The sequence below is a fragment of the Zootoca vivipara genome, chromosome 6 (genome assembly GCF_963506605.1).
Source record: "Zootoca vivipara chromosome 6, rZooViv1.1, whole genome shotgun sequence".
NCBI classification, from domain to species: domain Eukaryota; kingdom Metazoa; phylum Chordata; class Lepidosauria; order Squamata; family Lacertidae; genus Zootoca; species Zootoca vivipara.
The window spans coordinates 4,350,095-4,492,592 of NC_083281.1; the positions used below are offsets into that span (position 1 = coordinate 4,350,095).

The 142,498-nt window shown below is 49.9% G+C and overlaps 1 protein-coding gene across 2 annotated transcripts; it reads left to right on the forward strand.

Moving 5' to 3' along the window:
* The first annotated feature begins 41,639 nt into the window (after positions 1–41,639).
* Positions 41,640–84,616, forward strand: MIDN (midnolin). Of its 2 annotated transcripts, none has more exons than XM_035118677.2 (8): positions 41,640–42,091; positions 52,735–52,957; positions 55,309–55,396; positions 56,262–56,324; positions 67,847–68,233; positions 69,851–69,983; positions 71,241–71,537; positions 79,774–84,616. In XM_035118677.2, exons 2-8 carry the CDS (start codon positions 52,743–52,745, stop codon positions 80,034–80,036), a joined length of 1,446 nt encoding a protein of 481 aa, XP_034974568.2. In that variant the 5' UTR covers positions 41,640–42,091; positions 52,735–52,742; the 3' UTR covers positions 80,037–84,616. The 2 variants fall into 2 exon arrangements, with proteins under 2 accessions (XP_034974568.2, XP_034974569.2); XM_035118678.2 differs by lacking the exon at positions 41,640–42,091 and adding an exon at positions 52,150–52,279.
* Positions 84,617–142,498: the final 57,882 nt, after the last annotated feature.

Sequence of the window (142,498 nt, forward strand, 5' to 3'; positions counted from 1 at the left end):
AGAGCATGAGACTCTTAATCACAGGGTTGTGGGTTCAAGCCCCACCTTGGGCAAAAGAAAATTCTGCATCACAGGGGGTTCCGACTAGATGACCCGCGTGGTCCCTTTCCAACTTCAAAATTACCGGTACAGTATATGGTTCTATGGTTCTGTACCTTCCAGAGTCTTACAGGGCGAAGCCAGCCCTCCGTAGCTTCACTTTCCAGATGTTGCGAATTCCCCCGCAAAATTGGCCCGTTTTCATAGAATTGTGGAGTTGGATGGGATCCCCCAAAGGCCATCTAGCCCAACCCTCTGAAATGAAGGAATCTCAGCTCAAGCATCCATGACAGATGGCCACCCAACCTCTGCTTAAAAACCTCCCAAGGAAGGAGAGGCCACCACTGTCAAAATGCCAAACTTTAAGTTGCTCCTAATTTTCAGCCGAAATCTCGCTTTTTGGTCATTTGAATCTATTGGATTGGGCCCTGCCCTCTGGGGCAGCAAGAAACAATCTTGCTCTTCAGATATTTGAAGATGGGCATCATATCACCTCTCGATCTTCTCGTCTTCAGGCGAAACACACACCCCAAAAAGAAAGGAAAGCAAATAAGATTTCTGCCCGTCTGGAGTACGACATTTTGGGGCTTCCCTTCTGCCTGTTGAAACATCGCAGGGTTGTTGCTCTGCCCCCACCCACCAAATATCCCAGTCCTATGTCCTTAATCTTTTGGGTCATTTTTCAAAAATAAAAAAGAGGAAACAGGCAGGAATCCAACCGGTGCAGCTTTCCTGGACACACCTCAATGTTTTTCGGGGAGTCGCCGTTTGAATCCCTGCCTGTTGCACAGACGGGAAGGACATAGGAGCCTTGGGAAGGGGGGAAAACAAGGACATTAAAATGCTCTCTGCATAAGCCCAGAGGAACTTTCTATTGTACAGTGTGCTTCATACTGACCCAGGCTTGTATTCCGGTCCTAAAATAGAGGCTTTATAGGCCCCGTGCGGGACAGAGCATGAACCTATTAATCTCAGGGTTGTGGGTTCAGGCCCCACATTGAGCATTGCAGGGAGTTGCACTAGATGACCCTCGGGCCCCTTCCAATTCTGTGATTCCAACCAGCGTTCCCCGAAGGGCCAGGCCGGATCGTGGGACCCGCCGGGCCGGGCGAGGGCAGTCTCTGAAGTTGCCGCCCGCCTGGGTGTGTCGAGCGTGGCGCCCTGCTGGCGTGGCGTTGGTAGCGGCTGGCAGGGCCGTGCCCAGCCGGTACCAGGCGCGAGGGAGTGGGAATCGGAGCACACCCGGCGCGGATCCCTCATTAAGAGAAGGAGCAGGGGGGGGGGTCAGATCGGGCCCCAGATATGGCAGGCGGAGACGCGCAGCCGACGCCACTTGCGCAGGGCCCTCCGGGGGCCTACCTCGAGGGGAGGGCGTGTGGAGGCGCATGGCGGAGGCGCAAATGGCAGGCTTTGGAGGAGAGAAATAGGAGAGAGGCGGAGGGGAGCATCTCTGCTGTGGCCTCTCCTTTCTTGACAGCCTGCGCATGGAGTATTTGGCCACGGGCCAGGTTCCCACAGAGGCATCCTGCGCTGGCGGCGGTTGCCTCGGCAACTGGCCGGCTGCCACATTCGGGAGTGCGCAGGAGGGAGGCAAGGAGGGAGGCTGGCCCCAGGTGTGCACAGTGGAAACTGAGGGGGGAGGCGCAGCCATGCACTTGTGGGGGAGAAACGGCGCCCCCGGGCGCAGGGAGGAATGCGCATTCGAGGACAGGGCTCTGGCCAGGGAGGGTGGTTGCGCATCTCGAAGAGAGAGGTGCCGGGGAGGGAAAGGTGCGCATAGCAGGAACGCATTGATTCGTTGCTATTTATTCCGCGGAATTGTAGCATCGTCAGAGTGCGAAGGGACCACAGGGGTCCTTTAGCGCAACCCCCTTTGCGGGGTTCACGGCAGCACATACACGGGCTTCCCCCTTCTCGTGCGATGCCCACAACAGCCCCGCGGGGCGGGTCGTGGGCTGAGGGGCCAGCGAGAGAAAAGGGCAGGTGACAGAAAGCCCTCCTTCATAGTTGAACCGCGGAACTCCCTGCCGCAGGAGGCAGCGACGGCTTGATGGGCCATTGGCATTCTCGTGCGCAGAGGCCCTTTTACATATTTAGGTCTGCTTCCTTGCGCATGCCGAATTAACGTGCGAACATAGCAAAGCTATAGGAAAGGCGCCACAGTGTTAGAGCGAGACCTGCATTGTAGTCGGAAGCCTGCTGTGCAGGCACGCCCCAAAATAAGACTTGACCGCAGCAGAGCATGGGTTCGATTTCCGGCAGGTGGCACAGGGGAAACCCTGCCTAGTTGCTGCTGCCAGTCAGTGCAGGTGTGGGTCTGTCTCGGCAGAAGGCAGCTCCCTGTTTAAATCAGCCCTTTGTTATCAACCATGAGGACTAGACTCTTGATTTGAGGGATGGGTCGTAGAGGCGTCGCACTCACTTTGCAAAACGTCCCAGCCCAAAACCCCGGAGAGCTGCTGCCAGTCAGGGCGGCCGATATTAGATGGACTGTCTGCATATGTCAGCTTCCTTCATGAGGACTAGAACCTTTTGTTTTCATGGGAAGGACAGCGACGGGGTGCCAGCTTTGCACAGGGAGGGTCCAGGCCTGGGGGCAGCACCTCCAAGGAAGGCTGGCAACGCCTCCACCAGCCACCCTGTACAGCTGCTGCCCATCAGCGTTGGCATCACTGAACTAGGCACACCCCAAGAGGTATAGGTCAGCTTCTCAGGGCAAGCAGAGCCTCGGCAACCGCTCTCGAGTGTGCACATGCTCACACCCCAACGCCTCTCTGGAGCTTCCAGCCCAAACTGGCAGCCGGCCGCCGGGCCAGCAACGGGTTTAGGCGGATCCTGTTCCCTGCAGGCAGGATGCCAAGGCTGTTCATTTTACAGCCAGTTCATTTTCTCTTTTCCTCTCCTTCCACCTCCCCCACGCAGCCTCTTCTGGCAGTCCAAGAGGGCCGACCGAAAGGGTTTGGGGGCAGGCGGGGTTGTGGGGCAGCCAGTAGAAGTGCCATATAACCGCCTTGGCGCAGGATATCTTTCTGCTACAAAGGCCACAAAACCTTCCTCCTCTCTGGCCATCAGCAGATATAAATAGACAGCCGTAAAGGGCAGCCTGCAGTCCCTGACCTCAACTCTCCCCCCCACCCCCACCCCAAGATTCCCCTCTGGGGGAGGGCTTGAAAGGGGCCTTTGTATTCTCCGAGCCAAAATATCCTCACTCCCTCTCCTCCAAACAGGGTTTCCTCTTTTTTCCCCAGCCAGGGTTTCTGCAAAGGCCGTTGTCGCTCTGTTGCCTTGGTGGCAAAGAGGGTGCTACGGGTCACGTGCAGAGTTCCTTTCCCGTTCACAGGTTCGAAACTCAGGCAAAGTCGTCGCTTCAATTCAGAAAGGTGCCCAGCATCCAAATGTTGACGAAGACACATTCTTCTTTGGCGATCCCTCATAGCCGAGTGAGATTGTCTTCCATAAACACGGTTTTAACAGTGAGTCCATAAGTGACTGTGGAGGCCAATTCTGGATCCACACGTCCTTCCACAGTGAGGGCATAGGTTTCCGGGCAGGAGCTGATCCCGGTGAGGGTTTGCCAAGCGTGCCTTCCTCTTAGCACGTTTCTCCCTTGTGTCCTGAGTTCGAGTGTCTTCAAAGCCCACGACACCTTTGGTAAAGGCTGTTCTCCAATTGGGGCGCTCGCAGGCCATTGTTTCCCAACCCTCGCTAGACATCCCAAAAAGTATTCAGACCCACCGAGAATCGACGGGCACACAGGCAAATTGCTTCCCAAGACGCAGATTAAATTCATGTCCTACCTTCCCTGCAAAGACCTCAAAGGGGCGGTGCGTGGTTTCTTCCTGCACCCCAGTTTCTTGCCCTCGCGACCACCCTGTGAAGTGATTCAGGCCAAGAGGTTGCCCGGTGAGGGATGGCCTTTTGTGTGCTCGCTCCCAGCTGGCATGGTGTTTCCTGCTTGGCAGGGGGTTGGACTGGATGGCCCTTGTGGTCTCTTCCAACTCTATGATTCTATGATTCTATGCTCACAAACCCACTCGGGCTCATTTCCACACCCAAGGAAAAGGCCAGTTTAAACAGGGCGCTCACTGCCTTATGCTGAGCCATCTAGCTCCGTATTGCCTGCACTGACTGGTAGCAGCGAATCTCCAGGGTTTCTGCCTCAGGAGTCTCTATCCCTACCCGGAGACGCCAGCAGGAATTGGACCTGGGACTTGAGGCATGCAAAGCAGTTAGTTGCCCTACCGCCAAGCTGTAACTCTTCCCTGAGCCAAAAGCAAGGTTCTGGTCCTCATGGTGCGCACAATTTAAACAGGAGTCCAGGAGGCTTAGCATGACTGGCACCAGCCCCTCCGGAAAGGGAATCTCTCCCGGTCCCACCTGGAAACACCGGGGGGCCTTCTGCACTCAACGCAAGTGCAGAGGAAGGTTCTAGCGCTCATTGTTGCAGAGGAAACAGGAGCTCGCTATGGCTTGCACGGACTGGCAGCAGCTCTCCCATTTCCAGACAAAGGGAGCTTTCTCCAAGATGCCAGCGAGGGTTGGAGGTGGGGCATTCTGCACGCCAAGCAGATGCTCCCTCTCCCCTTTCTCCCCCCCCTTTTGCTCTGCCCTCTCCCTTCCGAGGCCCTTCTGCCTAACAACAGGGTGTGGGTGCTGCCGGCTGAGCCCTGAACAGCTGCCGCCCAGTAGGAACTGGCTGGGAGAGACTTGGTGCTCCCCACCCATTTAACCCGTGCCCTGCCTCTCTCTCTCTCCCCCTCCCCCACCCTCCAACGCCTCCTGCTCCAACTCGCCCCTCCGTGGGTGCTGCTCGGGGAGACGGGGTGTGCCTCTTGCAAGGCGCCCGCCCCCTGACAATTCACATTCCCACCCACCCCCACACAAAAAAGAGAGAGAAAACCAGCTGGCTGAGTCACTTGACTCCCATTCCTAGAATTTCTCCTCCAGGAACAAAAGGAGAGCGTTGAGAAGGTAGGGACAACCCAGTCAGATGGACAGGGTACCTACGGCTACTACTACTACTACTACTAATAATAATAATAAAGCTCTTTTCTGGGGGTACGCAGGGGTACGCATCCCTTAAAGTCATAGAATCCTAGAATCGTAGAGTTGGAAGAGACCACAAGGGCCATCCAGTCCAACCCCCTGCCGAGCAGGAAACACCATCAAAGCATTCTTGACATATGCCTGTCAAGCCTCTGCTTAAAGACCTCCAAAGAAGGAGACTCCACCACACTCCTTGGTAGCAAATTCCACTGTCAAACAGCAAAGTTTTTCCTAATGTTGAGGTGGAATCTTCTTTCTTGAAGTTTGAATCCATTGCTCCGTGTCCGCTTCTCTGGAGCAGCAGAAAACAACCTTTCTCCCTCCTCTATATGACATCCTTTTATATATTTGAACATGGCTATCATATCACCCCTTAACCTTCTCTTCTCCAGCTAAACATACCCAGCTCCCTAAGCCGTTCCTCATAAGGCATTGTTTCGAGGCCTTTGACCATTTTGGTTGCCCTCTTCTGGACACGTTCCAGCTTGTCAGTATCCTTCTTGAACTGTGGTGCCCAGAACTGGACACAGTACTCCAGGTGAGGTCTGACCAGAGCAGAATACAGTGGTACTATTACTTCCCTAGATCTAGATGCTATACTCCTATTGATGCAGCACAAAATTGCATTGGCTTTTTAGCTGCTGCATCACACTGTTGACTCATGTCAAGTTTGTGGTCTACCAAGACTCCTAGATCCTTTTCACATGTACTGCTCTCAAGCCAGGTGTCACCCATCCTGTATTTGTGCCATTCTTTTTTTTTTTTGCCCAAGTGTAGTCCATTTACTGTACAGTATTCATTTCCCCCGATTTGAACTGTAAAATGGCGATTTTCAGCCCAATGGCCCACCCAGTCCAGGCCTCGCAATGGCTAAGCAGGCGGCAGGACTCGAACCCACGGCTTCCAAGTTGCAAGAAAGGAGATTCCGGTATCAGGAAGGACCGGAACGGTCTCCCCCCTCGGTTCCTTGTAAATCAGAGACCTGCGTGTATTAAGTCACGCTGAGGCCCACCCCACCCCGTGTTTACTCTAGAGAAGCCCCCCCCCCCCACTCCAGCTCGCTCTTCCTGCCAGGAACCCACAGCAGGCCTGAAGGACCATTTCCCCAGATCAGCACATCCTGCTTTGCCTTCTGCCGGATGTCTAGCCATTGTTTGGCTCGGCGGATGGGCTGCCGGGGGGGGGGGGGAGAGAGAAGCATCCGAGGGGGACAGGCAGCCTAGGGGTGGAGATCCGTCACCGGGAGGTCAAGGCGCTCCTGCCGGGATGGAGAGAGGTGGCATGGCTTTGGGTTCGAGAAGCGCGGGGACCACCCTCACCTTCCTGAGTCTCGGGCAGCGTGAGAAACTCAGATATAGAAGCCCATCGCCAAATAGCACCTTAGACCTGGGTTACGGTTGGCACCATGGAATAGCTAGATGCCTTTTTTCTTTAACAATGAAATTTATTATTGTTGTTACTGTTATTACTGTTATTATTATTATTAATATTACTATTGTTGAAGGGACCCAGGTGGCGCTGTGGGTTAAACCACAGAGTCTAGGGCTTGCTGATCAGAAGGTCGGCGGTTCGAATCCCTACAACGGGGTGAGCTCCCGTTGCTCGGTCCCAGCTCCTGCCCACCTAGCAGTTCGAAAGCACATCAAAGTGCAAGTAGATAAATAGGTACCCCTCTGGCGGGAAGGTAAACGGCGTTTCCGTCCGCTGCTCTGGTTCGCCAGAAGCAGCTTTATCATGCTGGCCACATGACCCGGAAGCTGTCTGCGGACAAACGCCGGCTCCCTCGGCCTATAGAGCGAGATGACCGCAACCCCAGAGTCGGACACGACTGGACCTGATGGTTAGGGGCCCCTTTACCTTTATTTCTATTGTTATTATTATTCATTTCATGTCATTTCTATATTTTAAAGGGGAAAAATCCGAAAGCAGTTGCCAACACGTTAGAACATGGGTAGGTAAACTAAGACCCCCCGGGGGCCGGATCCGGCCCAATTGCCTTCTCAATCCGGCCCAGGGAACACGGTCCAGGAATCAATGTGTTTTTACATGAGTAGAATGTGTCCCTTTATTTAAAATGCATCTCTGGGTTATTTGTGGGGCAGAGGAATTTGTTCATTTTTTATTTTTTATTTTCAAAATATAGTCCGCCGTCCGCCCCCCAAGGTCTGAGGCACAGTGCACCGGCCCCCTGCTGAAAAAGTTTCCTGACCCCCTGCACAGTTAGTACGTCACATAAAACCATCCGGAATGAAAGAAAGAAAAATATTTCAGATCCTCCTCTAAGGGTTATTTTGCTTTCTCCCTATTTATTTGCCTATAGAGATGCCCCATAGCAGGAGGACTCTAGGAAGGCAGGGTAGCGTAGTGGTTAGAGTGGCGGACTAGGACCTGGGAGATCAGGGTTCGAATCCCCACTGCCATGAAGCTCACAGGGGTGACCTGCGCGAGTTAGTCGCAGCCTCTCGTGCAGGGTTGTTGTAGGGATTAAGTGAGGGGGTGTGTGAAAAAGGTGGGAGATCAATGCAACAAATAAGCTCTTCTGCTGGCCTGCTTAAGGAAGCTGGAGGGCCCAGCCAGATGGAGAGGTCAGTCGCTATCCTGGCACCCAGAGATCTCCACGTTGGACCCGTGCCAGTCGCAAAACGCGCCTTGTGCATGGGGTATTTCCAGCAGTGGTCTCGAGATTTCTTGATTTGCCATTGGGGGAGCATCTGAGCCTCTGGCCTGCCGCCCACCCTTTCCCTTCCCCCCTCGCCCTCTCTGCCAGACCTCCCTCGCAGGGCTGTTGTGTAGATGACGCTTGGATTGGGGCGTTGCTCCTGCGAGGGGATGCTAGAAGCAGCACCATCATTTGGGAATAGGAGCATAAGGAGAGCCCGAATGCTGGATCACGCCAGGGGCCCATCGACTGCAACGTCCTGTTCTCACGGCGGCCAACCAGACGCAGGCTAGATTCGAACGCAGGAGCCATCTCCTCCCCCTCTGAATTTGCCCCGTCCAGGTGGGTGGCACTCTGCACGCTGCCACGCGAGAATGCGCAGTTATTTCGCGGGCATCCAGAACGGGGCTTGGGAGTCCCCAGAATGGACGAAACAGCCCCCTCCGGCTTCGAATCCATGGAGAGGGTCCCTGCGTCATAATTTCTCCGAATTTACAAATATCATACGCATTTCTTTTGGTGACGGCTATGCGGGCAGTTCTCCCCATGGAGGCCTTTCCCACAAATGGACACCCTCCTCCATTTCTTCCTTGACTTTCCTGTGTCCACTTTGTATTTTTCCTGGGGTTTGAGGTGTCCGCCCTGCAAGGTCTCGGCCTTCATTTCTTCCTCTCTCTCTCTCTCTCTCTCTCTCTCGGTTACATGTTCTAGCAAGCTTTTCCCCCCCATTGTTTGAAGAGGAGGAAGGAGGCGAGAGACCCACCTACCCCGCTAAACTCTGGGGTGAGGCAATCGGGCGGTGGGGAGAGCGAGCGCCATGGAAGTTGCCAAACATTGAGTTTATCCAAGACGTACACACCCCTCTTCTTTCCCTCGCCCCTGTCTCTGCCCACACGCTTCCATCATGCCTCCTCTCCTGGCTTCTGCCCTCTCAGCTAAAAAGCCCCAAACGCCGCAACTTTTCGAGGCGTAGACTCCTAATCTCCAGGTCACGGGTTTCGGACCCACCCTGGGCGAAAGATTCCTGCCTTGCAGGGGTGGGGTTGGGCTAGATGGACCGCAGGGTCCCTTCCGACTCCTACAATGCTATGATTCTAGGATCTCCCCCCGTAGAGGTTGCTCTTTGCCAAACTCTACAATATCCTCTCTCTTTTTTTGAGAGTATTTGCGTCGCAAGAGGAACAGGGAGCTGGTCACTCCAGCTGACAGCAAAAGCCATCAGGGCTGAATTGCTTTGTGTGCAGGTTCAATACCCTATAAAGGTAAAGGATGAAGGGACCCCTGACCATTAGGTCCAGTCGCGGACGACTCTGGGCTTGCAGCGCTCATCTCGCTTTACTGGCCGAGGGAGCCAGCGTACAGCTTCCAGGTCATGTGGCCAGCATGATTAAGCCACTTCTGGCAAACCAGAGCAGCGCACGGAAACGCCGTTTACCTTCCCGCCAGAGCAGGACCTACTTATCTACTTGCACTTTGACGTGCTTTCAAACTGCAAGGTTGGCAGGAGCAGCGACCGAACAACAGGAGCTCATCCTGACGCGGGGATTCGAACCACCAACCTTCTGATCGGCAAGCCCTAGGCTCTGTGGTTTAGACCACAGCACCACCCAGATCATGAGGTCTAGAATACCGTTTAGTTTCTTAGCAAAAGGAGCATCGCTCACTAGGGTTGCCACACGGGATTTCAACGGCGAAATTAGCGTCGGGGGGGATTATGAATTACGAAAAATCGGCAAAATGTTCAGGTTGTTGCCAACTGAACAAGGAAATGTGTGTCGGTGTACCAGACTCTGCCTTTTTGGGGGGAGGGGGGGCGCGACTTCTCAATAAAAGCTCAACAACTTTGAGGTAGATCTTTGATCTGTTTTATCTTTGTTTTGTGGTTCTCTTCCGTAGGCTATCTTGAAAATCTAGATGAATAAAATGTAATTTTTATTTTTGTTAAAAGAGGTTGATTCCCCCCCCCAAAAAAAAGAGCGGCTCAACAACTTTTGCGTTCAGATTTTTACTTCTTGAAATATGGCAACCCTATCAGTGACAGGACACCTGCTTGGCATGCAGAAGGTCCCAGGTCTGATCCCCAACGGAGTCAGTCTCCAGGTTGAGTTAGATGACCCTCGCGGTCCTTTCCAACTCTGTAATTCTGTGACTCTCCTGAGCGCTATGGCCTGACTCAGCGGACTCGAACCGCCAACCTTCTGGTTAGCAGCCAAATGCCACTCTGTGTTTTCACCGCGCACCAAGGAAATATCAGCGGAAGCCCGCCATTCTTCCCATCTCCCACAGGGTTCAACATAAATTAAATAAAAAAATATTTCCTCAGCTGCATGCGGTTCACGTCGTAGAGGAAAAAGCGAGGCCTGAGACGATGAGTGTGTACCTTTGTGAAAACTCGACGTGCCCCTTAGAACTGTGTCCAGAATTCAAAGAAGCAAGTTCAAGAACTGTTTCCTTTCGCCTCTCTTTCCCCTCCTGCTCGCCAGCGGCCATTCCTCAGATAGACAGTGCTTGTACATGGGCGCTCTCCCGAGAGGTGGTTTCTCTGAGCTCCTGCAGGTGTAAATAGACCTCAATCACCCTCAGAAACGCATCTCAATGATCTTTGAGTGGGCAGGCGCATTCCGAGACAAGGCAGGGCCAGGAGGGTTTTTAATCTTCCGGCGCGTTTGCACCCCACAGCTGTGGGGGCGGAAGGAGGAGCCGCGGTTGCAGATTTGGTCCCAGGGCAGGCAAATATTCTGCCTCCCTGAATCTTGAGAATCGCTTCCCGGCTGGCTGGCTGGCTAGGTCAAACAGACTGCCTGGAGCCCTCCAGGACAGCTAAAAAGGGAAGCCCTCCTTAACGCGGATAAACTGCGGAACTCACCGCCACATGAGGCAGGGATGGGCCGCGCACCTGGATGGCTTTTCATAGAGGACTGGGCTAATTTATGGAAGAAGGGAGGGGGCTATTGGTGGCTACCAGCCGAAATATCTATGTTCTGCCATCCACATTGTCAGTTGCCGGAAATCATAGAATCATAGAGTTGGAAGAGACCACAAGGGTCATCCAGTCCAACCCCCCGCCAAGCAGGAAACACCATCAAAGCATTCTTGACATATGGCTGTCAAGCCTCTGCTTAAAGACTCCACCACACTCCTTGGTAGCAAATTCCACTGTCGAACAGCTCTTACTGTCAGGAAGTTCTTCCTAATGTTTAGGTGGAATCTTCTTTCTTGTAGTTTGAATCCATTGCTCCGTGTCCGCTTCTCTGGAGCAGCAGAAAACAACCTTTCTCCCTCCTCTATATGACATCCTTTGATATATTTGAACATGGCTATCATATCACCCCTTAACCTTCTCTTCTCCAGGCTAAACATACCCAGCTCCCTAAGCCGTTCCTCATAAGGCATCGTTTCCAGGCCTTTGACCATTTTGGTTGCCCTCCTCTGGACACGTTCCAGCTTGTCAGTATCCTTCTTGAACTGTGGCAGAAGAGAGTGCGCCACTGTGAGAACAGGATGCTGGGCTTAGATGGTCTCCTTAGGCCTGATCCAAGCAGGCTTTTTTCCTCACACTCTTATGGAACCAGCAGGTCCAGAGGCAGTCTATCTTGATTCCTAGGGTTTTTTTGGGGGGGGGGTAATTTGGCTAGCAGGCTCTTCTTAAGCCCAGGGGTCAGCAAACTTTTTCAGTAGGGGGCCGGTCCACTGTCCCTCAGACCTTGTGGGGAGCTGGACTATATTTTGAAGGGGGGGGATGAACGAATTCCTATGCCCCACAAATAACCCAGAGATGCATTTTAAATAAAAAGCACACATTCTACTCATGTAAAAACACGCTGATTCCCTGACCGTCTGTGGGCCGGATTTTGAAGGCGATTGGGCCGGATCTGGCCCCCGGGCCTTAGTTTGCCTACCCATGTCTTAAGCTTTCGTGTGCGGATGGCAGCTCCCACCTGGGCAGCGAGACAGGTTGGCAAAGGCCGCATGAGGTTTGTTGGTGGGGAGAGGGGGGCACCCATGTGGTCAGTAGCCTGTCCTGGGTGGGGCCGCGCTCCCTCTGCAGGCCTGCGGTCTTGGGTTGCCATTTGAACCACCTCTGTCACTCAACGCCGCATTGGGAGCCAGGACAGCACCATTTATCAGCCTCTGATGTAGCCCCGGAGGTGCAGCAGATAAATAAAATTCCTGCGTCCATCTGTAGAGGAACAGCATTTCTCCTCCTCCACGAATTTGTCCTCCTGCAGCAGTGAGTTCCACAGTTTAACTAGAAGGGTTAACTTTCATTTGTCCTTAATCTTCCAGCATTCTGCTTCGTTGGCTATCCAGGAGTTCTAGTGCTAGCAGGGAAGGTGGGAAACTTTCCTCTTTCCACTTCCCCGATCCATTTCTTTTTCTCGCCCTTTTCCCGGGTCGGCGAGGGCCGTCCCAGTCCACCTTCCCAAAACACACCGCGAAAAGAATCTCTTAGAACACCGGTTCTGAGAGATCTGCATTGGCTCCCGGTACGTTTCTGAGCACAATTCAGAGTGTTGGTGCTGACCTTTCAAGCCCTCAACACCCTTGGTCCAGTAGACCTGAAGGAGCGTCTCCACCCCCACCGCTCAGCCCGGACACTGAGGTCCAGCGCCAAGGGCCTTCTGGCGGTTCCCTCCCTGCGAGAAGTGAAGCTACAGGCAACCAGGCAGAGGGCCTTCTCGGTGGTGGCACCCGCCCTGTAGAACGCCCTCCCATCAGATGTCAAGGAAATAAACCTTTAGAACCTTTAGAAGCTTAGAGATATCTGACCTTTAGAAGACATCTGAAGGCAGCTCTGTTTAGGGAAATTTTTAATGCTTGATATTTTACTGTGTTTTTAGTGTTCTGTTGGGAGCTGCCCAGAGTGTCTGGGGAAACCCAGCCAGATGGGCGGGGTAGAAATAATTTATTATTATTATTATTATTATTATTATTATTATTATTATTATTATTATATCAGTCCCACACTTTCTGCATATGCACAAGCCTCTCTCGGAGCCACATACTGAAGCCTGCTTTCCCACTCTGCACATGCTCAAAAGCATCCCAGCCTGTCGCCTTCCTGCCCTCTCGAGAGCAGCTCTGACATCAAAAGGCAGCTCCCTGGATCTCAGCCAAACACCTTCAAGGTGCAATCGATGAAACATCTTCCTCTCCCACCCACCCACCCACCCGGGCGAGATGACTAGATTCGCACGTGAACGGTGGCATATCAATGCTGGGAATAATTGGCATCTTACAAGACGCCAGCCTTATCCGTCATCTACTCCTTTGGGACAGGAGAAGGCGTGAAATCTCGCTTTGGCAAATACCCTGAGGAAGTATGTTCCACTGATTAATTGCTCTGGGTTCTTCAGTTTGTTTTTTTTCCTTCCTCCGCCCCGCTGGTCCAGAACCGCCTTGTTAAATGACTCAACCTCTACACATGTTCCTCCACTTTGCTAAATGCTCTGAATGACAGAAGCACAACCGACTTCCTGGTGTCTTGTACGGCCCTCCCCTGTCCGGCTAATGGAGTATGTTGGGCAGGAAAAACAAACTTGTTGACTCCGAGATTGCCCTGAAGCTTTCCAGCAGGGAGGAGAAGGAGGCCGGTGGTGTTTTGCAATGTTTACGCCTTTTGTCCTGAGCTGACAGCTCATGTTTTGCAAAGCTTATGCCTTGCCTTGAGCTAGCAAAGTTTATTTGTTTAGTGTATGGGTCTCAAACCCTCCAGAATGTCTCCAGTGGAAGAGGCTGGTGATGTTTTGCAATGTTTATGCCTTTTGTCCTGAGCTAGCAGCTCATGTTTTGCAAAGCTTATGCTAACAAAGGTTTTTTTTAAAATGTAGGGGTCTCTTTTTTGTTGACAATTCTTAATTAAATTTTCTGTTTTACAATGTAAAGTATTCATTTTTACATCCTTAAGATATCCATGATTTCTCTTCTTCTCTTTCCATGGTTCATTTTACATGTCATAAATCCCTGCATATTTTGCAAAAACCACACCATTTGGTATTCCATTATTGCATCCATCAAAACTTATTTACACTGTTGCATTTATTTTAATGCTTGCCAGCATTTTCAGCCCATATATTCAATAAACTTTTTCCAATCTTCTCTAAACGTATGTTCTTCTTGTTCTCGTATTCCAGGCATCCCCAAACTGCGGCCCTCCAGATGTTTTGGCCTACAACTCCCATGATCCCTAGTTAAGAGGACCAGTGGTCAGGGATGATGGGAATTGTAGTCCAAAACATCTGGAGGGCCAAAGTTTGGGGATGCCTGTCATATTCTATATGTTAGGTCTGCGCATATTCCATCAGTTTAAGTTGCCATTCTTCTTTGGTTGGGACCTCACTCGTTTTCCATTTTTGGGCTAACAAAACACGGGCCGCAGTAGTAGCATACATAAATAACCTTTTTTGACACCTGGGAATTTCGGTCTGAATTATCCCCAACAGAAAGGACTCTGGGTTTTTTTTGGGAGAAGTACTTTTATACAGTTTTTTTTTCTCCAATTCATTATGGATCATTTCCCAATAATCTTTTACCCTTTTACAAGTCCACCAGTTTTTTTTAATGTGTGGGTCTCAAACCCTCCCTAAGTCAGGGACTTCCCCTGCACGGCTCAGCGGATTGAGCGGACGGTCAAGGAGGCGGTTTCTGTAAAGTGAGGGGCAGGTGGGGCTTGTCCACCTGGGAAGGGAGCCTGTCTAGGAGAAGGAAAGCTCTGGTCCTAAATCTCTGCTGCCTTGCCGGACATCTTCGGGAGAAGAAAGGCTCAGGATTAAACTCTCCACAAATCTGGAGTGGAGTCCCTAAGGCGGTTGGATTGCTCCTTGTCCGCCTCCTTCCAGCAACTCCTGCAGCCCAGCTGGTGCCGAACGTCTTGCTCTGCTTTCCTTTAGACCCCATCACAGAGGTTGAAAGGGGGGTCTTGTCATCCGGGCAGCCCAGGACTTCCAGACACACTGGAGAGGTCCGAGGCTTGCGCCCAGGGCCGGTGCTAGGGCTTTTTGCGCCCTAGGCAAAATCACCTTCTGGCGCCCCCTGGCGTCATGCCCCACGCGTCATGCCCCACGCACAACGCCTCTGACGCCTCTGCGTCCCCTCCATAGGCGGGAGGAGCGCGAGCGCGCGCCGTGGGAGGGTGGCGGTGGCGCGGGGGTTTTGCGGGGCAGGCTGGCCAGCGCCCCCTCCATTTTCGCGCCCTAGGCAACTGCCTAATTCACCTAAATGGACGCACCGGCCCTGCTTGCGCCCCGGAGAGGTCACTTTGGTGCTGCAAACACAGCAATTTTGACTTCACCCCCGGAGGCGCACTCTGTTGTTTCTCACAACGGACAGATGGCAAGAAAATTTGTGAACCGCCCTTCATCTGGAGATCTCGGGGCCGGTCACAGCATAAAAAGAGGAGATAGAAACGCAAAATGCATAATAAAAACGAGAACTAGACAAGCTCATAGCCTCGATCCCACAAACCCTTTTGAAGAGGAACATGCCTAAATTTGTCTAATGAAGGCACCCTGGGGAGAGCATTCCACAAACGGAGCCACCGCAGAAAAGGCCCTGTTTTGTGTTGCTGCCCTCTGGATCTCTTGTGAAGGAGGCACATGAAGGAGGGCACCGGATGACGATTTCAGGGTCCGGGTCAGTTCATATGGGGAGAGGTGGTCATAGAGGTATTGCAGTTCTCAGCCACTCTGTCAATTCTTCCTTCCTTTTTTCTCTGTCGAATTTTACACCTCATTGGTTATTTCCGTTAGAATAATAACCAACATGTATTATGGTAAATACACTGAAACAACACATGATTAAAAGAGAGGACCTCATTACGTTCCAGCTGGTGGAGCACGAGACTCTTAATCCCCGGGTTGCAGGTTCGAGCCCCATTTTGGGTCACTGATTCCTGCATTTCAGGGGGTTGGACTAGATGACCCTCAGGGTCCCATCTGCCTCTACAGTTCTGTGATTCTATAACAAAAACAGCAGGTTACCGATTAAATAATTAAGCTAGTGCTTTTTTAAAAGAGAAAAAGGTTCCCCCGGCCATTAAAAGAGAACTTGGCAAATAGGGGGGTGGGGTGGGAGGGGTGGAGTTCAGCCATCATTCGTTTATTAGTTCATTCGTTTGTTTTTTAATTGGATTTATACTCTACATCTTCCTCAAAGGAGGCCAGGTTGGCACCACGGCCATGTTCTACAAAGTTTTATGCCTTTCTCTTGGGCGATCAGCTCACATTTTGTCCAGTTCTTGGTATTGAGCTACCAGCTGATGTCTTGCAGAGGTTACCCACTTCCAGCCAACAGCTGACGTCTTGCAAAGTAATTAATATTTTTATTTATATTTATTTATTTATTTATTTATTCTACCCCACCCCCATCTGGCTGGGTTTCCCCAGCCACTCTTGGCAGCTTCCAACAAAATATTAAAAATACATTAAAATATCAGTCATTAAAAACTTCCCTAAACAGGGCTGCCTTCAGACGTCCTCTAAATGTCAGGTGCTGTAGTTGTTTATTTCTTTGACATCTGAAGGGAGGGCGTTCCACAGGGCGGGTGCCACCACCAAGAAGGCCCTCTGCCTGGTTCCCTGGAACCTCACTTCTCGCAGTGAGGGAACCATCAGAAGGCCCTCGGAGACGGACCGCGGTGTCCGGGTTGAACATTGGGGCTGGAGACGCTCCTTCTTTCCTTTGCATTCCCCTGGAGCTAAGGAGTCTTGGCAACAAAACCCGTTTTCCCAAGGAGCAAGCAGCTGCGGGCACTCGGTGGGCCCCTAGAGGCTCATGCCCGATGTGTGCGCCCAGCTAACGGACAAAGGGAAGCCTCCTTGGAACAAAGTGTTCTCCGCGTGACTCAGGGAAGCAGAGCTGCCCGGACAGGAAGAAAGAGCGAGAGCTTTGTCTCTCACAGACCTTGACTTCCAGCGTGTGAGACCCGCTCTGGTGACTCAGACTCCAGCAGGGCGAGCGAGCGGTCGAGGAGGCCAAGAGGCCTGCCAAGCAAGGCACGGCGTGTGACAGCCTCCCGAAAATATGATGTTAATTGCAAGGACTCCTCCAGGAGAAGAACTGCCAAATGGTTCTGTTTTTCCATTTCGTTTTCCCTTGGTGGCGTGCGATCTCGGAAGGGATCTGCTCACCTGGACAAGCCCATCTGGACTGCTCTGGAAGTCTCTTCTTCCTGCTTCTCTGTCTCCTGCCTCCTCCTCACCTTCGTTCTTATCTATCTATCATCTATCTATCTATCTATCTATCTATCTATCTATCTATCTATCTATCTATACATACCCAGCCCCTCTGCCTGGGTTTCCCCAGCCACTCTGAGTGGCTTCCAACAAAAGATTAAAAATACATTAAAAACAGCAGTTATTAAAAACTTCCCTAAACAGGGCTGCCTTCAGATGCCTTCTAAAAGTCAGGTAGTTGTTTATTTCCTGGACATCTGAAGGGAGGGCGTTCCACAGGGCGGGCACCACCACCGAGAAGGCCCTCTGCCTGGTTCCCTGTAACCTCACTTCCCGCAGGGAGGGAACCACCGGAAGACCCTCAGAGCTGGACCTCAGTGTCCAGGCTGGACGATGGGGGTGGAGATGCTCCTTCAGGTATACCAGGCCAAGGCCGTTGAGGGCTTTCAAGGTCAGCACCAACACTTTGAATTGTGCTCGGAAATGTACTGGGAGCCAATGTAGGTCTTTCAAGATCAGCGTTCTGTGGTCTCGGCGGCCGCTCCCAGTTGCCGCACCAAATCCAACATCATACCCTTTTCACGAGTAATATATCTCAGGGGGTAGGCTACTCCCAGAAGCCTCAGCGGCCGGCTTGACCGATGACCAAAGGGTGATGGGAGCCGGGAGCTCTGCTTTGAAACCTCCAAGGAAGGAGAGACCACCATCCTCTGATGACACCAGCAGGTTTTGGGGGGCTACCGCATCTCCTCCCCTTCTCCTCTCCCTTGTGTTTAATTGTAGATTGTAGGCTCCTCGGGGCAGGGACCTCTCGCATGCCGAATTTTGCCAGGTAGCAAGCAACGCTCAGAAATACACTGGAGTAAAAATAAATAAATTTGCATTGGGGGGAGGAGGAGGCTGGAGGGAAAGACCCATGCTTAAGTTTAGTTTATTGCTGGGGTGGGGGACCCCAGGCCCCTAACTCAAACCTTCTAGGTCTCGCTGTCCCCAGGCCACGCCCCCTGCCTGCAGACCATGCCCCTTGCTGCTTTGAACCCTGAGCAGCTAGGTCCCTGATCCACTTCATCATCAGTTTTAGAGACAGGATATCTCAGAATTCCAGTGGGATTTGTGGGGGTGGGGGTAAACAGTGGAAAGTGCTCCCTACTGGTTTCTGGGGTGGGGGTGTCGATGTAGACCCCCCACCCTGCCTAGCCTCAGGCAAGATGTATAAAAGAAAAAAGGAGGGTCTTTGTTTCTTGAATGGATGTTAAATCCTGGTTTTTTTGTTCTCCTTTTAAAGGTGCTTAATTGATGTTTTGCATCGATTTGCATCTTTTGTTTTGCAAGGACGGGGCATCCCCCTCCAAGGCAGAAAGGTGATTTAGGCATTTGTAAAATAATAAAACAGAGTAGGGCTTGCATTCTTCTGGGTTTGCTCAACAGGTCCTCCCTTGGGGGTGGGCGACTGCTGGACCTCTCTGCTCCCTGCACACACACACACACACACACACACACACACACACACACCTCACCAGAAGCCCACCAAGGCCCTGCCCCGAATTAAATTAAATTAAAGGAAAGAATGTCAAAAGAGCCTCGGGGCAGGATCAGGCCAAAGGGGGGCACATCTAGTCAACAGCATCCTGTTCTCAGCAGGCCAGCACTTGAATCTGGGGGTGTTTGCAGCTCGGTGAGGTACAAACACTTGCTTTGAATGCAGAGTGCTCAAGGTCCCATAGAACCATAGAGCTGGTGGACGGGACCTCCAGTGGTCATCTAGTCCAACCCCCGACAATGCAGGAATCTCAGCTAAAGCATCCCTAACGGATGGCCACCCAACCTCTGCTTAAAAACCTCCAAGGAAGGAGAGAGAGAGGTACCATTCTACAGTCAAGCAGAAAGTTCTTCCTGAGTCGGAATCTCCCTTTCTCGTAACTCGAGGCCCTTGATTCAAGTCCTACCCTCCGGAGTGGGAGAAAAAGCAAGCTTGCTCCATCTTCCATGGGACAGCCCTTCTGGTATTGGAAGCTGGCACCTTGCTGTTATAAAGGCAGCTTGCTGTTTTATTTCTATTGGCCTCATATTGTTTATAATATTGTTTATATTGGCCTCATAGTTCTATGAGGACTAGAGACTTGATTTATTCCCAAGGCGAGGTCCCTTGATGGACTGGTGGTCTTGTCTCAGAATAATAATATGGCAGCTTCCTATGTCCCTATGTCCCTCTGCCCCAAAGTACGGTACCTGCAAACCCTCCAAGTCTCCCTACGAGTCGAACGATTTGGCTCCCGAATGCCGCAAACCCGGAAGTGAGCTTCCTGTAGCTACACCTTGGTTTCCGAACATTTTGGAAGTTGAAGGGACTTCCGGAACGGATTCCGTTCGACTTCCGGGGTACGGCTGTGTTTTCCAGGGACAGTCCCGGATTTACAGAAGCCATCCCAGTTTCTGATTTGATCCCGGAATGTCCCGCTTTCCCTTAGGACGTCCCTATTTTCATCGAGGAAATGTTGGAGGGGGTGGAGTTATCGAACCCCCAGGCTGTCCGAAGGCAGCCCTGTGTAGGGAACTGGTTTTATTTTTTAAACGTCTAATGATTTATTATGTCTTTATATACCCAGGTGTCTTTATACTCAGGTGGCGCTGTGGTTAAACCACTGAGCCTAGGGCTTGCTGATCAGAAGGTCGGCGGTTCGAATCCCTGTGACGGGGTGAGCTCCCGTTGCTTGGTCCCAGCTCCTGCCAACCTAGCAGTTCAAAAGCACGTCAAAATGCAAGTAGATAAATAGGAACCGCTACAGCAGGAAGGTAAACGGCGTTTCCATGTGCTGCTCTGGTTTGCCAGAAGCGGCTTTGTCATGCTGGCCACATGACCTGGAAGCTATACGCCGGCTCCCTCGGCCAATAATGCGAGATGAGCGCGCAACCCCAGAGTCGGTCACGACTGGACCTAATGGTCAGGGGTCCCTTTACCTTTACCTATATGTTGGAAGTTGCCCAGAGTGGCTGGGGCAACCCAGGTCAGATGGGTGGGGTATAAATAGCAAAAATTTTATTATGGAATCATCGGACGTCCCTCTTTTCATCGGAGAAACGTTGGAGGGGCAGGGTTACAAACCGGGTAACAAACTCATTGTGGAACCCTTTCGAAACCGATTTCTGGTATTGGGCGGGAGTTCGTTCAAAGAAACCAAATCGAGACACACACACCCGACCGTCTGAGGCCGAGATTTGGGTTTCAGCAGCATATTCCTGGATAGGCTTATTCGGAAGTAAACCAGCGGGCTCTCATTTGGACTCAGGAAGCTGCTCCCTGATTTATGGTGGATGTTGGGTGCCCCCCCCCCAACCCACCCTTAGGCCTTGCCTCCCCCCACAACATTTCTGGGGGTGAGTCAGCCAGCCTGTCTCCTCTCCCGCCCCCCTCCCCAGCCTGCTGTTCTGCCCCCTCTGCTTCCCCCCCCCAATGACTGGAGATACTGCAATTCTTCCCCCTGGTTTTTCCACCCTCTCCTCCGAAATAATGGCCCTCATTATCTCAATTTCACAGGATCGGAAAGGCAAGGCCTCAAAGCAGGAAGAGATTCCTGGAGGCACCCGTCAAGGGCCGAAAATAGAAACAAGGCGGCCGGGATTCCTTTAACCACTGCACCACACTTCCTGGGTGCCCGGCGAACGGGGCGGGTGGCTCATCAGGGCTCCGATCGCTGCAAACAGGGAGCTGGGTCAGGAATGGGGTTGGAGGCTGGGAAGTGACTCAAAGTTTGTGCCTCTTGCACAACATAGATTCCTGGGGCATGTCTACTCAGAAGGGCGCAAGCTTCCTAGTCCTCAAGCTTCAAAATATGTGTTTGGGGTGCAGGCAGGGACCCAGAAACAACCGGGTGGGAGGCAGAGAAAGGCAGATTTCCTTCCTCTTTCCTAAGCTCTCTGAAGACCCATCTAGCCAGCTTCTGAAGACCACTTGCTGGAGACCTCAGGAGGGGAGATTGTTGTTATATTGATCCTATTTGCAGACCCTCCGAAGTGTCTCTATTTTCCCAGGGACAGCCCCCAGTTTACAGAAGCCGCCCCGGTTTGTGATTTGATCCTGCTTTTTCCTTAGAACGTCCCTATTTTCATCAGGGAAATGTTAGAGGGTCTGGAGTCATGCGACACAACCATCAGATGTCAAGGAAATAAACAACCATCAGACTTTTAGAAGACATCTGAAGGCAACCCTGTTTAGGGAAGTTTTTAGAATCATAGAATCGTAGAGTTGGAAGAGACCACAAGGGCCATCCAGTCCAACCGCCTGCTGAGCAGGAAACACCTTCAAAGCATTCTTGACATATGGCTGTCAAGCCTCTGCTTAAAGACCTCCAAAGAAGGAGACTCCACCACACTCCTTGGCAGCAAATTCCACTGCCGAACAGCTCTTACTGTCAGGAAGTTCTTCCTAATGTTGAGAGGTGGAATCTTCTTTCTTGTAGTTTGAATCCATTGCTCCGTGTCCGCTTCTCTGGAGCAGCAGAAAACAACCTTTCTCCCTCCTCTATATGACATCCTTTTATATGTTTGAACATGGCTATATCACCCCTTAACCTTCTCTTCTCCAGGCTAAACATACCCAGCTCCCTAAGCCGTTCCTCATAATCTTTAATCTTTGATATTTTATTGTGCTTTTATTTCTGTTGGGAGCCACCCAGGGTGGCTGGGGAAACCCAGCCAGATGGGCAGGGTATAAATAAATATATTATTATTATTATTATTATTATTATTATTATTATTATTATTATTATTGCCAAGAGCCTAAGACGAGCCTTCTGGATCAGGCCAAATGGGGCCCACCATTTCGGGATTTACAAAAGAGGCATTTAGTCGGCCACTGCGATAGCAAGATGCCGACCAGATGCCTCTCCCGTAAATCCCACAACCAGGATCCGAGCACAAGAGCAACTCCCCCCCCCCACCGCCCGGTGGTTTTCCAGCAACTGGCATTGAGAAACATTTCTGCCTTCAACCATTGGTGGCCATCCCTGCCTCCTGTGGGAGGGAGTTCCGCAGTTCAACAACAACAACCCACTGAGCGATTCCCTGGCCGACGTCCCGAGAATATTAAGAAAACATGTGTGCGCCAAACACACACACACACTCACACAAAGGCATGTTTTGTGTGTGTGTGCACGAGAGAGAGAGAGAGAGATTTCTCAGCTCCTCAGGGCTGGGCGGGCCATGTTGCATTCCTGGCCACGCTCCAAGTGGGAGATCGCCTGGCCTTGCAACTACTCCCTGGCGTGGGAATGCGGAGGCTGTGATCCTGCCCCCATGTTCCTGCATGACAGTCATGGCACGTCACGGCCTCTGGGGGCCACACCTTTCGGGGGCGGAGCGTTCACCCACCAGGACATCTGACTCAAGGTCATGCCATCCCATCGGGCTTAATCACCGCCTGCTCATCCTGCAACCTTTCCTTCGGGTTCCGCACAGTCAGCCAGCGTGTGTGTGTTTTTCTGCAACCTAAGCACCCTCCTGCCCCTTCCCCAAAGCCAGGCCATCAGAGGAGGGTTTTAAGGACTTAGGACTCTGCGCCCTTTCCCGTCACCCTCCGAGCTCTACCCAAAAGGCAAACAAGTTAGGTCACGTGGTTCAATATTTGCCGTTTGGACTCCCAAGGTGCATTGGTTAAAAGGGGCATTTGTGGGAGGCTGTTGCAAGGGCTGAGTTGCTGGATTAGTCCAGAGAGAGAGGGAGGGAGGGAGAGAATCATAGAATCGTAGAGTTGGAAGAGACCACAAGGGCCATCCAGTCCAACCCCCTGCCGAGCAGGAAACACCATCAAAGCATTCTTGACATATGCCTGTCAAGCCTCTGCTTAAAGACCTCCAAAGAAGGAGACTCCACCACACTCCTTGGTAGCAAATTCCACTGCCCCACAGCTCTTACTGTCAGGAAGTTCTTCCTAATGTTTAGGTGGAATCTTCTTTCTTGTAGAGAGAGAGCAGGTTCATAGCTTGAGGGTCCTCCTGAATCCTTTGCTGTCGCTCGAGGTTCAGGTGGCCTCAGTGGCCCGAGTGACTTCCATCATCTTCGGGTGGTGGCCCAGCTACGCCCCTATCTGGACAGGGATGGCCTAACTCTGGTAACCTCAAGGTTAGATTACTGCAATGCGTTCTACGTAGGGCTGCCTCTGAAGACGGTTCGGAAACTTCAGCCGGTGCAGAATTCAGCGGCCAGGTTGCTTACTGGGTGGCAAGACGGTTTGAGCATATTGCACCGATCCTGGCCCAACTGCACTGGCTACCAAATAGTTTCCAGGCCCAGTTCAAAGTGCTGTTTTTGACCTATAAAGCCTTAAACGGCTCAGGACAGCAATACCTCAAGGACCGCCTCTTTCCATATGAACCTACCCAGACCCTGAGATCATCTTCTGAGGCCCTCCTTCATGTGCCACCTCCTCGAGAGGTCCGGAGGGTGGCAACACGAGAACAGGGCCTTCTCTGCGGTGGCTCCCCATCTATGGAATGCTCTCCCCAGGGAAGTTCACCTGGCGCCTTCACTATACACCTCTAGGCGCCAGGCAAAAATGTTCCTTTTTAACCAGGCCTTTGGCTGACCTGATCAACACCCTATACCCTTTAAAAGGTGGCTCTTTGGGGGGTAATTGGATTATTGTTTTTATTTTGATTTTATGTATTATGGTCTTTTTTTGTGAACTGCCCTGAGACCTCCAGGTATAGGGCGGTATATAAATTAAATGAATGAATGAATGAATGAATTTACTTTTGATCCAGCATTGCAAATCCTGGTCAGCTCCTTCCCTTTGACAAAACGCCTAAACATCTGTCCCGAACTTCTGGCCCCATAGCAGCAACTCATAGAATCATAGAGTTGGAAGAGACCACAAGGGCCAGCCAGTCCAACCCCCTGCCAAGCAGGAAACACCATCAAAGCATTCCTGACAGATGGCTGTCAAGCCTCTGCTTAAAGACCTCCAAAGAAGGAGACTCCACCACAATCCTTGGTAGCAAATTCCACTGCCGAACAGCTCTTACTGTCAGGAAGTTCTTCCTAATGTTTAGGTGGAATCTTCTTTCTTGTAGTTTGAATACATTGCTCCGTGTCCGCTTCTCTGGAGCAGCAGAAAACAACCTTTCTCCCTCCTCTATATGACATCCTTTTATATATTTGAACATGGCTATCATATCACCCCTTAACCTTCTCTTCTCCAGGCTAAACATACCCAGCTCCCTAAGCTGTTCCTCATAAGGCATCATTTCCAGGCCTTTGACCATTTTGGTTGCTCTCCTCTGGACACGTTCCAGCTTGTCAGTATCCTTCTTGAACTGCGGTGCCCAGAACTGGACACAGTATTCCAGGTGAGGTCTGACCAGAGCAGAATACAGAGGTAGTATTACTTCCCTAGATCTAGGTCTTGCAAAGCTGACCTCTTGGCTTGCTGCAATCAGCATTCACCCCCACTGTGGCAGCCTAATATTAAAACAGCCGGCAGCCCTCTGCCGGGATCCTGTGATTCATCCAGTCCTCCGGGGAGCTGGCGCTGAGGTTATCCGTGGGCACAGGGAGGGCTCTCTCGAATCCTTTCGCGTCTCTCTGGGCGTTCTAGGATCCGAGGCTGGTTTTGGAGGAAAGGAGCCTCGTGCCAAGGAAGAGCGGGATGCCAGAGCCGGGAGCATCTGCCATTCCCGATCATTCCAGGCCAAACAAGCCCAGCTAGACAAACAGAACCATCTGCCGCGAGTCTAGAAACCCTGGCTCGCAACAACTTGCTGGCTGCAGGGTTTCAGCCGGCGCTGGGAAAAGGAAGAGGCTGGGGTTTCTGGGTTTGCAGCAGGAGGGAGGGGGGAACCTCCTGTTGCCCGAGGGCCGCATTCCCTCCTGGGCAACCTTCTGAGGGCCACCTGGCAGTGGTGGGCGGAGCCAGAAGCAAAAGCAGGGTGGGGAAAACCCAACGTAAAGCTGGGTTCGACAGGGGGACGGGGCTGACTGCCTCGGAAAGCAGCCGCCTCTCCTTCACCGGCGATCTTGATGCCAAGGATTCTACGTTGCCAGGGGTTGGGCTGGATGACCTTTGGGGTTCCCTTCCAGTTCCAGTTTCTGCACGCACGCAAACCTCTCCATCCCCCTCCCTTTGGCGCAGGGTTCAAAAAGAGCACATCCCAGCCGAGCAAAAAACACTTGGGGCGGGGTGCAAAGCAGGACGAGGAGTGTGGCCTGGGGAGAGTTTCAAGGGCCAAATAGAGCAGCATGGGGGACCCATTTGGGGAGGCTCTAGGCCTAGGCCTCAGGGCGTGGGTGACGCTGTGGGTTAAACCACTGAGCCTAGGGCGTGCCGATCAGAAGGTCAGTGGTTTGAATCCCCGCGACGGGGTGAGCTCCCGTTGCTCGGTCCCTGCTCCTGCCATGGCTTTGGGTTCGAGAAGCGCGGGGACCACCCTCACCTTCCTGAGTCTCGGGCAGCGTGAGAAACTCAGATATAGAAGCCCATCGCCGAATAGCACCTTAGACCTGGGTTACGGTTGCCACCATGGAATAGCTAGATGCCTTTTTTCTTTAACAATGAAATTTATTATTGTTGTTACTGTTATTACTGTTATTATTGTTGTTGTTGTTGTTGTTGTTGTTGTTGAAGGGACCCAGGTGGCGCTGTGGGTTAAACCACAGAGTCTAGGGCTTGCTGATCAGAAGGTCGGCGGTTCGAATCCCTGCAACGGGGTGAGCTCCCGTTGCTCGGTCCCAGCTCCTGCCCACCTAGCAGTTCAAAACCACATCAAAGTGCAAGTAGATAAATAGGAGCCACTCTGGCGGGAAGGTAAACGGCGTTTCCGTGCGCTGCTCTGGTTTGCCAGAAGCGGCTTTGTCATGCTGGCCCTATGACCCGGAAGCTGTACGCCGGCTCCCTCGGCCAGTAAAGCGGGTCCCTTTAGCCTTTACCTTAGGTCTCAGGTTCCCGACCTGTGAATTATAGGTGGCTGGCTAATATCAAGCCATAGTATTGGTTGGGATATAGCTATTAATGATAAATTAACACGTGCTGTTAAGGTAAGATGGGGAACATGCAGGAGAAATGATTTTGAGGAAACATGGAAGATGTTTGTAGAAATTGTACTGTTAAAACGGAAAGGGGTCAAACCATCTCAAGAGGTGTTGAAATTTTGGGAGGTTGGATAGTTACAATGGAATGGTCTCATTGGTGGGGGGCCCCCACATTTTTATTCTTATTTATTTATTATCATCACTTTGTCAAAAAATAAAATAAAACCCATAGGATTTTTTTTTTCATCTTGCCCAGAGTTGTTATCCGTGACCTGCCAGTAGGGTCTCGGGCAGCCAGGAAAGGATCCTTCTTCCCACTATATACCACAAGTGGTAATAATGCGGTTGCGTTGGGGAACAGCTAATAGAATCGTAGAGTTAAAGAATTGAAAGGGAACCTCAAGAGTCATCTAGACCAACCACCTGCAATGCAGGATTCACAGCTGAGAGGAAGGATGTGAGAATGCTCGGGTATAAACCCAGCTTGAATCCACCAGGAGTGCACAGTTGTCATATGAGAGGTTCGCTCAAAACTCCTGTCTGGAGGGGCCCTTGTTGTTGTTGTTGTTTAGTCGTTTAGTCGTGTCCGACTCTTGGTGACCCCATGGACCAGAGCACGCCAGGCACTCCTGTCTCCCACTGCCTCTCGCAGTTTGGTCAGACTTATTTTCGTAACTTCGAGAACACTGTCCAACCATCTCTTCCTCTGTCGTCCCCTTCTCCTTGTGCCCTCCATCTTTCCCAACATCAGGGTCTTTTCCAGGGAGTCTTCTATTCTCATGAGGTGGCCAAAGTCTTGGAGCCTCAGCTTCAGGATATGTCCTTCCAGTGAGCACTCAGGGCTGATTTCCTTCAGAATGGATAGGTTTGATCTTCTTGCAGTCCATGGGACTCTCAAGAGTCTCCTCCAGCACCATAATTCAAAAGCATCCGTTCTTCGGCAATCAGCCTTCTTGATGGTCCAGCTCTCACTTCCATACATCACTACTGGGAAAACCATAGCTTTAACTATACGGACCTTTGTCGGCAAGGTGATGTCTCTGCTTTTTAAGATGCTGTCTAGGTTTCTCATTGCTTTTCTCCCAAGAAGCAGGCGTCTTTTAATTTCATGACTGCTGTCACCATCTGCAGTGATCATGGAACCCAAGAAAGTAAAATCTCTCACTGCCTCCATTTCTTCCCCTTCTATTTGCCAGGAGGTGATGGGACCAGTGGCCATTATCTTAGTTTATGTTGAGCTTCAGACCATATTTTGCGCTCTCCTCTTTCACCCTCATTACAAGGTTCTTTAATTCCTCCTCACTTTCTGCCATCAAGGTTGTGTCATCAGCCCTGGGACGATGCAATAAAAACTGCGGGTGTTTGCCTACCGGAACCTGAATATGGGCAGACTCTGGACAGATCGAAGGAAAACCTTCTTCACACGGCGCGTATAGTGTTGGATTTACATATAAGCTAAACAAGCTGCAGCTTAGGGCCCCACTCTTTTGGGGGGCCTGAAAGGAAAAAAAACACCTGCATGTACATTTCAAAAATATAAAATAATAAAATAATAAAATAAAACCCACATACAGCAACAGTGTTTTGTGTTGTGTTGGCTCCTATGATGCAAGTCATGGGCCCCGCCTGCTAGCCTGCTCCCTAAAATATCCCTGGTTTGCTCCTTTCTATATAGAGGGTGCCTACATTCTGCATGGACTGGTTGCGTGGCAATATGTGCAAATGGCTCGAGATACCTATTAGGTCCATAAATTAGCATATAACATATATTCAAAACACACACACACACACACACACACACACACACACACACACACACACAAAACCAGTGTCAATTTGTTGTTGACAAAGGACAGCTGGACATATAAAGTGCCCCATTACCTCCAGTAGCTGAGGGCCGCATCAAACCTAAATCTGGCTCTGGGCGCGTAGTTAAACTGCGGAACTCGCTGCCACAGAACGCAGCAACAGCCACCAGCTTGGATGGCTTTAAAAGAGGATTGGACGAATTTGTGGAGGAGGCAAAGTTCTATCAATGACTAGTCCGTAGGCAAGGAAGGGAAACAAAAGATGGTCTCAAGGAGAAAACTTTTTTCTGCTAGCGCAGATTGTTTGCAGAACCTTGAAGCCTGCCAGGTGTGTGTGTGTGTGTGTGTGTGTGTGTGTGTGTGTTTCTAGTTGGGCTGCTGAGTTGCACCACCTGTCTATGGCCTTTGCACTCAAAGGTGTGGGTCGGGTCTCCAGGCAGAACTTGTGCAAGGAATGTTTGCAAAGGGCAGGAAGCAAGCCATGCCAAGGTGGAATCCTAAGTCTGAGAATCTTGCTGGGTGGGGAGTATGCTGGAATCTGTGCTAGGCTGGCCCAGAGATAGAAAGAAGACAAACTCCCAACTAGAGAAGAATGGCTGATTAAATTGATGGATTATGCAGAAATGGCAAAAAGGACCAGAATCGGCAAGACCAAAATTTTAATAAGGAATGGGGGAAATCTTTTTAAAAACCACTGTAAACAGCTAAAATAATAGTAGGATTGGAATAACACTTGTTGTTTAATGTTGAGTTTTGGATATAATCAGTGCCGGATTTGCGTATAAACCAAACAAGCTATAACTTAGGGCCCCACTCTCTTGGGGGCCCCCAAAAATGTAAAGAAAAAAACCGTATGTACATTTCCAAAATATAAGATAAAAAACAAATAAAATAAAACCTAATGCAGCAACAGTGTTTTGTGTTGTGTAGGCTTCTAGGATGTAAGTCATGGGTCCCACCTGCTTGCCTGCTCCCTAAAATATCCCTGGTTTGCTCCTTTCTATATAGAGGGTGCTTCCATTTTGCATGGACTGGTTGCATGGCCACATGTCCAAATGGCTTTAGATACCTACCGGTACCTAGCAGGGAAGAATGGCTATGTAAACTTTGTGAATACTTGGGAGTTAGCCAAACTGACGGACATAATAAAACAAAAACCAAAAAGTTTAGTGAAGAAGGAATGGGGCTGTTTGAATGAATACTTCAAAAAAAACCAAGGTTCAAGGGTAAAAATCTGGTTGAGTTTAGAATGACCTCGTGAATAGAAAGGGAAAGAAATATATATATCACACACACAAATTAGGATTGAGATAATAAGGAAATACAGAAAGATATAATGAGACTGAAATGAAGTGTCATGAGATCGGTGGAAGTCTTTGTTTTATCAACTTTGGTTATGTAAGGATGAATATGGTGTTGGGAATATGCCTGTCTGTCTTCTTTTTTCTTTACAGGTGGGTAGCCGTGTTGGTCTGACGCAGTCAAAACAAAATAAATAAATCCTTCCAGTAGCACCTTAGAGACCAACTAAGTTTGTCATAGGTGTGAGCTTTCGTGTGCATGCAGGTGTCTGAAGAAGTGTGCATGCACACGAAAGCTCATTCCTATGACAAACTCAGCTGGTCTCTAAGGTGCTACTGGAAGGATTTTTTTATTTTGTTCTTTTTCCTTTGTCTTATATCTTCGTTTCGTTCCTTTTTTTCTTTTTTCTCTTTATTTTCTTTCATTCTTTGTTTTGTGTTTTAATCTGTAAGATTCGGAATGGTTTCTTTTTTTGTTTTGGTGTATTGTTAAATTTTGTTGTTAATATTAATAAATATATTTTTTTTAAAAAAAGGAATGTCAGAGGGAGGGACACTCCCCACCCCCTTGCAGGTTTCCACCCAGACGAGAGGTGCCAAGTCCCTCTTGAGTCTGTGTGTGGGAGAAACTCAGCCACAGCCCAGGAATAGCCAAAGGAGGTTTGCACCAGGTCAGGGTTTGCTGAGAGGCGTTTATTGAGCCAGGCAAGCTGTGTGGGAGAAAGCTGGAGCCAACCGGAGACATCCCTTACCTGCGACTGAGGGATTTAAGAGGCATGTGTAGGAGAGAGCTCCCAGCCTAGGAATAGCTGGAGGTGCCACAGGTCGGGATATTAGCACAGCCTGTGTGGGAGCGTTGGGAGAGAGATTGAGGGCATGTGTGTGGCCCTGAATGGATCGGAGATCCGGGCCCTAAACGAACAAAACGAATTTCAACAGGGAGCGACGTCAGGTTCCGCACTGGAAGAACCAGATGCACAAATTTTACAGCAGTAGCTTGGTTCCCGGACGGCTTGGCTACCGAATAAATTGGCTCCCGAACACCGCAAACCCATAATAATAATAATAATAATAATAATAATAATAATAATAATAATAATTTATTATTTATACCCCGCCCATCTGGCCGGGTCTCCCCAGCCACTCTGGGCGGCTTCCAACAGAAAAATAAAACACAATAATCTATTAAACATTAAAAGCCTCCCTGAACAGGGCTGCCTTCAGATGTCTTCTAAAAGTCTGGTAGTTGTTTTCCTTTTTGACATCTGTTGGGAGGGCAGGCGACACCACCGAGACGGCCCTCTGCCTAGTTCCCTGCAACTTGGCTTCTCGCAACGAGGGAACCGCCAGAAGGCCCTCGGTGCTGGACCTCAGTGTCCGGGCAGAACGATGGAGGTGGAGATGCTCCTTCAGGTATACTGGACCGAGGCCATTTAGGGTGTTCCAGTTTACGAACGTTTTTTGGAAGCTGAACATCCAACGCGGCTTCCGATTGAGCGCAGGAAGCTCCTGCAGCCAATCGGAAGCCGCGCCTTGGTTTTCGGACAGTTCCGGGAGTCGAACGTTCGACAACCAAGGTACCACTGTACATGTGAAAAGTATCTAAGGTGTCTTGGTGAACCATGAGCTGAACATGAGCCCGCAGTGTGATGCAGCAGCTGCCAATAAAAATAATCTAAGGCTATTCTAGGCTGCGTCAACAGAAGCCGTGTTCGGGTCAAGGAAAGTCATAGTCTCACTCTATTTTGCCTTGGTCAGACCACGCAAGGGAATACTGTGTCCAGTTCTGGGCACCACAATTTAAGAAAGATATTGACAAGCTGGAAGGTGGGCAGAGGACGGCGAACCGAGATGATCAAGGGTCTGGAAACCAAGCCTGATGAAGAACAGTTGAAGGAGCTGGGTCTGTTTAGCCTGGAAAAGAGACTGAGAAGGAGATATGAGAGCCTTTTCTGGGAGGAGATAGGAGAGACTTTCCCTACGCTCAGAAACAGGCCAGATCAAGTCACGTTTCCTAGTGTGCCAAGAGTGACCCTCCTTTCAATCATCTCTCAGCTGTGAAGCTCAGTGAGTGACCTTGGCCCAGTCCAACTCTCTCTCTTTAAGCCTGTCCTATTCTGCAGGGTTGTTGTGAGGTTAAAACAGTGGAGGGGTGATCTCAACGCCACCATACTCATTTTATTTATACGCCGCCCTTTCTGTACCTGGAGGCTGCTTGCAACACGAAATATTTGCGCCATTATTGTCTCCCGAGGCAGACGGATGCCGGCTAATAGTCTCTGGCGGTAAACAAAACACACAACCGAACGAGTTCTGTAAAAACAAAAATACGGGAAAGGGCTTCGGGTGTCCTGCCGAGTGCAGTGGCGAAGCAGTGCTCCGCCTGTTGGATTTCTGCCTGTTGTTGTTGTTCAAAAGCCAGGATCCTCTTCCTGGGCCTGGAAACCAGGGTAGCACCTCATGACTGCCGGGGAAGGTGACTCAGGGTACGTAGATGGAGAGGGAGAAAGGAAAGGTCACCGCTTCCTCGACTTGCCAGCGCTGTGATTGCTCTGCCACCAACCCTCTCTCTCTCACACACACACACATACACACACGCGCACACTGAACGCATGCAAATCTATTTGTGCAATCCGAACACAGCCCCCTCCCACCTTGCGACGCCGTTCCTGGCAGGGGCCGTGTGCGTCGCAGAACGTTTACACAGAGGAAGAGATAAATATATCTGGAAGCTTTGCCTACGTCAAGAGCCAGGGAGTTTGCGGGGAGTGGAGGCTGGTTAGCTGACAAAAAGTGTCCTGGTAGGATTGCGGTCCAGGGATCGGTGGAAGGGTTTTGAAGCCCCGATCTTCCACCGCTGAATCTGGCAGCAACACAGACCCTTTCAAAGGAGACGCGCCGTATTAGTGTCATTCATTAATGCATTTATAGCCCAGTTTTTTTCTTTTCTTGTCTTTTTTAATAAACATTTTATTAGATTTTCCAATTTAAATATCTAATCCATTTTCCAATTATACAAATTATACAAAAATCAATTAAACATTTTATCCAAATCTTCTGCCAAATTATAAAAATTTATCGACTCCCCGTGCTCCAGACTCAGAAGGCCTAATCCTTTTATAACGCTGCAATTCTTTCCCTATATCCCAGCTTCTTCTGACCAAGGAGCTGCAGGTCGCTGGCCCGGTTCTGCTCTCTCTCTCTCTCTTCCCCCACCTGAATCGGTACAACAACCCTGCGAGGGAGGATAGGCTGAGAGAGGCAGCGACTGGGCTAAGGTCACCCGGTGAGCTTCGTGGCCAAGGGGTGGGGATTCGAACCCTGATCTCTCCCTGCTCCTAGTGCGATGCTCTAACCACTAGGCTCTTGTGCTGTCAGATATGAGTGTGGGGGGAAATAAGGCTGTCATTGACGGCTCATTGGGACACATGTGAGGAAATAGCTGGTAGAGCATGAGATCCTTGATCTCAGGGTCATGGGTTAGAATCATAGAATCATAGAGTTGGAAGAGACCACAAGGGCCATCCAGTCCAACCCCCTGCCGAGCAGGAAACACCATCAAAGCATTCTTGACATATGCCTGTCAAGCCTCTGCTTAAAGACCTCCAAAGAAGGAGACTCCACCACACTCCTTGGTAGCAAATTCCACTGCCGAACAGCTCTTACTGTCAGGAAGTTCTTTCTAATGTTTAGGTGGAATCTTCTTTCTTGTAGTTTGAATCCATTGCTCCGTGTCCGCTTCTCTGGAGCAGCAGAAAACAACCTTTCTCCCTCCTCTATATGACATCCTTTTATATATTTGAACATGGCTATCATATCACCCCTTAACCTTCTCTTCTCCAGGCTAAACATACCCAGCTCCCTAAGCCGTTCCATGGGGTTAGAGCCCCACGTTAGGCAAAATACCTACCTTCAAAACCCCAGCTCCCAGGGACAGGTGATAAATGAGCCGTACACCGAAAGCATCGCCAAGGCACATTTAAAACACGTGACTTCACACAGAGAGAGAAACCCGGGGAGTTTTCTAAGGGTGCTGAAGAGTTGTGGCTCTGCAAAGAAAACAGTTCTTAGGATTCTCTAGCGGGGAACCGGATGCAGTTGGGGTGCACTTTAAATGTAGTTTCCCCACCCCCACCCCCGTCTCCAGGAGTTGGTGTTTCATGATAGACTGCCTCTAAACGTGGAGGTTCTGCCTAGCCTTCCTGGTCCACACAGGTCTTTGGTTCTGATGCAACAGGACTCCTTGCATGTTTTGTCTCTGCTCCTAACCCTTGAATGCGTTTACCCGAGAGCAATTCAGAGGTGCTTACTTCCCCGTAGACGTGCCTCAGATTGCTGTGTGAATTGGTGCACTCAGTGCACAGCCTGGGAGTCAATTTGGACTCACAGCTGTCCATGGAGGCACAGGTCAATTCTGTGTCCAGGGCAGCTGTCTACCAGCTCCATCTGGTACTCAGGATGAGACCCTACCTGCCCGCAGACTGCAACTTATCCAGAATGCGGCAGCCAGACTGGTGACTGGGAGCGGCCGCTGAGACCATATAACACCGGTCCTGAAAGACCTACATTGGCTCCCAGTACGTTTCCAAGCACAATTCAAAGTGCTGGCGCTGACCTTGAAAGCCCTAAATGGCCTCGTCCCAGTAGACCTGAAGGAGCGTCTCCACCCCCATCGTCCAGCCCAGACACGGAGGTCCAATGCTGAGGGCCTTCTGGCGGTTCCCTCCCTGTGAGAAGTGTGGTTACAAAGAACCAGGCAGAGGGCCTTCTGGGTGGTGGTGCCCGCCCTGTGGAAAGCCCTCCCACCAGATGTCAAGGAAATAAACAACTTTCTGAAGGCAGCCCTGTTTAGGGAAGTTTTTAATGTTTGATGTTTTGTTGTGTTTTTAATATTCTGTTTGCCGACAAAGGTCCGTATAGTTAAAGCTATGGTTTTCCCAGTAGTGATGTATGGAAGTGAGAGCTGGACCATAAAGAAGGCTGATCGCCGAAGAATTGGTGCTTTTGAATTATGGTGCTGGAGGAGACTCTTGAAGCTGAGGCTCCAATACTTTGGCCACCTCATGAGAAGAGAAGAATCCTTGGAAAAGACCTTGATGTTGGGAAAGATGGAGGGCACTAGGAGAAGGGGACGACAGAGGACGAGATGGTTGGACAGTGTTCTCGAAGCTACGAACATGAGTTTGACCAAACTGTGGGAGGCAGTGCAAGACAGGAGTGCCTTGCGTGCTCTGGTCCATGGGGTCACGAAGAGTCAGACATGACTAAACGACTAAACAGCAACAATATTCTGTTGAGAGCTGCCCAGAGTAGCTAGGGAAAGCTAGCTAGATGGGTGGGGTATAAATATATTATTATTATTATTATTATTATTATTATTATTATTATTACTGCTACTACCAGGACTGGTGGGACTGAATTCACGGCCTGCTCCTGAGCAAGGATCTGGCCCTTCCTCCTCCAGGCTTATCATCCAAGCCTCCGCAGAAGCAGATTTCTGAGTCACTGGAGGAAGTGGGAGAGATAACCGGCAGGAACCTGAGCAAATGGACTGTCAGAAGGAAAGGACTGTGTACCCTCCAAATGTCCCAATTCTCCGGGGAATTGCAGAATCAGTCCCAGTTTCTGATTTTATCCTGCTTTCCCCCCCCCCCTTTTTCCTCCCCTCCACGTCTTGGAGAACAATTAAAAGTGATCTCTCTGCGTGCAAAGAACGGAGCCTCTCTTTATCCTGAAAATAAAATCCCTGCGCCAAATGAAGGAAGCGGGGGTGCTGGGTTGCAAAGCCCTTCCTAAAATTTTGAAGGAAAAGGTCACCTGCCCGCTTTGAATCGTTTCATTGCAATGCGGCCTTTTCTCTTAGGAAACGCAAGAAGCGTTGGTTCCTTTGTTGGAAACGGAGCCTGACGCCCTCTGCTCAGAAGGAAGTCGCACTATATTCAATGGAGTTTACTCCCAGGTAAGTGGGTCGAGCTTGGACAGCCTTACGCTGCAATCTGAAGCTTTCCACAGAGTTCAGCAGGACTTGCTGTCTGGTGTGTTCCTGATCCTTCTCACAGTATTATTATCATCATCATCATCATCATCATCATCATCACCCGCCTTTTCCCCTGACAGGGACTCAAGGCAGCTTACAGCTAAAATTGTATTTTGTTCCCTTTATCTGCGGAAGGTGACGTACGTGATCCCTTCCCTTCTCCTTTACAACAACCCTGCGAGGTGGTGCAGTTGCCATTGCCTCAAGGTAACTGATGTCGATACATAGTTGATGTCTATGCATGATCAAACGCGGAAGAACTTTCCCTATTTTCATCGGACAAACGTTGGAGGCTATGGGACCGTCCTTCATACCATGGCGATGGGAAGAAACAGGCCCCGGGGGCCAAAAGCAGCCTCTATATATATGGCCCTCAGAACTCTCCCCAAGCCACACCCCTTTTCCCCAGGCCACGCCCCTTCACCCCGCCTCCCCGGAGTGTTTTTGCCCTGCTGGTGGACTGAAGAGACTAGCCATGCTCCACCCAGTTTTGCCTCTGGCCCCGCCCACCGCAGCCATGTGACCCCCCCCCCTAACAGAATGGGAATGTGGCCCTCAGGAAGAAGAAAGACCCGAAGAATATAATAATATTAATAAAAGCACTCAAATAACATCGGCCGTAACTGACTCGCAGCGTCCCATAACCCGAAAGCATTATCAGGAAGGGGAAATGGCCAGTTGTGTACATATTACAGTAACATACCGGTAACAAGGGGACGCAGGTGGTGCTGTGGGTTGAACCACAGAGCCTAGGGCTTGCTGATCAGAAGGTCGGCGGTTTGAATCCCTGCGACGGGGTGAGCTCCCGTTGCTCGGTCCCAGCTCCTGTCAACCTAGCAGTTCAAAAGCACATCAAAGTGCAAGTAGATAAATAGGTACCGCTCCAAGCGAGAAGGTAAACGGCGTTTCCGTGCGCTGCTCTGGTTTGCCAGAAGCGGCTTTGTCATGCTGGCCACATGACCCAGAAGCTGTACGCCGGCTCCCTCGGCCAATAAAGCGAGATGAGTGCCGCAACCCCAGAGTCGGTCACGACTGGACCTAATGGTCAGGGGTCCCTTTACCTTTACTTTTACCGGTAACAAAATACTGTGCTGCTGACTCACCGGCTACAGCTTTCAGCTGGCAAAAAAACCCCATCACATTTAAGGTTTCTTTATATCTGCTTCATTCATTCATTCATTCATTCATTCATTCATTTCCTTACAAAAGCTTCTCACACAGAGAGAGAGAGCAGGCAGAAGTTGAGCAGGGCTTGCGCACCAGGTGATGGGAGATACTTGGCACACTTTCCTCACCTCTCTGCCATGCCCAAGGCACACGCTATACTGTATATTGTATGGATTGGGCAAGATTAATATGCCTCTCAAATAGATAAATAATCGTAACCTCCCCGAACAGCGTGGAACACCGGTTGCCTCTTTGCCTCCTTCTCAAAAGCTATAATCCAACGGGGAGAAGCCTCGTTCAATCACTTGGGAAGACAGGCGAGCTAATGCCAGTGTACTGGAAGAAGCAAAGATCACCAGTGTTGAAGCAATGATTCTTCAACATCAACTTGGTTGGACTGGTCATGTTGTGCGGATGCCTGATGATCACCTTCCAAAGCAACTCCTCTATTCTGAACTTAAATGGAAAGCTTAATTCTGGAGGTCAGCAAAAGAGGTTGAAAGACCCTCTCAAGGCCAATCTTTTAAAATGTACAGTATAAACAATGACAATTGGGAAACACTGGCCTGCAAGTGCCCCAATTGGAGAACAGCCTTTACCAAAGGTGTCATGGGTTTTGAAGACACTCGAACTCAGGACGAAAGGGAGAAATGTGCTAAGAGAAAGGCACGCTTGACAAACCCTCACAGGAATCAACTCCCGCCCGGAAACCAATGTCCCCACTGTGGAAGGGCGTGGGGATCCAGAATTGGCCTCCACAGTCACTTACGGACTCACTGTTAAAACCGTGTTTATGGAAGACAATCTTACTTGGCTAAAGAAGATTGCCAAAGAAGAAGAAGCAGCCCCTGAGCATGCACAAAGTTTTTGCTCCCTGCCAAAGTAAACACATTTTTTGTAGTTAAGAGGGAACGGCTCCAGGGCACCTCTCCTGAGTCAGACCCCCCTCATCTTGCCCAGGTATTGTCTACATCTGCCTCCAGAGTTTCAAATCAGGAGTCTCTACTGGAGATGGCCTTGAGGACTAGCAACTCGCAGCATCTGCATGCCCAGCCGCTTAGCTGCGGCCCTACACCTCCATAAGGATACAAGGTGACCTGAATTCTCCCTCACCCTCCTTGCTACTATTTCCTCTTTCCCTGCCCGTATGTTTTCATTTCCCTGTCCTTGAGATCCAGTGACTCAGCCCGCAAAAAAACCAGCCCTCATTTCTCATTTTCTGTTTGGACTTTTTGATTCACCCAGAAACACGGTTGGGCTCTGAGGCATCGGCTGAGTGTTCCTGGGCGAGGGCCGCAAACAAACAAAAGAAATGTTTCGGCCAGGGAAACAAGGGGTGGGGGAGAGCTTTGCCTGTTGGATTTCTGCCTGCCTTGCCACTATTGTTTTTTTAAAAAAAATCCTTTTAAGGGCAGGCTCCAATTCATGCCAGGCATCTCATCCTCGGAAGACCAAGAAACCTCGCCCGTTTTCAGGAAAGCCCTGTTGTGCAAACGGCACTCTGGATATGCTCAGAGGACGCTTCCCTGTTTGGTCCCTGCTTACACCAGGGGTCAGCAAACTTTTTCAGCAGGGGGCCGGTCCACTGTCCCCTCAGACCTTGGGGGGGGGGCTGGACTATATTTTTTTTGGGGGGAGAACAAATTCCTATGCCCCACAAATAACTGAGAGATGCATTTTAAATAAAAGGACACATTCTACTCATGTAAAAACACACTGATTCCTGGACCGTCTGCGGGCTGGATTGAGAAGGCCATTTGGCTGGATCCGGCCCCTGGGCCTTGCTTTGCCTACCCATGGCTTACACCTACTGGATTTGCTGCTCTCCCCCCCCCCCCCCCGCACTTCCGTTCATCTGCTTTAAACAGAGAAACAAGACAAAAATCCCAAACTTTTCTCCCTCCATGATGCCACCTGATAATAAGCAAATGAATTCCTGCCGTAGTCTTTAAAAGTCGCTTAATTGGAGCATGTTCTCCACCTTTGTTGGATTATTGCTTTTCCACAATCACATTTCATGCTGCCGGCTCCAGTTCCTTTGGGCTGGAGCTGGGCCCTCCAGCATGCAAAACAGACGTGAGCTCTTCCTAAAGAACAGCTAAGAATCCGGCCCTCATTGTTCTCAGTTTTCAAAGGAAGCTGCTTTCTGCTAAGGCAAACCACTAATCCATTATCTCGGTGTTAACTACACCGGGCCCTTCTCCCAGCCCTGCCTGGATCTGGTGCCTTCTGCATGGAAAACACTTTTTTTAAAAAACAAAAACAAGGCTCTAGTCCTCATGTTGATTAACAAAGGGCTGGTTTAAACAGAAACAGAATCATAGAATTGGCGAGTTAGAACTACAACATGCTGCGATGCAGGAAAATGTTGGTCCCAACGTGGGACTCGAACCTCAACCCTGAGATGAAGAGTCCCTTGCTCTGCCACTGAGCTACCTACCCTACAGAAGGGGTCTCATACAGAGTCAGACCATGGATGCGTCTAGCTCAGTGATGTTGATGCTGGCTGGGATTTTGCTGGCCTGATGCAGAAGATGAGATATTGGAGGGGGGGGGGGGAAGGGGAGAATTATGAGTAAAGGGTTGGTGACGACTGAGTCACAGGTGGGTCAGAGACCAGCTCAGCACATGAGAATCCCCTCAGCAGCCTGACCCACCCGTGTGGCTCATGCAGTGACCAAGACTGCTTTGGGACACCTGTCAGCTCGCATTCAGCACACATTTCTAGTGATGGGGAGCCACTACTAAAAAGGCCCTGATGTTGGCTCCCTGGGGCTGACAACCCCCCCCCCCCCACTAGGCATGATTCACAAAAATGGAATGTCTAGTTGCCATTTGGGGGGTAAAACGGCTCTAAAGTCCTATTTTCGCTGACTGTGATTGATTCTCGGATATCTGGCTAGTTCAGAGGACAACCCTGAGCTGGGCTAAGAGAGCTTTGAGGACTGAAAGAATAAAAGTCACTTGATCCAGGGGCAGTCCACATATTTATTGTCCTGTCCCTACCTCTTGTTCTTAATGGTGACACAGACCATTCATAACTTCATAATATTCTTCACAACCATGAGCAGGGCAGTGGGTTGGGGTAAGCGAAGACAAGTGACAACAATTCACAATAACGTACTTCAATGCGCCTGCTCAAGCTGCACAGAAGCAGCATTTTGGTTCCTGAAATTCATTCCGATGGTGCAGATAAAATATAAGGGATAGAATTCTACAGAGTGGGGTATTAGCGTGTGAAAACGGTCCCGATCCAACAGTCCCCAGGCATGCACCTCCAGATGGCGGAGATGTCAGACGCCATCCTGGCACCCGGGCATCTTCACCTGGTCGCAAGCGGGCCGATGGCTTGGCAGATTTTAAAGGCTGGGTCCTCTTGTCTAGCATCTTGTCCTCACAGCACCCAACAATCTATTACTGTACAGTGGTACCTTGGTTCTCAAACGCCTTGGTACTCAAACAACTTGGAACCCAAACATTGCAAACCCAGAAGTAGGTGTTCTGGTTTGTGAACTATTTTCAGAAGCCGAACGTGCTCCGTTTTGAGTGTTACACTTCCGATTTGGGTGTAACCCTGAGGTCTGTCTGGTTTTGCTATTTATTTATTTTTAAATTTTTATTGAGGATTTTCTTTACAAAGGTAATGCAGTGCTCCTAATTTTTCCATTGTTACAGATCAATCTTGCTTGTTGAGACATTAGGAAGAAGGGGGGGGGAGAGGAGGTGGGCGGGATGGGGGAGTGGGGGTGGGGTGCCTATGTTTCTGTTTTTCTTGATATATGCAGGGGTTCAGGGTCAGCGTTGTTTGTGCGGGTTCTCTGTTGTTTGCTCGTGTTCCTTCGTTGGTGAGAGAGGTCGGGGGTTGGCGTAGGGTGCGATTATTCATTTGTGGATGGCTGTGATGGTCTTTGGTTTCTTGTGTGAGTGGGGTGGGTGGGTGCTTTTGATTAGTTTAACCATATTGATTTGTATGCTGTCGGTGGGTTTTTGTCTTTGTCTTGTTGGGCTGTGTAATTGATGAAGGGGAACCATATTGGGGTGAAGGTGTCTTCTTCTGTTTGTCCCCGTGTCATTTTCAGCTTACTGGTTAGTTTTTCTAGTAGGGCTGTTTCCCATACTGCTTGATACCAATGGTCCATGTCTACTCCTGACAGGTCTTTCCAGTGTCTAGTTATGATGTTTCTGGTTGCTGATAGTAGGTGGGTTATGAGTTCTTTGTATTCTGTGTGGGCGTTGTTGTCTTGGAAGATGTTTAATAAGGCCGGTTCTGGGGTGATTTCTAGCATTTGCTTTGTTATCTTACAAATTTCTCGTATGGTTATTGTCCAGAATGATTGGATTTTGGGGCATTCCCACCACATGTGGAGGTATGTTCCTGTGGAGGTGCACCCTCTCCAGCATTTTGATGAGGTTCCCGGGTGCTCTTTATTTTGCGTTTTTGTTTTTGCGGCTCTTTTTCGTTTTGTTTTTGTGACTGTGTGGAACCCAGTTCAACTACTGATGGATTGATTGTGCGACTGCAGTACGCTGTTTATTGCTTTCGTTTTATGGATCAATGGTCTCATTAGATAGTAAGATTCATGTTCAACTGCTGTTTTAGGGGCTGTTTTTAAAAGCCTGGAACGGATTGATCTGTTTTGCATTACTTTCTATGGGAAAGCGCGCCTTGGTTTTGGAACTCCTTGGTTTTAGAACGGACTTCTGGAACGGATTAAGTTTGAGAACAAAGGTACCACTGTATTATTATTATTATTATTATTATTATTATTATTATTGGGTGGAATGGGGACAGAGGAACTGCAATATCTGGGTTGGGTATGTTTAGCCTGGAGAAGAGGTGATAGCATATCTGAAAGGCTGTTGTCAGCCTTTTTCTGGAGCAAGACTATTTTTCTGTGGCTCTGGAGGGGAGGACCCAAACCGATGGAATCTGACAAGAAATGAGATTCCCATAAGAGCCGTTCAAGGGTGGAACAGACTCCCTTGAAAGGCGGAGAGCTCTCCTTCCTTGGACAACAGAGGTTGTGTGGCCAGAGAGGGATTCTTTAGCTGCACCTCCTGCATTGCAAGGGGTTGGGCTGGATGACCCTTGGGGGTCCCTTGCAACTCGTTTGGTTCTCTGGTTTTGGGGCCTGTGGCAGGACGCTGAGTGGGAAGCATTGAGCAGCCGCCATGGGCAACTGGCCCAGAAAGAGAGAGGGAGAGGGAGAGAGAGAGAGAGATTGAGAGTGGCAGCCAGAGTCTGGCAAGCGGCCGTCTATGTTCAGTGTTGCGTCAGCGTCAATGTGCAAATCCCTCTGCTGAGTCTGCAATGCTCAGCAGGACTTTTTTGCTCTCTCTCATTCTTTCCCTCCTCCTCCCTCCTCCCTCCTCCTCCCTCTCCCAAGCCCCACCCAGCATAATGTGACTGTCAGCCCTTGGGTTCTGTGTGGGATAAAAACTTTTTGCGCACCTCCCAAACATTTCATTTAATAAAAAAAAGGAAAGCAAAACCGCAGAGCTGCTGGGTGGCAGAAGCGAGAGACTCGGCTGAGCACCACAGGCAAAGCGGACGACGCCTCTGGAGAAGGATTAAATACAGTACATATTTTTCCTCCCTCTCTGAAGTGGGAAGGAGCGAGATTCACCTTGTGTGTGTTTTTCCCCCTTCCACTCTGCCACATCTGCAAGAAAGGATCTTTTCTTCTCCCGAAGGGTTTCCCCCGCCACGTGAGGACCTGCCAACCCGTCTGGAGACAAAGGATACAATTTTCCGCTTTGGGGAGAAATTTCCTGGAAGGGTTTTTTTATTTCGTTTTTGGGAGCGATTCGGCGAAGAAGGCGTTTCCTGGCGGATTTTGGTGAGTCCCTTTATGACCCGACGCGGTTTGGGTTCTCTGTAAGGATTGCTTCCATCGGATCCTCTCTCCCCACCCCACGCCCGGGCGGTGGGGTCCGTCCGTGCCTGCCTGGCTCTTGCTCCTCCGGGGTCAAATCCTGCGCCACTTCGGCAGATCCTTCCCCCACCCATTCCCACCCCCCATCTCGACGGGAAATGCTCAAAGGGGCTCCTCTCCAAACCGGCCAGACAAAAGAGTTCCCAGGGAAACGTCTGGCCTCGCTCAAGCCTCCTTTCCGTGGATCACATTTCAGAAGATCTCTTTGACATTTTCCATGTTGTCGCTTGGGCTTCTGTGAGGAGAAGGGGGGGTGGGGGGCAGGCACAAATCAAAACCAGTCTTTCCACCATGAAATCCGTCAAGCGTTTGAGTTTCAATTGCCACTGCAGTTGTGCGTTTTTACGCACGCACTTGTCTATTGAACAGACTCACACGGGTCTACTGTAAACGAACGCCCGTCTGTTTCATGTACACACGGGTCTCTCTCTCTCTCTCTCTCTCTCTCTCTCTCTTACACACACACACACACACACACACACACACGTCTGCCTTACAAGCACACACAGAGAGGGTCAATTCACACACACACGTAACCCATGAGACTTGCTTCAGAGAGAGTAAGCAAGCGAAGCGCGCGCCACCGTGGAGCTTACTTCGGAGTAAGCGGGGGGAAAGCCTCAGATCGGGCCTCCTGAAGTCCCACGAACTAGCAGCCAAATGGATCTTTGCATTCTCTCTCTCTCTCTCTCTCTCTCTCTCTCTCTCTCTCTCTCTCTGCTCCCCCTTTATAAATAAATTCCACCGGGTTATTGGGAAGGCTCTCCGAAGGAATACCCTGTTATTTGGGGGGGGGGGGCCTCTTGCGGAGGAAGGCAGGAAGGAGATTCACACCATTCATCAAAAGCTCCTTTCTTTTACATCCGAGTCCCCCCCCCTCCCCGCCCTTGCCGTGTTAGAGAGAGGCGAGAGCCAGAGACTCCTCAAGAATAATCTTCTGTTCTTGTGGATAAGAGACTCAGCCAAATTCCGGGGTGGGAGGCCGGGGGGGGGGGCGAGAGAAATAATAAGGTCTGAAGGATCTGTCGGGGGCGCGGGGAAAAAAGATACCCTTTTGCCCTTTAGCTTTCTGAATACAGCCCAGCCTAAGCTCCATTCCTTGAGGGCTAGAGGCTTAATACACGCGCGCACGGCTGTCTCTCAGGAAGCCCAAACTGCAAAATTATTTAAACAATTTTTGGGTTTGTGCGGGTGGGTGTTTTCTTCATTTTGGAGGGGAGGGAGAGGGTGGTTTGTTATAACACCGCCTCTCTCCTCTCTCTTTCCATGGAGTTATCTGTCCATCTACGTCCGAAGGGAATGGAAGGCAAATTTGTGCCTTAAATTATAAATCCATGAAACGGGGGGAGGGGGAGAAAACCACTTTTAAAAAATTAGATCTGGAAACTGTAGTCCGTAATCTTAACTGGCTTATTTTTCAAGACGGAAGGGCATCTTCCATTGCTCGATTCAGCTGTGGGGTTTGTGGTTGTGGTTTTTGGGGTTTTTTTGCTTTGCCCAAAACTGGGGAGACGGAGGAGCCACGCAAACATACTGCATTCTGCCCACGTAGGTATTCCTCCCCGTGTGTCTCCCACCCCCTCTCATTGTTAACGCTGCCCATTCAGCTGCTCTCCCATTCCCCCCCTTCCTCTTCCCACCCCGCATTTCCATGACCCGATCAAAGGGGGGGCTACTTTAGCCTCCAAGGACACAAGCCCTCGAGGGCGCCACTTCCAGGAGGGGTTCCTGAAATCATCTGTCGGGGGGGGGAGGGGCGGAGAACCCACACAGAGTCTGGCAGCACCTTAATTTCGGTTCTGGAAAGGGGCAGGGACCCAACCCCCACCTGGCTAACCTAAGCACCCTGCACTTTGAACCCCAGGCCGCCGGAGAACTGCCATTGTTTGCTCCCTGGCCAAATGCACTCTGCGGGTATTCGGAAGCCTGCAAGAAAACTAGGCCTGTGTTTGGATAGTGGTGGAGAATAGCCTTGGCCGTGTGTGTGTGTGTGTGTGTGTGTGTGTGTGTGTGTGTGTGTGTGTGTTCTTTCCCAGTCTTTCCCAGCGCTCATTTGATCTCCACAACAACCCTGTTAGGTGGGTCAGGCTGAGAGGCAGCGGCTGCTCCACCCCCCCCCCCAAGGCCAACCTGGTCTCTCCCAGCCTAACCACTACACCGCAATGGCTCTCTTATTGTTTCAGGCAACCCTTGCGATTGCCTGTTTCGTGAGCCTATTGGGCCCATTTCACACACCTGTTCCACTGAGGCACCCGGTTTCCTCTCCCTGCTGAAATAAGCAGCAGTAGCAGCGGAGACAAGAGAGATGCCAGAGTACTCCCTTATCTAATAACCTCTGTGAGAGAAAGAGGAGAGGCTGGAGGCTGGGATCTGCTCCGAGGACGTTTGGAGGTGGGAGGTATCGCATAAATCTTTCCCTGCGCCTTTGGTTAAGAAAGGAGGCTGGCGAGGCGAGTGGGCGAGCCAAGAATGTGTCATTCGGGCACTCAGGTTCGTTTTATTTTATCCCCCCCCTCCAAACGCCCTGTGCGATTGGCAGAAGCTGTTGGGGAGGACAGCATGGGGCACCCTCCTCCCTCACCACTTTTGGACCTACGCACACCTCGAGCATAGGGGGGCCGAAAGCCGCGATGGTGCTCTTGCGTTTCACGGAAGGTCCTTCGTGCAGCTCCCTCGTAGTGCGAGGGACGCTGCTGGCAAAGCTGGGGCTGGCATGGCCCTCTTTTGCCAGGCGTCACAAGCTTCCGGGTGGCAGGGGACTCCTCGTCAGAGAAGGACAAAGAGCCTGGTGGGACCCAGAAGCTTGCTCGCTTGCTCTTAGGCCAAAGAGGTGACAATCTTCCAAGGAAGCTGAGTGTGGCACTCGCAGCTTGCTAGGACCTCAGGCTTACTGGGCCAAAGTTGGGGGCAATGGGATTGTCTCTAGAATGGCTAGGAGGTATTTCTCACCCGGCAGCCTTCTGTTCCTGTGAGGTAGGAAGGACCATGTGTAAGAAAGCACTCTCCCATGGGGAGAGGGGTGGCATTTCCAGGTGCTTGTGTTTTCCCCTTAACTTTTTACACGCCTTCCAGCGGTGACAGTGTGCATCCCATAATTCTCCTGCTTCCCTTTGTTTTGCTTAATAAGGATCTCTCTCTCGCTCTCTCTCTCTCTCTCGCTCTCGCTCTCTCGCCTGCCCTGCAGATCTGCACCCCACATTTAAAGCACATTCAATGCCTATTTAAAGCACTCTCCATACAAAGAATCATGGGAACTGTAGTTCAAGGGTGCTGGGGGTTGAGGCTTGGTGGCGGAGCAAACTACAGTTCCCGGAATTATTTGTCGGGCTCCTCGCCCCCTTTCCCTAGCAGCAAACGGCACTCTGCACATGCCCCTCTTCCTTTTGCCTGGCTGAGCCTGCTTTGGACTGAAAAGAGCCTTTCTCCCAAACCCCTTGCAGCCTCTTCCACAAAGGGCACTCGCTACGTGTTAAACCCCAATACGCAGAGTTAGGCCCCGTTGAAATTAAAGGACCTAAGCCAGCCATGCCCGTCAATTTAAATCCATAAGTAGGAATTAGATATATGACTTGGATACTTTGGATCTTTTAAAAATCTACCTCCCTCTGAAAAGCAGGTCAAAGGGGGGGGGAGAGAAGGAACATTATTTGTTTTAAAATATAAATATATATGGGTCAGAGATGTATTGTTTTGCTTATGAAAATCTCTCCAGCTGACATACAGCCCCCCCCCCTTTTTAATTCTGGGACTGGGCACAGATTGCCCAAGATGGAGGGGATTTCAGCCCTTTGGCCCGGCCACCCCTCCTGACTCCCCCCACCCCCAAATATGCCTTAACCCCATCCCCCAAATGCACCTATTGTTCCTGGGGCCTTTTAATCTCCCCTTTCCCCACCAGGGGGTGCCCTTGTTTTGCTGGCTCAATCCAGAGCCACTCCAGATCAGGTCCCCTGATCTGACAATAAGACAACAGAGCGGAATAATGCCGTCGCCCTCAGGGGTTTACTCAGCACGGACAGGATCAGGCCACCCTTCAGCAGCTTCATAAGCTTCCCCAAAAGAAGAAGAAGGGAGCGTTGGAAACAACCACGAGATTTCTCCCATCACTGTGCGTCACGACCTCAAAGGACCCCAGATTTAAACCTGTGGGTGTCAGATTATAGATGACATTGCTTCGTAGGGGTTCCTCGTCATCTGGCTGCTTGCGTTTTTTTCTCTCCCACCAAAACCCACCTTTCCCAGAGAATAATATCCCCCCTGCTGGTAAAATTGTTCCAGTTATCTCTAGATCACTCCAAGCTCTGTTATCCTGGCCGTCTGCAGAGCTTGAAGGGGGGCGGGGCAGGCTGCCGTCTTATCTACGGTAAGACCCCCGGGGCTCATCTGCACTATGTGTTTAAAGCGGTTATCGTAACATTTTAAACAGTCCCCGCAAATCATTCTGGGAGCTGTAGTTTGCTTAGGGCAGGCTTCCTCAACCTCGGCCCACCAGATGTTTTTTGGCCTACAACTCCCATGATCCCTAGCTAGCAGGACGAGTGGTCAGGGATGATGGGAATTTTAGTCTCAAAACATCTGGAGGGCCGAGGTTGAGGTTGAGGAAGCCTGGCTTAGGGTGGGTGCGCACACACACACACACACACACACACACACACACACACCATTCCCCTCCCAGTTCCCACAATTCTGGGAATCATAGCTCTGGGAGGGAGAGTACGGCGACCCCCCTCAAAAAACAAAAACCTCTTGGTGCCCTTAACAAATGGCATCTCTCAAAATTCTTGACTATTTAAAGTGGTATCATATGGTATGAATACAGCCATGGTCCCCCCTTCAAAGAATTCTGGGAAGTGTAGTTTGTTAAGGATGCTGGGAGCTGTTAGGAGACACCCCTGTTCCCTTCCAGAGCAGTTCTCAGCACTGATTGACAATTCCTCCTGTTTCCCAGGGAACTCTGGGAACCATGACTCTCTTGAGAGGACCAGAGGGTCACCTAAGGGCTCTGAGCAGCCCTAGCAAACTACACTTCCCAGGATTCTCGGGGAGAAGCCCTGTTTAAAGTGGCAGAACGCTGGTTTTCTGTGCTTAGCCCAGATGGGGCCTCCCGTTCTCTGCCTTTGTCCTCCGATCCAAGGCCCTTTCTCCCGCAACTCTTCGAAATCCCTTTCAGAGAATTCTGCCTCTTTCCAACCAGGGCTCTTAGACCCTTAATCCAGGAAGCTGTGAAGAAAATGTCCTTGCACCGCAGAAAAGCCACATTCCCTTCCCAGAGGTGGGCTGGAGCTGGAATTTTATCCAAACCCACTGGATAAACCCGAAACCTTGGAGAGGTTTTGCCAGTCATTGTAGGCAATTCTGAGCCAGTGGTCTCATGTAGCAAAAGGCAGTTTCCTACGTCCCCATCAGCCCCAGACAGTGTTAGAAACTCAGCTATATATGCTAATTGCCAAATGGTACGTTAAACGGAGGTTATGGTTGCCACAATGGAATCTCGAGGCGCCATTCCCCCCCTCCATGGATATTATTATTATTATTATTATTATTATTATTATTATTATTATTCATTTGATGTATATTTCAAAGGGGAGGGAATCTCAAAGCCATTTGCAGCACATGAGAACATCAAATTAAACAATCCAGAATAAAAGAGATTCAAGGAAAATATTTCAGGTCCTTCTCTAAGGGACATTTTGCTTCCCCCCTATTTATTTACCTGTAATTTATAGAGCTGCCCCACAGCAGATGTGCTCTAGGAAGCCAGCGGGGTGTAGTGGTTAGAATGTCAGACTAGGACCTGGGAGATCAGGGTTCGAATCCTCACTCAGCTAGGAAGCTCACTGGGTGAACTTAGAGTCACCCGCACCCTCTTAGCCTACCTCTTAGGGTCGTTGTGGGGATTAAGTGAGGAGGGGAGCGAACCCTGTTCTCCTTGGAGAAAAAAGGTGGGAGATAACTGCAGCAAAGGAAGCTGGAGATGTCACTCCCCAACCTGGCACCCAGAGATCTCTGCATGGTTGCAATCGGAGCCGCGCCAGTTGCAAAATTTGCCTGGCGCCTGAGGAATTTATAACTCTGAGTCACTGTAAGCAATATTGAGCTAGAATAGATGGACCTGTGGTCTGATTCAGTATAAGACAGGTCCCTGTACCCCTATTTGGGAAGGGTCGTAGCTCAGAGCAGCTGCTTTGCATGCAGAAGGTTAACCCCTCGGGTAGGGCTACGAAGACCCCCACCCTGTCTCCTCATCCGTGCTGTTGGTCACTGAAGCTCAATGCTGCCGTCATCGAGCTTCAGCATCAGTACGCTCCTATTTAAATCAACTTCTGATTTAATGAGGACTAGAGTCTTGATTACTTGCTGCATCTCCAGGTAGGGCTAGGAATCCCCCCCCCCGGGCCTGAAACCCTGGAGAGCTGCTGCCAGTCATTGCGGGCAATACTGAGCTCAATGGACTGTTGATTTGACTCAGAATGAAGCACCTCTTTCTGCCCCTGAACAGGAAAGTTAAGATGATGAGGTATTTCTTGATGCAGAGCAGCCTGGTTTGGCCAAGGAGAGGTGCAAGCTTGCGGGTATTAACAGAGCGCTGGTGGCAAAGAGCCCTGTGAAACCGTCAAAGCTTGCCTGTTCCCTACACCATTTAGTCCCAGCAAAAGAACCCCCGCGTTGAGCTCCTTTGGGCATCTCAGCTCAGCAACTGCAGAGCTACTAGGCCGATTTGATTGCACTGGTGACAAAACACCCCAAACCCACAAACGAAATAGCCAGATCTACCAACAATTCATGTGCGCCTCCATCAATCGTGCTGGCTGGTCAGGAGTGCCTCTGAGGACATACAGAGTCATTTTCCCTGGCTGTTAGCCCTAACCACTAAGCCAATTTACCATTTTCTGTACAGCTTAGCGTTGGCTGCAACCTACCCGATAAGTACGTCTAATATAGAATTTTGCTCGTTGATTAATCTGGCATTATTGGCTAGGCAGCTAACGCATCTCCCTTGGTAGTTTATTCTAGAAACGCCTGCTTCCTTCCTTCCATAAATCTAATGTATCCCCTTTGCTACATTCAGTGAATTTGCTGGGTGCTGCACAGGTATAACTCTCAAAAGGACTAGAAACATGCTTTCTTTGAGAGGGATGGAATGAGCACAGGCCCATCTGCTCTGGAGAGATTTTGGAATGTACCTCTCAAGCCTCAAGAAGCTGCTTCATAAGGAGTCTGACTGTTGGTCTATTTGGCTCACTATTGTCTGTGTGGGGCCTAGATTCAGAAGGAACCCCCTGCTGGATTAATTTTACCTCTAGCCGGCGGTGGGTCAGACTGGATGACCTCGTGGTTTCCTTCCATGAATCCTATAAAGACATTTTGAATTGTAGCGCTGATGGACGAAGGCAACAACCCCTCCCAGCTTCAGGGAATAACAGCGCTGACTCCTTGCTCTGACAGCCCGGCCTCTGCAGCAAGGCAATGTGGCATAGTGGTTAGAGCGTTAGATGGGAACCAGAGGAGAGCTGAATTTGGACCCCTCTTAAGCCAGGAAGCTCACTGGGTGGCTTTGGGCCAGTTCTGCTGCCTGCCTGCTTGCCTCTCTCTCTGCTCCTAACCTACCTTATAGAGTTGTGGTACAGGTAAAGGGTAGGGTGGAGAGCTGTGTTTGCTGCCTTGAGGCTCTTAGAGGGGGTAGAAATGCAACTAATCACAAAAGAGACACCAGGAGGGATGCCAATGCAAGCATCATTTAATAATAATAATAATAATAATAATAATAATAATAATAATAATGTTCTGCAGAATTGCACACATAGACTTTTCCTACACCAACATAAAGGGTAAGCAAGAGGGCAATAATTGGTAGAGAACCTGCTTTTCAGATGGATAGGGAATAAAATTATTATTATTATTATTATTATTATTATTATTATTATTATTATTATTACTGCTGCAGGTTGAGTCCCTCACATCTGCAGCCATAGTTTCCTTCCTTGAAACCCTGGGCAGCCGCTGCCATTCAGTGTAGTAGACAATGCTGAGCTTGATAGACCAACAGCCTGCCTTCTACGTTCCTATTTCTGTGGTGCTCTGTGCATGCTCCAATTCATCCTTTGTTTATCATATTTCACCGTGCTTCCATGAGGGAGTTCAAGCCTCTAGCTTGCTAGACACATGTCCCTTGTGAAAAGAGAGTTTTCACCTTAAGGTTGTATCCAACCAATTTTAAACCAGAGTAGGCCATTAATTTGGACCATGGAGGTCCATTAATTTCTGTTGGGTTTATTCCGGGTATAACCTAACTTGAGATAGATCCAATTTTTTAAAAAATGGCTCTGGGTCCCTACAGTTCTGTGGGGCACAGATGTATTTATTTCTGATTAACTCTGCAAAAGCAGGGGGGACTGCTGCACAGGGCTGTTGTATAAATTTTCTTGCGGGGGAGTATTTTGGGATTACTTAATAATGAGTAGAGATTGGGTCTGTCTGGATACAACCAGGAAGCCGGTTTTTCCCTTCTGGACTTCTGTGTATGTTGCCATTCGCACAAGAGGTTTAGCAGAACAAACTCTGTGCATGCTCAGAGGCACTGTTAATCAGCGAATACTCATTCAGAACAGGTCTCAGGGGCAAGGGAATATTCTGCAAGGCTCCATCAGGGAAACAGAAATGGGAAGACATGAGAAGGAGGGGAGTCAGTTTTGAATTTTCCTCGTCAGCCTAATTATAAATACCACTTGCTCAAAATAGTTACTTCAAGGGTATGTGGAAGGCATGTGAAGAATTTCAAGCTACCCTATGAAAACTCAAACTTTCTCCTCCCCCAAATAAATGGGATGGGGAAGGTATTTTCCCCTGATAATGATAATCATCATCATCACTTTAAAACAACTCTCCTAAATTATCACGGTCTGCATAAATCAAGACAATAAATAATGCCTGTTTACAAGAAATAAATAAAGGAGAATTATATTTCTAGTTTTTGAGTTTCCAGGTACCTAGTCCACCTAGTTTGTGCTTTTTGATATAGATACTGTTTTGTATTTTGATACCTCGTTCACCTCTTTGCGGGGCTCTTGGTCCAATTAGCGATGTACAAATAGTATTGTTAATAATAGTAACAAACTAACTGATAATAACATAATAATATGTACTGGACTGGTCGTAGGCAAGAAAAGCTATCCTAAATCTTTAAAAACGTGATACAATATTGTATCTTGATACAATGATAATAATGTATCTGGTTGTATCCAGATACATTATTATCATTGCTTATTAATACCATCACCATCATTACTTATTACATTTATATACCACTCTTCATATGAAGCTCTTTGTGTGTCTCAGGGCTCCAACCCTTCCCTTAAAAAAAGAAAACCCCACTATTTTTCTTTTAAAAAAATTAATTACGACAAAAAAGACCAACCTGCCTGCCTCCTTGCAATTACATCCTCACCATTTCCTCACCATTTGGGCTTACATATATACACACACAGTACAATCTCTCACACACGTCTCATTCTTTAATAATGCTCTTTGTTGTAGGAATAATATATTATGAATGGCCCTTTAAAAAAAAAAAGAGCGGGGCGGGGGAGGAAATACTGGGGCCGGCTCTACCCCTCCCTCGAAAAAAAGGCGTGTGGGCGGAGAAAGGGGGGGTTAAAAACTCCATCTTGCCACCCAAAGGCCCCTCCCACTATGGCTTGATGGCGCTGGGTGCGCGAGGCATCCGGTCTCCTTTTCCACGTGGGGGAGAGCCAGCAGCCGGCCGCCATTGGCCCGCCGCGCTGGCGTCTCGGCGTTCGGAGGGCTGGGATTGGCAGCGGCGGGGCAGAGAGAGAAAAGAATGAATGGGGAGGGGAGAGAGGCTCCTCCCCCGTTTGGAACGTTGATACATTATAACTTTCGCTCCCAGCCGCCCCGCCCCCTTCTCATTCTGGCTCTTCCTTCCCCCTCTTTCATCTCCCCTCCTTTCTTCTGCGCTGGTTAGTTTCACGCCAGACCTCGGGAGCAGCAGGAGCAGCGGCAGCCCTGGCGGCGGCGGCTGCGGCGGCGGCTGCTTCGCTGCTCCGTCTGTGTGGCCGCGGGTTCGAGCCTAAGGTGGGGCGGAAGGAAAAAATATATATCTTTTTAAAAAATTCTTTTTAACTCTCCTGTATTTCAACCAGGAGGCAGGCTTGGTTTTGTGCGTGTGTGTGTGTGTGTTTTACAAAGTCGCCTTCCCATTGTCTCTTAAGAAGAAGGGGGAGGGGAGAATTGAGGAGCGTGAGTTTTGGGGGAGGAGGACAAAGGACGCCGCCTCCTTCCGCGATCTTTGCACGCGAGCGGCGGCGGGGAGAGGGAGGGAGGGGCAGAGAGAAAGCGGAGCGGAGGACGTCTGGAAAGCTTGCACTTGGATTTACTCCGGCGTCCCTAGGGCCCCTCGTGTGAACGCTCGAAGCGGAGTCGCTCCGGTTTCTCGTGGAAACGCCGAGGCGGCGGGAAACGCTCCTTTTGTCTGATCCGTGTCTCCTTGTCTTCCCCACCCACCCCCACCTTTAAAAAAAAAACTCTAGGTAATCGAATGGACCAACCTACCCCCAGGAGCTGCAGCCGGGGGCCCCCAGCCTGCGACGCCGTTCAGAGCGAGCCGTCCATGATTGTGCTCGTTCACACGACCACCGGGGCCCGGTATGAGCTGTCTGTGCCCGTGGAAGAGACGGTGGAAGGTCTGAAGCGGCGGTTGTCCCAGAGGCTGAAGGTCCCGCGGGAGAGGCTGGCGCTGCTGCACAAAGAAAGGTAATTACACGTGTGTGTGTGTGTGTGTGTGTGTGTGTGTATTGCTAATCCCCCCTTCCTTTTACTTTCTTCCTCTCCACGCCATCCCGAATACCCGGGTAGAGGAGTTAGGCTTAAATCGGGAGCTCGCGGGGAGCAAGAAGTTCGGGTTGCAGCCTACTAAGTTTTACTCGGGAGTAGACCCGCTGGCGTCTCCGTGTCAGTGGGTGGTTGTGAACTCTGCTCGGCAGGAGATTTGTGGGAAAGGGATGTGTCCCGAGTTCACTGTGTCTCTTCCCTTCGTTGGGGGTGTGCGGGCTCTACTCGGGAGGAGACCTATTGGAAGGAATGGGCCTGAGGAAGCTGTGCGCCCTTTTAATTTCACACGGTCAGTTCCAGCGGGGAGCTTGGGGTCCAGCGCCTCGCTTTTTGACCTGCATCCGGGAGCCCGAGGCGTTGTTCTACTCGGGATTAGGGCTCCACAACTGAATCCAGTAGGGCTTAATCCCAGGGCAACCAGGGCCTGATGGGATCTTGGCGGTGCGGTGTGTGTGAGGGTTGGGGGGGGGGAGAGAGAATGGTCTACTCGGGAGTAAGCTCGCCCGGGAAGCTTTGCTGTGCAGCCAGTGCGTGTGCCGGCGATCGCACCCTGAGAGGGGAAAAACTTTTTTAAGAAGGGCAGGAAAGTAGCGGATCTCGTTCAGAGTAGACTCGTTGAAATGAGTGGATGTTAGCTGCAGACCTGGGTCCGTTCCTTGCAATGGCTCTTTAAGTGGGCTGGATCATGTCTACTTGCTTTTGTGAAGTGGGTGTGTTTGCACCCGTGCACCCGTATGACACCCTCTTGACCCTCCCCCTTTTTTATATCCCTGCTATAAACCTGTCTTTTGATACGTGTTGGTGCATATTTGCCTAAAATCGCCTTAAATGTATATATTGTCATTTACAAGAGCCTCCGGTTCTTTTGGTAATGCCAGACTAGGACGTGTAAAAGGTGTGTGTGTAAAAAGAGATTCCTTCAGCCTAGATTTTGTGTGTCCCCAAAATACTTAATTGTCCCTGAATAGCCCCCATCTCCATTTCTCCTCCTGTTTATTAAGGGGGGGGTCTTGAAAGACCACACTCTGAAATGCCCTTACAATTTCCTTGAGATATTTGGTGAGAATACCCCCCCCCCAAAAAAATCTGTCCTGGCCTCTCTTTTTTTGGTTCCCACTAAAGGGTTTTTTATGCATAGCTGGAAATTCTCATTGCGGCCCCCAAATCTACCCCCCCAATCCTGGCCTGGCCCTCTTCCTCCTGTCCTTTGTTCGGAAGGTTGATTCTCCATCTCTCTGCAGACGTACCTGCTTTAAAAAAAAATCAGTATTTGAGGATCCCGGAGCCTGTACGTTGCAGGGAATCCGAAATACTGTATTCTCCTGGGGTTTTTAAATTTTTGTAATTTCAGAGGATTTGTGGAAATCTAATTGCAACAGTAACTGATACGGGCCAGGCTGGGAGGGGGGGGTCCTCCTCCTCCTCCTCCTTTCTCCCTTTGTTTAACAAAATCTCCTTCGCTTTGTTAGGGTAGAGAGAGGCAGATCAGTTCCTAAGATGCAAGGAAGCTTTGCCTTTGTGTGATGAGCCCTTGAGGGGGAAGGAAATCTTCCTCCCCCCCCATATTTGTATAACTTCCCTCCCACCCCCTGTCTGATCTACCTTTTATTTTTTAACGCATAAATCCAAAAAAATGCATTTTTATCCTCTTCCTTCTTCGCACAACTAGGTAAAAATAGGGAACAGTTCAGACTTAAAAATAAGGTGCCCCCCTCCCCACTCAAAGGGAATAGTAATCAAGAGTCGATTTTTCCCTTTAGGTACTGGGCCGTGCAATATAATGGTGTTTTTTTTAAAAAGCCCCCCGTTTTACAACCATACATTTATCCCTTCCTCTCTCTCCCCCTTGGAAAACTATGGCAATGGCTGCAATTTCTCTCTTTAGATACAATGGGTTTTTTTGCAATAAATGAATAAAATATCTATCCGGATCTGTCGCTGAAATTGTCTGGCAGAGTGGGTTTGTGCAACGAGATAGTTGTTTGACGGATGACTGCGGAATACCAGCTGCCCTGTCTGGGGGGGGGGGGAGAGAGAGAGACTTATTATATTGTGTTTACATAAGGAGCGGAAAGGGGAGAGGCTGAATGAAGATACTTCCCCCCCCCAAAAAAGGAAATTACTGAAAAGATGAATAATCAGAGGTTCTGTGTTCCGAAAGCAATTTAATTACCATTTGTATTTTTGAAAGTAACAATGCTTTACCCCCCTCCCTCTCTTTCTCTCTCTCCCCTGCTCACCCCCCCCCAAACAAAAATACTGTATCCTTTTAGTCGACTTAATTCGGGAAAACTTCAAGACCTGGGGGTTGGAGACGGCAGCAAGTTGACTCTGGTGCCAACGGTGGAAACTGGCTTAATGGTAAATAAGTTTCATTTCTTATCCCCACCCCCAGCATCAGGAGGGGCCAAGATTTGGCGCCCACTGGGTGCTGTGAACTATAACTCCCAACCGCCCCAACTTGGGTGTGTGCGAATGGCCAGTGATTATGGGAGTTGTAGTCAGAAGGCATTGACTTTGGCTACCTGAACCAGCAGGTTATTCCCTCTCCTGCAAAAGACTATGGGTGCCTTAGTCATCGTCTAAGGCAGGCATAGGCAAACTCAGCCCTCCAGATGTTTTGAGACTACATTTCCCATCATCCCTGACCACTGGTCCTGTTAGCTAGGGATGATGATGGGAGTTGTAGTCCCAAAACGTCTGGAGGTCCGAGTTTACCTATGCCTGCTCTAAGGCATTAATGACGGCAATAGGTTTTTTTACAGAGCCAGGGAATCGTGGAGTTGGAAGGGGGGCCCCCAAGAGCCATCTAGTCCAGCCCCATGCAATGCAGGAACCACAGCTAAAAGTATCCCTGGCAGATGGCCACCCAAACTCTGCAGAAACTAGTAAAATCCTGCCCACTTTTTTGTCCGCCCCTGCGCACCACTGGCATGCGGCCCCCAGAAGATTGGCCCTGGGCACATTAGGCCCTCGGCTGGAAAAGGTTCCCTAACCTTTAATTTTTGGAGCACCTCTGCAAGCTAACAGGTCACTCAAGGGCAGCTCAGGGTGGGGTGGGGAGGAAGCCTCCTCTTGGGCTCTTTTCCCTCCTGCTCGCCTAGAGGAGAATAGGAATGCTCTGTAGGCGACTAGGCAAAGTGTCGATTTTTGGAAAAAGAGATTTATCCTCTCGTCTTCTTGTTTCTCTTCCCCCCCCCCCCCAAAAAAACCTCACCTATTACAGTCGCAAGCATCCAGACCGGAACAGTCCGTAATGCAAGCGTTGGAAAGTTTAACAGAAACTCAGGTAAGGACACCTTCGGCTTGGGACGTGTGTGTGTGTGTGTGTCTGTGAAAATTTCTCCCTGAAATCCATTGCCTGAAATCTCCCTGCGAGGACTACAGGGATTGGTCAGTGGCAGCCTGCCTCAGCCCTGGTGACCTCCAGATCTGTAAATGCCTGGTTTTCCTAAAATTTGGACCTCCCCTGTGCATTTAAAAGAAGGATTTCAAAAAGGCTCTGCCTTTAGGTAAAGCTTCCTCCTTTCCTGTTGGGTCACTTCCTTCATCACCGCCTTATTGACTTGGGAACTTTTGTGCCGTTAATTTTGTAGGTCGGTTGTACGCCTTCTCCTTTTTCTTTTCTATCGGCACCCTGAAACTACGGTTCCCAGGATTCTTGGTGCACCGTGACTGCTTGAAAGTGATATAGCACTGCTTTAAATGTAGAGTGATGGGACTTGAGAGGGGGAGCGTAGGACGTGCTCGTTTTTTTTTTGGTGAGGCTTAAAGGCCATAGAGCTGAAGGAGGAAGTATGAAAGAGTGCCGCTCTGTCCCACTTCCTCTTTCATCTCTATGGGCTTTTCGAGGCTCCGGATGAATTGCACCAAATCTGAATCTTTGAGCCTGTTCTGGTGGAGGGAGGGCAGAAGCGGCTAGAGGGGGGAGGTGTTGCCGTGGGGCTCGCTCCGAAATTCAGATGCGCCTGTGGGGTCTAGATAAGTTGGCAACCCCTGCTAGGGAAAGCCTAGCCTTTTGAAGGATTTAACTGAATCCTGTAAGGGAAACTTGTGACTATTAAAGGAGGGGGTTTGTCTCCCACATCACAATGGGCTTTCAGAGCTGGGGGGTGCAGACCCCTTGGATAGCCAGGGTTGTCAGTATTATTATTATTATTATTATTATTATTATTATTATTATTATTATTATTATTTATTGCTAGCTGGCCCTGCCACGCGTTGCTGGGGTTGGGCAAGTAATCCTTCAAGGCTAGAGGAGAAAGGTGAGGGTCTCTCAGCTATAGGTCTACTCTGAGGAGGGCTATCATTGCATATGGCTCATGGCATTTTAAATTACCTAAATGACTCCTGGTCTATTGCTCTTCCATGGTGAATGAATCCAAAATGCTCTCAAAAGAAAATGTGGTGGCTGGCCAGAAATATCTCCTCTTTATAACCCCCACCCCTCTTGCAAGCAAAGAAGTTCCCTTAATCTGCCAGCTGCCCCATTTCCTATCTCTAGCTTTGTCCCTCGCCATTAGTCATGCTAGCCACAGGAATGAACGAACAGAACTAACCGCAATTTGAAACACATCACAAAAAGGAAAAAAGGGTTGGGGAGGGAAGAGGAAACCAAGCGGGCTTGAGGGGCACCGATACTTAAAATGGTTGTGGTCCCATTGAACTTAGTGAACGAGGTGAACTGGGGAGGGTGTCCACTAATTCCGGGGGTGGGGGCAGCCTACTCAGAGTACAACAACTCTGGATGAAAACCTATTGTGTTTATAAGCCTCGTGTGATCAAAACGTGCCTTCTGATAATGTGATTTAAAATTAAGGTGTGAGCCCCTTTCCAGTGGCCCACTGAGTCCAGTATCCTGTTCTCAAAGTAGCAAACCGGATGCCTGTCATTTAATTTCAATAGACCTACAACTTGTAGTATTCACCCACTTCGGGGTGGTTTTTTTTGCAATTATTCACCATCACCACCACCAAATCACAAGAGCATTATATCACTTATAAGGCACCTCAAATTTACTACATGGAGCCCAGGGTTTAAAAAACTAAGCTGGACCTCCCCACATTTATTTTAAAAATGAGTATATAGGAGGGCAATGTTGTGAAACGGTCACTTAATTTTTTTTAAGCGCGGAGGGGCTTGTGGCTGGCAGGGAAGAGAGATTTGGGGTGCAGAGTCAGTAGCAGCAAGGGGGTAGGGGGGGAAGAGTCCCATTTCTCCTTCCTCTCCCCCCCCCCCGCACCCCACTGCCTGGTCATTATATGGAGAAGAGGAGGATGGGGAGTTTTAATTTATTTACTGCTCCCTCCCCCCACCCCACCCCCACGGGAGTAAGAGCCTCAGGAAGAAGCAAGGGTGGAATTTGAGGGGGGGTGGTCTATTGATGGAAAGGGGGGTGCACGCCAGGAATGCTTGCATGCCTGGGGAGGGGGGTAGGTGGAGCTGAGCCGAGCGCCAGCCAGCCATCTGTTTCTGATGGGGCTGGCTTTGATTATTCTGGCTTCTGCTTAAACCCACATTCCTTCCTCTTTGCTGAGACTCTGCCGCTTTGCTCTTGGTAGCAAAAAAAGTCTGGTGGGAGGGGGTTTTTTGGGCGGGGAGAGAAGGGTGCAGAATCTGGTTGCGGGAGGGTGGCCGGGTTTAAGACTTGCCCTGGACGTTTTGATGCTTGCCTCCCCGATGGCATTTATTTCAAAGTTCTGCTCCATTGAAGTGAACGGGCCCTAGTTGTGTCATAACGGCTGTGCTGAATCAGGCCGAATGGTTTTGGCGCAGAATCCTGGCTAGCCGCATGCTTTCCCTTTAATTTTGAGTGTGTGCTACTTGAAATCATAGTATGCATTTAGTATGTGTTATTTATTTTATTTGTATGCTGTCCATCTGACGGGGTCTCCCCAGCCACTCTGGGCGGCTCCCAACAGAATATTAAAAACACGACAGAACGTTAAAAACTTCCCTGTACAGGGCTGCCTTCAGGGGTCTTCTAAAAGTCAGGTAGTTGTTTTATTTCCTTGACATCTGATGGGAGGGCGTTCCACAGGGCGGGCGCCACCACTGAGAAGGCCCTCTGCCTGGTTCCCTGCAACCTCACTTCTCACAGGGAGGAAACCTCCCTCAGGTCCCAGGCTGGGTGTCAGTGTTAAAGCGCAACTTTTTAAAACAACTTTGCAACCATAACAATTACCATTTAGTGCATCTTGCTTCATAAATATTCATTCTCTGTTTAGTAATAATAATTTATTTGTACCCCGCCTATCTGGCTGGGTCTCCCCAGCCACTCTGGGCGGCTTCCAACAGAAAAATACAACACGATAATCTATTAAACATTAAAAGCCTCCCTGAACAGGGCTGCCTTCAGATGTCTTCTAAAAGTCTGGTAGTTGTTTTCCTCTTTGACATCTTTTGGGAGGGCGTTCCACAGGGCAGGCGCCACCACCGAGAAGGCCCTCTGCCTAGTTCCCTGCAACTTGGCATCTCTCAACAAGGGAACCGCCAGAAGGCCCTCGGTGCTGGACCTCAGTGTCCGGACAGAATGATGGAGGTGGAGATGCTCCTTCAGGTATACTGGACCGAGGCCATTTAGGGCTTTAAAGGTCAGCACCAACACTTTGAATTGTGCTCGGAAACAAAATCAATATTATTCGTCGCCGTCTTCATATTGTGAAACGTTGCATTGTTTTTAATGTTGTAAACCACCCTGAGATCTACGGGGATGGGGCCGTAAACAAATTGAATAAATGATAAAGCTGGCTAGAATCTGTCACATGTCCCCAGTGTGTGTGTGTGTGTGTGTGTGTGTGTGTGTGTGTGTGTGTGTGTGTGTCTGTCCATCCATCCATATGGCAAGCTCTGCCCCCAAAGGCTTGCAATCTTTATTATTATTTTAAAACATACATGCATAAACACACACACACACGAGGAAAGAGAGTTGGGAAGGGAAGAGGAAACCAAGCAAGCTCAAGGCACCAAAACGCATGCAAGCACCCAGGCCACTGGCACCCATCTTTTGCAAAACCGCGGCCACGGCCACCCCTGTTTCAGCCCAAGGTGATGGTTGGAAAGAGAGATTCCCTGGAGAGGAGAGCTAGTAGCTTTTGCATTCTTCCTAGGACAGGGAAATGGTGGGGGGAACCTCTCCTCTCCCCCGTTCCCCCTAGCAAACTTTTTCTTCCCATAGCTTTTGCACAGAAAGGGAACTCCCAGTAACTGTCCGAGTATTTACTTGGGGAGTGGGGGGGGGGAGACAAAACTAGGAAGCCCCACCCTTCATTCATCCTGTGGCTGTTCTGCTTTCCTCAAACGGCTGCCCGCCTTCCTCTTGCTAAGAGCAGGAAAATCTGCTTCCTCTAATGTTTGGGGTGGGTTTTACGAAAAATCTGCCTTCCCCAACGCCCTTTCCTGAGATCTGGGTGCAGGGCCGGGTGGGTGAAATGTCTCGCTTCCGTTGGTTGAGAGAGGGTGGGGGTGTTATAATTTATTTACGGTTGCATTTGCTGCGTTCTCCAAGGCAGCTCTCTTCCCCCACAACCACCCCGCGAGGTAGGTTAGGCTGGAGAGGACATGCAATTGCAGGGGGGATTCGAACCCGGATCCTAGTAGTATTATTATTGAGAATCTCCCCTTTTACAAGTCTGTGTTGCTCGGCTGAAATCATAACCTCTCCTGGGTTGTGTTTTGTTTTTGGGATGGGCACCGATTCTGGAGAGGAAGAATCGGTTCCTCCCTGACGTAGGGTGTTTTGTTTTTCTGTGTGTGTGTTTGTTTGCTTTGCAAGGGGTGGGGTGGTCCAGGAAGTCTGTAGGGTTGCCCCTCCAGTGATGCATGCTGCCCTCCTCTCAGGGAGGGCGCAAACCGCCCGCCTGCCCCACCCACAAAGCGTGGCCGTGGTGCCACCCTCCCAGAGCGGCAGGGAAGCGGGCAAGGCTGAGGGTTACCTCGGGCCAAGAGTTTTCTGAACACGTCGGAGAAAGAAAGAATTCGGTGTACTCTGAGTCATCCCCTGGTTTCTGGGAACTGGGGCTCAGCTCTCGAGCTGGATTCAGAGGCAATCAATTTAAATTTCTTCCTTTGCGTCCTCTCTCACTTTCCCCGGGGGGTGAGGGGCGAAGGCTTTCTGAATCCAAGCAGGAAAATAATATTTTCTTTTCGGGTGGTTGGCACAGAAGAACATCTCTCTCTTTCTCTCCCGCCCTCAACCCAAACCCATTGCCATCTCTCTAGAGAACACGGAGGTGGGTTTTTGTGTGTATGTGTGTGTGTGTGTGTGTGTGTGTGTGTGTGTGTGTGTGTGTGTGTGTCTTTTCCCCACCCACCCGGTTCACTCCCAGAAGAGTGTGCGATTGTGAAACTTGCGTCCTCTGGCGTAGATAAGAGGTTGTGTTGCAATCACGGTGACTGCAGGGTTTTTTTTAGTTCCCACCCCCCTCCTAGTTTGTGGAAAGGCTTATTGGCGGCCTTGACGCATTTGTTGAGGGTGGCAGGTTCCCTGAGCATGTGCAGAGTGCATTCCCCCACCCGCCCAGGGCGGGTGTGCAGTTGTGCAACTTCATCCTCCAGAGCAGGTAACAGGTTTTGAGTTTTGATTTTCCCCTCTACTGTTTTGCAGAAAGGTTTATCTCTGCTTCCAAGGCAGCTGGCTTTCTGAGCGTGTGCAGAGTTTCATTCTCTTCCCCCCCCTGCCTTTGGAGTGGGTGTTTTGCGCGAGGTGTGTACGTGTATTTCATATTAGGGGAGCTGACGAGTTAAGGGACATCGGCCAGAGTGTGGGCTCAGCCTAGCCGCAGCCAAGTGATAAAGCAGCTGTTTTGCATGCAGAATGTCCCAGATTCCAATTCCCAGCACCCTCTACAGGTAGACAAGAATGAGCCAGCCAGACAAATAGGCAATAAAGCAGCTTCCTGTGTTCCTGGCTGTAAACCAGGAAGTGGCAACAATTCCTTAGAGCAGGCACAGAGTGCCTGGCAACCAGAACCAGACCTACAGAGCTAAGGGATTTAGGGAACTGCATATCCACACTGGAAGGTGCAACCTCAAGCCGTCTTCCTTCCCATTTGTAAAAAAAAAAAGTGGTGTCTCTATGAGCCTGCTTACTTTCCTCTTCCCTCCCCAGACCTCTTTCCTTTTGTGATGTGTTATTTGAAATGCGCCGCTTCATTCATAAAGTGGGAGGCATACCGCTAGGGTCACCTAGTCCAACCCCTTGCAATGACTCAGACCTGGGTATGTTTATTTTCCTTCTTAAAACGCCCCCCCAAAAAAACTTACCTGCATTAGCGCTCTCCCCCCCCCCCTCTCTCTCTCTCAAAAACCAGGCCAAATAACGTATAAAGCTGGCACCTGAGTTGGCCAACATGGTGTCCTCCTGGCATTTTGGGACTCCCAGTTCCCACCCGCCCCTTGCCCCCAGGCATCAGCTGTGCTGGCCGGGAACTGTAGTGCGAAGCACCTGGCGGGCGATGGGAGTGTGTGCCAGGCGGGTGTCCTCGTTCGTGGTTCCTTTGACCCGTTGTCTCTGATGACAGGCTGGACCTGGGTGCTGCTTCTGCCTATTTGTGTGTGTTTGGTGCCTGCTTGCAGATAATGGGGCCTCTTCCTCTCCTCTCTCTCTCTTTCTTTCTTTCTCTCTCTCTCTCTCTCTTTCAAAAGAAGCGAGCGCCAGGGGAAGATTTTATTTTTAGTCCTGCCAGCGTCCTGTGGCACTGAGGTAGCTGGTACTCAGGGCATCAGGCTCCGGTTAATGACAGCGAAGGGCGAATCTCCTCCATCTTCAGCTTGGCCTCTGACGTCAGAGGAAACGCGAGGAGGAGGGCAGAGCGAGAGACGGGCTCTCTTCTGCGGCAGGGGCAGAGTGCGTTAATGGTTAGAGCGCCAAGCAGAAAACAGATGGCAGTTTTTTAAAAAAACAACTGAGGAGGGGGCGTTGAGCCTTAGGGGGCTCAGAGCTATGAGTCACGGGTGGGTTTAGTTTTCTCCAAGCTGAAGAGGCTTGGAGAGCCCTCAGTTCTTATTTCAAAGAGCTGTGGAACTGCAAGGGGGATCCCCAAGAATCATATAGCCCAACCCCTTCCAGGGGAGCATTTTTGGGGGTTTTTTGGCATCAAATGCATGTAGATTCTAAGCTATTTCCCCTGTACTGGTGCATAATCCTGAATTAATTTGATATTGGTGTTTGTTTGGCTCATTTCTCCCCCCCCCCCCCGGTGCTATATCTTCAGTCACGGAGTCTGTGAAATGGGTTTGCAATATCCTCTGAGGCTGCAATGCTATAATGTGCGGTCGTTATTTCATTTGTTCTCTATTGCTTCGCGCTATTAAAACGCTTTGTGGTCAAGTTTATTGCCCTTGCAATTTGCTGGGGCTTGTGTGTGTGTGTTCCTTTTTTATTTATCAATGGCTGGCTTTTCTGGCGCCCCAGCCCTGCGAGGTGGTTCTCTGCATTTCTTCTCCCTCGTTCTACTGGTGCCTAGTTTCTATAATAAACAGATAATCTGTTTGGCTGGAGATGGGAGGCAGAATACACCCCCCTCCACAAAATTTATCCCCCTTTTGCCAGGCAATCCCAAAAGACTCCTTGAGCGCCACTGAAATCCCAGCAGAGGGGCTGCTTACGAATTTACAGCAGTGGGGGGGGGGGGGGAGAGAGAGAAAGAAGAGTTATCCTTGGACGAAAGGCTCCCCCCAGACCTTTTCTGCATATGGAAATTGCCATCTGGGCTGGCGTGAAGCTTTTGAGAACAAAGGAGCGCCTTCCATTCAGCTGGTGGAGCGATATTTTTTTTGGGGGGGGGGAGAGCCTAAAAAAAAAAAGCATGCATTTTTTTTCTGATGGAGAGGTAGAAAGATTCTCTTCCAGCTGCGTGCAGCAGACAGCCCCTCCCCTTCACTGTTTAATCAAAATCAATAATAAATACTGCTTGCTGCACATTTCACGGTGGGGGGGGTTAACCTGGCGGGTGTCCAGCAGTCTTTTGTGCCGCCGGTGGGGGCGGTCGCTGCAGGGAGAGACAAGGACCGGGAGTCGTGACTTGCAGCCGGCGGATGGGGGGACGGACACACGAGGGTGCTTTTGATGGCAAAGGCTCCATTGCGGCTGGGCTGATTTGGAATTTTGTGACTGGCGCATGCACGGGGGGGGGGGTGCCAGACGCCTGGAGATTTGGAGAACCCAGCTTCCCCCCCCTCTGCTTTCTGCCCCCCCAGCTCTCCAGACTTGGGGGTGGGGGGAGGCCAAGTTTCTAGTACTGTAGATCTGCCCTGGGTCACCTCAAGCCCTCATTGAGGTTGTCATAAAGGGAAGCATTTGTTCTGGCCCTGATGGAAGAGGCCATCCTTTGCTTCCTTGCACTCGCAGATAGACTGCCCTTTTGCATGCCTGTTCCATTTACTAGCGGTAGCTCCAAATATTTGGTTGCGCTTACAGTCTTGGGCTTCGGATGCAAATGAAGGCAGGAAGGGTAGACCCTGTGACAGAGGACAATCTTCGCTTCCCTGGGGATAGCAATGCTCAATCTACAGCTAGAGGGGCTTCACTCTGCACATGCTCAGGAGCCCCTCAAGGTCACCATTCCTGGGTATTTTTTAGCTAGTTCCATCCCAGTGTTGGCTAAGAGAGTAAAGACACAGTTACCAGGTCTGAATATTCTAAAGTGCATGATTTGTTACATCAATTTATATTTTTTAACAAACTGGGTTTTTGTTTTGTTTGTTTTTTGCTTGATGCTTTCGGCATCTTGTTTTGTTTTGTTTACGGCATTGTTCCTGCAGAAGAGAGCAGAGTCGACATCCGTCGCACTTATTCTGTTTAGATGCGTTCCAACCTTTTGAAAATAATAAGTTGCGTGCTAGAGGTGGTTTGAGGTCTGCTTCTTGCAGATAGCAGCCTGCTAACCCAACTTCCCGGGTGTCCGAAACTCAGCTTCGCTGCTTTTTCGCCCACTGCCTGTATCCGGCCGATTCACTTGCCCCCCCCTCAGTTCCCACGAGTTTCTCAGAAACTTCGAAGCCGGGGTGGGTGGGTGTTGTCTTCCGTGTGTCGATGGGGCATGAGCAGTTGTGGGGGGGAAGTCTAGGGGGCCGAGAGCATCCCAGCAGGTGCCGGGGGGAGGGTTGAGCAGGGTCATGGATGACGCAAGGAGCGTTTTTGGGCGATTTTAGATTTATTTTCTCTCTCCCTTTCGCTTACGTTTCTGCAGCAGCAGGAAAGAGTTTGTTTGTGTGCATTGCAAAAAAAAATAATTCGGAAGTGTCGGTTGAAGAACTCCTAAGCAATGATAAAAGCAGAAGGGGAACTCTGCTCCTAAACCCCCCACAAATCCCTAAGGCCTTGTATGCCTCCTTCCGGCAACTCCTGCAACCAGTCTGGTTGCCGAACGCTTTGCTCTGCTTCCCTTTGGACCCCGAGGCCGGGGATTGAGCTTGGCGCCTTCTGCATGCGGCGCAGGTGTCCTAGCGCAGACCTTTGTAGCCCTTCCATTTCGTAGAATTGTCGGAAAGGGACCCCGAAGCTCATCTAGCCCAACCCCCCCCCCCAATGCGGGAACCTTTTGCCCCACGTGGGACTCGAACCCAGAACTCTGGAATTAGTAGTGCCTCGTGGTTTTAAACACTCGCACGCTTCTCGGCTGCTTTGCAGACCCTTATCTCGGTGGCGGGAACCAGATTATTATTCGGCTTGCTTCTCTTATGCTTTAACTTCTTGAGTTGGCAAGGGCAAAATGTCTAGTTAACGTCCTTTTAAAAGACTCCACCCTAGACCAGCGAATGCCACCTGGTTAAGCAAATATTTACTGCTGTCACCCCACACCAGCCCCTCCCGGGGACCAGGGCTTGTTCTGGGGTTTCCCCACCCAAATCCCGTCAGATCGCACAGGTGTGTTGGGTTTTATGGTCTGCCCACGGTGGTTTATGATTCTCTCGGGGCATTGACTGCAACGAGGTGGAGATGCGCGGCGGGGCCTGTGTTTTGAGAAACCCGGCCCTCAAATCTGCTGGCTGTCTCCTCTCCCCCTTTGCCACTCCAGTGGAGCATTAGCCCTGGCAGGCAGAAATCTGTCAGGTGCAGCTGCTCTCAAACTTGGAATGACGGGAGGCATTCCATGTTGAACAGGCTGCCTGCCACGTGACCCAGCCTTTGAACTGTGAGCAGTGCGGTTTCGATGCGAGGACTTTGCTCTCGATTTGACTAATCCTCCGCTGGAGACCTGGGCGAAACGGAAACTGTTCCTAGGTTGCTGTGTTTGTAACGACGGGAGGAGGCATAATAATAATAATAATAATAATAATAATAATAATAATAATAAATTTTTATTTGTATCCCGGCCGAGGCCGGGCTCAGAGCAGCTAACATAAAAACAACACAATATGCATAAAAACAGACAACAATTAATTAAAAAGCAAGACCCGAACTGTGAGCTGCCTCTGAAACCAGGCTTTTTCCAGGTAGCTGCTCACCTGTGGCGAGTTGGGCTGGGTCTCCAAGCGACTCTATGCGGAAGTGGGGTTTTTTTTTATTTAAAAAAATCCTCCCCTGTTCCTCCTTTGGAGAATTCACCCAACGCTGCATAAATGCTGTCCAGCTTCTGCGAGGTGCGGTCGTGGAGTATGCGGGGTGTGTGAGAGAGAGCAGGGAACCAGCGAAAACAGACTCTGAATACTGAACCCATTTCCATCTTGAGCACTGCGCTCCCAGAGCACAGTGAGGTTTGCAGCCATGAGGTCTAGCAACTTGATTTTCACTCACTACCCAAGTACATTTGTTATCGTACGCTGCTCTGGGACTTAACGTGAGGAGCGTATCCAAATCTATTCATCCACTACATATGTTTGGAAGCCCGGTTGCTTTGTGTCTGTTCGCATTTTGAGATATCGTAAACTGAGTTTTCGCAACTGCTCAAGGAACAGGTGTGTTTGTCCATTTGCATGCAGCTGGGGGACCATTTCGACTCAAGAAAGCAGGCCGAACCTTTTGAAACAGCCCACGATCTCAAAAGGAGCTGGTTTTGACCACTGGTTCCAAAACTGCATGAAATCTGACCACTTGATCTCAAAACAGCACTGATTTTTAACCTTGTGGCTTCCAAGCTGTGGTGATTTTGACCCCTTGATTTCAGGGTGGACTTGATTTAAATCTTTTTTTTAAGAAAGACTCATTCTTGCTGGTATAATCTTAATTTTTACAACCAGCTGAAGGTTTTTGACTGTTTTTACAGTTCTATCAAAAATGACTGCTTTGGTTATACTATTAGAAATAAATAGACAGGTAATTGTGAAATTTTTGTGTTAACTGCTTATATTTGGACAACTTTTCTGGTAATTGTGAAATTTTTGTTTTAACTGCTTATGTTTGGACAACAGCAGAAAAGGAGAAAAATAATCATTTCCTTAATAACAATTTAAACAATTTATTTAACCAAAATGATAACATTATAGCATATGTATCAATGTTTGTTAACTGATGTGGTTAAATGGGTTTAAAAAACAACAACAAACCAACTTTGAGTTTTACACACTTGAAAAACTTAAAACACATTAATAGCCTTTGGAGTATAATGTAACTTAAATAGAAAACTATCTTTAGAAGAAGAAAAATTCCTCCAAAAGCATTTTATTTTAAAAATCCAATGGAAATAAAGAAAATTCTGATTTAAATCATAAAATCATTTTTAAAAAAATATTTAAATCATTGAGTTTTATCCACTCTCAGCGCTTGTGGTCCACCCCCCTTCTGCAAATTCCGAGGTGTAAAAATGAATCTGGCTTGTTTTGTTTTTGATACCTGCGTCTTCTCATCTCCTCCTCTTCTTCCCTCCCCAGGTAAATGACTTCCTGTCGGGTCGATCTCCTCTCACCCTGGCCCTGCGTGTTGGGGACCATATGATGTTTGTCCAGCTCCAACTCGCGGCCCAGCAGAACGGCGGCCAACTTCAGCACCGCCACCTGATCGCCAGCCGCGGCGAGCCCCCGGCGGCGACGCCCCCGGCCGGCCCCAACTGCCCCGCTCTCCACGGGGGCAGCCATGCCCCAGACTTCGCCCGGGTCCCCGCCCCGCCCGCTTGCCAGGAAAGCCCCGCCTCCCCATCGCAGGCCCCGCCCACGTACTGTAGCTCCGCCCACCCGACGCCCGTCACGGCCGGCATGTTCCGCTCGCATGGGGCCCAGGCGGCGAGCGGCGGCGCAGGGAACGCCTCTTCGTGTTCGGAGGTGAGTCGTGGTCTCGCCTGCAGCAGGCCAAGGGGAACCTAGTCCAGCCCAATCTTTTTGCCCAGCACGAGACTCGAACCCACAACCTGAGCCTCATGTCTGAGCTATTCCAATGGGGGATTGTTTTAGGAAAATAAGGTTTTCAGTGTCGGGGCCCTCTAGGTCTGAATTGGGTGAGGGGGTCTTCTCGTCCACCGTCACAGGAAGAAAATATGTCTGGTTTTGGTGTATTGATGTCAGAAAAACCAGGCAGTATAGGAAGCAAGGGTGCCTGATTTGGGAAGCCGTGGTGCCAAGAATCTGTTGGCTCTGGTTGCAAACTCCCGTTGATTTCTCCACCCTGCCTTGGGAAAGGAGACTTTCCCACCAGTGTGCAATGAGCAAAACTGCCGCAGATCCTCGCCAAGGGCCGAGTTCGGCAGCAGGGCAAGAGGAAGTTCGTGCTGGAACCGAATGTTGAGAATTGGGGGGTAGGAGTTAAAAAAGCAAGTTTCGAGTCCCCAGTGGTTGCAAAAGGCAGGTGTGTGGAGCTCATAAGTTGAAGGTGGGAGGGTTGCTTCCGATTTTCTTAGCTCGCCTCTCCGCAGTGAGCAGCTCGTGGCAGCTAAGCCCTGCTCTTAAGTAGACCCGTTGAAATTAATGCACGCAACTAACAGAACGCAAGCCCGTTCATTTCAGTTGGGAAGTGTTAACAGCATGAGGGTCATCGGTTCAAGTCCCACGTTGGGCGAAGGATTCCTGCATCGCAGTGGTTTGGACTCTGTGACGATCCCTTCCAACAGTTATATGATCTCACTGTATCCCCCCCCACACACACACCTTGTTCAAAAGTTTAACCAAGGGCTAAAACCAGGGTCTGGTCTTCAAAGCTGCTGCCATCCTCTGGCTCCTGAGCATGTGCAGAGAGCCCCTGCATGAAAGCTTTGAGCCCCACATTTGGACAAAAGATTCCTGCATTGCAGGGGGTTGAATTGAGTGACCCTCGTGGCCCCTTCTACAATTCCATGAGTCTATGAAACTCCACGATCTTGGGCAGAAGCCTCTTAAGGTTCTAGTCCTCATGAGGGGCCGATTTAGATAGGGAGCTCCCTTGTACAGACCACTGGTCCTTCTGCTTATGTATTGTCTACACTATGGGCAGCGCCTCTCCAGAGACGTTCCTGGCCCTATCTGCAGAGCATTAAACGTTTGGGGGGGCCTTCAACATGCAAGGCAGGTGTCCTGGAACCAAGCTGTGGCCTGTCACCAATTAGGGCCAGAAATCTGCCGCATGCAAAGTAGAGCATTGGTCCATCTCGTCTGCACTGACTGGCATCGGCTCTCGGGGGAGGGGTTTAGATCTCCCTGGAGATTGAATCTGCATTCAGACCAAATGCTCTCCCATTGAACCCACAGCTTTTCTTGCCCTGCCATCAGAAAGCACCCTATGTTTATAGAAAAGCCTTTTCTGAAGATGGGTTGGGGCAGGGGTTTGCACCTCTATTCAGGAGGTTTTCTAAGCAGAGGTTGTCCGGAATTCGTTACCTGTGGTTCTGGGGGTTGGACTAGATGACCCTGGGGTGTCCCGTCCGATTCTTTGCACAGACTTCAATTTTTTTTCCTGCCCTCCTTTCACAGGTTGATTGCGCCACGCGGAGCAAACCTTCGCCCAGTGCCAGCCAGGTTCAGCCTTCCCGACCCCGTAAACCCGGCGCCGTGATCGAAAGCTTCGTGAACCACGCTCCAGGTGTCTTCTCGGGGACGTTTTCTGGTACGTCTCGGTTGACCCTTATCTTCTCTTCCTACAACCCCTCCACCTTCCGTGGGAACAAAATACAGCTTCATGTTGGGGTGTGGTGTGGTGTGCAAGCTTCAGAACATCACAGGATGCTTCTCCTGGCTGAGGAAGAGTCCTGAAGCTGACGGAAGCCCATGTGCCATTTTTACAAATGAAAATGGACCTGAATGAACCATGGGAGCCAAATGATGGGTTTCTGTAGGAAGCAGGTCTGAACCTGATCTGTGCTGGTTTCCAACAAGAGAAACCTAAGTGAATTTTGGAGCTCAACATTTCTTTAAAATTGTATCTGTTTGCTGCTATTATTATTATTATTATTATTATTATTATTATTATTATTATTATTATCATTTATTAAATGGGCTTGTTAGTTCTGGTTTGGGAAATCTGTGACAACCCAGCCCCTTCTAAGGATGTTGCAGGACTCTGGTATATCCACCAGCATTAGCCAGCATGACTAGTGGTTGGAGATAAATTGGGGTTGTATTCTAGACTTATTCAACTATTGGTCCCTCAAATGTTGTTGGCTAAATCTCTCATCATGCCTAACCACTGCTTGGGGGGGGGTAGTGGGGGTTTGTAGTTTGGAGAGCCAGAGTTGGAATACTCTCTCGTTGTCCAGCAACATTGAAGAAACTCATCAGGGGGGGGGGGGTTAAGCAGAGGTTGGGCCGGCCACCTGCCAGGGATTATTTTGCTGTGATTCCCAATTTCAGAGGGTTGGACTGGATTCTGTTGATTCTAAGAGGGGTGGGATGTACCCCAGCCAAGCTTTTAAAAAACAAACAAAACAAAACAAAAAACCCTAAGGAAAACACTCAGAGAGTTTGCTCCCTAGCCCAGATTATTGCCACTTCCTCTTCTCATGAGGACTAGAAACCTGCCCTTCGAAAGCTTTAGCATTCATCCTAAGCGAACACAGGAAAGGGAAGTTAACAAGACTCACATCAGGAAGAACTTTCTGACAGTCTCCCTCTGCAGGTGGCGGCCTCTCCTCCTTCCTCCTCGGAGGCTTTTCGGGAAGTTGAGATTCCTGCGTTTCCGGGGGTTGGGCTGGATGACCTCTGGGAGTGTCCCTGCCCACTCTACAATTCCGAACTCTCCCTTCCGACCACAAACACAAATTCGGGGGGGGGGTTGGGTTATACCGGGATGTGTTTGGATTGAAGCTTGCGAAATGATAAGCTTGAGGACTAGCGCCTTGACCTTGCTTCTGCTTCTCCCTCGCAGGCACCTTGCACCCGAATTGCCAAGACAGCAGCGGGCGGCCCCGGCGGGACATCGGCACCATCTTGCAGATCCTCAACGACCTCCTGAGCGCCACGCGGCACTACCAGGGCATGCCGCAGTCCCTGACGCAGCTGCGGTGCCAGACCCAGTGTTCTCTCTCCTCGGCCTCGCCGTCGCCGCCCCAATCCCCAGATCTCGCCACCAACACTACCTCAGAGAAAATCACAGCAGCTGCTAGCCAGTCCTTATACTTGGGGCCCCCGTGCGCCAGCCAAGTGCCAGCCTCTAAGCCTTCCGGTGAGTTGGGGTGTGTGTGTCTTACTCCCTCTGAAAAAGAGCCCGGAATATGGCTCGGCTCCGGCATCTAACGAAAAAGCCTCTGGTCATGAGGGCTAGGAACTTGCTTTGCAAAGGGAAGGGCTGTTGGTCAGTGAGGGAGCCGCTGCTTTTTGCATGCAAAGGGCCAGAGTTCGAAAGCCGGCCTCTCCAGGTAGTAGGGCTCTGTCTGAAACCCCTGCTGGTCAGCACAAGTGCGCTAGATCGAGTGATGCACAGAATAAGCCAAGTCCCAAATTTGGAACCATGAGGGCTAGCGTCTTGACTTTCGTGGCTCCGCAAGGAGCAGCCTTGTACATGGATATATTTTAGTCAGTGCCATAGCCCCAAGGAGCTTTCCTCGCACAAGTTCAGTTCTCCGGCGGCACCTCCCCTGCTTCCGAAACCCTGGAGAGCTGCTGCCGGTCAGTGCAGGCAGTATTGAATTAGATGGGCACGTTGCGTTTGCTCCTTTTCCCCATTCCTCCCTTCTTAAAAAATGCAGCCTTGAAGGGCCTCTTAACGTCTACGTGGAAATGGGGCACAGCAAAAGGAGAGGACTTGATTTATTTTATTTATTTTATTTCATAATGGCTCTTCCCCGCCCCCCTTTTGCCAAGTGATAAGTTACCCCGGCTGTGCACGGTGGGGTGTTTTGTGTTAAATGCAGAAACTCTCCCTGGAAGTCGGGGAGGGAGAGAGAGAGCGAGGAGGAGAAAGATGTGCTCCTGATTTTCTATTTGGCTTGGATATATTCTAGGTCAGGGTGACCCTGTTTTCTGCCAAGGATGTAGCAAACAGCTTCTGTCTGGATGCTAAAAGGTGGCATTAAACGCTTTGCAAACCCGGGAGACGTCTTCTGGAGCCTGTTCCCAGTTTTAGCCTCTTTCGTTGGGTTTCCGCGGTGCAGTTTGTGTACGCCGGCCTGCCTGCCTCTGCCGAAAACGGCTTTTTCTCATGCATGCTTTTAATGGGCCACTTTGCCTTCACAACCCGTTCTTCCCAGTTTGGATCTGCTAAATTGGGGGTGGGTTCCCACCCCTTCCCTCTGGCGAAAGCGAGAATCTTCATTTGCGCTCCTTTTCAGTTATCTGCCCTCTTTACTCTTCTTTTGGCAGATCTCCCAAGATCTCTGCCCTCAGGCGCTTACAGATTAAAGCCGATTTAGACCGCTCCAGAGGTTTTGAGCAGCGCCCCCCCCTGCCCCCTTCCTCCGTTCACTGGTGGGAACTGTAGTTTGAAGCGTTCAGAGGGCGCCGGGCTATGGAACGCTGGGGGGGGGGGAGTATGTGAATGAGTTTTGACCATCCTATCCTACTTATTTTAAGTCCCATTGGGCTGAATGAGTCATTTTGCAGCCGAGGGACACCTGGGAATGCCCTGCGAGATCGTAGTTTCATTTGGGGGAATCATAGGATGGTAGAGTCTTCTAGTCCAACCCCCTGAAATGCAGGAACCTCTCTTGCCTGAACTGGGTTTAGAACCCATGACCCTGAGATTAGGAATCCCATGCGATCCCAAAAACCTGACCGAATGTTGCATGAGGAAGAGCTGGATTCGTTCTCCAGAGACGCTGGGATCCCAGCACAACAGTGCAATTTCCATGGTCCTTCCCCGCCACTCATTCAGTCCCCCACAACAACCCTGCAAGGGAGGTTAGGCCAAGAGGCATTGCAACCGCTGTCCCCCGGGAAAATAGGGTGCAGTTCGAACCCTGGTCTCTAATGGGTCCTAGTTCAAAATTTTACCCACTGGGCCACTGTTGCAGTGAGGAACTACAGAACTCCCTGCCGCAGGAGATCCGTTGAAATTCACATCCTATTCCTTCCGGTGGGTCTACTCTTGAGTAAACCCCAGTTGGCCACCCCACTTCACCACCCCCCTTTTGTGTGCTGTTGATTTTATTCTTCCTCACTAGCTACGTTCTCTCTTCATCTCACTGTTGCGAGTTCGAGTTCCGCCGTGGGCGAACATTTCCCGCATCACAAGGGGTTTGGGTCTGGATGACCATCAGGGTCCCATTCCTCTTATCCATGTTGTTTTGCAAGCCCTGTGGGGCCGAGTAATAATAATAATAATAATAATAATAATAATAATAATAATATTTTATTTATACCCCACCCTCCCCAGTCAAAACCGGGCTCAGGGCAGCTGACAAAGTAAAATTACAATAAGACATAAAAGATTAGTAGATTAATGGAGTGGGGGTGATCGCTGCTACGTGGATTCCTTCCTCCCTCTCTCCTTTTCTCTCTCTCTGCTTTCACGCCTCTTCCTCTCCGAACCCTGTAGGCTGGGTGGCAAAGGCCCCCCCCCCGTCACAAAAATAACAAGGCGAGTTGGCGGGGGTGCAGCAGAAAAACCGACATGGTTCCTGCTTTTCTTTCTCCTCGGCGGCCCACTCCCCCCCCCCCCCCGCCACCTCTCTCTGTGGCTCAAACGGAAAAAATTGGAGGCTCGTCTTCTGCCTGCCACCCTGTTTGACGTCTGCGGGAAAGAGGTTGACAGCTCTCTGTCTGGCAGCCAAGTTCTGGCAGGGCGGCGTTCCAGGCTGGGAGGACAAGGGGCGGCTCTGCCTCCCCCCCCCCCAAAAAAAATCTGGCCATAGCCTCCGACTTTCCTTCCCTGCCCCTCCTGCCTCTCTTTGTGTCTCTACCTCATTTGGGTTATTTTTTAAAACACGATTGGGTTTGCAATTTCCCTTGCTGTGAGCATTTCAGGTAGCAGACAAGTGTGGGATTTCCCCCCCCTCCTCTCCCTCTCTCCCTCCCTCTCTCCCTCCCCCCCCCTCTCTCTCACCTGCTCTCCTCCCCTCCAGGAATTTTGGACCAGGCCATGCTGGATTTGAACCCGCTTCATCTTGGTTTGACCTACACCCAGCCCAGGCTACACACACACACACAAAAACCCAACAACTGCACTGTGTTGCTGTGCAGGAACGAAAGGGAACGCAGATGAGCCTTGGCCGTAAGCGGTAGCTGCGAGGCTGTTCCCGCTGCCCTCGATTTAAGTCCCTAGTCCTCATTGAGGCTGGGGTGGGGAGATGGCTCCAGGCTTAGACACCCTGTATGGAAACACAAAAGCATTTGGTGGGACCTAGAAATACCCCGCAAGATTTGATGGGGCTTAGAAACACCCCGCAAGAATCACTTTCCCCCTCCCTTGGGGACCTCGGACAGCCCACCCCACACGCTCTCCAGAACCCTTGAGCTCCTCTCCTCCTCCTCCTCCTCCTCTTCACACGCTGCCCTATATCCGTCGCACGACACCTGCCAGAGTGGGTGCCCCCCCCATCTGCCCCCCCTGCCGAAAGACTGTCACCTGGTGACGTGCGACGTCTCTGCAGTTCTTTACGCTTGTGCATGAATCATGAGTGTTGTGCATAGTTCGGATTCCACCCTCCGAGCCTGCTGCTTGCTGGCCGGTCCCCCTCCGCTGCATATCTCCCCAATCCAGCCACTTTCCTTCCTTGGGGGGGGGAGGAGTTGGGCGGAAACTGTTTTTTGGGGGGGTGGCGTGGCTGCCAGAACATGCCGAACTGTGTCAAGCGTGGCTTTGCCCCCAGTTTTTGTGTGCACACCTGCAAGTTGGCGGTTGCGTTCATCAAGGGGGCGACGGAGGAAGCAAGCCCCACCCCACCCCCTCATTTCTTAGATCCTCTTAATTTTTTTTCTTCTCACTGCTTAAAAACAGGTCACCTTCCTTTCTTGCCCCCGTCTCTGAACCATTAAAGGTTTTGATGGCTGGTGTGTTGGTAGTGGGGCTGGGGTCTAGGGGGCAGACCGCCACTTCCCGACCTAGAATCATAGAGTTGGAAGAGACCACAAGGGCCATCCAGTCCAACCCCCTGCCAAGCAGGAAACACCATCAAAGCATTCTTGACATATGCCTGTCAAGCCTCTGCTTAGAGACCTCCAAAGAAGGAGACTCCACCACACTCCTTGGTAGCAAATTCCACTGTCGAACTGCTCTTACTGTCAGGAAGTTCTTCCTAATGTTTAGCTGGAATCTTCTTTCTTGTAGTTTGAATCCATTGCTCCGTGTCCGCTTCTCTGGAGCAGCAGAAAACAATCTTTCTCCCTCCTCCATATGACATCCTTTCATATATTTGAACATGGCTATCATATCACCCCTTAACCTTCTCTTCTCCAGGCTAAACATACCCAGCTCCCTAAGCCGTTCCTCATGAGGCGTTGTTTCCAGGCCTTTGACCATTTTGTTGGCTCCAAATGCTGCTCCTTTTCGGGTGGGGGGGGTAACGTTGTTGTTGTTGTTGTTGTTCCAAAAAATGTGTCTGGATTGAATTGGAAGAGCCCCAAAGCTGGATCAGGCCACAGAGGACCCAACTAGTCCAGCACCCATAGAGCCTAGGAATCAAGATAGACTGCGTGAAAGGAAGTACGGCGAGAAAAGAGCAGCCATTCAGGTTTTTTGGGGGTGGGTGGGATGTCCCATTTAAATGGGAAACCTTGGCTAGTTTGCAGGTAATTTTTGCAGGAATCTTTCACCCAACATGGGGCACAAAACCCCACAATACTGAGATTTAAGTCTCATGCTCTACCGACTGAGCCACGGGTAGGCAAACTAAGGCCCGGGGGCCGGATCCGGCCCAATCGCCTTCTAAATCCAGCCCGCGGACGGTCCGGAAATCAGCATGTTTTTACATGAGTGGGAATCTGCTTTTATTTAAAATGCATCTCTGGGTTATTTGTGGGGCATAGGAATTTGTTCATTTTTTATTTTATTTTTCAAAATATAGTCCGCCCCCCCCCCCCCAGAAGGTCTGAGGGATAGTGGACCGGCCCCCTGCTGAAAAAGTTTGCTGACCCCTGGACTGAGCTATCTCAGTTACGGTTTAGGGGTTTGCTTTTTATTTTGCTTGGAAATTGTTAGAAATCAGAGGTTTTAGAAGCGAAGTTCAATGGCTTATCTGTCAAGGATTCTTACGCTGCGATTCCTGTGGGTTGGGTCTCCGGTTTTGTTTCGTTTTGGCCCACGTTGCTGGAAAGAGCATGGGGGGAAAACAGTGCCTCTGTCCATGGGCAGAGGGCTCTTCAACCAACTCACCTCAAGTACAGGGTATTTAGTTTTTTTTTGGGGGGGTGGCATGCCATAGTCTCTGCAAAAGCATCTGCCGTAAACAAGGCTCTCAGGAGTGAGGGGCCTGGCGAGGCCCAGGGAGACTCCCAAGGGCCTGGTGCAGAACTCTGGAGGGCCACATGCAGAGAGCCAGTGGTTAAGAGTGTCAGGCCTGTTAGCAGACCCAGGTTCGAATCCCCACTCTGCCATTAAGCTCCTTGGGTGGCCGGTCATTGCCTCTCAGCCTAGCCCACCTCTCAGGGTTCTCCCCCACCACCACCCGCCAATTCATCCTCGCAACAACCCTTTGAGGTCGGCCGTGAGATGACTGGCCCAAGATCCCCTCCAGTCAGTTTCTTGGCCGATTGTGGATTCGAACTCTGCACCTCCAAGGTTGATATGCGACAGATAAAAACGACGAACGGCGATCGTCCCTTGATTTAATTCTGATTTTTTAACAAAACAAAAATTGCAGGGAGAGTCGAGGCAGCTGTGAAACCCCATGGATTGTTGAAGAGACCTCCCCAATTATGAAACCCTTTTGCTGTGTGTCTTGCCTGTCCACAGAGTCAGTCTCTCTCTCTCCCTCTCTCTTATCCGGAGGCGTTCGTGGTCTCCTCGGATGAATTCCTCTAGAATAAATACCGCCCCCAGATTATGTCCTGCCTGTCACCAACATGGCGCATACTTCCGCCTCCTGCTTCCCTTTGGCTCTCATTAGTGCGCATCGCTCAATCTTTTCTTCTCCTTCGGTTCCCCCCCTTCCCCCACGTAATTTGACGGGGGGGGGGGGGCTGAGGCATGCAGCCTGGCTATCCATCGGCTTTTGCCTTTTTCGGTTTTTGCCTCCTAATCCGGGACTCTTAGCCACCTTGAGGGGGCGGTTTGAGTGTGGTGATGAAAACCACAAGGTTGCAGGTTCCGATATACGCTGAATATTCCTGCATTGCGGGGGGGGTTGGACTAGATGACCCTCGGGGAGCCCCTCTACAGGCACTGGTGTTTTTTTTTCTAAAAAGAATATATGTTTAGGGGTACTCTCATTTTGACATACATACAGTAAAATGGACAAAACTGCAAAGATTCACAAAACGCTTAGGAGGAGGGGTGTCCTCCCCCCCTCTGAAAAAAAGCACTTGCAAGGTGGGCGTGAGGATTTAAAAGGTACCCCTTGCGTTCCTCGGAGGAAAAGTGAGATATAAATGTAATAAAGACGTCTCCGTGGTCAGGTTTTTGCAGGTTTCGTTTTCGCTTCCCTTCCCACCCCCCACCCCCCCGCTTAGCCGCTTTCTGGCGCCTCCATTCCCCCCCCCCCCGCTCTTGCAAAAAAACCACTCAATTGTTCTCCCGCCCACAGGCTGCTATAGCAAGCCGCGGAAAACAGAGAAAAAGGCACCCTTTTGACGGCAGAGAGTGGGAGGCACGAAGCCAGGGGTGACGGCTTGTTCTCCTCTGAGAGGGGAAGTGTTCGAAACCCTCCGGCGGCGGTGGGGGGGGGGGGAGAGAGCTAGAATGAGAAGAAAGAGAGAATATTTTTTTTAAAAAAAAGAAGTGTGCAAGAGAGCCATTGTTTTTGATGCTCCTTGAGCTTCCTGTCTCTGTTGCCATGGAGACAGGGTCCTAGTTCTCCACAGATGCTTCCCCCATGCTGAGGTGATGGAGGTAGGGGGGGGTCCTCCATTTCGAGGCTGGCACACCCGGCGCCTGAATTTTTCCTCTCCCCCCACATGCCTCCGATCTTGGTGGGAAAGCGGGGGGGGGGGGGAGAGAGGTGTTGTTTTTTACGGAGCTGCGGCAAGCCAGGGCAGCCATCTTGTTTTATTTATTAAATTTGTAGGCTGCCCTCCCGCCGGAGCATCCCGGGGAGGTCGGCAGTATAAAAACACAACAGTGCGTAGAGGAATATTGGCCACCCGTCTTCCTGGAGAGACAGTGGAGTGCGCCTCCAGGGGGTGAAACCAAATAGCATTGGGGTGCAATTCTGGGCCGTGTGTATTTATACCCCGCCCATCTGGCTGGGTCTCCCCAGCCACTCTGGGTGGCTCCCAACAGAACACTAAAAACAGAATAAAACTTCAGACACTAAAAACTTCCCTAAACAGGGCTGCCTTCAGATGTCTTCCAAAAGTCAGATACTGCAGTTGTTTATTTCCTTGACATCTGGTGGGAGGGCGTTCCACAGGGCAGGCGCCACTACTGAGAAGGCCCTCTGCCTGCTTCCCTGTAACCTCACTTCTCGAAGCGAAGGAACTGCCAGAAGGCCCTCGGTGCTGGACCTCAAGGGTCTGGGCTGAAGTATGGGGGTGGAGACACTCCTTCGGGTCTACTGGGCTGAGGCCATTTAGGGCTTTCAAGGTCAGCATCAACACTTTGAATTGTGCTCAGAAAAGTATTGGGAGCCAATGTAGGTCTTTCAAGACCAGTGTTACGTGGTCTTGGTGGCTGCTCCCAGTCACCAGTCTGGGCGCCGCATTCTGGATTAGTTGTAGTTTCCAGGTCACCTTCAAAGGTAGCCCCATATAGACTGCATTGCAGTAGTCCAAGTGGGAGATAACCAGAGCATGGACCACTCTGGCGAGACAGTCTGCGGGCAGGGAGGGTCTCATCCTGCGTACCAGATGGAGCTGGTAGACAGCCGCCCTAGATACAGAATTAACCCGCGCCTCCATGGACAGCTGTGAGTCCAAAATGACTCCCAGGCTGTGCACCTGGTCCTTCAGGGGCACAGTTACACCATTCAGGACCCTGTCCCTCAACAAGCAGTGCTTCTATCTTGTCAGGATTCAACCCCAATCTGTTAGCCACCATCCATCTTCCAACCGCCTCCTGCAAGAGGTTTAGGGTCAGAGTTTTCCTTATCCTAGGTGGGCTGCCTTCCCTCGCGGAGACTGTTTAGATGACAATTGCAGCTCCCGCGATTGCCCAAACGGAGGTTTTTTCAGCTGGCGGATTAGTTGCTCTGCAGTCCCCTGATCACTGAGACCAGCAGGATTCCAGGACCGCAGAGAAAAGAAGATGGTAGACAGGGAAATAGTGTGTTTTTTGCATGGCTTTCTCAGAATTTCCCCGCGACCGTTTTATTTCCGCAAGCCCGTTTCCGATGCCTCGTTTAACGTTGCTGTTTTTTCCCCCCTCCCAGGCGACCGGTTGCGGCAGACGGAGAACCGCGCCACGCGCTGCAAAGTGGAACGCCTGCAGCTCTTGATGCAGCAGAAGCGACTGCGCCGGAAAGCTCGGCGCGACGCTCGCGCCCCGTACCACTGGCTCCCGAACCGCAAGTCCAGCCGCACAAACAGCAACAGTAGCGTCTCCAGCGAAGGGAGCCTCGACCTGGACTTCGAAGACTCTGTGTGGAAACCGGAAGTCAAAGCGGACATGAAATCCGAATTTGTTGTAGCATAAAAGGAAGAAGAAGAAAAAATACCAAGACCGCAGGGAGGGGAGGGCGAAGAGACCGAAGCTTTGGGGGGGAGGGAGGGGGTGTCGAACGGGAAGCAGGGGGCGGGAAGAAAGACCATTTAGTAATAATTAATAATACGTTTTTGGTCCATGCGAGCAAAGTCCTTGGGTGCTTTGATCATTTTAGAAAAAAGACACACACACACACACACAGAAGAAAAAAAATTATTTGCTGTGGATCGCGGCGGACGGACCGTCCCTACGGAAATCTCTTTAGGCAGATTGTCCCTGTTGGAACAGTATTTTCTATTGTTTTCGAAACTCTGTTTTTGTTTTAAGAACTGCAACGGCTTGGGATGGAGCAAGAAACAGACGTTCCTTCCCAGGAAGTGGACTTGAAAGGAACTTTTTATTTTTTAAGAATTCGGTTGTCTCTCTCTCGGGTGTGTATGTGTGTTTCCCCCCCTCGTTTTCATTTCGCGGCATTTTTTTTTTTAAAAAGGAGGATCCTTCGAACAGCTAGCTGCCTTAGACCGACGAGTGGAAGAGGAGAATGACCCCAGCCGGGGGGGGGGGGCAGTGAAGGGAGCTGGACTTTGAAATGTGCGGAAACTGGGAGGACTTTACAAACCTCTTGGTTTTCCTGGTTTCGTTAATTTTGGGGAAAGGCGGGGGGGGGGAGAAAGAGGAGGAACCCTTATTTTGGGTGTTTGTCGAATGCTGCTCCCTTGCCTGTGAAATTGGCTGTGTTGTACCTTCCCGAAAAATTGGAGACGGTTTTGTTCCTTAAAAAACAAGCAAATGCCGAAAGCTTCCCTTTTTTTATTATTTTAACGTTTATCTGTCTAATGAATTGATTTGGTGGTTTCTGTGCATTCTTCAGGAGAAGAGGACGGGAGGGCCCAGATTCTGGATGTGGGGATTGGTTTAAATTTGTGGGGGGGGGGGGGTTTAAAGAAAAAAGATGGATTTGAGGATGTGTGCATGTGCGTATGTATATCTCTTGTCTCTCTTCCTCCCCGTCCCGCATCCTTAAATAATATAGCATTTTGACCCCCTCCCCAGTCCTGTCAAATCAAACTGCTTTTCTCCCCCCCCACCCCGCCATTCCATCTGCATTGGGAGGAATCTCCATGCACTTTAGAGGTGTGAATTGTGAAGTAGTAGAAGCCTGGTTTTTTTCCATATTTAAAAAACAAAAACGAGCAGGGCAGGGAGAACGCCCTTCTTGACCTCATCCTGACTTCCTTTCCCCCTTTTGAGAGTTTCCTGTTTTGTTTTTCGCATTGCATTGCTTTTCTTTGCCACGATGCTTTTTTTTTATTGTGTGCATTAAAAATTAGAGGCAACTGGGAGTTTTCTCTCTCCCCCCGCCTTCCTTTATCGATGGAAGATAGTACCTAAGAGGTTTTGCGAGGCGAGAGATCCCTCCGAGACAAACCTCTGCAGCTCCTGGGGGAGTCAGGGGACCTCAGAACTGTCGCATCCCCCTAGCTCAGTGTCATCCGAAGTCCCCTCCTCGCCAGCAGCTCTTCGTTTGCACTCAAAGCACTCCACCACCAATCCTCTATAGCTCCTCCTCCTCCTCCTCGTGGTATAGTCATCTCCCTGTGACTCCCATCGCTCTGGGCTGCCAAGCACCTTTCCCGTGTGAGGTTGCCCGGGATATTAGCCTGGCAGCACCCAGCGCTGCTTCTGCCGCTGCTGCTGTTCCCCGTTCCCGTTTTTTAGCTCCCGGAACAATAACCCGGAATATCCTCTTCCCACCACGCGGCGGAAGGCCCCCTCCACAGATAGAACTGCGATTCCGCACGTGTCCGAGCAGGAATCGAAAACGTAACCTCCCCGTTGTAGAGACCAATATTACTATTTTTTCAGGATCTCCCCCCCATCAGATTCTTCTCTGTTTGTGTGTGCGTGCGCGCTTTTTGAAATAAAGATTTAGTGACATAAAATAGGATCTAGTGATGCTTTTTTAGATACTTGGGAGGGGGGTGTTAAAAAAGAAAAATATTATTTATAGACTTAACAATGATCTGAGCCAGTAATTTTTCATAGGCTGTAGTGTTTTTTGGTTTTTCCTCCTCCTCTTTTTGTGCAAATCTAGCAACCACAGTGTGTGTGTGTGTGTGTGTGTGTGTGTGTAGAGAGAGAGAGAGAATGTGTATTCAGCAATAGGAGCGTAACATAAATGGGGGGTGAAGGGTGAGAATACATGTAGGATAACTTCGGATTTAGGCCTTAAAAGTTTCCAGCAATGTGGATGCAAAATAAAGGCATGCCACTGTTGCTCCAATAATTTCAGTGGGTCTGTAGACGCTGGGGGTTCACCTCTGTTTTCCAGAACAGGACATCCAAACCAGTTGAAAGCAGGCCACGCCTTGCAAAGTTTCCTGGGGAATTTTGTACTGAAGGGGCACAGCTGGGAGATGATATTTTTACCCTCTTGCAAAGGGTTGGACTCTGATAGCAATGGGGCAGTTACAGACGGACTTTCCTCCATTGGACATTTCCCCCCTTTATTTTACCTTTTTTCTTTCAAAGTGTGTATGTCTCTCTGTGTGCTATGTGTCAGATGAAACCATTCCCATGTCCTTGAATCTAGACCTGTGTGTGTGTGTGTGTGTTCACACCGTTACGTTAAGTAAGGGGACACTTGGAGGTTTTTACCGAAACAGCCAAATTAGGTTTTAATCCAGGGACGTTTTAACACTACCTTGCTGCCCCAATGTACATTAAAATAATAATAACCGGCAGGTGGGGAATAAATAGCAGACTGAACTTTAGAAGCAAGTGCCTCATTCTGGAATTGTTTGCACATAAGTTTTGCCATTTTGGTTTTTCTTTGCCTTATGCTGAATTCATGATCCTCTGGTCAAGCCATCAAATCGGCACCCTATTAAAAAAAGTGTCTTGTTAGCCCTTACCACTGCTTTTGGAAATTCAGAGAGACATTTGGGCGGGAGGAGGGGGGGAATTGTAGAGTTGGAAAGGGACCCTAAGGATCATCCAAACCCCTTCAATGCAGGAATATACAGCTGTCCCATGCGGGGATTCGAACCTGCAACCTTGGCATTATCAGCACCAGGCTCTAACCAGCTGATGCGGGTGACGCTGTGGTCTAAACCACTGAGCTTCTTGGGCTTGCCGATCGGAAGGTCGGCAGTTTGAATCCCCGCGACGGGGTGAGCTCCCATTGCTCCGTCCCAGCTCCTACCAACCTAGCAGTTGGAAAGCACACCAGGGCAAGTAGATAAATAGGTACCACTGCGGTGGAAAGGTAAACAGCGTTTCCGTGCGCTCTGGTTTCCGTCAATGTGTCCCGTTGCGCCAGAAGCCATTTAGTCCTGCTGGCCACGTGACCCGGAAAGCTGTCTGCAGACAAACGCCAGCTCCCTTGGCCCAAAAGCGAGATGAGCGCCACAACCCCATAGTCTCCTTTGACTGGACTTAACTGTCCAGGGGTCCTTTACATTTACCTAACTGGCTGAGCTATATCCATGGCCCTGGAGGACTTCTTGAATTTCCTTTCTGTGTTGGTTGGTTTTTAATTTTCCTAGCCTCTGAAACCCAAATGCTCATTAGCTGGGATTTTTTGCACTGGTTCAAACCGTGAGCCGTTAGATGCCGATGCACCCTGGGGGGGGACACCCCACACAATTTGCATGGCTGTTTGTGACCTCTGTTGATGGGCCTTCTCTCCCCCCCCCCAAAAAAAAAATCCACATGGGTGATTTTTGAGTCTAGTCCCTTAAAAAGGGAGAGCAGTATCTCTCCCCTCCCCAAATGAAAGAAATCCAAAAGCTGCTTCCTCCAGATATTTTTCCCCAGCCAGCCTAGGCTGATCCTAAAGAGTTGGCCCTGAAATACCTCTGCAAAAGGCAATTTTGGCAATGCAACTTGAGTATCGCCTTCCCCTTGACTGTGCCCAAATCATTTGTAGCTAGCTAGGACACACCCACCCACCCCCAAAAATAACGTTCATGTCTCTAAAAAGGTGCACAGCCACTCCCAAACCCTCTAGCCTTTTCGCGCACCATCCAGGTGGTAGAGCCCCCATTGGCTGGAGGGAAAGGAAACTGCTCCCCCTCTGGCAAAATAGTGTCATTACACTTCCTGTTTCCTTCCCCTAGATGTGAAGTTCCTTTTCGTATGTGATGCTGTAGCGGGTTTTTAATTTTAATTTTTTTTTTAAAGGAAATGTGTTTTTTAATTATATATTTAAATGTTACTACTTTTTTGTATGGTGTGTGAGTGTAATCTTATCAATTCCTGCCCTCATCGTACATTTCCTCCCCCTACCCCCCCTCCCTTATGTGTTTCTGTTTTTTGGTTCAGGATTTTTTTAAAAATAAAATAAAAATAAAGTCTATATAATAAAACAACAAAATTAGAGCCAAAAGCATTACAACTTAACTCTTCTGTGTGCTTGAGTGTGTGTGTGTGTGTGTGTGTTGGAAGAATGTGGGAGGGGGGGAAATACGTAGACCTGTTTTATCACCTCATTTAAGTTGCCTGTATTAAAAAAAAACTTTTAAAAATGGTTTAAAAAAATAAACACAAAATAAAGATTGCTTGAGCCACACTTTTTAGCCTAAATCACCTTATTTAATGTTAAAAACCAGATGCAAGTTTGCAGGTTGCGGGGGCTGGGAGAGAACAAGATAAATTCATCCGAGATTTGGGGAGGAATGCAAAATTCACCTCCCCCCCCATCTGTCTTGAGTGCTTAAGGATGTGATCTTCTATACATGTAACTGGCATTAAACCCCTTTGACCTCACTGAGGCTATGTACATATTAGCGGCTTAAAATGCAAGGAAGTCATTCCCTACTCCCTGCACCACTGCAAGTTGAATTTTCATATTTTATGGATCAGAGGGGTGGGTTGGGGGTGTTGTCACCCCATCTGGGCATTACCTGTTTCCCTGTGCTGGCAAATCCTCTGAACCCCAATTCACTGAAGCGGTCAACAGAGCATGTGCAAGAACTATCCTGGGTGTACACACCTCACCTCAACTGGATGAAGTTTTCAAATGGTTCTGTGCGCCAGGCATCAATCCTACATAGACCTATTTGACAGCTGAAGTCCATGGGGCAGACCGCTGAGTGGATATAATAATCGTTATTTGTTGCTGACCTCCACCTGCAGAAATCCAGGAGGTTCGCAACATAACATGACAATACGAAAGCCACAAAATGCATTGCAAAAAATAACAAGCCATCCCCTCCGACAACACATTTAAGAGGCCTGGTTAAAGAGGAATATTTTTGCTTGGTGCCTAAAGGTGTATAATGAAGGTGCCAGGTGATTCTCCCTGGGGAGAGCATTCCACAAACTTGGAGCCATCGCAGGAAAGGCCCCGTTCTCGTGTTGCCACCCTCCAGCCCTTTTTTGTAGAGAGACATAAAGAAGGGCCTCTGGTGGTGATCTCAGAGTCTAGGTTGGTCCCGAGCCATTGAAGGCTTTCAAGGTCCAAATCAGCACTTTGAATCGGGCCCTGTAAACTGCGGCCAGGCCAGGACTGGGGAATATGGTCAAACCTGAAGGAGCATCCCCACCCCCATCATTCAGCCCGGACACTTGAGGTCCAGCTCCGAGGGCCTTCTGGCGGTTCCCTCCCTGCGAGAAGTGAACCAGGCAGAGGGCATTCTTGGTAGTGGCGCCCGCCCTGTGGAATGCCCTCCCATCAGATGTCAACTATCTGATTTTTAGAAGACATCTGAAGGAAGCCCTGTTTAAGGAAGTTTTCAATGTTTGCTCTTTTGTCCTGTTTTTAATGTTTTGTTGGGAGCTGTCCAGAGTGGCTGGGGAAACCCAGCCAGATGGGTGGGATATAAAAAATAAATTCTTCTTCTTCTTTGGCAATCCCTTGCAGCTGAGTAAGATTTTCTTCCATGGGAGGCCAATTCTGGATCCACACGTCCTTCCACAGTGGGGACATAGGTTTCTGGGCAGGAGTTGATCTCAGTGAAGGTTTGCAAACATGCTTTCCTCTTAGCACGTTTCTCCCTTGCATCCTGAGTTCGAGTGTCTTCAAAGCCCACGACACCTTTAGAATCATAGAATCATAGAGTTGGAAGAGAACACAATGGCCATCCAGTCCAACCCCCTGCCAAGCAGGAAATACCATCAAAGCATTCCTGACAGATGGCTGTCAAGCCTCTGCTTAAAGACCTCCAAAGAGGGAGACACCACCACACTCCTTGGCAGCAAATTCCACTGTCAAACAGCTCTTACTGTCAGGAAGTTCTTCCTAATGTTTAGGTGGAATCTTCTTTCTTGTAGTTTGAATCCAGCAAACTTGGCCTTTCTTGGGGGGTCTCTGGACCTGCTGAAAATGTGAAACTTCGCCGTTTCGCATGAGACCCAAATGACTGTTTTCTTGAGGTGTGTGGGCAGAGCCAACCCCTTGCCTTTCTAGTAACGTGAAGGAAAACGTGAGCTGGGGAAGTTGCATACATTTCTCTGCACTTTGGGGTTTTTGCAACCTGTGCCTCGATGAGCCCATCAAACGAGAGGCGGGGAATGTCAGGGGGTTCTCCCAACCTCATCAGCACCCGGCCAGATAGTAGAGTTGCAAGGGATCTTGAGGGTCCTCTAGCACCCCCCAAAAAAATCTTTTGCACAACGTGGGGCTCGAACCCACAACCCTGAGATTAACCGTCTTATACTCAACCAACTGAGTTGTTTCGGGAACACATGAAGCTGCCTTATTGGGTGGGTGGGTGGCACTGTGGTCTGAACCACTGAGCCTCTTGGGCTTGCCGATCGGAAGGACGGCGGTTTGAATCCCCGCGACGGGCTGAGCTCCCGTTGCTCTGTCCCAGCTCCTGCCAACCTAGCAGTTCGAATGCACACCAGGGCAAGCAGATAAATAGGTACAGCTGTGGCGGGAAGGTAAGCCGCGTTTCCGTGCGCTCTGGTTTCCATCACGATGTCCCGCTGTGCCAGAAGCGGTTTAGTCCTGCTGGCCACGTGACCTGGAAAGCTGTCTGCGGACAAACACCAGCTCCCTCGGCCTGAAAGTGAGATGAGCGCCGCAACCCCATGGCCACCTTTGACTGGACTTAACTGTCCAGGGGTCCTTTACCTTTTACCTTTTTTTACTTGGGTAGCTCACCAATGTCTACGCTGAGCATGCAGAAATCTTAAGAGTCTGGTGCACCAGATAGAGGTCTAAATTAACAGGGACCCTGGCAGCTGTTGCCTTGCTGGTGGGTTTTCTGTTTGCCTGCTGAAAGAAAACAGGATGCTAAATGAAATGGGCCTTCAACCGAGCTGAGACGAACCTCGGCGAGAGATGCCTCGGAGCGTCAGCCACTGAAACGTGCGGCGGCGAGTGCGAAAACCACACAGAGCCCCTCGCGCCCCAAGAAGGGAAATCCTGGCCTCTTGTTTCTCAGAAGCCATGGCTTTGGCACCCACACACCCATGCCATGGCAACAGCCCACAGGCCTGTTTGCTCGAGGCCTCTGGTTTCGAGGAGAGGCATTTTTCATGTCCGCCCACCCTCGCCCCTTCCTCTTTCCCCTTCCCCAGCACGGGATATCCTCTCTGAGGCTTTGTGGCCTTGGCATTCCTCCCAGACCTGCAGTTGAGGTGAGGGAGAGTTTGTGCCCTGTACATGCTCAGGAGCACCCTTGTCCTTGAGCTCCAAGCCTTTGTGGTTCCATGTTGCGGGGCGAGTGTGATGGATTATTTTCAGGGCCAACCTTCCTGAAAGTTTGTACCGTAGCATCATGGAACAGTAGAGTTGGAAGGGACCATGAGGGTCATCCAGTCCAACCCCCCGGCAATGCAGGAATATTTTTGGCCAGCGTGAGATTCGAACCCATGACCATGAGATTAAGAGTCTCATGCTCTATGGTGCCACTCAAATCTGCTCGTCTCTGTCCTCCATTCAGGGCGAGCAGAGTTAACGGAAACATTTCCAGCCGAGTGAAAAATAGGAGAGCGTTAAGCTAGGTTGGGGAGAGGAACTTGACCAAGCTCATTCTTGGTGTAGCCCTGAGGCATTGTGGGAAATTTATTTGACAGCTGCCCAGGGGGAGGCCTAGGAGCGGCCATTTTGATTTCCCCACAATGCCCTGACAGGAAGCTACACTGGGGAGATTTCCCACAATGCCCCCAGAGCAACACTCTCCTCTAATGTAGGGTTGCCATATTTCGAAAAGTGAAAATCGGGAGCTTTTTTCAGCAAAGCTGTCGAGCCTTTTTTATTTTTATTTTTCTTTTGCAAAATCTCAAAAGAATAAAAATAAAAGTTTTGAGCAATTTCCACCCAGACACTCTTGACAATAAATTCCCAACAGGCATTCATCACATTAGAGTGTCCGGTTAAATAAAAGAGCCGCCATTTCAAGTTCCAAGGCTCTATTCATGCCATATGTATAACTACGGTATGACGCCACTTTAAACAGTTACGGCTTCCCCTCCCAAAGTCCTAGGAACTGTCATTTTGTTAAGGGCATTGAGAGTTATCATTGCTCCCCTGACAGAACTACAATTCCCAAGGAACTCTGGGAATTGTAGTTCCAGGAAGGGGGTTGTGGGGGGCAGGTCTCCTAAACAACACTCTGCACCCGTAACAAACTACAGCTCCCAGGATTCTTTGCAGGAAGCCGGGACAGTGGTACAGCGCTGCTTTAAATGAATGTGGCAGCAAATCCCCCACAATGCCCATAAGTGCCTCATCAGGGCATGCTGGGAAATCAAAATGGCTGGGCCAGAGCAGCTTTCCAGATTAACCCTGTCAGAGCCAGACTTGTTGTTGAAGCATACGAAAGACGAACAAGTGAAATCGGTAATGATAGAATGGGCTAAAGATGTGGGGCATAAAATAATGTTTGAAGATTGGGAGAGGCTGTGGAAAAAAGGAATTAAGTTTTCTGCATGTACTGTTTTGAGAGGAAATATGATGAAGATGATGTAGAGATGGTATTTAACACCGGTAAAACTTGCAAAAATGTGCCGTACATCTGATAACAAATGTTGGAAATGTAAAGGAACTTTTTGCCACATGTGGTGGACGTGCCCCAAAGTAAAAGACTTCTGGGAAAAGATTGATCACGAGTTGAAAAAGGTGTTGAAAGACACTTGTATTAAGAAACCAAAAGCCTTTTTACTGGGAATAGTAGGGGAGGAAATCTCCAAAAAGGACACTACATTCTTTCTGCATGCCACAACCGTGGCGAGGCTACTGCTTGCGAAGAATTGGAAGAGTCAAGACATACCAACAATAGACGACTGGCAAATGAAGATGATGGACTTTGCGTACAGACACACTAAATCCTGTCTGTGGCGCCTACCCGCTTCCCCAATAAAGAGTCAAGAGTCAAGAGTATGGATTAAAATTGGCCACAACTTTATTGAATTCCGGAAGTGGGAAACTTGGCCCAGGCCTTGGCAGGTAACCCTCTCAGCCCCTCTGGCTGAGGATATGCAGGTTGATGAGGCCAGTGAGAGGGGACTGTAAAGCGCAAATTTACACAGCATGCCTTTCCACTAACCCCATCCGGGAGTTTGATCTACGAGCCGCCACTCCAGGGCCAGGGACTCCTGATTTTAGCCCTTTTAAATGGGCCCCTGCAACGCCGCCTCATGGGAAGGGAGCCTGCTTGCATCCCTCCCAACTTTAAGACAGACAAAAGGAAACCTTGCCCAAGGCCTAAAACTGCCAAAGTTGTGACGAATTGCTGCGGGGAAGGCGAAACCTGCCAATGCAGGGAAAATTCCTTCCCGGTTCTGAATACAGCAACCATCTTATGACCGCAGCAGCGCCCGCTTACCTGCAACACAGAATATTATGCTGTGAAGAAAACACCGTTAACCTGATGATCACTGACCTAGGAAGGAATTTTTGGAAGGAAAAATGTGAAGTGAGGGAGGGTGGGTGGGTGACTCTAGAAGGAAGGAAGAACGAAGAGGCTTCTCCAATGTGCTCTGCCTCCTTTCTTTGGCCTTACCCCGCCTGGCGTCTTTTGTCCTACCTGGCCAGATGGCAGCATAGGCCAGGTCGCACAGGTGGGTGGCACCGGCCAGGTAAGCCCAGCACGGTGACGCAAACCCCGCCTACCTGAGGGGAGGTGTGAGGGTGGATATTATGGAAACTTGCCGAACTGACTGGGAGACTCCGCGACCGGGAAGAAGAGGAGGTGGAGGAAGATTGGGAGAAATTTAAGTTATATCTTGGAAAATATTGTAATATTGAATAACCTTTAGTGAAAGTGTTAGAGGCTGTCGGTGTAGATTTTGATGAGGTATTGAATTTTGGAACTGCCAAAGAGGATTTGATATGAAATTCAGATGGAGGGGATTGAGGGGAGTCACATGTTGTTGTTGTTGTTTAGTCGTTTAGTCGTGTCCGACTCTTTGTGACCCCATGGACCAGAGCATGCCAGGCCCTCCTGTCTTCCACTGCCTCCCACAGTTTGGGTTACAGGTAGGTAGCCGTGTTGGTCTGGATCGAAGTAAAATAAAAAAAATTCCTTCAGTAGCACCTTAAAGACTTGTGCATGCACACGAAAGCTCATACCAAAATAAAAACTTAGTTGGTCTTTAAGGTGCTACTGAAGGAATTTTTTTTATTATCCCACAGTTTGGTCAGACTCAGGTTGGTAGCTTCGAGAACACTGTCCAACCATCTCGTCCTCTGTCGTCCCCTTCTCCTAGTGCCCTCCATCTTTCCCAACATCAGGGTCTTTTCCAGGGAGTCTTCTCTTCTCATGAGGTGGCCAAAGTCTTGGAGCCTCAGCTTCAGGATCTGTCCTTCCAGTGAGCACTCAGGGCTGATTTCCTTCAGAATGGATAGGTTTTATCTTCTTGCAGTCACATACCACTGCTTAAGAAAAAATATGAATTTATAAGTAATATTTGTGTTTGTTTGTTTTTATGTTTGTTTGTTTTTGCTTGTAAATATATACTGTACCCTGTCAGAGCCAGAGAGCAGCTGGCGTTCAGGGGTGAGGAGAGAGCGACCCAAGTTACCTAACCTGTTTCCTTCTCTCCTGACTGCCAGGTGACCTTTTGCCAAACCTTGCTTTGAGTCACACCTTTCTTGCAGCGCGGAAGTTGGAAGCAATAATTCTCCGCAGCCGTCCCTGGCCAGAGTTTCCTCGAGAGCCTGAATCACACCCAAAAATGCTTCCGTGCCTGTTAGATCCTGGGGGGGAAAGGCATGTGCTTGGAAATGGTGCCTCCAGACCCTGTTTTCCAAGGACATCCCTGATCTACACTGTTGCAGGAATTTATAGTTACAGGTAGGTAGCCGTGTTGGTCTGAGTCGAAGCAAAATAAAAAAATTCCTTCAGTAGCACCTTAAAGACCAACTAAGTTTTTATTTTGGTATGAGCTTTCGTGTGCATGCACAAGTATCTGAAGAAGTGTGCATGCACACGAAAGCTCATACCAAAATAAAAACTTACGGTAGTTGGTCTTTAAGGTGCTACTGAAGGAACTTTTTTATTTTGCAGGAATTTATGTATAGGTTGGGGAGAGGTTGCCCCTCTTTTGTGATTTGTCCCCACAAAACACTTCATCGCAGTTTTTTTCTATCTGTTCCAAGGGCCTCTGCTGCACAATACCAAATGTCACAATTCACTGATCAATGTATCTATGTACTGGCTCACTGGGAAAACTTCAGGAATTCATATAGACATGTGAGCTCAGCTACTCAGCAGCCCCTCTCTGCCTGAAGTGATAATCCCCGGCATCCTGACACCTGAGTGCCAGACAGGTAGCCATTCCAGAAATAACAAACCCAGGTGGAGAGGAAAGGGTGTGATATACTTGGCTGGGAAACAGGGAAATGTAAATATCTCTTTTGTTAAACTTGACGGATGTTTGGTGGAGGGCAAGGGGAGGCATGGGTCAGGGTCCAGGATGCTCAGATGACTGCCACCAGACCTCCCCTTTCATGATGTAACCATGATGTAGTTTTGGGGGGTGTAACATGGGGATTAGGTAAAGGTGAAGGGACCCCTGACCATTAAGTCCAGTCGTGGCCAAAGGAGCTGCCGTGCAGCTTCTGGGTCATGTGGCCAGCTTCCATACAGCTTCCAGGTCATGTGGCCAGCATGACAAAGCCGCTTCTGGCGAACCAGAACAGCGCACGGAAACGCCGTTTACCTTCCCGCTGGAGCGGTACCTATTTATCTACTTGCGCTGGTGTGCTTTCGAACTGCTAGGTTGGCAGGAGCAGGGAGCTCACCCCGTCATGGGGATTCGAACCGCTGACCTTCTGATCAGCAAGCCCTAGGCTCTGTGGTTTAACCCACAGCGCCACCCACGTCCCATGGGGATTAGCAGCTAATAAAAGTTTGGGTTCCTTTTTGTACGGGGCTTCCATCTTGTTTCACCTGGTGGCAGGTGGGAGTCCTGTCGCAACAGTCTTCAATAAAGACCAAGCCTACTGGCTGTTTTGCTCTGGTATTCCTGGCAGGTGTCCTTGGGTGTTTTTTTGTCCAAGGGAGTCCTCAGATATCTCCGTTAACACAGAAGCCATCCCGGTTTCTGATTTCATCCCGCAATGTCCCACTTTTCCTTCGGATGTCCCTGTTTTCCTTGGAGGGTATGGAGTTATCCGAGGCAATCCTGTATAGAGAAGGGTTTTTTAAAAAAATGTTTTATTGTGTTTTTATATATGTTGGAAGCTGCCCAGAGTGGCTGGAGCAAGCCATTCAGATGGGTAGGGTATAAATACTGTAGTAAAATTATCATCATGGAATGGGACGTCCCTATTTTCATCGGAGAAATGTTGGAGGATACATGCCTCTAGTCCTCATGGAGGCAGTGATCTACTAAAAACAGCATCCTGGCTGGCTTTGTTTCACCCGGAGACACTGAGGAGATCGGATAGATCTGCCCCTCTTTTCATCCGAAAAGTTTGGTTTGGGTGCCTTCGGCTGGCTGCGACGGAACATCCACAAACATCCTAACTTGCGCAGGCGAGCGAGGGGGAGAAAGCTGCGAGAGAAGAGGGAAGTTATTTGGGGCCGAATGGAAAAAAAAGCAGAAGCAGAATCACGGGGGCGAATGTTATGGCAGGAAGTGGAGCTTGCAGGCCTTTTAAGAGAGCGGTTGCAATCTGGGGGCAGGCGGGAACTTAACACAGGGGCCCGAAGCCCGAAGATGCTGTGGGTGGTTGGTTTCTTTCTTCTTTGGCGATCCCTCGTAGCCGAGTAAGATGGTCTTCCATGAACACAGTCTTAATAGTGAGTCCATAAGCGACTGTGGAGGCCAATTCTGGACCCACACGTCCTTCCACAGTGGTTCCCGGGTAGGAGTTGATCCCAGTGAGGGTTTGCCAAGCGTGCCTTCCTTTTAGTGTGTTTCTCCCTTTCGTCCTGAGTTCAAGTATCTTCAAAGCCCACGACACCTTTGGCAAAGGCTGTTCTCCAACTGGAGCGCTCGCAGGCCAGTGTTTCCCAGTTGTCTGTGTTTATACTACATTTTCTTAGTTTTGCCTTGAGAGAGTCTTTGAACCTCTTTTGTTGACAACCAGCATTACGCTTTCCATTTTTAAGTCTGGAATAGAGTAGTTGCTTTGGAAGACGATAATCAGGCATCCGAACCACATGACCCGTCCAACAAAGTTGATGTTGAAGAATCATTGCTTCGACACGGGTGATATTTGCTTCTTCCAGTACAGTGACATTAGTTCGCCTAAAATAAAAAAATTCCTTCAGTAGCACCTTAAAGACCAACTAAGTTTTTATTTTGGTATGAGCTTTCGTGTGCATGCACACTTCTTCAGATTAGTTCGCCTGTCTTCCCAAGCGATATGTAAAATATTTTGGAGACACCGTTGAAGGAATCTTCTGAGGAGTCAGAGATAGTGTTTTTTAAGTGGTCCATGTTTCACAAGTGTACAGTAAAGTTGGTAGTACAATAGCTTTGTAAACAAGCGTTTTGGTTTCCCCGCGAATGTCCCAGTCCTCAAACACTCTGCACTTCGATCGGTAGAAAGCTGCACTTGCAGAGTTCAGGCAACGCTAGATTGTGGGTGGCAGATGATTTGAGCAAGGAGTTAAGGAAGGGACATTCTCTGTTAAAAGGGAGGGAGAGGACTCTGGGGTGGCTTGAAGGAGAGGGGAAAACCTTGCACAGGGCAGCATGTAGCTGGACTGTGGAACTCCCCGCCACAGGAGGCAGTAACGCCGGCAACCAACATGAGTGGCTTTAGAATAAGAGTGGACAAATTCATTGAGGGAAGGAGGGCTGACGATGGCTACCAGCCACAAGGGCTCTGCTCCCTGGCTGGAAACCGCAAGAGTGGAGAGATGCTCTTGTGGCTCGGGGAGAATTAGAGAATTGTGCTTCTAGTCTAGGGCTAGGATACGCCGGTTGTCAGCTGGGGCGGCAAATTACTCCCTTTCCCCCCGTGTGTTTCTTTCAAAAACAGAGTTTCCCACAACATCTGACGGTGGGTTGCAGCAGAACCCCACACTGTGGTTTTCCAGCGAAGGCTTGGGCTGCATTAATCAGAAAGGCTCTGGGTTCAACCAGAAGCTGAACAGCTGGGGTGCTTGTGTGTGTGATCTTGTGAACAGCTGAAGCTCTGAGCAGAGTGCCGGAAGCTAGGGCAGCTGTACAAGCATCCTCTTGCTCCTCCACAGGAGCAGCCCCCCCCCCCAGCTTTTTTTGGGTGCCACTCAGAGGTGAAAGTCAGGGTAGAATGCCCACTTAGCATTCAGGAGGTCCCTGGTCACAACATCTCAAGGTCGGGTTGGGAACATCCCTTGCCTCAAAGCCTGCTGCCGGCCAGAGCAGACAACACTGACCTAGCTGAACTCCAGTTAAATCAGTGTTTTCTCAAAACCATGAGGACTAGCACCGCTCTATTCTGCCTTGGTCATACCACACCTGGAACACTGTATCCAGTTCCGGGCTCCACAATTTAAACTGGATTTATGATGCCGGACTTCTGATGGGCCTCTTTTGGTTTAATCTCTACCTCAATTCCAAGGTTTTTTTGGGGGTATCCAGCCACCATGAGAATGGGATGCTGGCCTGATCCAGCAGGGCATTCTTACGGGGGGCAAGCAGAGCATGGGGCACCTCGGCTAAGGAGGCGATGGTTTGCAAGGCCCCCGAGGCAGCTCGTCTCCGGCTGAAGCGGCAGCCCCAGGGTTCTCGAGAAGCGACAATTTTGTGGCCGGCAAGAGGAAGCAGCCGTGCGCAGTTGCACAGGCAAATGCCCCAGAGAGGGGGGGGGAGGCCAGCTGTCTGCGCACTGCGGGTTTCGGCGCGCTTGACGTCACTTCGAGGAGAACGAGGCCTTCCTCCTGTGCCAAATGTGGCGCGGCTGAACTGAACTAAAACAAACACAGATGAGAGCACTAAGGGAGGGCCCAGCCGCAAAGCCCTCCTTTTACGGCAGAAGGGATGTGGGATCTCCCCTGCCTCTGGCACGCTTAGAGAAGCATGCATGTGTGCGTTTTGTCTGTGCGCATGAAAAAGTTCTCTTGCATACGCCCTGTGCTTTGGTGCTAAATTGTTCCTGGAAATTAAAAAACTCTGCCCCGAGACCACATCAGACTTCAGGGGGGGCACTCCTTTCCGGACCTAATAATTTTTTTAAAAAAAACCCCGCATTTAGAAATCTAGCTGTTCAGGACCTCCCCTAGCTTTCTTCTTGACATGCCATGGCCAGATTATTTGTATGTTTTAGCGTGGCAGGAGGTGCGCTCAAATACTTGAGGCCCCCCTAGCGAAGTGGTGCAATCTAAAGATAGGAGGAACACCTCAATGAGGACTAGTGTCTTGTGTCCAGAGCGTGGCCTGCAGAGATTAGTGACAGATGCCTGAGTGCCCTTCACGATTTCCTTCTTATTGATTTCTTTTACAAAACGTACATGTCGCTGGATTGCATCTCTAAGCTGATTACTAGAAATATTAATATAATCAACAAATTAACTGTCATTTTTTAAAAGGTCGAGTCCTTCTCAGAGTAGAGCCGCAGAAATTATAGGACATGACTGACTCAGGTCCATTCACTTCAATCGGCCTACTCTGAGCAGGATTTAGCTGGCAATAACCCACAGCTATCCTGCATTAAATCTCTTTTTTAGCCCTGACATGTTTGCTTTCCACGAGAGCAGAGTTTTGCTGCTCTCCCAGTTCTATAAACGGAACCTCTGTGTTGACATGTTTGCTTTCTGCAAGCAGGGGATTTTGTTGTTTTGCTGCTGCTGCTTTCCAAACAGAGCCTCCACATTCAAGAGCAGTGTATCCCTGAAATGCAGGTTGTCGCCTTCCCACCCTGATCGAGAGGAGGGGGCAAGGGGCTGGTTTTCCATACCCCATTTTGCCTGAGCGCTGCTGGCAACAGAACAAAGGGTAGGCGGTCTTAACCATTGGTTCTGTAAAAGGTCAAGGGACCCCTGACCATTAGGTCCAGTCACGAATGACTCTGGGGTTGCGGCGCTCGTCTCGCTTTACTGGCCAAGGGAGCTGGCATACAGCTTCCAGGTCATGTGGCCAGCATAACAAAGCCATTTCTGGCGAACCAGAGCAGCACGCAGAAACGCCGTTTACCTTCCCACCGGAGCGGTACCTATTTATCTACTTCCACTTTGAGGTGCTTTCGAACTGCTAGGTGGGCAGGAGCTGGGACTGAGCAACGGGAGCTCACCCCGTCGCGGGGATTCGAACCGCCGACCTTCTGATCGGCAAGACTCCCCCACTAAGTGTTCATCTCCCTCCTCCATGTGACAGCCCTTAAGATATTTGAAGATGGCTCTCGTATCCCCTCTTTTCCAGGCTAAACATACCCAGCTCCTTCAACCGTTCCTCATCAGGCATGGCTTCCAGACCCTGGATCATCTTGGTTGCCCTCCTCTGTCTGCACACATTCCAGCTTGCCAACATCCTTCTTAAAATGTGGCATGCAATGAAATGTAACAAGGAGAAATGTAAAGTACTACACTTGGGCAAAAAAAATATGAAAGGCACAAATACAGGATGGGTGACACCTGGCTTGAGAGCAGTACATGTGAAAAGGATCTAGGAGTCTTGGTAGACCACAGACTTGACATGAGTCAGCAGTGTGATGCAGCAGCTAAAAAAGCCAATGCAATTCTGGGCTGCATCAATAGAAGTATAGCATCTAGATCTAGGGAAGTAATAGTACCACTGTATTCTGCTCTGGTCAGACCTCACCTGGAGTACTGTGTCCAGTTCTGGGCACCACAGTTCAAGAAGGATACTGACAAGCTGGAACGTGTCCAGAAGAGGGCAACCAAAATGGTCAAAGGCCTGGAAACGATGCCTTATGAGGAATGGCTTAGGGAGTTGGGTATGTTTAGCCTGGAGAAGAGAAGGTTAAGGGGTGATATGATAGCCATGTTCAAATATATAAAAGGATGTCATATAGAGGAGGGAGAAAGATTGTTTTCTACTGCTCCAGAGAAGCAGACACAGAGCAATGGATTCAAACTACAAGAAAGAAGATTCCACCTAAACATTAGGAAGAACTTCCTGACAGTAAGAGCTGTTCGGCAGTGGAATTTGCTACCAAGGAGTGTGGTGGAGTCTCCTTCTTTGGAGGTCTTTAAGCAGAGGCTTAACAGGCATATGTCAAGAATGCTTTGATGGTGTTTCCTGCTTGGCAGGGGGTTGGACTGGATGGCCCTTGTGGTCTCTTCCAACTCTGATTCTATGATTCTATGAAATGAGCTGTGCATTCCTCTCCCACCCCCACCCCCATTTCAAGTGGGGTGCCAGCTTCTCAGCCCATCTGACACAAGGCAAGCACATAGGCAGGAGGACAACTGTCTCTCGCCTGCCCACACACTCACACACACAAAACATGCGATAAACAGAAGTGTTCCTTCTGACGCCCCCCTGTATACCTAGCCGTCGCCCACCCATGTTCACATCTCTCTCTCTGCGCTCTCAGCTCCAAATCTCGACTTGCAAGAAAATCCCAGCTTTACAGCCCCCTCTAAAGTCATGGGATCAGAGAAGGGTTGGAAGGCATGTCACAGGCTTGCTTTCTCCTGCTCTGGAGGGCAGGACTTGAACCCATGGCTTCGAGTTGCAAGAAAGGAGATTCCGGCTAAACTTTTTTTTGGGGGGGGGGACTTTCCTTGGAGGTTTTCAAGCAGAGGTTGGGTGGCTACCTGTCAGGGATGCTTCAGCAGAGATTGCTGCCTTGCATAGATTCTATGCATCTATGGACCCCAAATTTGGTGTTGGTCTGAGTCGAAGCAAAATAAAAAAATTCCTTCAGATATCTAAAGAAGTGTGCATGCACACAAAAGCTCATACCAAAATAAAAACTTAGTTGGTCTTTAAGGTGCTACTGAAGGATTTTTTTAAATTTTGGTGGTTCATAGTTAATGTTAAGTATGAACCCCGTGTTTGCTGTATCAAATCCTCAGTTTGTGGGGTGTGCAAAACACTGCAAAAAAACAACAACAACCCTGGCAAGGGTTTGGAGAGGATCCCAAATTTGGGGGTTTTGTAGTTTATTTTTCCTGCAGCTTCACTCGGCGGGGGCGGGGGCGACAAATATCTTTTTTTAAAAAAAAATTATTCATTTTATATTAATACAAACCCACAAAACACAAAAAGAAACAAACAAATAACACGTATAAAATTCTTACCATATCATACTTTTTCTTTACCTAGTTGGGTGACTTCCCCAAGTCCCCCCCCCCCCATCTGAATTTCAATATTTATCATCTTCAGCAGTACAGTATCCCCTTTTTAACAATTAAACGTAATCAATATACTATCTATATAAAAATTAATCAAAATTAAACACTAAGACATGCATCCTAACTCTACCCCGAAAGCCTATATCAACTTCCCTAAGGATTTTAACATTTTAAATATTACAATATGTTTTCAAATATATTTTAAATTTCTTCCACTCTTCTTCCACCGTCTCTTCTTCCTGGTTGCGGAGTCTCCCAGTCAGTTCGGCCAGTTCCATGAAGTCCATCATTTTCATTTGCCATTCATCTATAGTTGGTATTTCTTGTATCTTCCAATTCTTGGCACCATGCGTCCCATCTGCTGTGACATGGGGATGAAGGAAGAGCCTGCTGGATGAAGCCAGGGGCTCACCTAGTCCAGCACCCTGTTAAACCATGGAACTCGCTGCCACAGGACGCAGTGGCGGCCAGCAACTTTAAAAAGAGGATTTGGCAAACGTAGGGATCGCTACTAGTCGCAGTCGGAGGCAGTGATTTCTCCTGAATACCGGTCACCGGGAAAAGCAGGATGGGAGGGTTGCTTTCGCACTCAGGTCTTGCTTGCGGGTTTCCCTGTTGGGGGGCATCTGGTGAGCTGCTGTGAGAACAGGACATTGGTGACTCGGCTGCAGTGCACGAGAACCCACTTGTTTTGAAACTTGAGAACTGTTTCGAAGCCAGATTTGAAGAGCCACGGTTTTTTTAGAAGCAGATATAGCTTCCTCCCTGCCAGCTCGGTTTCCAGACACTTCGGATATCGCAAGCCCCAAATCTGGGGAAGGGGCTAGGCCGGGTCATCGGTCCGTGAGGGACCCACAACTTCCAGGGAGTCATAGAAACGTAGATTTGTAGAGTTGGAAGGGACCTCAAAGGTCATCCAGTCCAACCCCCTGAGGTTTAGGAATCTTTTGCCCAACGCGGGACTCAAATCCATGACCCTGAGATTAAGGTTCTTATGCTCTACTGACTGGAAGTCAAGGACTTGTGCTTTTTTTGTTTAGGGCCCAGAATCAACGTTCCGGAATATTTTCAATGACGCCGGTCTATATTGTCAGAAGAATTGGGCTTATGAAAGATCAAATAAATGATCTTGCAATTCAGACCTAGCTGGGACTCTCCCGTCATCCAGACTTGGGGACAGAAAAAACATCTTCACACCGAGGGCCGCATTCCCTCCTTGCCAGCCTTTCCAGGGGCACATACCAGTGGTGGGCGGGGCTCTGAGGCGAAAGCAGGCGGGGCAGTGAATATAAATGTGACCTCTGCACCCTAGACTCCACCCATTAAAGCAAGAGGCGGAGCTAAAGTTCAATGCCTCCTTTCCAGCCAGTCAGAAACGCCCAAAGAGAGGGCGGATCAGGCTCAGCAAGGGGTGTGGCCTGTGGGTCATCCCAAGGGCCTGACAGAAAGGTCCCGAGGGCCAAATTTCTCATTCTATATCCCACTTTTCCTCCAGGGAAAAGCTCGAGGCCGTGTACAAAGCTTTCCACCTCCCCATTTTAGCCAAACAACAACCCTGCGAGGTAGGTTGGGCCGAGAGGCAGCGTGACTGGCCCCCAAGGTCACCCCCCCAGCTCCTTGGCCACTGGTCCCTGAGCTCCAGAGCCTGCCTAATGAGGATAAAATGGGGGAGGGTTGCAGGGGGAGTATATCATGTGCCAGTGCTGTTTTTGGGGTTGAAATGCAATTTAAAATGCAAGAAAATGGCCGTTGGGGAGTTAATGTATTTTAAATCTTTGTTGGAAGCTGCCCAGAGTGGCTGGGGAAACCCAGCCAGATGGGCGGGGTAATAATAATAATAATAATAATAATAATAATAATAATAATAATAATAATAAGCAGGGACCAAGCGGGGAGGCGGCTGCAGGAACGTTGCCCCATGTGATGGCGGGCGTTTGGGAAAGGGAGGCAAATTCAGCAAATATCAGCGGAGAGAGAGAGCGACAGTTGCCCACGCCATTCTGCTCTCCCCGGCGGTTCCTCAGACACAGCACCTGGTGTCTGTGCCAGCGAGCGATTTCGGGGTGGGGGGGGGGGCCGTTCCTTGCCAGACGCCTGGTGGGCGGCATTCGAATCGCCTGCAGGGAACACAGCATGTGCTCAGGACCTGGGGTGCTTGGGGTGAAACCACCAGGGTGTGTTTTTAATAATAATTAATTAATAAAGCTCCCGAACTGGACAAGCTGGAGGGGGTGAGGAAGCTCAAGGGTCCAACGCGGCCCTCAAGACTTCTCTAGTTGGCCCTTAGGTCTCCTCCCCAGGACACAACCCACTCCCCAGGCCTCTTCTAGGATGGCGTCCACTGTGACAACTGGCCAAGACGACGGAAACCCTACTTTCCTGGAAACGCTTTCGAACCAAGGCCTGTTGATGGAGCATGTTGAGGCTCTAGGCCATGGGTTCGAGTCCTGAGTTGGGCAGAAGATTCTTGCATCGCAGGGGGTTGGGCCAGATCAGGGTCGCTTCCACCTCTACAGTACCCCGAACTTCCCCAAGGAAGGGAGGGAAGAGGCGTGCATCTGCTGCTGTGGCAAAATGCGGAACGTTTGGGAGAAGGGATCTCGCATCTGCTTAGCCTGCAGAAGGTTCGATCGCTGATGGTATCTCCAGGTAAGTCTCACCTGTCTCACCTGTCCTCCCAATGAATGAGCTAGCTCAGTTGGTAGAGCAATGAGGCTCTTAATGTCATACCCTCCAACATTTCTATGATGAAAATAGGTAAAGGTAAAGGGGCCCCTGTACGAGGGAGCCGCGTACAGCTTCCAGGTCATAGAATCATAGAATCATAGAATCATAGAGTTGGAAGAGACCACAAGGGCCATCCAGTCCAACCCCCTGCCAAGCAGGAAACACCATCAAAGCATTCCTGACAGATGGCTGTCAAGCCTCTGCTTAAAGACCTCCAAAGAAGGAGACTCCACCACACTCCTTGGCAGCAAATTCCACTGCCGAACAGCTCTTACTGTCAGGAAGTTCTTCCTAATGTTTAGGTGGAATTTTCTTTCTTGTAGTTTGAATCCGTTGCTCCGTGTCCGCTTCTCTGGAGCAGCAGAAAACAACCTTTCTCCCTCCCTCCCTCCCTCATGTGGCGAACCAGAGCAGCGCACGGAAACGCCGTTTACCTTCCCGCCGGAGCGGTCCCTATTTATCTACAGTACTTGCACTTTGATGTGCTTTCGAACTGCTAGGTTGGCAGGAGCTGGGAATAAGCAACGGGAGCTCACCCCGTTGCAGGGATTCGAACCGCCGACCTTCTGATCAGCAAGCCCTAAACTCTGTGGTTTAACCCACAGCGCCACCTAGGTCCCAATGATGAAAATAGGCATGTCCTATTCAGTTGTTGTTGTTGTTGTTGGGCAGCTTCCAAAATATATAAAAAACATAATAAAACATTAAACATTAACCAAAAAAAACAAACTTCCCTATAGAGGTCTGCCTTTGGAGATCTTTAAAAGTTTTGTTGATACTTCTCTCCTTGACCCATGGGCCGGGTAACTCCATTCCCTCCAACATTTCTCCAATGAAAATCGAAGCATCCCTGCCGACATTTCTCCGATGAAAATAGAGACATTGCTGCTACGTAGCATTCCTCCAATGAAAATAGGGATGTCCTTTTCCATCCTCTCCAACATTTCTCCCGTGAAAATAGGGACGTCCTAAGGAAAAGCGGGACATTCCGGGATCAAATCAGAAACCGGGATGGCTTCTGTAAATCTGGGACTGTCCCTGGAAAACAGGGACACTTGTAGGGTGTGTGATCTCAGAGTTGTGGGTTCGAGACCCACGTTGAGCGAAAGATTCCTGCCTTGCAAATCTACAATTCTATGATTCCAACCTCCTGCCAGTCTCATTGGTCAGCGAACAAAAAAGCCACACGGATTTCTCTAAGGGACTTGTAGGGGGAGTTTGCTACTGTAGAGGGTGAGGGGGGGAGCCAGGCGGCAGGCAAATGAAAAGCAGACCAGCCCCCCTCCTTTTAAACAGTCTGCACTAAAGTGGGGCTTTCAAACCATGCCAGCCCTCTTAACCTCAGAGGAGGGGAGCCAGTCCAGGATGCCTGGGCGATGAGATCAGAGGGGGGACGCCTAGTCAGGGAGGCCCCCTCCCTCGCTCCATCCCCACCCACCCATTTGTCTCCCCACCCTTCCCCACATTCCCGGGGTTAGGAACAAGTTGAAACAGCTTCCAGAGCGAAGCTGGGAACAGGCCACTCTTTGTGCCAGAGCAGCTGAGCGGCTGGCTTGCAGCGGCCTCGAAATCGAGGTGTGTGCCCCCCCCCAAAAAAGCAAAGAATGGCAAGTAAAATCTCAGGGGCAGTTTTTGCATCCCACCCGAGATAGCAAGCACACTTGAGTTTTGCACAAACCGCACTTGTCCCTTCCCTTTCTTTGCTCGCTTCCTCTTGGGGAGAAATTTTGAAATTTCATTTTGCAATGCACGTGAAACAGAGGGAGCTGTCGCAACCGCAACCTCTGTTTTCCAAGGACAGTCCCAGATTTGAAGAAGCCGTCCCGGTTTCTGATTCGAGCCCAGAATGTCCCGCTTTTCCTTAAAGGTAAAGGTAAAGGGACCCCTGACCATTAGGTCCAGTCGTGACCGACTCTGGGGTTGCGGCGCTCATCTCGCATTATTGGCCGAGGGAGCCGGCGTACAGCTTCCAGGTCATGTGGCCAGCATGACTAAGCCGCTTCTGGCGAACCGGAGCAGCACACGGAAACGCCGTTTACCTTCCTGCCAGAGCAGTACCTATTTATCTACTTGCACTTTGACATGCTTTCGAACTGCTAGGTTGGCAGGAGCTGGGACCGAGCAACGGGAGCTCGCCCCGTCATGGGGATTCGAACCGTCGACCTTCTGATCGGCAAGCCCTAGGCTCAGTGGTTTAACCCACAGCGCCACCCATGTCCCCCACTTTTCCTTAGGATGCTCCTATTTTCATCTGAGTGTTATAAGAATTTTAGGGTCTTAGATATATAATAAATGTTCATAAATGTACAAGGAAACACATACAGAAATATATAAACAACGTCTGAAACAGTACAGGAAGACAGTCCTGAAAGCATTTTGACTCCCAAGCTGACCAAGTGTTTCTCTGCAAGGAGGGAGGAAGTGAAAGAAACCTTCCCATTTTCTCAGAAATTAAATAATTACCATCTCAAAGGAATGGCCAGACTACCAGGAAAGGCAATTAGAGGATAAGGCATTATCAGATAACCTGGTAGACAGGAAGAGCAACAGCGTTCAAATTTCTGTTGTAGACCGCCTTTTCTGTGATGTAAGTTTGATGTATCTGGAGGGTGGTCTTGAGCTCCAGGGCAGGGAATTTCAAAATGTCTATATAAGGGCAGGCACACCTTTGTTCTGGGTCCTCCTCTTTTCTCCTGCCTGTGAAGGGAGCACCCTGTTGCAACAGCTTACTAGCTGCTTTGCTTCTCAATATTCTCTGGTTGGCCTCTGTTATTTCTCCTACCGATGGAGAACCTACAAAGGACTCTATAAGGGCATATTTTGTTTACAACACGAGAAATGTTGGTGGGTAGAGCCAGTGCTTTTTTTCCCCTTTAAAAAAAGACTGTTTTGGGGTACTCTCACTTTGACTCAAGAAAACCACCATTTTATAGTCCAAATTGGGGGATATAAATACCGTAATTGAACAAAAGTACAAAATACAAAGATTCACAAAATGTTTAGGGGTATGTGTACCCCTGGGTACCCCCCAGAAAAAATACTGGGTACAGTTACGTGACCCCCAAAATAAGGAGATAAGTAGCTATATAACTTTTGGAAGATGCCTGAAAGCAGCGCTCTATAGGGAGGTTTTTTAAAGTTTAATGTTTTATTATGTTTTTAGATATGTTGGAAGCCACCAAGATGATGATGATGATGATGATTATTATTATTATTTTGAACGCCCCTATTTTCATCAAAGAAATCTTGGAGGGTATGCAAAGGCAATCAAAAGTCTATCAGTTCTCAGGACCCTCAGTGAACTACACTTCCCAGAATTCTCTGGGGGGAGCTGTGAGTATGATACATTTAAATCACGGGTGTCAAACACAAGGCCCGGGGGCCAAATCCGGCCCGCCAGACCTCGTTATGTGGCCCGCCGAGCGCCCCAGCCAGCGGGACCCAGCAGCGGGACCTTGCTGCTGAAGCGCCGCGCCGACAAAGCGCCGACAAACAGCTGGGGCCGGGGGGGGGTAGAAAGGCGGCCGGAGCAGCGCCGCACAGAGAGTCCCGAGCCTCTGGGACGCAGCAGTGCTCTGTAGCACTTTGAATCCTCCTCCTGCCACGGCTCGGCACCTGGAAACGGCTGCTGCTGCTGCTGCAGCACAGACAAAGCACCCAGCAGCACCGCGTGGAGGAGGAGGAGGATTCAAAGTGCTACAGAGCACTGCTGCGTCCCAGAGGCTCGGGACTCTCCGCACGGCGCTGCCGTGCACCAACCCGGCAAGCCACCTCCTCCTCCTCCTCCTCTTGCCTCACCTCCTCCTCCTCCTCCTGCCGCGGCTCAGCCTCATGAACGTGAGCTCAGCAGCGGCTCAGCCTCATGAACGTGCAACTCTGAGGCTTTACGCACTTCTCCTAAAATGGACACCCGCTGCTTCACGCTGCACGGGAAATGCTTTTTGCCCCTGGGTCCCTTCGCGCTCTTTTCTGGTGCTGAATCAAGGCGGCGACCCCCCCTTCCCTTTCTTTCTTCCTCTCTCTCGTTCTTATTCTTTCTTTCCCTCTCCTTCCTTCCTTCTTTATCTCTGTCTTCTCTCCCTCTTTCTTTTTCTTTCCTTCTTTATTCCTTCTTTCCTACTCTTCTTTCTCTCACCTCTTTCCTTCCTCTCTCCCTCCTGCTCCCTCTTTTCTTTCTTTCTTTCTTCCTCCCTCCCCTCCCCTCCCCTCCCCTCCCCTCTCCCTCTCCTCAGAAACAGAGGATGCATCTGCTTTATACTTCTGGCCCTTAAACCCTGGAACCAGGAGAGCAGCTCCAGTGAGTCAACCTCAGCCAGTCCCTTCGGTGAAGGGTGGTGGCTCACTGGCAGAACATCTGTCCTGCATGCAGAAGGACCCCAGCATCTCCAGGTACCAGTAGCTCTGCAAAGCTCCTGCATGAAACCCTAGCGAGCCTCCACCACCCAGTGCAGTTACCAAAAATCATTTTTCAATAAATTGTACAATAATTGTACATTTGAATATCTACTTGCCATTATTCTGACTATGTTTCTGCTTTCAGAGCTAGTTATTACTTACATTGTTACAAAAACAGTAATAATTGAATGCAGTGACAATAATTTATGATAATAAAGAGTGGACACATAGTCCTACAGATACAGCCGGCCCTTTGAGGGTGACCAAACTGCTGATGCGGCCCCCAATGAATTTGAGTTTGACACCCCTGATTTAAATGAAATGATTAAATGCAGTCGGGTATGGGTGATTTTCGAAGTACCTCTCTGTTTTTATGAGGCTGCATTAAGGTTCTTCCACCCCACCCCACCCCGTTGTATGTTTTATATACAGCTTGTTTTCAAAAGATTAAGCCGCTGAGAAATGCTTTTAAATAAAAGAAATATAGCTTTATATAACTTTTAAAAAGATATGAAAGAGGCAAACAGGTGAAGATACAAAGTCCGAATGGTGACTATCAGTGTTGTCTAAATTTTAAATTTTAATATTGTATTTTAATCTGTATTTTAATTAATTGCTTTCTTTTATTTTATGTCTTATTGTAATTTTCTTGGTGTTAGCTGCCCTGAGCCCAGTTTTGACTGGGGAGGGCGGGGTATAAATTATTATTGTTGTTGTTGTTGTTGTTGTTCCACACTGACCAGCTTTGTGACAAAGTTTGCCTCGAGAACGATGTATAATCCAGATCATCTAAAAAGAGCCTGGAAGTTCTAGTTCTCATTGAAATATCAGATCACCTGCCTTCTGACCTGCATGAAGATTCTCTTAATTTTAAATTAATTTATTATTGTTATTTTTGAAAAGGTGCCCGTTCGCGCGCACACGGCATTCATTTGGGAATGAATGAAAATTGCGGCAAACAGCCCGATTCAGTTCGACTTTTCGTACGTTCCAAAACAATATTGCAGGCTCTCCTCTTCCCAGACGAATTTTTATCCTTTGCAGAAATATGATCAGAAGAGAAGAGAGGCTCTAAAGGCACACCGAGGGAAGGTTCTGTGCCTCTGAGGATACACAGAGTGCCCTTCCCTCTACCGCCGAATTGCTTTGGAGGGATTAAAGTGTGACACTTGAATCATCGATTTGGAAGGCACCCTCAGGGTCATCTAGTCCAACCCCAACCTTTCATATAAGGCGAGACTCGAACCCACGACCCTGAGAGTAAGCGTCTCACGCTTTCGCTCAGGGTTAGGCAGCGAGGCCCTGCTCAGGAAAAGAAAAAAGATTTCCACCCCCTCTTTTTTTTTTTAGGGAGAAGCTCGCCTTCTTTAAAGCCTTGCGGAAAAAAGACTGGCACTTCGCTTCTGAGATGCACATTAAAGAGGGGGAAAAAGAAACCAGCATTTTTGGGACCCCAGATGGCTCTTTTCAGAGAGGGAAGAGGAGCTGGGGAGGTCTTGCAGCTGCTGCTGTCGAAGAGCCATCACCCGGAGTCACCTGCCCTTGGCGTTACCTCCTCTCCCCCCCCCTTTGCCCATGCGCCACTCAGCTGCCATGTACCCATTTAGAGCGCATGGAACGCAGCCGCCGCTGTCATCGGGGAGCCCACACATTGGCACACTGACGCAGCTGCTTGGAGGAGGGGGGGTGGGCTCGGCTCTTACGCACTCCGTCCTCTCTGTCTTTCTCTGCACACCTCGCCCCACCCCCCCACCCCAAGTCAGCATCATTCAGGGAAGCTGGGAGGGAAGCAGCCTGGGCCATGTGGCAGAGAGCAATGCGCCGCTTGGAGACCCGGCCTGGGAAAACAAGAACAGGTCAAATTATGGGCCTGCCTTGGCAGAAGCCGTCTTTCGGTTTAACTTGGAACCATGAGGACTAGCATCCTGCCCGAGGACTGCACTCCCTTCTGGGGGGGAGGAAACCACATGCCGGGGGCGATCGGTGCAGTGGATGCACATTTCATCTTTGGCGCCCCTCACTCGGAGGTCTCAAGCAGGCTATTTGTCTGGGATGCTTTAGCTGAGATTCATGCGCTGCAGGGGGTGGGGTCCCTTTTGGACACACACACAGACTTCCTCCCCCCCCCCTCCGGTGTCCTCTGTCCGGGCAGGCGAGAGGCGTTTCTCGAGGATGCATTTTTGCAGCCGGTAGGGGGGGGGGAGAAATAAAATGAATTTGGAGGTGGGTGCAAAACAAGGCCAGTGAGGGGGTGTGGCCTGAAGGGAGATGTGGCCTTGAATGGAGGGGTGTGGCCTAAAGAGAGGAGGTGTGGCCTGAAGGGAGGGAGTGTGGCCTGGAGACCAATTAAAGTGAAGGTAAAGGGGCCCCTGACCATCAGGTCCAGTCGTGTCCAACTCTGGGGTTGCGGCGCTCATCTCGCTCTATAGGCCGAGGGAACCGGCGTTTGTCCGCAGACAGCTTCCAGGTCATGTGGCCAGCATGACAAAGCAGCTTCTGGCGAACCAGAGCAGCACACGGAAACGCCGTTTACCTTCCTGCCGGAGAGGTCCCTATTTATCTACTTGCACTTTGATGTGCTTTCGAACTGCTAGGTGGGCAGGAGCAGGGACCGAGCAACGGGAGCTCACCCCGTTGCAGGGATTCGAACGCTGACCTTCTGATCAGCAAGTCCTAGACTCTGAAGGGAGGGAGTGTGGCCTGGAGACCAAGTAGAAGGTCTCAAAGGACCACATTTGGCCCTGACATTCTCCACGGAGGGCCTCTGCCGGAAAATTTAAGAGCCCAGTACGGGGGCTTTAGAAGCCTCCTCAATGCCAAATTCTGGAAATCGCAGGAGGGGGAGAGTTGCTCTCTTGCGCTCGGACTTCCCAAAAGAGGCATCTGGTTGGCCGCTGTCAAGATGCTGGTCTGGATACAGCTAGGCCCTTCTGTTGTGATGGAACCTCCAGGCCCAGGCGCAGCCTATCTCCATTCGTAGGCTCTGAGGGGTATTTGGCCCCTGTGAGAACTGGTCAGGTCATGAGCCTCACCCGGCAGCCAGAATCTTCTGGTGTTCTTCGGGGGGGGGGGGTGTCACCAAGCAGAAACCCCCCTGCCCACCTGCAGTCCAGCCTGGGAAGCTGGTGTCCGCCAGGACTTCTCCACCCCATAGGGTTGGGGTGTGGGGCCAGGCCGCCCCACCACCAGCTCCACGCCAACCGCCCTTGGCTCGGATCCCACCTAAGCTGCCCCACCTTCATTGTGGCTCCTTGTTTGGAAGCAGGATTGGCACAGATCCCAGGCAAGACCTTTGAGCGTGAGCCGGCAGCCACAATCCTAACCCTGCCCTATGCCGACCCCACACCCTGCAATGTCCTTGACTCTCTAACCAGAGTTTTGTTTAGGCAGGCAAACTGGGGGGGGGGGAGAGAGGAAGAGGAGGAGGTCCTGGCGCTAGAGAGAGTGATATATATAGCTGCGACCCACAGGTAACAGTGCGTCATGCGCCGGGTTGACGCAGCTGGCAACGCAAGCCTGAGCAGGGTGTGTGTATGTTAGTGTTTGTGTGCCGTTCCCTCTGAGATCTATCTCTCTCTTTCCCCCTTGACACCGAAACCCAGGAACGGCGTCCACAAACTGGATCTCTTCACCAAACGCCTTTATTCCGCGCCCCTCCTCCCTTTCACTGGCCCAGATTTTAGGGTTGCCAACTCTCTCCTCCTGGCTCTGCTCCTCTGCCCCTTTTTTCTCTGCTTGAGCCGTCTCTCTCCTGCGAGCCTGACTGACACCCCCAAATTTGATCTCTTTCCCAAAAAAGCCTTTGTTCTGCTTCTCTCCCTTACTGTGACCCAGATTCAGGGTTGCCAACTTCCCCCTCCTGGCTCTGCTCCTCTGCCATTTTTCCCTTGCCGCCATCTCTTTCCCCCCATGACCAAGACTCGGGAATTGCGGCCCCAGATTGGCTCTCTTCCCCCAAAAGACTTCATTCAGTTTTTCTCCTTCCCCTCCCTCCCATGACCCAGATTTTGGGTTGCCAACTTCCCCCAGCAGAAAAGCGGCCTACAGATGCTAAGCAACAGATAGATCTGATTGGCTGGGAACCCTCCCCAGACCACCTGGAGATCCTCCAAAGGCGTCTGACATAAGCCAATCTGAAAGCAGTTGTGATAGGGTTGCCAACTTTCCCACCTGCTCCTGCTCCTCTGCCTTTCTTGTCGGCGCAATCTGTGGGCCTTGCTCACCTCTGTGCCTGGAGCGGTATCACCTGCTAGCTGCTGCTGCAGCAGCAGCTGGGCCCACTTGCCAAAGGCGCAGGAGCACACCTGGCCAGGGTTTTCCTGGTCAGTTGGCAACCCGAACAAAAACCAAAAACCCCGAGGCCTGGGTACCCTATTCCTGGAAGAGTTCTACCCCCACAGTTTGGGAAGCCTTGCTTAACCGGTGTAGAAATCTTTTAGGGGGTTGCAATGTGGTGTCTGGATGTTCTTGACTGCCTTTGTACATTGAGTAATTTTCTACCCTGTCCTCCCCGGTCTGTCTCAACACAATGTTCTTCCTGTGCTGTGTGGCAAGTGTGTGTCCGCGTGCGCACGCTTTTAGGGAGGTGGTGGGATCGCTGTTGCTCACTACACCCTCTGGCCAGGGGCACAGGATGTCCTCAGTTGGGGCCCCACCCATCCCTGCCGGGAAATCGAGCTTCTCTCCAGCCCTATCCAGACAGACGCTGGCAGCTTGGGGAGCAGGCAGAGCTCAGGGCTTGGAGCGTGGCCCACCAGATGTTGCGCGACTTCCAATGCCCATTGGGCCTGCTGGCTGCTGTAGTTTCACCACATCTGGACGGCCCCATTCCAGGAAGACAAAGATGCCCCAGAGAAGCCCGTAATATGACCCGAACAGATTGGAGAACAGGGCCCCAACTAAAAAAAAAAAAGAATTTCAGCAGGGACCAATGTCAGGGTCTGCACATAGGTAGGAAGAACCAGATGCACAGGTCTAAGATGGAGGGAGGGCGGGACACCTGGCTTAGTAGCAGGACATGTGAAAAGGATCTAGGGGTCTCGGTGGAGCACAAGCTGAACATGAGCCCACAGGGTGATGCATCAGCCAAAAAAGCAAATGCTATTCTAGGCTGCATCAACAGAAGTCTAGTGTCCAGATCAAGGGAAGTCATAAAGGTAAAGTGACCCCTGACCATTAGGTCCAGTCGCGGACGACTCTGGGGTTGTGCCGCTCATCTCGCTTTACTGGCCGAGGGAGCCGGAGTACAGCTTCCGGGTCATGTGGCCAGCATGACTAAGCCGCTTCTGACGAACCAGAGCAGCGCACGGAAACGCCGTTTACCTTCTCGCCAGAGTGGTACCTATTTATCTGCTTGCACTTTGACATGCTTTCGAACTGCTAGGTTGGCAGGAGAGGGAAGTCAAAGTCCCCCTCTATTATGCCTTGTTCAGACCACAGCTGGAGTCCCGTGTCCAGTTCTGGGCTCCACAATTTGGCGCCAAATCATTAATACGTAAGTTAAAAACAGCGGGAGCCAGAAGGCAACCTCTCTTCACTTGCCGCGACGTTTTAAAAGCTTCCGCCGTACCAAACCAACTCTGACCCTCATTTCTGCATCGCTGTAACCATTGTTGGATCAATAAGCCGTCAATGTTAGCAATTTGAAATTCCTCGCACAGTGTATTTCAGTTGACAGAGTCGAATGCGGCAAGAAGACCCATAAAGGCTACATAGAGATTATTCTTAATGTTCTTGGTATATAAAAAGGTAAAGGGACCCCTGACCATTAGGTCCAGTCGCAGATGACTCTGGGGTTGCGGCGCTCCTCTCGCTTTACTGCCGTTTTTGTGACTGTGTGGAACCCAGTTCAGCTACTGATGGATTGACTCTGTGACTGCAGTACATTGTTTATTGCTTTCATTTTATGGATGAATGGTTTTGTTAGATAGCAAAATCCATGTCAAATTGCTGTTTCAGGGGTTGTTTTCAAAAGCCCGGAATGGATTCATCCATTTTACATTGCTTTCTATGGGAAAGCACGCCTTGGTTTTGGAACGCTTTGGTTTTGGAACGGACTTCCGGAATGGATTAAGTTTGTGAACCAAGATACCACTGTAGAGATTATACAGTGGTACCTTGGTTTATGAACACAATTGGTTCCGGAAGTCTGTTCATAAACTGAAGCGAACTTTCCCATTGAAAGTAATGGAAAGTGAATTAATCCGTTCCAGATGGGTCCACGGCGTTCGTAAACCAAAAATTTGTAAACCGAGGTGTTCATAAACCGAGGTTCCACTGTACAGTAATGTGGTTGATATCACTTCTTCCATATTCATACAAATAAGTATACCAGTGTTTAGAAATGACTACCGGACTCCTACCGGTATGAAGGATATAAAAATTACATTGGGATACAGATTCCAAATACTTTTCCAGAGAACGACGAGAAGTTAGGAAAATACCTTCTAAATCTAAGCCCAATTGTTTGCTCCAATTTAGGTATTAAAATCCCCACCAAAGGGGGGGGGGAGTAGATCTGATCAAATATTGGTGGTCGGTGACAGACTAGGGGGAAGGTAGATGTTTACTTTAGACAGAAAAGAAAGATTGCTAATTCAGTTGATTTGCACTGACTAAAGATAATTACGGTATTTTGGCCCACCCAAGTTCTCTCTCTCCCCAATTTATTCTCATATTTTGGAATAATTTTATGCATGCATACATACACGCACATGGTGCCTAATAATAATAATAATAATAATAATAATAATAATAATCTTTTTTTCAAGAGAAAATGGGCGCCGTGACTCATGAAACATTAAACTTTCGCATCCCCTTTCTCAGCGATTCATTGCTAACGACGAAGCCAAGGGCAAGTTGCATTCTGTGCATGCTCAGGGGAACCCTTGCCTGACTTAGGACTTCCCCCTAATTCATCGGTGCAGCTTCAGGTTCAAATAAACCCCCCTCACCTTGACTCCTCTTTACAAAGTGCACACTTTCTGCTCAAAGGACATAAAAATAAATTAGAAACGCACGCAGAAGCAAGAGATCGTTTGAGCATGTGCAGAGTGCTTGGTTCCCACCCCCTTCCCCCTTTCCCAGCTTGTTCTTGTGGGGTTAAGAGTCCAGCCATGCATCAAACCTGTCAGTGGGAGAAATACAGGAAATCAAATTGCCGGTGCAGACACATACAATTCCAGGCTCTAGGCAGCAATTCACCAGGGAGACTCCTCGGAGGCGAAATTTGTTCTTGGTCTCCGGAGTATCGGAGCCTGCCTTTTCCACAAGCCGCAAGGGACAGCCCAGAGAGGAATAATTCGCCCACCCAGCAAAAAAAACCCCACAAAAAAACCCAAATCCTCTCCGCTTTGCTTTCTAGCAGCAAGGAAGACAAGCTGGCTGGGTTGGGGGACGTATAAAAAGGGTCTCGGAGGCTTGGGGACCCAGCAGAATAGGTGGGGTTCAACCGGGATAGCGTAACGCCTTACCTGTTGGATCGCCTGCCTGTCGCAAAAAAACACAAAAAACTGCCTGCTGCTGGCCTAAAAGAGCCTGGAGCTCTGCATAGGAGGAGTTGGAGGAAGGTTTGCAAAAACGTTGACCCCTCCCCAGCCCCCAGCCCAGCCTTTTTCTTTTTCTTTCCCCTGCCAACAGAGTAAGAGAATGGCTTCCATGGCAACGAGGCCTCCAGGGGGCCTCTGGAGTGTGAATGAATGGATTGCAGATGAATGAATGTTAGTTTTCTCTGCTGAGCTGCAACCCCCCCCCCTTTCCACGGAGCGCAAAACTGGCAGCATTAAAAATATTAGTAATAACAATCAGGATTAAACAGCCTTTTTTTAAAAAAAAATTGAGCGTTTTTGCTAGTCACTCGCTTTCCTCCTCTACGCTGAAGAGGAGGCAGACATCCAACCGGTAAAGCTTCCCCCATCCCAAAAAAGCAGCAATATCAGTTGCAGATTCATTTGTTGTCGGGCAGGCATTCAACCGGCAAAGATGTGAGATCAGTGGCAAATGGGTTTATTTTATTTTTGGATACATAATTCACACTTTCATTAAGATGTGTGTATATTATCTCAAGTCAGGGTGCAGCATAAAAGGATGGAATCAACAAAACAAACAGAAAAAACATCAATAAATACTGATGTAGGGCGAGAAATCTGCTCCCGTTTTTATTCCTGACCATTGGCCGTCCTGGTTGGCTAGAGAGAGTCATCGACAGTCCGATCCGGTGATCTACATCAGGATTTTCCTCTGACTTTAGCGGCCAGGAAGATTGGGTTTCCTTGAGCGGGCCAAAAGGAAAACGGAGACTGGATCGGAACTGGAATGGAACGGAAGAATGAAACTAGGTTCTGGGCTCCATCTCAGCGGCGTTGGACCAGTCAAGCGCTGACTCTCAGGCCAGCCTACTTCGCAGGGTTGTTGTGAGGATAAAATGGGCTCCGCTCAGGTACGCCACCCCCAGCTCCTCGCAGGATGTAAATGCCATAATAATAGTAATTTTAAAATTATTATTATTTATTTATTAGACCACCCTTAATCAAAAGGCCTCAGGGTGGTTAACAGATTAATAATTGTAATTATAACATTAAAAGGAAGCTAAAACTTGCATAATGAGTTAGGTAAACCATCTCTCTGGCCCTAACATTAGATGATCATACAGTGGTACCTTGGTTCTCAAACTTAAACCGTTCCAGAAGTCTGTTCCAAAACCACAGCGTTCCAAAACCAAGGCGCACTTTCCCATAGAAAGTAATGGAAAACGGATTAATCCATTCCAAACTTTTAAAAACAACCCCTAAAACAGCAATTTAACATGAATTTTACTACCTAACAAGACCATTGATCCATAAAATGGAAGTAATAATCAATGTACTGTACTATAAAATAAATAAGACAGTATTGTAGATGTTAAAATTATTTTTTTAAAAAATCTTACCTGCAGTGATGATAGTCATTGTTTGGATGGGGGGCTTTTATCCATTTCCGCAGTCACATAATCCATCAATCAGTAGCTGAACTGGGTTCCACACAGTCACAAAAACAAATTAACCGAAAAAGCCTCTAAAACAAAAAACAACGCAAAATAAATAGCAAAAACAAAAGCCTGTTTGACTTCTGAAATTTTTGGAAACCAGGGCGCGGCTTCTGATTGGTGCAGGCGCTCTAGAAACAATAGCCGACAGCCGCATTGGACGTTCTGCTTCCGAAAAACGTTCGAAAACCGGAACATTCCAGGTTTTCGGCATTTGGGAACCAAGGCGTTTGAGTACCAAGGTACCACTGTAATGACATTGGAATTCATCCAACGTCCCACTGAAATCAATGGACATGCCTACAGGAGAACTTAACTACAACCCCAAAATTTAGGACCCTGTCCAAACCTGTGCAAAAGTTTTGCAGTTTTTCTCCAGTGTTTAGAGAGCGAAAACCGTGCTTTTCACGGCGCCCCACAAATTGAGCAATCGAGGCAACAAACACAGAGGTTCAAACTTGTTCCTAGTTAATGGGGCCAGCGATTAGACCCACTCATTTCGGGTGCTCCACTTGGCTGGCTACAACAGACAACAAGATTGGATGAGCGATAATCATTCAAACCCCTCCAAGTGTCCCTCTTTTCCAGGGACAAATTCTGGATTTACAGAAGCCGTCCCAGTTTCTGATTTGATCCCAGAATGTCCTGCTTTTCCTCAAAGGTAAGGGTAAAGGGACCCCTGACCATTAGGTCCAGTTGTGACCGACTCTGGGGTTGCGGCGCTCATCTCGCTTTATTGGCCGAGGGAGCCGGCGTACAGCTTCCAGGTCATGTTGACTAAGCCGCTTCTGGCGAATCAGAGCAGCGCACGAAAACGCCGTTTACCTTCCTGCCAGAGGAAGTACCTACCGGTATTTATCTACTTGCACTTGACGTGCATTCGAACTCCAAGGTTGGCAGGAGCTGGGACCAAGCAACAGGAGCTCACTCCATCGCAGGGATTCAAACCGCCGACCTTCTGATCAGCAAGCCCTAGGCTCTGTGGTTTAACCCACAGCGCCACCTGCGTCCCTTGCTTTTCCTTAGGACGTCCCTATTTTCATCAAATGTTGCCAAGTATGGAGTTATCTGACCCCCTAGCTGCCTGAAGGCAATCCTGTATAGGGAAGTTTTTAAAAAATGTTTATTATTATTATTATTTTCCATATGTTGGAAGCCGCCCAGAGTGGCTGGGGCAACCCAGTAAGACGTGTAGCTTATAAATAGTAAAACTATCATTCTTCTTCTTTCTAATTTGGCGATCCCTCGTAGCCGAGTAAGATTGTCTTCCATGAACACGGTTTTAACAATGAGTCCGTAAGTAACTGTGGAGGCCAATTCTGGATCCACACGTCCTTCCACAGTGGGGACATAGGTTTCCGGGTGGGAGTTGATCCTGGTGAGGGTTTGCCAAGTGTGCCTTCCTCTTAGCACGTTTCTCCCTTGCGTCCTGAGTTCGAGTGTCTTTAAAGCCCAGACCTTTGGGAAAGGCTGTTCTCCAACTGGAGCACTCGCAGGCCAGTGTTTCCCACTTGTCAGTGTTTATACTACATTTTTTTTTAGATTTGCCTTGAGAGAGTCTTTAAACCTCTTTTGTTGACCACCAACATTACACTTCCCATTTTTAAGTTCCTTATGCAGTGGGACGCCCCTATTTTTATCGGAGATATGTTGGAGGGTGAACGCAATGGCAAGAGTGCCCCTTGGCACGTGCAGAGGGCCTTGCCGCCAGCATGGCGTAACCACACCTGGATCAGAGGTTTCTGGGGTGGCTTGTGGCAGTGTAACCTGGGCACACTCTGCCCCCAGAGAGGTTTCCTCCTGGCCCTGTTTAGTCTAGGAAGGAGAAAGAGACTCCCTTTGCCCCACCTTGAAAGACAAGCTGGTCCAGCGTCACAGGGAAGAGGATATTTTCTTCCGGCAGCTGCCCCTTTCTCCCTGCTTCCAGGACTGACCCTTCACCTCTGCGCCATCCCAGACTGGGCAGAGCGCCAGGGTGCTCATTTGTCAGACAAAGGGGGCAATTGTCCCAACACTGGGGGCTGATGGCACATGGCCAGTCATTTTTATTTTTATTTTAGGGAAATACCCTGAGCCACTTTTGGCCTTGGGTCCGTGGTAGCTCATAATAATAATAATAATAATTTATTATTTGTACCCCGCCCATCTGGCTGGGTTTCCCCAGCCACTCTGGGCGGCTTCCAACAGAAAAATAAAACACAATAGTCTATTAAACATTAAAAGCCTCCCTGAACAGGGCTGCCTTCAGATGTCTTCTAAAAGTCTGGTACAGTGGTTGTTTTCCTCTTTGACATCTGTTGGGAGGGCGTTCCACAGGGTAGGCACCACCACCGAGAAGGCCCTCTGCCTAGTTCCCTGCAACTTGGCTTCTCGCAACGAGGGAACTGCCAGAAGGCCCTCAGTGCTGGACCTCAGTGTCCGGGCAGAATGATGGAGGTGGAGACGCTCCTTCAGGTATACTGGACCGAGGCCATTTAGGGCTCAGAGCCAGCTTTGCATGCAGAAGGTCCCGGGTTCAAGACCCGCGGTCTGATGCCCTGCTGCCGGCCTGTGCGGGCATTGCTGAGGCAGGCGGGCCTGGCCCCCACAGAAGGCAACTTTCTGCATCCCTGTCGGTGCAGAATCACGAGGACTATAAACTTGCTTTGTTGCAAAGGATCGGAGGGCAGTGGCAGAGTACGCACTTAGAATCATAGTCTCTATTATTATTATTATTATTATTATTATTATTATTATTATTACCCTGCCCATCTGGCTGGGTCATAGAATCGTAGTGTTGGAAGGGACCCCGAGGGCAATGCAGGAGGTCCTGCGTTCAAATTCCGGCATCTCCAGGGAGGGCTGGCGTATAAGAGAATCCCGGACGCTGGGAGTTATAGCTCGGCGAGGGGCCATCTGTATTTCCCAGGATTCCTGGCGGGTGCGTTCTTTCAATGCGCTGGTGTGTACGGCGTCCCTGATTGTAGCTCGGGGGTGGGCGGACACCTGCTCTGCATGCAGAAGGTCCTCCTGGGAAAGACTCTGGGGAGACACTGCCAATCAGTGCGGGCAATGCTGAGCAAGACGGGATGGAATCGTGGAATCGTAGTGTTGGAAACGGGACCTGATTGACATCCTATGCCCTTTTTAAATGGGGGGGACTATTGGGTTATTGTTTTTATTATTATTATGTACAGCGGTACCCTGTTTCTCAAACTTAATCCGTTCCAAAACCAAGGCGCGCTTTCCCATAGAAAGCAGCGCGAAACGGATCGATCCGTTCCAGACTTTTAAAAACAACCCCTAAAACAGCAATTGAACATGAATTTTACTCTCTAACGAGACCATCGATCCGTAAATTGAAAAAGCAATAAACAATGTACTGCAGTCACACAATCCATCCATCAGTAGCTGGACTGGGTTCCATGCAGTCACAAAAAACAAAAACAAAAAGAGCCACATAAGGAAAAACAGACAGGCCTCAGCGCAACACTCAAATCGGAAGCCTAATACTCAAAACGGAGCCCGTTCGGCTTCCGAAGAAAGTTCGCAATAAGTTGTTTGAGTATCAAGGCATCTGGGAACCAAGGTACCACTGTGTTTTCTGGTATTATGTTGTTGTTGTTTAGTCGTTTAGTCGTGTCTGACTCTTCGTGACCCCATGGACCAGAGCATGCCAGGCACTCCTGTCTTGCACTGCCTCCCGCAGTTTGGTCAAACTCATGTTCGTAGCTTCAAGAACACTGTCCAACCATCTCGTCCTCTGTCGTCCCCTTCTCCTTGTGCCCTCCATCTTTCCCAACATCAGGGTCTTTTCCAGGGAGTCTTCTCTTCTCATGAGGTGGCCAAAGTATTGGAGCCTCAGCTTCACGATCTGTCCTTCCAGTGAGCACTCAGGGCTGATTTCCTTCAGAATGGAGAGGTTTGATCTTCTTGCAGTATTCTGGTATTATATCTTGACTTTATTCTGTGAATCGCCCTGAGACCCCCTGGATATAGAGCAGTGTATAAATTCAAATAGCAGCAGCAGCAGCAGCAGTTTCCTTAGCCGCACTGCAAAACCCCAAGCTATTAGATAATGCAGTGCCTTTGAGTACATGCAGAGTTTTTGGCCCTAAGTAACGCCCACCACCCCTATCCAAAGCAGTATTACGAGAGGGAGGGAGGAAAACCTCTCCTTTGGTGGAACATGCGCAGGAGCTGCAGTGATGGGGGAGAGGTAAGTTGGCAACCTTTAAAGGCTTCGGACGCAGGCATCTGACCCGGTCTGAACACTTCAGCTGAGATTTCTAGCAGGGGGTTGGACTAGATGACCGTAGGGGTCCCAACTCTCCAATCCAAATATTCTATCCCCCCCCCCGCCCGTGTCCTACAGGCATTGCAGACATTCCTCCGCTGTGCTTAAAGAGGCTTTTGGGGGCCAGGCATTCAAAAAAGAGAGAAAAAACCCTGAATCCATCTGGTGGGAGAGCTCTGCTACCCCGAGGCTGCTGGCGGCCGGCCCCAGCTGCCCCACAGGCCAAACCCCAAACAGAGGGTGGTGGTTTTAATTACAGAGCAAGCTGGGCGGAGAGGATTTCTGCCGAGAACGCAAAACACCCTCCCCTGGCTCCCTTGCCAATCCTGGGGTTTTCAGGAACTCAGGGTTGAGCCGGATTTTTCATTCCTTGGGTTTTTGGACACCCCCCCCACCTCCTTCCCAAAAAGACAGAAGTGCTGTTTTGGGGGGACAGAGGGGGGGCAGGTGTGGAGGAGTCCCTGGTCCTGAATGGGGTCACTGTGCCCCCGAAGGACCAGGTGCGCAGCCTGGGGGTCATTTTCGACTCACAGCTGTCCATGGTGGCAAAGGTCAGTTGTGTGTCCAGGGCAGCTGTCTACCAGCTCCATCTGGTACGCAGGATGAGACCCTCCCTGCTTGCGCTGTCTTGCCAGAGTGGTGCATGCTCTGGTTATCTCCTGCTTGGACTACTGCCATGCACTCCATGGGGCTACCTTGGAAGGTGACCCGGAAACTACAACTAATCCAGAATGCGGCAGCTGGACTGGTGACTGGGAGTGGCCGCCGAGACCATATAACACCGGTGCTGAAAGACCGACATTGGCTCCCAGTACGTTTCTGAGCACAATTCAAAGTGTTGGTGCTGACCTTAAAAGCCCTAAAGGGCCCTGTATCCCAGTATACCTGAAGGAGCGTCTTCACCCCCATCGTTCTGTCCGGACACTAAGGTCCAGCTCCAAGAGCCTACTTGCAGTTCCCTCCCTGCGAGAAGTGGGGTTACAGGGAAACAGGCAGAGGGCCTTCTCGGTGGTGGCACCCTCCCTGTAGAACGCCCACCCAGCAGATATCAAGGAGATAAATAATATTATGACCTTCCGTAGATATCTAAAGGCAGCCCTATATCGGAAAGCTTTTTATGTTGGATTTTTTTATTATGCTTTTATGCAGTTGTGTGCAATTCAGCACTTTCAAATTCATGCCTTGTAAATCTGAGTGGATCTACACACAGGGCGGCGGCGGCGGCGGGAACCCGCTATAAATAAGTCAGGAATTAAATTGTTATAACAAATGGGGGGGGGAAACGCTATGTAAAATCTCAAAGAATTTTTTTTGCTCTCTAGTGCCATCTAGTGTTGGATGTTTATAACACATTCAAAGTGCTGTGGTTTTTTTTTTTTTTTACTAATGTAGCTGAGTCCTCTATCTGCATTCACACCAGGCTGACCTGGTGGGAGGCAGGTCTCCAGCAAGGGCGTACCCACCACGGGGCAAGTTAGGGCAGCTGCCCTACTCTAGAAGCAGGGCTGGTGGGCAGAGGCGGAGCACAGCCCGGCGGAGCGCGAGTTCGCCATTCCCGCCGCGCCGCACCCTCCCTCCAGCTCCCCGGCGCGCCCTCAGGCAAGGCCAAGCGCGGCGGGGAACCAGGGAGCGCGGCGCGGTGGGCGGGCACGCCGAACTCGCGCTCCGCTGGGCTGGGCTCCGCCTCCGCCCACCAGCCCTGCTTCTAGGGAGGGGCACAGCCCGGCGGAGCGCGAGTTCGCCGTTCCTGCCCGCCGCGCTGTGCCCTCCCTCCAGCTCCCCGTCGCGCCCTCTGGCAAGGCCAAGCGCGGCGGGGAACCAAAGAGCGCGGCGCGGCGGGCGGGAACGCTGAACTCGCGCTCCGCTGGGCTGGGCTCCGCCTCCGCTCACCAGCCCTGCTTCTAGGGAGGGGCACAGCCCAGCGGAGCACGAGTTCGCCGTTCCCGCCCACTTTGTGGCCCCTCCCCTTCCGTGCCTTGGCCCCTCCCCTTGGCCCCCCCCCTAGTTTTGATCCTGGGTACGCCCATGGTCTCCAGTCTTCCTAATCCTCCTAATGGGTTAATGTAAGAGCATGAGAGGAGGCTGCCGGATCAGGCCCATCGAGTCCAGCATCCCTGTTCTACGTTCCGTTGCAGAGTTATACCCTAAGCAGAGAATCGAGATGAGGATTCAAGACAACAGACTGAGCCAATATTAACATAGTGAATGTCCTTAGGGACAAATGTAAGGTTCTGTACATAGGTAGGAAGAACCAGATGCACAGGTCTAAGATGGAGGGGGGGGGACACCTGGCTTAGTAGCAGGACATGTGGAAAGGATCTAGGGGTCTCAGTGGACCACAAGCTGAACATGAGCCCACACAGGGTGATGCAGCAGCCCAAAAAGCAAATGTTATTCTAGTCTGCATCAACAGAAGTCTAGTGTCCAGATCAAGGGAAGTCCTAAAAAGGGACCCATGACCGTTAGGTCTTGTCGCAGACGACTCTGGGGTTGCGGCGCTTATCTCACTTTATTGGCCAAGGGAGCCGGCGTACAGCTTCCGGGTCATGTGGCCAGCATGACTAAGCCGCTTCTGGCGAACCAGAAACGCCGTTTATCTTCCCGCCAGAGCAGTACCTATTTATCTACTTGCACTTTGACGTGCTTTCGAACTGCTAGGTTGGCAGGAGCTGGGACCGAGCAACGGGAGCTCACCCCGTCGCAGGGATTCGAACCGCCAACCTTCTGATCAGCAAGCAATTTAAGAAGGCCGTTGACAAGCTGGAAGGTGTTGCAGAGGAGGGCAACCAAGATGATCAAAGGTCTGGAAACCGAGCCTGATGAGGAGCAGTTGAAGTAGCTGGGGATGTTTAGCCTGGAATTGAGAGGAGATCGGAGAGCCATCTTCAAATATCTGAAGGGCCATCCCGTGGAAGAGGGAACCATGCTTGTTTTCTCCTGCTCCTGAGGGCAGGACTCGAACCCGTGGCTTCAAGTGACGAGGAAGGAGATTCCAACTCAACCTCAGGAAGAACTTTCTGATGGAAACAGGGACCAGCTGTGGGCTCACCTCCTTCAGAGACTTTTGAACAGGGCTTGTGGGGGGGGGGTCCATCTGCATCGCAGGGGGTTGGAGTCAATGACCCTCGGGAGTTCCCTTCGAGGTCCATAATTCTGTGACAACCAGGGTTAGGAGTAAGTGAGCCGCCCGGCTGCCATCTCGACCCCTGTGCATGTGCAGAGCGCCAGTGCTGGTGCGCTGCGCTGGCTTTTCCTCTGCCGTGTCCTGGCTTGCCCCCAAATACACTCTCTCTCTCTCTCTCCTCCCATGTCTTTCGCGAAGGTGTGACTCACAGACCCACAGCCCTGGCGGTGACTCAGCCGTGGAGATGGCCTCCTCGTGCCAGCCCAGCCTTCAGTCACGTGGAGCCAGAGACCTCGCCTGACCCCACTGGGGAGAAGAAGCCCCCGCCGCCCCTTCTGCCGGGGTGGGGCTAGGGCCTGGCCCCATTTCTCGCCAAAACCTCCCCAAAAAGTTTTTTGAAAAAATGCACGTGTAGAGACAGCGTCCTCTGAGCATGTGCAGAGTGCCCACGAAGAACCGACAGAATTAACTCCTCTAGGTTCCAGGAGAACGATAAAAGGGATTAAACAACTCCAGGGGGAAATAGGAATAAGACCCACATATCCAGAGAATAAGCGCCATTCTGCGTCAGGGGGGAGGGCGGGGAGATGAGAGCTCTGCACGACCTCAGAGGTCCATTTCCTCAGCGCAGATTCAGCCCAGGATGAGCAGGTATTGATCCAGCTATTGACTCCAGTCCCTGTTTCAGAAGCGTTTTTCTATGCCCTGGAAATTCTCCTCTAAAGGGAGAGTTGGGGCTCTTTGATGTTCTCGCATTCTCTGAGCATGGCTCGAGTGCCTTCCTTTCACAACAAGCTCTGACTTAACACACTGTATGCCTGTGGGTCTGACCCATGCTCTAGCCAACTGAGCAGGGCTCTCATAGAATCACAGAATTGCAGAGGGACCCCCCGGGGATCATCTAGTCCCACCCCCTGCAAGGCAGGAACCTCAACTAAATCTCCTTAAGACTGGACGTTCTGTCTGCATGCAGCTTTACAACCTTCCTAGGAAAGTTTCGATTTCAGCTCCCGGAACTGTGCCTCTGAGCATATGGCAAAGTGCAGGCGCGCTGTCTGGCCCAACTGCTTCCCACAGTTAAAGAGCCAGGACAGGCATGGGGCCTCAGTCCCTGGCAATGCCTCTGAGCATAAGCAGAGGGCCCTCTGCCTACAAGCCCCGCCGCAAAAGTGAGCTGAGCATTCCTTCGTTTCCAAGGCAAGGTTTATAATTTCGGTTCCACCAGGGCACTGTAAGGATAAAGAGCGCCTCTGACCATATGCAGAGTCCACAGTTCCCATACACCTGCGATGATTAAGGAGGCTGGAGGGTCTTTGCAAATGGTTTTGTGGTCCAAAAACGACACAGACACACGCTGCACGAAACGGAGTTTTCCTGCTTGCTCCAGGGTTGGGGGGCAGAGACACCCCACACCCTCCCTTCCAGATGCCCCAAATCCCCAAACCTCTGGGCAGGATTGAACAGAGGTGGGATCCGGGCCCTAACCACTCTGCGTCTGCAGAGGGGTACTCTTTCCTTTTGCGTCATTATCGAGGCTCAGCTGCAAATATAACGTTTTACATGAATTATACAAATGGGACACTAGATGGCGGTGGGGAGCTGATGGCAAATTCAATGTATTTTTTCAAAATGTGTGTTTCTTTGAAAAGCATTTCCCCAGTGTTTTCGAAAGCCGCCACCATGAGATTTAGAGTCTCATGCTTTGCTGACTGAGCCATCCCAGGTCAGCCTGGGGCTCTCAGGGTCGCGGGTTCCGAACCCCACACGAGCCACAGATTCCTGCATTGCAGGGGGTTGCACTAGATGACCCACGGGGGTCCCTTTCGCCCTCTACAATTCTGTGATTTCCCCTCCGGCGGTGCTGGAACACATCGCTGCCTCCGACTCTGGGGGGCAGAGCCTAGCCCATGGCAGCCATCGCTAGCCACACACACACACACACGTCCCATTTGGTGGCGCACTTAGCCCCTGCCTCCTGTGGGAGGCAGTTCCGCAGGTTAACTATGCGCTATCTTAAGCAGCGCTTCCTTTCCTCTATCCGATAATGCAGCTCCGTCGGAGGCGCACGAGTCTCAGCGCTGAAAGAGACCCTGCCTGCCACCTGCAGGGGCCGAGAGTCCATGCGCCAGCGCCTTCCATGCGCACAAACACATGCCGTCTCCTCTCTCCCCAGCGTCATCCGTGCTGCTTGCGTGCAGCCTTCTCTGTGATGCAAAACTTCGAGGCGGGGGGGGGAGGGAAGGAAGGGGATGTGCTGGGGGCTCCCATTTCTCAACAGGCGAGGGGAAGGGCTTGCTGGGAATTTCATCGGCCTCCCTCGCCTTTCTGCTGTGCGCAGCGCATGCTGAGTCATGCGGCCCAGCGGCGCCACCTCTCTCTCTCTCTCTCTCTCTCTCTCTCTCTCTCTTCCTCCGCTCTGCTCGCTTGCCAAGTCTGAGAGGCCTCTGTCATCCTCCCAAGATCGCCTCCCTCCCTCGCTCCTGCATGTGCAGATCAAACCAGGAACCCCCCCCCCCAAATTGGCATCCTTTCTCTCCAAAGTTCTGCTGCTGTTTTTTATTTTTTATTTTATTTTTTGCAGTGAAGCCCCCTGCGGATCGAGGCATCAAACGATGGGGTTCATGCTTCGCATAAACTAGGGACCACCCCGTTGTGGGAGAGAGCCCTGGTTCCATAGCACTGCAAAGTTGGAAGGGTACCCCGAAGGTCCTCTAGACCAACCCCCTGGAATCTTTTGCCCAATGTGGGGCTTGAAGCCACAGCATCTCCCAGTAGGGCTGGGGTTAGTGGGAGGAACCCTGGAGAGCCTCTGCGGGCCGTGTGAGCAACACTGAGCTAGGTGACTCCATTTATATGGAATACTCTTAGCTGAACCAGTCCTTCACTGTGAACCATGAGGACTAGACTCTTAGCTTAGACACAGGTCACTTGCTTTGCATGCAGAAGGTCCCGGCTTCAGTCCCCAGGCAGGGCAGACTCCTTGTCTGAAACTCCGGAGAGCTGCTGCCGGTCCATGTAGACAGTATTGGCCAAGGTGGACCATTATCGGGGGTTTCAGAGGGGGAGTCTTTTTTCTGCTCTACCTGGAGATGCCTGTGGGGCCTTCTCATGCCAAGCTAAAGATCTAGTCCTCATGGCTCAACGGTGAGCATGCCTTATATACCAAGTCCACCTAGTTCAGCATTGTCTGCACTGACTGGCAGCAGCGCTCCGGGGTTTCAGAGGCAAAGGACTCTGCTACGTTAGTAAAAAATTAACCTTTATAAATGCGTTGTAACACTGGCACCAGAGAATGCTGCGGAGATGAAATTGGAGCTGTGAAATTTTCAATGGTGAGCTTTAAAATGTTTTTTTCCCCCCAGAGCGTTTCCAGAACGTTTTTTAATAGCTGTATAGATGCAGCCAATTTCCTTCCCGACCCTCCCAGGAGATGAGGACCAGGATTTTCCTTCATTCCCAGGTTCTGTAGCCTGTTTACCTTTTCTCCTTGTGTAGGAGATTCTCCCACCTCCATCTGTCCGTCTTGCAAGGCCCGGCCACTCTGGGGCAAGGAACTGAGACATCTCTGCAGAGGGTGCTGAGTCACCGTCGGGGACGAACCCTGACTCAGCACCCTGTGCCAAAAACCTCACTGAAAAGGGGAAACAAAACATGACCCTTGGCGCCACAACACCTCAAAGTAATCATTTTGGAAAGGAGGGAAACTTCGCTTCCCCATCTGGAAGTTAGGATTTGCATGATATTTGCATATGCCAAATGGTCAAAATCCCAGTATTTGCAGAAGGGTGAGGGTTTTCCTCCCCGTAATCATGGGCATGCAGCGAGGACGAGGTTGGACAGATTCGGGACAGATGAAAGAAAGCCATTCTTCACGAGCCACATGGTTAAACTGCGGAACTCCCTGCCACAAGAGGCGGCGACGGCTGCCAACTTGGATGGCTTGGAAAGGCAATCGGACAAATTCATGCAAGAGGCGTTAGATGTCTACTAGCCGTGATGGCTACGCTGTGCTTCCAAGTTTGGAGGCCGTAAATGCATCTGAGTCCCAGTTTCTGGAAACCGCAGGAGGGGAGAGTCCGGATTTACACATGCAATTTGCAGAAAGGTACGTCATCGATGCATGCAGTCGTTTCCCAAAATCCGACCGTGCTGCCCCGAGATGTTCGCCCGCATAGTTTGCATTGCGCCAACTTCTCCGAAATGTCCTTGGGCTTATGGGGAATGAGTCAACCAAACCCTCTCGAAGGGTCCTCAGCCCTCAAGGGAGAAACACACAGGATGGTGGGGGTTTTGGTGTTTTTTTTCTTTCAAATTCTGCTGATTAAAAGCTTCCCACTTCCTTCCCTCTTTAGACGCCACACCCAAGGTCTGGATAACACATTTCCAGTCAGGGTCAAGAACTGGGCTGGGTGAGAGACAAAGGCTTTCGGGCAGAGACATCCTTGGACCTCACGAAGTGAGCAGCTCAGGTTTAGCTGTGCCCCTGAAGGACCAGGTGCGCAGCTTGGGAGTCATTTTGGACTCACCGCTGTCCATGGAGGCGCAGGTCAATTCTGTGTCCAGGGCAGCTGTTTATCAGCTCCATCTGGTACGCAGGCTGAGACCCTACCTGCCTGCGGACTGCCTTGCCAGAGTGGTGCATGCTCTGGTTATCTCCCGCTTGGACTCTTGCAATGCGCTCTCCATGGGGCTACCTTTGAAGGTGACCCAGAAACTACAGTGGTACCTCGACTTATGGAAGACGACCCGTTCCACGGTGCTCTTCGTAAGTTGAGGTCTTCGGTTGTCGAAGCGCCTGTTCTGCGCATGTGCAAAGCGCAGTTTTGCGCTTCTGTGCAGGCGCAGAACACGTGCGTGGCGACAAGACTTCCGGGTTTGCCGACTTTGGAAGTCGAAACTTTCGGAAGTCGAGTCATTCGGATGTCGAGGGACCACTATACAACTAATCCAGAATGCGGCAGCTAGACTGGTGACTGGGAGCGGCCGCCAAGACCACATAACACCGGTCCTGAAAGACCTACATTGGCTCCCAGGACGTTTTTGAGCACAATTCAAAGTGTTGGTGCTGACCTTGAATGCCCTAAACGGCCCAGTATCCCTGAAGGAGCGTCTCCACCCCCTTCGTCCAGCCCGGACACTGAGGTCCAGCTCCGACGGTCTTCTGGCGGTTCCCTCCCTGCGAGAACGTAGGTTACAGGGAACCAGGCAGAGGCCTTCTCGTTGGTGGCGCCCGCCCTGTGGAACGCCCTCCCATCAGATGTCAAAGAAATAAACAAGAAATAAACAACTATATGACATTTAGAAGACAGCCCTGTTTAGGGAAGTTCTGAAGGCAGCCCTGTTTAGGGAAGTTTTTAATAACTGGTGTTTTAATGTATTTTTAATCTTTTGTTGGAAGCCGTCCAGAGTGGCTGGGGATACCCAGCTAGATGGGCGGGGTAGAAATAAATAATAATAATTATTATTTAAAAAATGATCCACAATGAACCTCTAGCATAGAGTTTGGTCTAGAGATTCTGCATTACGAGTTTAATCTTGACTGATCGAGAATATCACGTTTAGCAGCGCTCATTTAGCAGGAGGTCAAACCATCCTAAATATAGGATTATGGTGTCTTCGTCAAGCTATCTGCTACAACAGTGGTGGCCAAACTCGGCCCTCCAGCTGTTTTGGGACTACATTTCCCATCATCCCTGACCCACTGGTCCTGTTAGCTAGGGATGATGGGAGTTGTAGTCCCAAAACAGCTGGAGGGCCGAGTTTGGCCACCACTGCGCTACGACCTCAAGATCTCTCTCCTGGTCACTACCGCCAGTTCGGATGCCAGGAGTGTACAGGTGAAATTGTATTCTGAGTCTGAGGACCCATGGAAGGCCCTTGGTTCACCATTCCCGAACCTATTTCAGAATCGCAATGCGGGGGGAACCTCTGGCAGAGGTTTTAGGTATATTCTGGGCTTCCAGATCTGGGATCCAGACAGAAGGGTGGGCGGTTTTGCTTCCAATTCCTGCAGAAAAAAACCTGCCTCGACCTGCCAAGCTTCTCTCCCTCTGGCTGGGAAACGGCGCTCCATTCGTCTGGCCAATTTTAGGAATCCTTTTAACGCCGGTCGCCCACCCAGCCTTCCCAACCGCCTCCCATACTGTCGCGGCTGGTCCCGTTCTCCAGGCCCCAGGCCCAACACCTGCGGGACCCCCTTCTGGGGCGACCTTCACGGCTTGGGTTGAGGATCTGCGTTTCTGGAAAGGGACCAGGGAAGATCTTTGAGAGCAGCCCTGGAGGGTCGCCAAGCACTGAGCCTGAGCTGGCAATATGGGCGTTTCGGACTAGGACTCCCAGCAGCCCCCCGAGAGCAAAAAGATTCTTTCCAGGGATTCCGTTTAGAAGTGCTTTTGTTGAGGTGGAAATTTGCACACACTACACACCCTCCCCATAGGGAAAACTGCCCCACTTTGAGTCAGACCCACGGTCCCACCTGGCTGCTCTGACTGGCAGTGTGGGAACAGATTATGGTTGTAAGTAGAGGTTCCACTGTACAGTATTGCCCCTTGATTCTACGGATGCAGCCTAGAATAGCATTCGCTTTTTTTGCCGCGGCATCACCCTGTGGGCTCACGTTCAGCTCGTGGTCTACCGAGACCCCTAGATCCTTTTCGAAATTTGGTGTGTCACCTGCTAATTTGACGAGCATACCCTCAAATATTTCGTCTACATCCTTTATAAAAAACGTCAAACAACAACGGGCCCAGGACAGAACCCTTCGGCATGCTTCTTGTCCCCCCCTTTTTTCCAGGAACCACGAGTGAGCACTCTTTTCTTGACGACGATCCTGCAAGGTAGGTGAGGTGGAGAGGTTGTAATTGGCTCGAGGTGACCGATGTCAGTGTGCAGATGACGTCTACTGTATGTTTGCGGGAGAGATTAAAGGAGGATTCCTGAGTAGAACAGAGCGCCCCTGCTTTCCTCCGAGAAAAGTCAGAGGAAGTCTATTTAGAAGATGCTTCTTCCGGTAGCCGTGGAAGATTCACGGCGGGCAAAGGAAAGTAATTCTCTGCGCAGTGCAAAGTTAAACTGCGGAACTCCCTGCCACAGGAGGAAGCTAACTTGGATGGCTTTAAGAGGGATAGAGAAATTCATGGAGGAGAAGAGGACTATCAAGGCCTCATAGCCTACTAGACCACTTGCCGCAAACCGCAGAAGGGGAGACTGCTCCTGCGTTCGAATCCTGCTTGTTGGTTTCCCTGCAGGCATCTGGTTGGCCACTGTGAGAACAGGATGCTGGCGTTCCCAGGGACTGCCCTCTTTCCTCCTGGTTTTGCAGGCACAAACCCAGCCGCCCCGAGGCCTGCAGCTCGGGTTTGCAAGCGCTCTCCACCCTCCCTATTTGCCGCTGCTCTGCCTGGCCTTGGTGAGAGCCGCCCAGAGGAGCCAAGGAAGGTGTCTGGCTGCTGGGCGGTTGCTGGGAGGAGAAGCCGTGGGTGGCGCTCTGGCAAACCTCTCCCAGGACCGCACACAAAGAGCCTGCAGGCATTGCAAGGGTGTGTGAAACACCGGCTGCACGACAATGGCGCCCCCTGCAGGCGATGACGCAGCACTGCAGGGGAGAGGTCCTTCCCTCTGCTCTGCCAATTCCCTGCCTCCCTTCCCTTCCTTCCATCCTTTCTTCCTCTTTTGCCTTTACAACTGCACCCCCTCAGGGGGGGGGGGGGAATTCACCTGCGGAACTGAGCTGGACCGTTTCACACTGTTTCCCAGGCCGAAGGCGCTAGGAACAGCTCAGGTCAGTGGAGCATGTGGCTCTGAATCTCTAGAGTTGCGAGTTCGAGTTCCGTGTTGGGCAAGAAGATTGGCCTGCTTTGACGTTAAATCAGCAACGATGCACCTGGCAAGAGATTTCGGTTATGATATACAGTTTTCTTTGTGGGAAAAGTTACGGAAAGAGGATTCAAAGTTTGCAGCCTGCCGTTCGTTGAAAGAAAATTGTATGAAAACGATGTGCCGTTGGTATCTGACAACTTAGTAAAAAATGCGAAAATGTATAGAACCAGTTCGAATGTGTGCTGGAAATGTAAAAGGGAAGAGGGTGTGTTTTATCATATGTGGTGGTCATGTGGGGTGGTAAAAGCTTTCTGGGGAATGATATATAACGAGTTGGAAAAAATGTTTCAGCTAACTTTTGTTAAAAAAAACCCAGAGGCTTTTCTGTTAGGAATTATAGGTGTGGAACTACCAAAATAAAATAAAAGGTTGTTTATGTTTGCAATGACAGCAGCAAGAATGCTCTTAGCTTCCAGAGATGGAAAGAAGAAAAAGTTCCAACTAGAGAAGAATGGCAGACCAAGCTGATGGAATAGGCAGAGATGGCAAGACTGACGGGAAACCAGGAAGACCAAGTATTCTTAAAAGACTGGAATAACTTTCTAACATATTTGCGAGACCACTGTAAACAGTTGAAATCACTGGCAGGAATAACCATGACACTTGTAGTGTAACATTGGATATTATTGGATACTATGATTGTATAACAGGGACCCAGGTGGCGCTGTGGTTAAACCACAAAGCCTAGGGCTTGCCGATCAGAAGGTCGGCGGTTCGAATCCCTGTGACGGGGTGAGCTCCTGTTGCTTGGTCCCAGCTCCTGCCAACCTAGCAGTTCGAAAGCACGTCAAAATGCAAGTAGATAAATAGGAACCGCTACAGCGGGAAGGTAAACGGCGTTTCCATGTGCTGCTCTGGTTTGCCAGAAGCGGCTTTGTCATGCTGGCCACATGACCTGGAAGCTATACGCCGGCTCCCTCGGCCAATAATGCGAGATGAGCGCGCAACCCCAGAGTCGGTCACGACTGGACCTAATGGTCAGGGGTCCCTTTACCTTTACCTTTTATGATTGTATAACAGATATAGATTATAGTAAAAGATGCAGGAATAAAATTTAGAATTGGATCCCGTCAAGGGAAGGAAGGAGGTCTCAAGGTTCAAAAGAACCCTTTCCCTTTTTTTTAATGTGCAAAAATGTTATGTTTATGGTGTATAACTTTTATGTAAAACTAATAAATAAATAAATAAATAAATAAATAAATAAGATGCCTGCCTTGCCAAGGGTTGGACTACTATATAAACCTCGTGTCCACTCTATGATTCTATGAATGCGGCCCCCGGAACCTATCTCTCTCTCTCTCTCATATATATATTTTTATTGATTTTCCAATTCTAACAATTTTATAACATTGTAATATAACATCATTCTCTTTGCCGAGCTCTCGACTTCCCTCCCTCCGTCTTCTGGTTTTCTTATATCACTATTTTATTTCCACACATTTTTACGACTCCATTCTATATCTATCTTATATTATTAAACACTTTAATCACAAATAGAATGTTCCTTCTTTTAAACATTGTGAGTTTTATCTCAGTCCTGCTAGTGTCTTTATAAGTGTACAATCTCGCAGAGCGAGTGCGGCTTTCTCCCGATTGAAGTGCAGAGAGTATGAGGACCGGGACATTTGCAGGGAAACCAAAATGAACTCTGAGAATTTCATTCATTTAAAAAAAATTAAATATTTTTTATTTGATTTTAGAAATACAAAATTATAACAATATCAAATGCATACTCAGATAATAATTAGAAAAGCATCAACCTCTCTCTCCCCAGCTTGATTTAGACAGGCACGCAAACCACAGGAATCGGGCAGCTAAGGCAGGTAATAGGAGCACAGGCTGCCTCTGCATTCAGGGATGGTTCTGAATCTCAGTTGCTGGGAACTGCAGGAAAGGAGAATTTTCTGGTGTTTGGGTCCTGCTTAGCGGTTTTCACACTGGGGCATCTGCTTGGCCCTAGTGAGAACAGGGCGCTGGACTCGATGGGCCACTGGCTTGACCCAGGAGACTGTTATCGGGTCTCTTAATCTCCAGGTCCAGAAGCAGTCTATCTTGATTCCTAGGCTCTATGGGCGCTGGACTAGTTGGGTCCTCTGTGGCCAGATCCAGCTTTGGGGCTCTTCCGATTCAATCCACACACATTTTTTGGAATAACAACAACAACAACAACAACAACAACAACAACAACAACAACAACAACAACAACAACAACAACAACAACAACAACAATGTTAACCACCATCCCGAAAAGGAGTATCATTTGGAGCCAACAAAATGGTCAAAGGCCTGGAAACGATGCCTCATGAGGAACGGCTTAGGAAGCTGGGTATGTTTAGCCTGGAGAAGAGAAGGTTAAGGGGTGATATGATAGCCATGTTCAAATATATAAAAGGATGTCATATACAGGAGGGATAAAGATTGTTTTCTGCTTCTCCAGAGAAGCGGACATGGAGCAATGGATTCAAACTACAGTACAAGAAAGAAGATTCCACCTAAACATTAGGAAGAACTTCCTGACAGTAAGAGCTGTTCGGCAGTGGAATTTGCTACCAAGGAGTGTGGTGGAGTCTCCTTCTTTGGAGGTCTTTAAGCAGAGGCTTGACAGGCATATGTCAAGAATGCTTTGATGGTGTTTCCTGCTCGGCAGGGGGTTGGACCGGATGGCCCTTGTGGTCTCTTCCAACTCTTTGATTCTATGATTCCAATGCGGCCAGTAGCCAAACATGCAATGCAGATTCTGCCCACCAGGTGGCGCCTTCCACTAGCCTTTAAATTTCCTTCCTTTTCCATTTTCATCCCTGGGTTCAGTTTCGTCTCTTAAATAAATGCGCAGAGGGGCACCAGGTTGGAGAGGGCTGTCTTGGATATTTGCAGACTTCATTAACACCTCACCGCTGTTATAGGAATTCTAAGGTCTTATAATATATAAATGTTCATAAATGTACGAGGCAAACACATACGTACCCATGTTTGAAATAGTCCAGGAGAGCAATCCTGAAGCCATTTTGACTCTCCCAAATTGACCTCAAATATTTCTCTGCAAGGAGGAAGGAAATGGGAAAAGCGTTCCAATTGTCTTTGGTCTGTAGGGGCTTACACACCTTCCTCAAAAAAAAACCGGTGGCTTATTTTCAGGGGATGTCTTATTTTTTTATTAAGTATGGTACAGTTTAACCTACAAGGTTAAACTGCCTATCACTATGGCTTATTTTCGGGGTATGGCTTATTTTCGGAGAAACACGGCACCAGTAAGTATTTACCATCTCAAAGGAATGGTCAGGCTACCCAAAAAAAGCAATCAGATAAGGCATTATCAGACAGACACACTCAAATTTCTGCTGGGGACCACCTCTTTCTGTGATAGATGTACAGTATGGTGTTTTGGGGGGTGGTATTGAGCTACAGGGTGGGCAATTTCAAAAGTCTATATAAGAGCTTGTTCTGGGCTCCTCTCCTCCCTCCCTGCGTGGGGTGAGCGGGGAACCCTGTTGCAACGGTTTAATAAAGATCAGGCTTACTAGCTGCTTTGCTTCTCAATATTACCGGTATCTCTGGTTGGCCTCTGTTATTTTCTCCTACCGTACCGATAGAGAACCTACAAAAGGACTCTAGACGGGCTCTTAGATACCCCATAGGGGGAAAGGAGCAGTAATTTTCTTATAACACTGCCTTGCAAACACCCCAATAAGTCCGTCCTTGTGAGCTGCGAGGGATACCAGGAGAGATGGGAGGGGAGAAAATCGTTGTTGTTGTTGTTTAGTCGTTTAGTCGTGTCCGACTCTTCATGACCCCATGGACCATCGCACGCCAGGCACTCCTGTCTTGCACTGCCTCCTGCAGTTTGGTCAAACTCATGTTCGTAGCTTCGAGAACACTGTCCAACCATCTTGTCCTCTGTCGTCCCCTTCTCCTAGTGCCCTCCATCTTTCCCAACATCAGGGTCTTTTCCAGGGAGTCTTCTCTTCTCATGAGGTGGCCAAAGTCTTGGAGCCTCAGCTTCAGGATCTGTCCTTCCAGTGAGCACTCAGGGCTGATTTCCTTAAGAATGGATAGGTTTGATCTTCTTGCAGTCCATGGGACTCTCAAGAGTCCCCTCCAGCACCATAATTCAAAAGCATTGATTCTTCAGCGATCAGCCTTCTTTATGGTCCAGCTCTCACTTCCATACATCACTACTGGGAAAACCATAGCTTTAACTACACGGACCTTTGTCGGCAAGGTGATGTCTCTGCTTTTTAAGATGCTGTCTAGGTTTGTCATTGCTTTTCTCCCAAGAAGCAGGCGACTTTTAATTTTGTGACTGCTGTCACCATCTGCAGTGATCATGGAACCCAAGAAAGTAAAATCTCTCACTGCCTCCATTTCTTCGAGAAAATCATAGAATTGGTTAAATTCACACTGAAATGGGAATGGCTATGTGTAGGGTTGAAACGGCTTAACATTGGGGAAATCCACTGCAGGGACTCTTGAGCTTGCACTCCAGGAAGGCTATTTTGGTGGCTGCCAGGGGACATCCTGGGGGGTGCAGGAAAATGCAGAATGTTTTGCAGGTTCCTGAAACCATGCAGATTTATTAACAGAACAAAACCTGGCAACCTGTTATTGTTGTTGTTTTAAATAATTGTTTAATTAACTTTTCTGTTTTACAATTTAAAATACTCAATTTAACATCCTTAAAATATCCGTGACTTCCCTTCTTCTCTTTCCATGGTTCATTTTGCCATCATATTTTACAAAAACTAAACCATTATTGCAACCATCAGAACTCATTTGCACTTTCAATTTTATCTCAATGCTGCCAGCATTTTCATGTGCATACAATATTTCCCCATATATTCAGTAAACGTTTTCCAATCTCCTCTAAACGTATGTTCTTCTTGTTCTCTTTATTCTATATGTTTAAGTCTGCAAGCTGCACATCTTCTGTCAGCTTAAGTTGTCGTTCTTCTTTTGTTGGGACCTCGCTAGTTTTCCATTTTTGGTAAACCTGTTAACCCAGGCATCCCCAAACTGCGGCCCTCCAGATGTTTTGGCCTACAATTCCCATGATCCCTAGCTAACAGGACCAGTGGTCAGGGATGATGGGAACTGTAGTCCAAAACATCTGGAGGGCCGAAGTTTGGGGGTGGCTGTGTTAACCTGTTGAAAGAGGGGTCAGCAAACTTTTCCAGCAGGGGGCCGGTCCACTGTCCCTCATACCTTGTGGGGGGCTGGATTATATTTTGAAAAATAATAATAATAATGAACGAATTCTTATGCCCCACAAATAACCCAGAGATGCATTTTAAATAAAAAGGACGCGTTCTACTCATGTAAAAACATGCTGATTCCCAGACCGTCCGCAGGCCGGATTGAGAAGGTGATTGGGCCAGATCCGGCCCCCGGGCCTTAGGTTGCCTCCCCGTGTGTTGAACCAAAAGCCTCCCCCAAAATAATGTATGTCATTGGCCTACACCCGTGCAATGGTTTCCTTAAGGGTTTTTTTGTAACGGCCTTCCTCGCGGCTGGAATCTTTCCCCCAAACGCTCAGAGGAAACAAAAAGGGAGCAAGGATGCAGCTGGCACAGGAGTTGCCCTGGCAACGCAAAAAGGCCTGTTTCTTTTCCATCCTGGAGCCATTAGGCTGAGGCCTCCCAAGGCTGACTCATCTTGCTAAAAGCCCGCTCACACGGACGGACGTCTATCCGCGGAAATTGCTCAGGCTTTAAAGGTGTTTGTCGGTTTGCTGTGCTGATTAAAAATGACCCCACAGGCGCAGAGAGGCAATGGTGATGCAGCAGTTAGGGTGCTAGGACCTGGGAGAGACTAGGGTTCGAATCCTCCCCCTCGGCTGTGAAGTTTCACCAGGCGGCCATGTCACTATATCCACCACACCCCCCCAGCCTGACCCGCCTCGCAGGGTTGTTGTGAGGATTACATGGGGGGAACTGTGGACGTGTGAACTTCTTGGAGGAAAGGCACGATATGAAGAAGAAGAAGAAGAAGAAGAAGAAGAAGAAGAAGAAGAAGAAGAAGAAGAAGAAGAAGAGGAGGAGGAAGGGAGGGAGGGAGGGAGGGAGGGAAGGAAGGAAGGAAGGAAGGAAGGAAGGAAGGAAGGAAGGAAGGAAGGAAGGAGAAAGAAAGAAAGAAAGAAAGAAAGAAAGAAAGAAAGAAAGAAAGAAAGAAAGAAAGAAAGAAAGAAAGAAAGAAAGAAATTGTAGCGTTGGAAAGGGCCACAAGATTCATCTACAGTGGTGCCTCGCTAGACGAATTTAATTCGTTCCACGAAAAATTCGTCTAGCGAATCCCATAGGAATGCATTAATTGAATTTCAATGCATTCCTATGGGAAACCGCGATTCGCTAGACGAATTTTTCATAAAACAAATTCGTCTAGCGAGGCAACCTCTGCTTGAAAAATCCTTTCGTTAAGCGGAAATTTAGTTAAGCAGGGCATTCGTTAAGCGAGGCACCACTCTATCTATCTATCTATCTATCTATCTATCTATCTATCCTCTCTCTCGCTCCTCTCTCTCTCTCATTTTCTGTTTTACAATTTAGAATGCTCATTTAGACATCCTTAAAATATCAACAACTTCCCTTCTTATCTCTCCATGGCAGGGGCGTAGGAAGATAGGGGCGGGGGGGGCGGTGGCGTCCCGAGTGACGCGATCCCAGGGGCGCCATCGCTGCTGCCCGCCCTGCTCCCAAAATGCACACCCCGCCCCTGCGCGCGATGCACCCCGCCCCAAAACACGTGCCCCAAAATGTGTGCCATGTCACTGCTTACGGTGCGCCCCGCCCCAAAATGCGTGCCACATCATTGCGCGCGGCGCGGCCCCAAAATGCACAGCGCCCCCCCCCCCCGCCCCCAAAACACGCGCCACGTCACTGGGGGCAGCGCGCCTGCTCTCCGCCCCCGGTGACGGAGCATGAAGCTCCGCCGCTGCTCCATGGTTCATTTTGCATATCATAAATCCCTGCACATTTTACATAAACTAAACCATTCAGTGTTCCATTATTATCTAGTCTAGGGCTGCCACACGCAGGGCCGGCGTGTCCATTAAGGCGAACTAGGCAGCTGCCTAGGCCGTCAAAATGGAGGGGGCGCTGGCCAGCCTGCCTGCCGCCCCCCCGCCCCCCGGTGCCGCCTCCACTGAGCCTGTCAGCTGTTGAGCAGCTTCAGGATAGCGCGCGGGGAGCGCAAGCCTGGGGCTGCCTCCTCCACGCCTCTCAGCTGTTGAGCGGCTTCAGGCCGCTCTCCGGAGGCGCGCAGGGAGCGTGGGTCTGGGGCCGCCACGCCGCGCCTCTCAGTTGTTCAGCGGAGCCTCTGGAGAGGCTCTGCGTGCCTCTGGAGAGCTGTCTGAAGCCGCTGAGTTCGGCGCCCCTTCGGCGCCCCTGATGGCCAGGCACCCTGGCGCCTTGCGCCACCCAGCCCGGGCCTAGGGACGGCCCTGGAGGTGCCCTCTCCGCTCGCTCGCTGGAGCAGCTAGCGCGCCGAGATCGGGCTCCAGAGGAAGCAGGGGAAGGCCGCTAGCTGACAAGGTAAAGAGACTGCTTTTTACCCCTTCCCCTCACCAACAACCAAGGAACTCTCTTTTTATTTTTATTTTTTTTTCTATTTTTTCTATTTTTCTGTTTTCTATTTTCTATTTTCTTTTTTTCTTTTTTCCTATTTTTATTTATTTATTTTATTTTTTATTCTACTTTTATTTTTTCTAAATAAGGTCAACAACTCTGGGAAATGGGGGTGGGGGCGCCAGAGGTGATCTCGCCTAGGGCGCAAAAAACCTCTAGCACCGGCCCTGGCCATACGTCCAGAATTTCCCAGACAAATCCAGGATCCGTCTGTCGAAAACAGTGTCTGTTTGGAATTTCCGGAAATTGGTAAAAAAAATATATCCAGGAAAATCCGGGCAAATTTCCTTAAAAAGCAGCTCTAAAACTTGGGAGATTTTGCAAAAAAAAAAAAGCTCAGCAACTTTGCCAAACAAAAATAAAAAACAAAGCAGCAGTGTCCGGATTTTCACCTTTTTGGAATATGGCAACCCCTCACCTTGTCCAACCCGCTGCAGTGCATAATTTTTTTGCCCCAAATGGGGCTTGAACCCACAACCCTGAGACGGAGACTCTCGCGTTCTACGGACTTTGTACAAACCTTTCGCAAAGCCAAGCTCATTATGCCTGCACGGGCTGGCAGCAGCTCTCCAGGGTTTTTAATTGCCAAAAGTTATCATCCTGGAGGCGCCTTGTTGGAAGAGGCAGGAGCTTTTCACCCACATGCCCGTTGGGTGAACGCCAGGTGAAAAATATCCATCCTGCACTGTTCATTAGAATCATAGAATCGTAGAGTTGGAAGAGACCACAAGGGCCATCCAGTCCAACTCCCTGCCGAGCAGGAAACACCATCAAAGCATTCTTGACATATGCCTGTCAAGCCTCTGCTTAAAGACCTCCAAAGAAGGAGACTCCACCACACTCCTTGGTAGCAAATTCCACTGCCGAACAGCTCTTACTGTCAGGAAGTTCTTCCTAATGTTGAGGTGGAATCTTCTTTCTTGAAGTTTGAATCCATTGCTCCGTGTCCGCTTCTCTGGAGCAGCAGACCTTTCTCCCTCCTCTGTATGACATCCTTTTATATATTTGAACATGGCTATCATATCACCCCTTAACCTTCTCTTCTCCAGGCTAAACATACACAGCTCCCTAAGCCGTTCCTCATAAGGCACGGGTGTCAAACACAAGGCCCGGGGGCCAAATCCGGCCCGCCAGACCTTGTTATGTGGCCCGCCGAGCGCCCCAGCCAGCGGGACCCAGCAGCGGGACCTTGCTGCTGAAGCGCCGCGCCGACAAAGCGCCGACAAACAGCTGGGGCTGGGGGGGGGGGTAGAAAGGCGTGGAGCGCCCCGAGCCACAGCAGGAGAAGGAGGAGGCAGCTTGCCGGGTCAGCGCCCGGCAGCGCCGCACGGAGAGTCCCGAGCCTCTGGGACGCAGCAGTGCTCTGTAGCACTTTGAATCCTCCTCCTCCTGCCACAGCTCGGCGCCTGGAAACGGTTGCTGCAGCTACTGAAGCACAGACAAAGCACCCAGCAGCGCCGCGTGGAGGAGGAGGAGGATTCAAAGTGCTACAGAGCACTGCTGCGTCCCAGAGGCTCGGGACTCTCCGCACGGCGCTGCCGGGCACTGACCCGGCAAGCCGCCGCCTCCGCCTCCTCTTGCCTCACCTCCTCCTCCTCCTGCCGCGGTTCAGACTCATGAACGTGAGCTCAGCAGCGGCTCAGCCTCACGAACGTGCAACTCTGAGACTTTACGCACTTCTCCTAAAACGGACACCCGCTGCCTCACACTGCATGGGAAATGCTTTTTGCCCTTGGGTCCCTTCGCGCTCTTTTCTGGCACTGAATCAAGGCGGCGACCCCCCCTTCCCTTTCTTTCTTCCTCTCTCTCGTTCTTATTCTTTCTTTCCCTCTCCTTCCTTCCTTCTTTATCTCTGTCTTCTCTCCCTCTTTCTTTTTCTTTCCTTCTTTATTCCCTTCCTTATTTCCTACTCTTCTTTCTCTCCCCTCTTTCCTTCCTTCCTTCCTCTCTCCCTCCCACTCCCTCTTTTCTTCCTTCCTTCCTTCCTCCCCTCCCTTCCCTCTCCCTCTCCCTCTCCTCAGAAACATAGGATGCTGCTTTATACTTCTGGCCCTTAAACCCTGGAACCAGGAGAGCAGCTCCAGTGAGTCAATCTCAGCCAGTCCCTTTGGTGAAGGGTGGTGGCTCACTGGCAGAACATTTGTCCTGCATGCAGAAGGACCCCAGCATCTCCAGGTACTAGTAGCTCTGCAAAGGTCCTGCATGAAACCCTAGCGAGCCTTCACCACCCAGTGCAGTTACCAAAAATCATTTTTCAATAAATTGTACAATAATTGTACATTTGAATATCTACTTGCCATTATTCTGACTATGTTTCTGCTTTCAGAGCTAGTTATTACTTACATTATTACAAAAAACAGTAATAATTAAATGAAGTGACAATAATTTATGATAATAAAGAGTGGACACATAGTCCTACAGATACAACCGGCCCTTTGAGGGTGACCAAACTGCTGATGCGGCCCCCGATGAATTTGAGTTTGACACCCCTGTCATAAGGCATCGTTTCCAGGCCATTAAAAGGAAGGCTGAGTGTAGCTCCTGGATTTTTTCCCCTCCCCATCTACAGCATGCTCACAAGATGGCAAGCTTGTGCGCAGTTACCTGGGAGTAAATGATGATGGACTCAGTGCGACTTCCAAGTAGACCTGGGTGGGTTTTGCAAAGTGGGGGTTCTGCTTTCTCTCTCATTTTCCTTGCTAGCCACACACACAAACAAACACTTGCTCCGTGACCGAGAGAATTATAGCAAAACCAGCCCGGAAGCCGGATCTGCAAAGTTCTAAGTTTGGCCTGACCCACTTTTATTTTAAAAGCCTCATACAGTGATAGAGAGGAGCCCGCCAACTGTTTTTGTCTGGCTTGGGGGAAGCCATTCCTTCCTCTTCCTTCTTTAATTCCCCCCCTCAAAAAAATGCTTTAAAAATATGTTAAATTCACAGGCCAGGCTTTGCAAAACAAGGACAGGGCTCCGCTGAGCGATGCTGGTTGCCCAGAGCGTTTTCTCGTAGCCTCTTTTCTCGGCTCTCCAGAGGAAACAGAAGCTTCCATGCCAGGTGAACCTGGAAATGTTCTAGGAACTGCCATTTGGGGTCCGGTTGGGGTTTTTTTTCTGGTTCTGTTATGTACTGAGCTGAATCCTAGAACAATAGGATTCAGAATCAGCGGGAGCTACCCAATCCAACTCCAGGTGGAAGTGAATCCGCAACCTGATTGGCCTGCTGGAGCAGCCAATCAGGCGGCTGGCAGAAGTGAATCTGCTACCTGATTGGCCTGTAGGAGCAGCCAATCAGGCTGCAGGCAGAAGTCAATCCACAATATAATTGGCCCACAGGTGTAGCCCTGAAGTAGCCAATCACGCAAGGCCCATTGTGTAAATAATGTATATAAGCAGATGGTTTTGGGAAAAGAGCCATTCGTCTTCTCTTCTTCTCCTTGATGAATATGAGCTGAATAAAGAGCATGAAATTCACTCTCGACTCCGAGTATATTTCAGGTTCCCTTTCTGCTCCTGGTTCCAGTGAAACTGCCTTCACTCTTACATTTTCCCTCGCTGCCCCTGACCCCAGTGCTATAAGAATTTTAAGGTCTTAGATATGTAATGTTGTTGTTTAGTCGTTTAGTTGTGTCCGACTCTTCGTGACCCCATGGACCATAGCACGCCAGGCACTCCTGTCTTGCACTGCCTCCCGCAGTTTGGTCAAACTCATGTTCGTAGCCTCGAGAACACTGTCCAACCATCTCGTCCTCTGTCGTCCCCTTCTCCTTGTGCCCTCCATCTTTCCCAACATCAGGTTCTTTTCCAGGGAGTCTTCTCTTCTCATGAGGTGGCCAAAGTATTGGAGCCTCAGCTTCATGATCTGTCCTTCCAGGGAGCACTCAGAGCTGATTTCCTTAAGAATGGATAGGTTTGATCTTCTTGCAGTCCATGGGACTCTCAAGAGTCTCCTCCAGCACCATAATTCAAAAGCATCAATTCTTCGGCGATCAGCCTTCTTTATGGTCCAGCTCTCACTTCCATACATCACTACTGGGAAAACCATAGCTTTAACTATACGGACCTTTGTCGGCAAGGTGATGTCTCTGCTTTTTAAGATGCTGTCTAGGTTTGTCATTGCTTTTCTCCCAAGAAGCAGGCGTCTTTTAATTTCGTGACTGCTGTCACCATCTGCAGTGATCAAGGAGCCCAAGAAAGTGAAAACTCTCACTGCCTCCATTTCTTCCCCTTCTATTTGCCAGGAGGTGATGGGACCAGTGGCCATGATCTTGGTTTTTTTGATGTTGAGCTTCAGACCATATTTTGCGCTCTCCTCTTTCACCCTCATTAAAAGGTTCTTTAATTCCTCCTCACTTTCTGCCATCAAGGTTGTGCCATCAAGGATATGTAGGATATGTAATAAATGTTCATACATGTACCAAGCAAACACGTACGTAAATATATAAACCACATGTCTGAAAAAGTCCTGAAACCATTTTGTCTCTCCCAAATTGACCTCAAATATTTCTCTGCAAGGTCGAAGGAAAATGGAAACGCCCCTCCATTGTCTTTTCATTCACAAATCCTGTCTTAAGGGTATGTCTGTGTATATGTCTGTGTATGAATAGGGTGAGCCTGTGACCTAAGTATTTATCATTACAAAAAGACTGGCCAGGCTCCCCAGGTAATCCAATCAAGTGATCATTAACAGGTAACCTGCCAGACGGGAGATAAACGACACACTCAGATTTATGTTGTAGACCGCCTTTTCTGTGATGTAGGTAT

Bases quoted from the DNA above. Each gene is read 5' to 3' on its own strand.
- MIDN (XM_035118677.2), top strand. From the start codon at position 52,743: ATGGACCAACCTACCCCCAGGAGCTGCAGCCGGGGGCCCCCAGCCTGC. The intron at 55,397-56,261 runs GTAAATAAGTTT...CACCTATTACAG, and splicing joins CGGTGGAAACTGGCTTAATG to TCGCAAGCATCCAGACCGGA. The intron at 71,538-79,773 runs GTGAGTTGGGGT...CCCCCCTCCCAG, and splicing joins GCCAGCCTCTAAGCCTTCCG to GCGACCGGTTGCGGCAGACG.